This window comes from Argiope bruennichi, chromosome 7 (assembly GCF_947563725.1).
Source record: "Argiope bruennichi chromosome 7, qqArgBrue1.1, whole genome shotgun sequence".
NCBI lineage: Eukaryota > Metazoa > Arthropoda > Arachnida > Araneae > Araneidae > Argiope > Argiope bruennichi.
Window position 1 is genome coordinate 71,920,363 of NC_079157.1, and position 144,179 is coordinate 72,064,541.

General features: G+C 26.3%; 3 protein-coding genes across 4 annotated transcripts; 2 read left to right on the forward strand and 1 right to left on the reverse strand.

The window, feature by feature from the left end:
* The first annotated feature begins 266 nt into the window (after positions 1-266).
* LOC129974825 (spermatogenesis-associated protein 22-like) lies at positions 267-32,184 on the forward strand. Its single transcript, XM_056087590.1, has 5 exons — positions 267-427; positions 5,433-5,607; positions 26,361-26,464; positions 27,170-27,210; positions 32,012-32,184. The coding sequence occupies exons 1-5, from the start codon at positions 338-340 to the stop codon at positions 32,154-32,156; spliced, it is 555 nt and encodes a 184-aa protein (XP_055943565.1). The 5' UTR covers positions 267-337; the 3' UTR covers positions 32,157-32,184.
* Positions 32,185-41,182: 8,998 nt separating this feature from the next.
* Positions 41,183-85,107, forward strand: LOC129975679 (ATP-binding cassette sub-family C member 8-like). Of its 2 annotated transcripts, XM_056088804.1 has the most exons (32): positions 41,183-41,953; positions 43,991-44,173; positions 45,891-45,947; positions 49,062-49,262; positions 49,608-49,757; positions 50,406-50,549; positions 51,890-52,024; positions 53,546-53,708; positions 55,476-55,516; positions 56,254-56,391; positions 56,483-56,608; positions 58,719-58,920; positions 59,505-59,610; positions 60,034-60,129; positions 61,310-61,475; positions 61,567-61,704; positions 62,348-62,554; positions 63,182-63,506; positions 64,582-64,862; positions 65,812-65,972; positions 67,549-67,618; positions 68,960-69,117; positions 69,578-69,670; positions 69,867-69,969; positions 71,356-71,469; positions 71,945-72,071; positions 74,436-74,557; positions 75,742-75,929; positions 78,288-78,391; positions 78,489-78,538; positions 80,018-80,164; positions 82,521-85,107. In XM_056088804.1, the coding sequence occupies exons 1-32, from the start codon at positions 41,393-41,395 to the stop codon at positions 82,665-82,667; spliced, it is 5,004 nt and encodes a 1,667-aa protein (XP_055944779.1). In that variant the 5' UTR covers positions 41,183-41,392; the 3' UTR covers positions 82,668-85,107. The 2 variants fall into 2 exon arrangements, with proteins under 2 accessions (XP_055944779.1, XP_055944780.1); XM_056088805.1 differs by lacking the exons at positions 41,183-41,953; positions 43,991-44,173; positions 45,891-45,947; positions 49,062-49,262 and having other exon boundaries at positions 49,679-49,768.
* Positions 85,108-86,582: 1,475 nt separating this feature from the next.
* On the reverse strand, positions 86,583-109,106 carry LOC129975153 (1-acyl-sn-glycerol-3-phosphate acyltransferase delta-like). The gene is made up of 8 exons (XM_056088116.1): positions 108,705-109,106; positions 107,877-108,056; positions 100,348-100,517; positions 98,967-99,128; positions 96,612-96,765; positions 94,489-94,673; positions 91,707-91,905; positions 86,583-90,118 (listed from the first exon to the last, which is right to left on the reverse strand). Exons 1-8 carry the CDS (start codon positions 108,724-108,726, stop codon positions 89,886-89,888), a joined length of 1,305 nt encoding a protein of 434 aa, XP_055944091.1. The 5' UTR covers positions 108,727-109,106; the 3' UTR covers positions 86,583-89,885.
* Between the last annotated feature and the right edge of the window lie 35,073 nt (positions 109,107-144,179).

The following is a 144,179-nucleotide window of genomic DNA, read 5'->3' on the forward strand; positions in this document are numbered from 1 at the left end:
AAACTGTTTTTGGTATTTGAAGCATTGAAAACAAAACAACAAAAAAATATCAGAAATCATATATTATTTTATGAAGATTTAAAAGCTAATTTTATATCCAAATAAAGAAAACTTACAGGCATAATAAATTGCATAAAGATGACAATAATAATCAGAATATCAGCATTTAATGTTAAGAATATATAAAAACATAACAAATTATATTTTTTGCAGGAATTCATTTGTATATCCCCCAAAGGAAAATTTAATTCAAAAGAGAATTATGCAAAGTGTAACTCCGAGAAAAGGAAATGCATCATCAGTAAGAAATGTAAATGAATCATTGAAGACCACTCCAATGCGGCAAACCGTTTTAAGTATGGATGCCCCTAATGGATTTGGATACAAACTTGTTCAGAAGGAGAAACATGTGGTGGAAACTCAGAGAGTATATATAATTTTGTCTGCATAATTTTAAATTTTCAATAATATTTTAAATATTTAAGATATTTAAGTTATATTAGTTGTTGGATATGAATTTCAACCTTTGATTTACTGAAAATGAATTCTTAAATATCAGAATTTTTTTACTTTCTTGCATTTTAAAATGTTTGAAAAATAGTATATTATATAATTAAAAATGAAAATCAATTAATCCAAGGGCCATTTGCGGATTTATTTTGATTAAATACATCATTCTTAAAAATTGAATACTTAAGAACATAAGCTCAGTTTCAAAAATCACGGAAAAATCAAAATAACCAATTTATTGTCCTTTATATGATATTTAAAGTATATCCATGACCGAAAGGCTTCAATCAATTTAATTGTTTCCTCACCCCCTATACTTTTATTTCACCAAGTAACAAATTTCCATAGTTTAAAAGCTTAATTTTTTAATTTTTTCTCCAAAGTTATAACTGTAAATTCCGAGGTTTCTTTTAATTCTTTCCTGGAATTCTAATGAGATCATTTATTTGTCATCGCGATAAAAAAACAACTTTTTTTTCATTATATATAAGGTAATAATTAAACATTTTAATCTAAGTTCAATTTAATTATAACGCGAAGGTACGTGATTTCCCCCATCAAGAAGTAAACTTCTTAAATATTCTCATTGATATTTTGGATATACTTTATTAGTTGCTAGATCTCTCTTTATATTCTTAAGGCCATTATTTCTCCGATTAACACTCTCTGATCTAAAATACATACTAATAAAAAAAAAAGAAATGAAATTATAAATTACGATTTTTTGGTGCTGTTTATAATTTATCAGGATACGTATACGGATGTGAAATGCAAATGTATAGTTTGAAAATTTAAGTTTATACTTTTTTAAATTCTTAGAATATATCAATAAAGTTGGATAAACTCTAGAAATAATGACATCAAATACATATGCTTAAAATTGAAAGCAAGGTTTATAAAATGAGTTTTATAAAAATATCACTGATTTCGGTTTATCATTTTGTAAACGTTTATATAAAATGATTTTTCTTATTGAATTTTCCTCTAAAATTCTTCTTTTCTGTCTATTTTGAGCTAATTTTTAAGGAAAAAAATTGACTGATCATTCATCCCTTATAAAATATATAAAACAATTAAATCGAAAATTTCATCATGCAAATCTGGTGATCTCATGGGGGAAGCGGTATCATTTTGGTATAATTTTTATTTATGTTTTTATAACGGGTATAATTTTGTAGTTTTTTTTTTCATTTCATTACTTAATTCTTCCTTTTAAAGAATATATGTGAAAGAATTTTAAATAATTAAATCAAACATAAAACTACAACATTTGGAAGAAAACAATTCATTTTGAATAATCATTCGCTTTCAAAAGCCAGCTCTGAATATATTTTGATTGATTACTTTTATTTTAGATAACCGCTAAATTACATTTTTTTACAATTTTAGGTGACTATCTGTGCTTTCAAAAGTTTATAATCAATAGATCAATAAAAGAAACTTAATTACAATTCATCATCGTTTCCTTGAAAATTATTTTTTAAAGATTCTTTATGCCAATATAGGTTCTTATTTTCAATTGCAGCTTCCCATTTTTTTCTTTATTATTTTCAAAACTGTTTAGATCTTAAATGATTACTTGTCTGATAAGGAAGAATAATTTTCTTTTCAACCCAATTGACTTCATTTCAACCGACTGACCTAGTACCCCATTTCTTATTTAATTCAAGGATCGGCTCTATATTCTAATATTTTTTTCTCTCAAAAAATGAATAATGGCCTTAAAAATACAAAAGTATGGAATTAAATAAGACGTGGGCTTTTAACTGATTTAAGGACTATCCACTAAAAGAAGTGAATAGTCCTGATGATGCCCTTCAGCAATCTTACAATGCTTTAACCCGACCAAATTTGAATTATATAGGTATATATTTATTCTACTTCTCAAATTGACTTTTTTTCTGTAATAATTTTATAAAAAAATTAGAAATTTAAAGAAAATTCTCGTTTAAACAGATTTTATTGTAATCGCTATAAAGATAAAATAGAAAAATTTTAAGGTCTGCTTGCCATGCCAAATTATTTTTAATTCGTTTTTTCATTAAATAGAGCATGAAGAACAACAGATTTTTTTTTTTAAATTTCTAAATATTTTTCAACGAAGAAGTCCATTAAAATTATAACGTTTTATTTTAACATAATAGTTTTTGCGATCTTCTATCTTTTATTTTAGACAGTTTTTATTTAATTGTATATATTTTTATCCCTTGAAATTGAAATAAACATACTATTGAATCAAGAATAATGATTTATTTCCTTTTTTATTTTAAAAGTAAAGATAAGACATCCTAACTTCACTATTAAAATCACATGCATGAATATTGTTTTGGTTGGCGATTAGATTATCTGCAACACCATCGGGAAGAGATATGTCCCCTATTCCCGACCAGTCTACCGAATATCTGCCTCTGACGATGTGGAATTTACTTTAAAGGGCCTCCTGTGCAAACTCAACGTGACACGTTAAACCTTCGCTATGTTATATTTCACAATGGGGGTAAACAATGCCTCCGAGACATCTCGTGGTGTTCTGAGTATCTCCACCGCGTACACACGATATCGTGACTGGGCACAATTTCAACAAATGAACAAACACTTGGGAGCCAGTAATTGCGCACTCAAATACTATCGCGCCTCCCACTTCAGAGCAATTTCAAAATAATGAATTAAACATTAACAATGCTTTTATGGCACTGTTTGCCTCTTAAAGACGTGCTTATGTACAAGGATTTTCGAGACAATTTATTTGGGATATCCATCTCTATGTAATGTTAAAAGGTTGTTGATCAATGGTTGGTAAACGCTTGATGAATTCAGCAGTAATCTTCTGAGCTTAGCTAGTATTTTTCAAAAGTATACATTAATCATCTATTTCAGCAAAGAAAATTGCCTTAAATAGAGACTAGTTTATTTTGAGAAGCAATTTAAACTTAATAGAAATGGCTTTTCTTATTTTAAGATATCTGGGATCTTATTATGTTTTTAAATGTCTGTAAAAGAATAGCAAAATGGAGAACAATGAACTTCAGTACATGTATGTTAAGGCCTTTGCTTTTAATGCGGGAAAAATATTAATTTTCTTGCCCATTAATATGTATTTTTGTCCAACTGCCCATTATATATATTTTTAAAATATCACTAAAAAAGGCATTTCCTCGTAAATATATTTATTTCTTATTAGTTTTAAATTGCCAATTAACTAAACACCTTAGTTAATAGGAAATTATATAATGTATACAATCTTATTTCATTGTCAAAAACTCAACGCAAGTATGTATTAACACCCATTAATTATATAAAATATTGATATTTAAAAAATATATATATTTATTGAGAACAATTTGTTGGTTCTGAAAACAAAGTTTAAAAACTTTATATATATATAAACTTGTTCGCTCGGAATACTAACTTTAAAGGCTGTTAAATTATTAACATGGATTGCATTTATTTAACATTTTACCTTGCTATTGAATTTATTGGAACCAGTCTACTACAAATTATCACGCGTCCAAATGAAAGAATTTGTATACTATGAAATAAAAGTGGGAGGGGAAATCATACAAAGAGAAAATTTTATGACGAAGGAAACTTTTTAAATTTTAATTTGAACATTAGCAGAAGCACGTGATTGGATTGCTAGCAAAACAGTGTAATTAGTTTGAATTTCATCATCGTAATAAAAATATTGTACTGAAAATGTATCAAATTAAATTTAGAAATTTACTAAAATTACATTTAAAAAATTGTGCAGAAATAAAAGTGGCATAGTTGAAGAGATATTTTTTTAAATTTTAGGATAATTAACTTAAGATAATTAACTTCAATTTCATTAAATAATAGAGAAAAGCCCCCAAAACTTGCCAGTTTTTAATTAAATTATATTTTTATTCATGTTTGAACTTTGAAAATTTGACAATGATCTACCTATACTGTTGATAAATATGTGTACTAAATTTCATTAAGATTGAGCAAAAACTATAAACTCTATAAATTTGTATTAAAGAATATACAAGGAAAGTTTATCTTTAAACATGTGCTTCTGTGAACGATAGATATCTGGCAAACGTTGATATTCTTCGGTGAATTTCAAAATTTTCATAGTTACTTGATGGGTGACCGAGATATTTGCTGACTATCGTTATTTCTAATTTATTCCGTTAATATCGACATTCAATTTGTAGTAATGGTAAATAAATATGTTTTTGTTATATTAAGATAAAATTGCAACTTTTTAAATCCTACTTTATTATTAAAATTGTAACGATATATATCATAATAGTAGAAAAGTAATAGCAGATGCATATAAATTCTGAGCTTTAAATTATTTGGGCCTTTTAAATGAAAAAAGAAAGCGATATCAATGGTGTCAAAGTTTCACAAAAGTTATGGGATTTAAGGTTTATACAACAAAACTCATTTGTTTGTGTCAATGCACAACGGCAATGTTTCGACTGCTTAAGAATATAACTAAATATTCGATCTTTCTCTGACTTATTTGGTATCTGCCAACATTCACTGGAAAATAATAAGATCTTTTAGCTTCGATCTTTCAAGTTAGTACATACTCGGTGATCAATAATGTCTTTTTAAGACTTTAAAATTCAAAACTACGTTTGGTATAGCCAGAGTCTAGTGCACCTATAATAAAGCGACTATGCTGAGTTTAGAGACAGGTTACAGCATCCGTAGTGGCGAAGTATGGAAATTATAAAAGTCTACAAAAGGAAAGTCTTTATTTAAAAAAAGTCTTATCAAATAAAGCCCTTAAGTCCAAAAAGTCTTATTAGAAAAGTGTGCTATGCCACAATAAGTACACAGTGTTAGTCCGTAAAAATATTTTTAATTGATGATCAGTGACTATTTAAATGAGCGAACGTTAACATTGTTTAAGAGCATACTAAAATAAGATATGTCGTATTTAGGAAGAAAATCCAAAATTTTGCCCGAAATGGAGTCCGGCTGATTCATCGGCTAGAACGAAAAGGAAACCAGGAGATAAGAACGTCACGTTTCCAAGAATATTTACCGTTACCGTGGAAAAATTGCAAACTTGGCCGAAAGTTTTTTCATGTGGTCAAATCATATTTGAGCTTTTTGGTATGTATATGCTTTTTTTTGTAAATTTTCAAAATAATAAGGTTCAAATTTTGATAAAGAATTGTTCCGTTATGCACTAACTTTATTCAGATAACTTTTATGAAATTGAGAATGAAATCTTTCTGATTCTGTTGTGAATTTAGAACCATGATATATAAGAAGTTAAGATAATTTTCAATGTGATTTATGATTTTTTATGTTAAAAATGCTTTTATAAGTTCCAAAATTGGTAGATTCTACTATTTTTAAAAGAAAAAGGAACCTTAACTGACAATAAAATTCATTTCCTGATTTATTTTGCTTTAAAACTCTTACAACAAAATGAAAAGTTATTGTTTTAAGTACTGTTATAAGAATTATTAATACGAAAATACAAATGTTTGGGCTCATATTATCTAAAAATATGATTACAATGGTTTATAATTCTAATTTGTACCTGCCTCCCATTCTGCCTTCAGTAAAAAAAGAAATTTATATTTTATAAGCACTCTAAAATATAAGCTGCATGCAAATAAGGAAATGTGCGAGTTTTATTTGAGAATGAATAACGGAATTTACTTTCTCCAGATTAAGGTGCCGTCAAGATAACTTTTTTTTATAGCAGCTGAAAATTTTCATCGAAATACTTGAATAACCCTAGGAACAGAAAATAAAGCTTATAATTGATAGATTGTTTATTTAAGTTTATGACAAGATAGAATTGTTAAGATGTGAATCATAGATTAGAAAATGGTATCAAAATAGTTCAATATATTTGTGATTATAGACGACAATATTTGGAAATTGATTCTCCGAAATGATTCCTTAATTTTGATTCAGATGTTTGCTATGTTCGATCTTCTTAAAGTCTGCGGTTTGCGGTTTTGTTTAGGAAAACATATCAGATTGCTCCGCAAATTAAGTATGGCATAAGGCGTATTTACAGAAGGGATCTATTGCGATAAATGAATATAGCCTTTCTTTCCAATATTGGTATTAAATCTACGCAAACAAAGAATGCCACATAGGAACAGAAAGAACAACGGTTGAAAAATCTTGCCGGCTTGTTTTCGAATAGAAAGATGAAGAATGAACGAATCAATAAAATTAAAGATACTGGAGAAAATCTATGATAAAAGGTTTAAGAAAGTTTGAGGATGCATTTTATACAGAAGCAAAATAAGTTCCCATTTAGCGGAGAAAGTAATGATTTATCAGTAAAAAAAATTCCCATCACTAATTTTAAATATTTTGGAATCGAATATCACAAATACGAATTACTTTAAAATGAAGCATTTAATAAACATTATGTTTGAAAAATGACGTCAAAGGTAATTATTTATCAAGCAAACTATTGCTATTATCTGTAATAATATCAAGAGCGAATATGACTGAAGCTGTGTGTTTCCGTCTATTTGTGCTTTATAGAACAAGTCACTAATAAGGAAATTACAAAAGTAAAGTATATCGGCAAAAAATCCAGTTAGAAAAATGTACGTTGGATTATAATAAAGACATAGGAAAAGGTTTCATAGAGTTATTTGTAAAATTGGCGGATATATTTGTAATTGTCTGCTATCACACCGCAGGAATGTGCATGCCGGTTATTCCATCGAATACAAATATGTATTGTGTCTGATGGTGGCCTTTTTGAATACATTCGCCCTAATTTTGTTTAGCAATGCATATCTTTCTTTTTTTCTGCCATTTTTTTTTTCTTTTCCCAATATACCACACGGAATAACGAATATTTGCTTTTGACATTTTCCGGTCTGCACAAAGTTTATCAGGATGAAATGCTTAAATTGAGAATCTTCTTTTATGGATGTATAGCCACGAGGTTTTAATCAAGTATTTTGATAGTTTCACGAAGATTATGCTTTCGGATTCCCATTCCCCTATAAATTCTTCTCATTTATTATTATTTTTTCTTTGCTTTCTTGGTTGCTTAAATTTCATTTCGCTACTGTTGAACACTAAAAAACTGTATAATAAAACCGGAGAATATATTTTTCAATTTTACGACACATTTTTTTTTCTTAAGTCATTGAAAATTCATAATTTTAATCACAAATATCATCACCAATTTTAAAAATAATACCATGAAACTTTTCCTGTGTTTTTATTATGGTATAGAGTACATTTTCCTAGCTGGATTTTTTAGCCGATATTTTATCTGATTAGTGGATATTTTTGTAATCCAGATTTTGCTGCTGGTAGCGCTACAACCTGTCTCAATAAATTAGGCATAGTCATTTTATTATGTTACTTCCCTGGTTATACGAGACGCTGTTTTGAATTTAAAGAGCTTGAAAGAACTTAACTGATAACGGAAACGAATGTTAAAATGCTTATCAGTAGGCATAAAATCGCAAGTGATAAATGCTCAGGAGAACTTCATTCATTTTCTTACCAAGTAATTGTGTGTTAATGAATATTATGAGATAGTTTTGGCAAAGTAATGTTTTTAGATGAAAAAAAAATGAATATCGATTGTTATGAATAGATGAACATTGGTTGGTCTGCTATTTGGAGACGTAGAAGTTCATATGAAAACAGAATTTATTAATTTTTCCAAGAGATGTATTATATTTTCTGCAATAGCAACATTTCTTTGCAACTGGGGGTTTACTCAGGATTTCTAGTCAAAGCTTCTTGATCTTCAGCTGTAATCAAAGGATTTTCGGTTTCTCTTTCCTTCTGATTTACTATTAACAAGAATTGTATTCAAAATTCGCAAAGGTCATTGTAGAAGTACCATGGCAAGAACTTGGTCTTATTTAGTATATTATATGCACAAATACCATGTATTTTCCATAGACATGTAAGCATTTACTGATGTCATTGTTGTGAGTTTGAATTCATATGTTTTTAAGTTAATATTTGCTTTTTTTAAAAATCGAAACTAGAATTAAATTCTAATTTTTAACATTACGATATAATTAAATTTTTTGAACTAAATATTTCACCAAATGAAATGCAATAAAATGACGATTCATGACGTATTCCCTAATTTCATATAAGTTGTGTTATGAAAGAATAGTAATTGAAGAAAATGTAAAGTAGCGGGTTTAAGCACTGTACATTCCTAAAAATTATAGAATAATAGTAACGAAGTAGGGATAGTATCGTTTGTTTTCAAGAACAGATAACGTTTTCTTATCCTTAAAATTTTCCTTTTTTTTTAATTTTGTCTTGACCATGCTTTTTATCCAAAACAGTTAAAAATGCATATAATATTGAGAAAAATAATTTGATCCTTTATTGGCTTTTTATACTAAACAGTTTATATTGTATCTTATCTTTCATTACCATTAAAATAATAATTGTAATATGTTTCATCTTTAGAATTTTTATAAAAAGGGCCTGTTATGTATTATGTTATTTGTGCATAGCTATTAACAGCAAGTTCTTATGAATTAGAATGAAAGTATCATAATAATCTGTCTTTCTTAATGATAATTTCATAATATTCAGATTTATGTTATAATGTCTTGGTCTTGTTTGCATCTTTTGAAATGCATTGGGTTTTACTTATTAAGTATTCTTCCTATCAGTTCCGAATTTTTTAATAATTCTATAGAAATTAAACCGAAACCTGTGATATTGTCAGCTGGCAATACATATACATGTTTAGATTTTTAAATGAACTTACGATCCCTTAATCATAAGAACATTTCTTTATAATTTAATTATTCCTTCATAGTATACATCAGAAATATTCATCAGTTTTGTTGAGTTTTGCACCAGAAATATACTTTCAAAACTTGTCAGCTGTTACATTTTGTTTCGGCAAGTTATAAAAAAACAATATTTAAAAATATTTTCCTTTTACTATTCTTAATTCAAGTACTTAAGACATTTAATAATTATCATCAATTAGTATAGTGTTAATAAGAGATACATCAAGAGTCCTGTGTCAAAACAAAGATAAAATTATTTAATTAAGAAATGAGGTAGAAGGGCGTCAGTTTACGCTATTTTCGCTGATTGACCGCTATTCAAATTTATGGATCTATCACGAAATAACCCAAACTTTGCTTTATAATGGGATATTAATGTAATCTATGCTTACAATTATAAATGTGAAAGTTTGGATGGATGGATGGATGTTTGTTAGTCAATCACGCCAGAACGGCTGAACAGAAATTTAGCTGAGAGATAGATTATAGTCTAGAATAGGACATAGCTACTATTTATTCTGTTTAATTGAGTGGTTAATTGTTTATTAATTAAAAACTAACTTTCCCGCCAAAAATCTCCAAATGAGTAAAGCTTCTGGGTTGTTGTTTTTTTCCCACGCCAATGAGATTAAGCTTAACATGATTTTGACTATTATTTCAAACGATTCTGTTTATTTTCTTAGTGTTCGATACACTTAAAATTAAACATTGTTAATGAATCGATCTTTCGGATTCATTCTGAAGTACTTTTGAATTAAAATAAAACATAATAAAGGAAATTAAAAAATTTTAAGCCGGCGTCCTGGCATAGGGGTATAGCGTCTTCCCCGTGATCTGGGCGTCCTGGGTTCGAGTCCCGGTTCGGGCATGGTTGTTCTTCATCTGTTCTATCTGTGAGATGTATGAATGTGCCCCCCTGTAAAAAGGGGTTGTGCAAGCGAATGTGATGCGTGAGTAGCTAAGACGTACTCTTGGCCCTTGTTGGCGCTACTAAAACAAGAGACGCTCCCTTGGATTAGAATCGCTGACTTCGTCAACGAGCTTGTCCATGGCAAGTGCCATTAGAAACAACAACAACAACAAAAATTTATAATCTATATTGCGTTACCCCAACGCATATTCAAGCATTTGTGTTGCCCCAATTGGCGTTGAAAATTCACACATGCGCAGGAGTAATAAAAGATAAAGCCATTGATACCATAACTTCCAATCTATTTCCACTCGTACGAAGTCGCTGGTAAAAGCTAGTATAATATATCTTCAGAACTGCTGTCTGCATCTCCACAAGCTTAAGCAAAACGATGTTTCTTTTTTTATGAATTTGTATATTATGTTAAAGTCATCTTCTTCACTTTTCTTTTTTTTTTTTTCCCTTTTTAGATTTTTGTATTAAAACTTTACTTTTGCATTATTCTTTTTTTTTTGTTTCCATATTAATTATTTCATAATACTCTTTTTCCATTACTTCTCTATCAAGTGGGTGAGTTAGGAATTTTTTTAGTTATTTTATTAAATGCACCTCTCTTAAAATCTTTCAGAAGTGAATCCTTAGAGAGAGAGATCTCATCTCTAAGAGGGAAAATTAATATTTAAATCATATTTATATTAGATATTATAATATTAAATACATAAAGTCAATATTTAATATTAAATCAAACACAAATTAAGATAAATTTCAAAGGTTACAATATGTTACAAATTGCCATTTGCTCTATCGCTTATTTTGAATATATTTACTTCTTGATTTATAATAAAAACCATTGCGATTAATAAAAATATTAACTTCTTTTTTAAAACTTAATATATATACAAAGAAGATAAGTAAAAACAATTTTATAAAGATCAACTAACTTATTTCAACTCAAAATTTACAAACTACTTTTTTCTCTATTTACTAATTAAATAAGAGCACGTGATCACAACTTCTCACTACTCATTTTCGCTGAGTATTGATTGTGCTGATGCTTTAGGGCCCATCATAAAAATCAAGTTTAGGAAAAATTCTGATTAAAAATTAAAAAAAAAAAAAAACATTGCATGAGATGCATTTTGCAACTTATACTTAGATCTTCCTGTATTTATTCGGCTATTATAAAAAAGAAAATCAACAAATTATCAATAAGAATGAAAGTATTGATCAACACGCAGGCATTATTAGATAATTCGAAAGTTGTTTTCTTCATATCTTATTTTCCTTAAATGTTAATTCTGACTTCTGGTTGGACAAGCTCTTAGTCCAAGTTAAAAAAATAGTTCATTTTTTTAAATCTACATTCCAGTCTCAACTTTTCAGCTCTGCGTTTTTCCATTTTATAGATACAATCAGCATATTTAACTTCTTGATTGTCGTGACCATGCATCGAATTTACATGTAAAATTCTTAAACATTTAAGTTAAATTTAAATCATTCAGAGATATTATAATTTGACGCATCAGTTATTAGCTGTAAAAGTTAAACAGTACATTCTTAAGATAAAAATTGATCTTTAATATGATAGCAAAGCAAAATAGTTAAGGAATTAATTCAGGGATTCAGATAGATAATAACGAATATAAAGGATTAAAGTTCATAACTCTTGATAAACATTCAATATATTTAAGCATCGTTTTTTGTCATATGGCTATTTAGAAAATAGATGTAATACTTTTATTTCGGATTTCGAATTATTTTATTGATTTTTCAAAATCTAAATTATGATTTTATAATTCTTGGCACATTCTGCCCTTTTCAGATAATATTGTTGTTGTCTCATTATTTAATATGGTTATGGAGCAGAAGTTGGCGCTGAAATTGTTTTCAAAAATTAAAATTATCCGAAAAATTTAAAACAAATCTTGAAATTTGATTTAATGTTGTAAAATTGACAAATTATTTTTCAGGTTTATTTTTAGTTCATTTTAAAATATATCCCTTAAGCTCAAAATTCGATTCTCTTGAGATACGTAAAAGGATGTATTTTGTTAAAATTAAATTTTATGTTTTTTCTTTTAATAATTTTGTGTCATTATTTTATTAAAGTTAACAGTATTAAAAGCTAATTATTTATAAAAAGTTAAAGTGTATAAAACGATATTATTTTTGATATTTTAACAATCAACTATAATATGTTTTATGAAGATCAAGATTTACCTATAATGGATCATTCCTGAAATCATTTGTCTGAACTCTCTGTATAATTTAGGATACCTTATTAAAAATTTTCTGTCTTGGTGCAATGTAAGGATTTTCGGGGATGAGAATTTAAATTCAAAAAATTTTAAATCCATTTCCAAAGGAGTTCATATACTGCAGGTTCTGCAAATTGGATAAAATGTGTCAATTTACTATCAATGGCTTTATTTCACTTTAAAAGGTTTGCTTTAAATAATTACGAAAAAAAATTGCTTTTCATGAAAAACGGTAACATATTATTTATAAACAATTTTAATGAAGCTTTATTTATGAATAACTATCATAATTAAGTTAAAAATAATTACCATAAAAAGTTCTATAAAGTAATTAACAACTGGTAATGATTCAAGTTCAATTACTAAACAATATATGGTTTCCTTTTTCTACTCATGACAGTGGGACAGGAAAAATAAAAATATTTTGCTATTATTGTAAGATGAGAAGGCCGCTATTAAAACAGCTGAACATGTAACTATTTTCAAGAAAAATAAGAACATAGTTGCTATACTCTTGGAAATTTTTTCACAAACATGAAAAATTTTTCTTTACAAACAAACAAAAATTTCAATTTAAAATAATTATTACCATCCACAAATTTATATGTTCTTTTACCCTAAAAGCTGATGTTGCGAAAAATAATTTAAATAAGAAATTTATTTTTTATGCTGCATATCGCTACTAACTTTGTTTAATTTATTTTAGATAGGAATTCATAAATTTGGTAGTACATTTTTCGGTGTAGAGCTATATTTTAAGACTTGACACATATCCAGTTTTATAAATCAAGCCAGTTCTAATTTTTTGTGGTAAGTAATTAATCAGCCTATATAGAAAAAAAATGTAAGAAAACTGTGTATACCAACAAATTTATTATACTGCTTAAATATCCCACAATTAAATATGATATATTATGCTACTGCTAAAATAAACAAACAAACAAACAAAAAACAGGTCATGTCCTAATTCTATGCGAGAATATTTTTGTGATTAATCTGATTAATTGCGTTAAGAGAAAAACATTTGCGTATCTCATCTCATTTGAGAAAATCGTATCTTTATGACGATCGGCGGGAGAGAAATTGATATTTCGGGTATTAAATATTCTTCTAATTAAATTAATTGGCTAGCGTATTAAATTATTTTACAGCAAACAAATGTCGCATACTTACTGAAATGTGATGACAGTTACATAAACTGAAATAGGCACTTTATTCAGTAGGAATGATGAATTAAAATTAATAAAAAAATTTCAAAACTCTTATTTTCTTAATCCAATAAAAGACTGTAGTAAAATAACAAATAACACCCTACGATGATACATATTTTAAATATATCTCTGTCATTCCGCAAATAGTTTATGTTGCTGTCATAATATCAGATACTATGATAAAATAAAGTATGCAAACATATTTAGGTGAAGAAACATCAGCTTTTTATATTGTGCAAATTCAGTTTTAAACAGCAGCAAAGAAATAGAACTAAAAAATCCCCCAAATTTTTAATTTTATTTTATTTAGATGAATTAAAATTCATCTTGAATACTAATACAAAAGCAAATAACATATATAGAATCTTCAAAAATCGGTTCAGTAAAAATCTGAGTAGCTGATAAATTTTTAATTAGATATAAAGCAATATGATAGATAAGCTTTGGTGGCTTTACTGCGTATAATATTGTAACTGAAAAGTAAATATACATTGTTCTGTAAATAGCAAAATATTATAGTGACCTAAAAAGTAATGATAATAAAAGACAGGGTAAAAATCTAAATCCAAATTGCTTCTATTTATTAACAAAAAAATGGATATCAAAAAATTAATACATTCTAGCAGGTAATTTTATTAATAATTGATCACAATATTAAAATTTTTCTTACATAGCGGGAATAAACTATTTATCTAAATATAAAGGATGAATAGGAGAGAAGTTACTAATTTTAGCATAAAAAGCAATTTGGCGATTTCAGATTTAGAAAGAAAAAGATAGAAATGAAATAAGCCTACTATATAGAGAGAAATCTTTTGTTTAAGATGAAACTATATAATTATGAAGCTAAAAAGAAACTAAAAACTAAATTAATATCATTAATTCAGCACACATTATTTCAGTTATGCGGAAGCTTTTTACCTTCAGTTTTGAAAAAATATATATTTCACATCTAAACAACAATAACAAGATAGCATTTAAATTTGAGAAGTGCATCATAATAATTTATAAATGTTGAAGTTGGAAAATTCAGGTCACATCGTTTTTTTCCCATGTATCGAAGTTTGATAATGAAATATGCTTTTCTTCATACTATAGTTTGATTTTTACGCATATGAGCTTTTGTTCTCAAATAATAGATAAGATTAATTTATAAAATATTTAGACTAACGTAAAATGTTATATTTGAATTACTTTAGGAAAAGATTTTTTCTGTCATTTGTGATTCTTTTTCGACCGAAATCAATTTTCGTAACTTTGATGCATCCATATCTAAAAGCAGTGCAGAATTTTTAGCTTTCCCATATTTTTAGTTAAAAACACATTAATCTGATTCCGTTAGAGTCAATTTCATAGCCGTTATAATCTTGAGCGCATTCTTTCCTCATTATATATATGTAATTAATTTTTTATAGACTAAATTATCTTATGACAATTTACATATTCGCTTTATTTTGCTTTAGATTTAGATTTATGGAGCAGAAATCAATCGGGATGTATTCATTACATCTAAATACTATCAATGGATTGCATTGCCAATGATGTTTTAAAAAGCTATGGGGAACAACTTTTCAGTATTGAGGACAAGTTTAAATGTAAATAGTTAAAGTCAGTTGACGGTAATGAATTGAGAATAATGATGAATTCAGATATACGCATTGCCGACAAGAAATTCGTTTAATGACTTCATTGTGAATAATTTAAAAAAAAAATTATTTGAAATGAAATGAAAAATTTGTTCTGCTAGTTAATGCAATATCCCATAAGAAATTGAAGCTGATAAGAATCAGCAGAATATTACATTGTATTTCATCGGTCATGCAAAACTATGTAGACTTATCTATCAAGTGATTGGTACTGATAATGGAAAAGGGTTTCTTTATGCTAATATTATATTAAAAACACAATTGCTGGCTCTCAAAAAACCTATTATCATAATAAAGCCAGACGTTCATCAACTAGAAGAATAAAATTCTGGTTAATGCTTAGATATGGCAGATATCGTAAATTATATATTACTAGAAAAATGCCAAATCCGTACTATAGACATTTATGATTACCAGGTGAATGATCTGAAATATGCTTTTAGCTATCGAATAATCTGCATTAATCAATAAATGGTATGTACTTTTTTTAGCTTGATAATGCTCGACTTCGTATGGCAAAATGAAATAAGCTTTAAAATGAGTAACTGTGTCTCTTCCAAAAAATATTATATATTGGATAGTAAATATTGGACAATTGCTTTGGAAAATCACAGAAACTATATCAATGAATAATTAGAAGTTGTTATCTTAATTCTTGATTACTTTCTGATCAATCTTTTATTTTGGAAGATAGAGAATGCAGATAAATACTTCTGTGTTAATAAATTAAATAAATTCAGCTATTAGTTAAATTTATGAGATATTTTAAGATTATTTCTATTTGTTATTGCTGTAATAATTTTGAAGAATCAAAGGTTTTTTAATCATGGAATTCATGTCTTCGAATTAGTTTGGAGTTGACATTTCTTTATTGAGAAAAAGTTTCTGAGATTAACGAATAGATTTTTTAGTATATTAATTAGATACGAATAGATATTTTAGTATCCAAAAATTTCGAAATATGTGTTTAATGAAAAATTAGACATTATTTTTAGGTTAAAAGAGTAATAGTTTTAGGTAAAAGAGTTGAAACTGGAAGAAATTTTATAATAACATGATATTTTAAGATATAGATGAATTAATGTATGAAAATAATATTTTATTACATTAAAGATTTTATTTTGAAAATATATTTAAAATCAGAGTGCGTACTTTTTTTTATGAAACTAATATGATCACAATTAGATGTATATTTTAAAAACAGTCAAGTAAGAAGCTAAATGTTGACCCGAACGTAGTATTATTTTTCCATCCTTTATAGCATTTCAAAAAAAAATAATCTCCATAGCTTCCCTTGAGACTGCTTCCCTAAGAATTTATATGCACCTTTACTCTGATCTTTACCCAAAGAGTAAAACCAATATTAAATACGAAATGATTAGTGTAAAATATTTCTTATGAGAAATATTCGGTTGTCGTATGATATTTCCGAATTCATTCATATAATGCATTTAATTTTATGCGTGTGCATTATTAATTTCAATTCACCTTATTCTTTTTTTATAGAATTTTAAGCGCATCATTGAACAATAATATCTGCGTGTGTGTGTGTTTTATTACCTTGCCCAAGGAAAGAAAAACTTTTTAAAAATCAATTCGATGCATTGAAATAATATTACACACAGTCAAATAATTAATTATTCATCTTGAGAAATTTACTATAATGCTCTATGTGTTTGCCGAATTTCTTTTTGTAAGAGTAAATTTTTCCTTAATTTCTTGAAGGATAGTTGCATCATCGAGCCTCATCAGACGGTTTCGAAAATGAAACACTTAAATAAAACACAGAAATTGAATGTTAAGAGGCTGTAAAAACCTATTCTATAAAAACACAATTGAGTTTAATCAGTATGATAAGGAAAATACGTCATCAGTGCATATAAAAAAACTCACGTTTTCCCTGATTTGGATGACAGCGTAGGAAGCAGCGGAGGTTGAATTGAATGTCATAAAACCTGAGTTGACCTTTCTGAGAGTAGTTTTCTTAGTATTTCTTCAAGGCGGGTTTTCCCAAAAGCCACAAGCAACAAAACTAATTGCTGCAGTTTGATGAGAAAAAAAGGTATAAAACATAGTAGCTTACTATAAAACGGCGAAAATTTTACCACAAAAAGTACATATCAAATGAATAAATCTAAAATTTTACTGGGTATTTTCCTCCGGACTATAAACGTTTAAAGGTTTTCTAAAGATAAATATGAAACCACAAGTCAATAAGAGCTATATAAAAGCTAAGACTTAAATTATATATTTTAACTGTTCAAGAAGAGTTTTGTTACATAATTTTATTTCACAACAAAGTTCGAATTAATTCACTTGAACTAATTTGAATTTCTAATAGCCTTGAAATATTTTAGATATTCAATCCGTTTTTAAAAAATATCATGCCATAAGCAGAATTCTAAGGAGAATATACAATTATTTATTTGAAAAAAAATCAAGTTTTTCTAGTTTATATATACGCTATTGGATATTTTGCAATATTAATTATTTAAAGTTGTATGAATGCATATGGTTAATAATAACGTGTTGTCAATTCTATAGAATTAAGTTATAGTTTTATAAGTTTAATATTCATTTTACTTCAAACGTGATTAAAATGAAATTATGTTTATGTTATGTTATGTACATTGCTGCTTACTCCTTAGAATTCACACTCTAAATAAAACTTGTAAACAGCTACTTAAATTTATTTATATGAATTTAAGTAGCTGTTCATTACTTTTTCATTAATCCATTACTTTTATTTTCAATTGTAAAATTTGTATATATGTATTCTTTGAAATTTTATGTGTTCCCCGTATTTTATGTGTTTTTATTTGTTAAAAAAGCTGAGTTTTACAAATATTTCTTTGTTTATCTGGTTGAACATTACTTTCAAATTAAGGAGAGGAAATTTAAAACGTTTTCATACAGTTTAATACATACTAGCTTCGAAGATATTCAAGAATTAATTTGAGATGTACCTTTAAATTTTGATGCTTCTTCAAATAACGAATTATATATTTGGGTTGCCGTTCTCAAAATTTTCTTAATTTCATCAATGTGGGAAATTTAAAAGATATCTAAACTCAAATGCATGGCTAATCGCCAGTGTCCTTGTATCTCGACACTGAAGCTATTCTTTATTACATTAATTATAACTCATAAATTGTTTTAATGTTTAAAAAGTTTGTGTATTAAATTGGGAGCTTAAAAAAACTTTTTAAATTCGGATAAGAGATCTTCAGTCGCATATTTTTATTTCACGAATAATTTGCAAGTGATTAAAGCAAACGAAAATTTTGAAATAAGAGTGCTGAATTTTAATTATTTTTTTTAAATATTCTGACACTTTATAATTTTATTGAATTAAATTCGTTTGCATATGAAGTTTTAACCATATTAACACGTAACTATCGGTGCTGTTTTATTTCAATAAATTAAGAAAATTCTAAAATAAATAACATGGTATGCAGTTTAGAATTCTTTCAGTCAGTGTGAACATAAGTTTTATACATTTCGAAAATTCTGAAACAAATTATATTGTATGTAATTTAAAGTTATGTAAAGCAGTGTAAAAATTCAGCTTAATATTTTAAAAAAAACTATCAATACAATTACAAATATTTAAGTATAAATTTTGTGGGAAATTTGAAATTATGTTTGAATATGAACTGTGACTTTTTCCCTCTCTTGTACATAAAATGTCTGCATATGTTGTAGCAAATTGTGAAATATGAAAATTACAAAAGTAAGACATTCACAATACTTTAATATATTTATATTTGATTTGGTTCATCTAAGATATTTTAGACATTAATAATGTTTTAAACTTTTATCATACTCTATGTGATTTATAAATAAATCACCTTTGTTTAAAATTGCATGAATAAAACAGATATCTTTTAATATAATGATATGATTATTTTAACATCTTTTATTATTATCCTATGATATGAAACGCATTTTAAGTGGAATATTATAATATTGCCAGATTTTTTTTTTACATTCTACGTCAGCAGTTAAGTTAATAGAATGATATCCAACATTAGAGTTGATTTCATTAATTTGTTTAATATAAATGGTTTTTAAGAATATATTATGTCATAAAATTGTGAAAAAGTTATTATTTTTCTAAGACTCAAATCATATTATTAGTAAAAAATGTAATTATTAAAAAATGCTATAAAATATTTTACTCATCAATTAGTTTCATTAAATAATTTTGGAATGCAACTGAATTTTAAAATTAAGGTGATGATGTCATAATTAAGCGCAAAAATAGTTTGCAGTGATCTTTTGTGAATTTCTTTGCGTAATAAATGAAAAAAAGGTTCTAATACAATAAAAATGTAAATCAGTCCATGTGACTGTCAAAAAGAATCTGAAGATTTCAGTTTCTTAGCTCATTTTCATTTAAATGGGATGTTTATAACAGAAAAAAATCCGAATTGAGTATCTGAAAAAAATTATTGCTAGACAAAAGGAAAAAGAAAATTTTTTATTTGAAACAAAACAACTTTGAATTAATACAAAAATTATGTTAAGCAATATTCTTGAACATACGAACCTTGTGTTATGTTTGATTTCCTCATAAATTTGACAAGAACTCCTATTTCCTTAAAATTAATGTATAAACTATATTTGATACAATTATCTTGACAAATTTATTAAATGTTTTATTTGTATTAATGCAAATAATTTCAATATGAATATGAATTTAACAAAATGAATAATTAAAACTTTAGTAAAATATAAAGAAAAACATTTTTGATGGCTTACTAACCATGAAATATTAATAAAATGAAATTTGATAATAGGAGTTTTCTTACCTCCTTTTGCCATTTACAACTGATAGTTTGATATGGATTTAAAAAAATTTAATTATTTAAAAAAAACTCAATTTCTAAGTTTTCAAAAAAAAAAAACGATTTCTTAATAAACCTTGATTTTTTTTTATTTCAAACTTTCTTCACTTCAGTTGAATGAGCACTTTTTGTACAATTGTTAAGCCAGCCATCTGACTTTCCGACCCGCCACGAAGGCACACGGATTTAAACCATAAAAACTGAATATAAACTGGACCGCCGCAACAGCAACATTGGCGGGAACTGTGGTTGAGTACTAAGGGCCATCACCGGCCACGGTACAACCCTCCCCGAAGGAAGTACGTCCCGTCATCGATGGGAGGAACCAGATCCCCCACCTATTAGTATACCCTCCACGGTGGCGAGATCCAACCACCAACCTCCAGGGTGGCGAGATCCAAGAAGCATCTCATCCTTATTTCGAGGTGCCCCCGGGGGGTTTTGTACAATTGTTAAAATTAATTTTAACGCACGCAGTACAGTTTTGAACTCATACAAAGAAAATTAATAATAAAATAAATTATAATAATTAGTAATTCTATCAATAATGCGAATAATTCTACCAATATGTTGGTTAAATTTAAAGAAAATCTCAACTGAACCGTTGGGTGCTTTTACAGAAATAAAAATAAAACAATTTATGATGATGAAAAAAAAGTCTGTATTCAAAGAAGAAATAAAATGTAATTCTTTAAAAAAATTTATAAACAAAGTAAGGATATTTAAAATAAAGCTTAAGAAGTAAATTTTTGATAACAATGCGATGATATTGAATATCTTAATGAAATGATTCACAATCATTCTGCATCATTCCATTTTAAACCATCGATTTAGATAGGCCATTCACGAATACTCCATGTCAGCTTCACTCCAACCCTTTATGTGAGAACACCACAAACTCTTCTCCCCCTTCGTTTATTTCAATCCTCTCCTTTTTCACTCGCATTCATTGAATGCACACGCCATAAGACACGATGCAAATATATTGATAGAAATTAATTTAGGCTGCATAGCTAATCTTTCATTCTATGCGGCAATTCTGATCAATTTTTCATATCATGCCTTGATTTTAAAAATCACTCCACTGACAAGGCGGGAAGTGATCGTGAATATTTATCTCATCAAAAAGAAAGGAAAACTATAGACATCTGTCTCATTTGATTATGTGACTTTAATGGAATATTTAAACCTGCGTCTTTGAAAAAATAAGCATTTACATTTAAAACTGGCATATAAGATATTTTTATGCAATGATTATTTCAGAAGTTGCATGCTGATTGGTCCTGACTGGTGAATGAATAATGGCTGAATTTGGAAAGGTTCATTTACTAATGAACAGAGCATATAAAAGAAATTAAAATAACAACTTTAAAATATCTGACAATTTGAGAAATCATAAGCATAACGATCTATTTAACGATTTAATTGAAATTAAATATAACAAATATTCCCTGCGAACTACCCGGTCGCCATAGAGGATTAGATCTCTTTAAACGGTAGGAAAGGACTCAGTAACTTTAAGTGACCTAACACTTATAAGGACAATTTAAAAATCAATAAAAAATAAATTATGCATCCTATATCTTTAAATAAAAGTCTTTGAGAAGGTAAGTATTTACATTTTAAGCTGGCATGAAACACATCTTTTGTGGAACAATTATTTCAGAAATTGCAAGATGAAGTGAAATTAAAAAGTACTAAAATTTGATATAAATTTTCATAATTAAATTAAATATTTAAATAAATAATTTATTAAGAATAATAAATAGCAGAAATATCACCGTTATTTAGAAATGGACCCCAGAATGGTGTGTGAAAATTGTATGTCTTAAATGTTTAGTAATGAATAAATATATAAATGAGGAAATCATTACGAACATAATTTCACAAAATATTTTATCTTTAACAACCATTAATTCCGACGAACCAGCTGACAGCCAAAGCCAGCTAGTAATATATAAGCTTATATGTGTTATAATCTTATGAATGTATTTTATACCAGAAAAATTTTTTGAAATGAATACATTTTTCGAATTACATTGTATGATAGAATTATAACATTCAATTACGACATTATATTGGAAAAGGGCTGAATGAACTATTTAACACTGGTAGTAATCTGTAATTTAGTGACAATCAACGAAGAATTTAGTTTGGAATGTTTTAGAATAAGAATTAGAATAAGGTAAAAAAAAATCTTAATAGATTTAATTTCTGTAATTATATTTCAAAAGCGATTAAACTATATCACTTTTGAAATACAATAAACTGCTATTGAAAAAAGTCAAGAAATTATGATGATCTTACAACCGCACAAATGCTATGCAAGCTTTTGCTTTAACCTCTATTTGGTTGAATATTGTATTTCAAAATATTTCATAAAATTTGATTGATAGTTCAGAATACTTGTCCGAAGATTATTATTTCGAACTATCTAAAAAATTTCTTTTGAGAGTGATCTAAAATTCTAACCTTAAGTTCTAATTTCACTAAGTTTTAATATTCGCTTTCTTGTTGTTTTTCCTGTTGTTTCTAATGGCACTTGTCATAGACAAGCTCACTGACTTTAGAAGTCAGTGATTATATTCGCTTTCTTATATTTTTTGTTAAATTTAGCATTTGAATGTTAATTTGGCAACTGTTATTTATTAGTTGGAGTGACATGAAATTAGTTTGGACTTTTTTTATCTGAAAAAAAATGAAAGTTTTAAGAAAGTGCCTTTGAATAAAGAAATTATCAGAATGAAGTGGGTAGAAATGCTTTTATATGATGCTTTTACCACAGATAAAAGAAGTTTTCATAAACTATTTTTATTTTTGTTCGTCGTAAGTCAGAAAAAACAAAAGCAATCTGTAATTATACTACAAATTTGTTCTAATAAACTCCTTTGATGTACTAATACTATAATTTTTAAGATCCATTTAGTAATTTTTGAGATTCGTAAAAAAAAATCTTTCACTGGGGTGTAAACATACTATTATACTGTGGTGGCTTGTGTATTGTAATAGTGAGAAATTTTTGGTAACTAATATTGCTACGAATCAATGCTTAGTTTAATTTTTACATTAATTTAATTTTGAATAATATATTTATTATTTAATAAAAAATTATTTATTATTAATTCGATGATATATATTAATAAAGAAACATAAATGAAGTAATTGCTAATTTTTTAATTAATTTTAATTGAACTTTTGACTTGTAAATAAATGTTTCAATTTTTTCCACATTAATTGCTCTTGTCTATATAAATTTATACAGCCGCGGCGGAACATTTAATAAATTGTCAGGTGTAATATTTATGTAAAAGTTATGAAACTATTATTGCATTTATCTACAAGAAGAATTATGTGATAGATATTTTAATTTTTTTTTATTTATCATCAACTTTTCAATTTCTTATTCATTTTTAAAGTCTGAATTAGTGAAAATTTTTCTCTTGATCTCCCGATTCTGACATCTCTGGAACTGCACTTTTTTGCAGTCCTTCTTCCCTTCAAAGCATGGTAAAAAAAACAAAAAACATAGAAATTGTTGTCCAAGATTTTTTCGCTTCATAAATCGAAAAAAGTCTAACCATTTATTTCTGAGTTTTTCTTGGAATGGAAGTTCTAAAGGATGAATACCGATACAATACTGATGAACTTAAATATTGTAAGGAAAATAAAATAAGTTGGTGATTTAATTTATGCATAGAAATAAAGGATGAATGTTGCAGTTCTACGATGCTAATATACGAGCCGTCCCCTGATTTTACATAACATTTTGCAACTAAATTGCAAAAGCATTAGCTTGATTCTGATTATTATATTAACTGGGATATGCATCTTACATTATTTAATCATTTATCTTGAAGTATCTGGCGTATGGGCATAATTTATTAGTTCCTTTTATTATGGCACTATTTCTGCATCTTCATAAGGATATAACAAGGTTTATTCCAACACGCAACATCTTAGTCTGACAGCTGCTCAAAGTTCATAGTTAGGAATAATAGAAGGGAAAAACCTTCGTTTTCGACCACCAGCACCTGCTAGAAATACAAAGAGCAGGTGTGGTTACTTTGGTCCATCGAATTCAAGATAAGTCTCCAGATCTTAATACGCATGCAAGGATCGTGAATTCATATTTTAATCATGCTTTAAATATTTGCGTAGTTCCAGAATCGTCATAGATAATTCGACATGGAGAACGCAAGAGCCAAATATAGATCATTATACAATATGTTGCGACTTTGCAAATATATCTTTTTATTTGGTAGGAAACGTTTTCCCACTGATATTATGGATTGATGTATGCTAAAAAAAAGGATTTATAATTCTATTTTAGAATGTGACCCTTTATTTGATCAGAAAATTATTATACATGAATTAATCCTTATATATTCATATATATATGTGAGTGTGTTTCCTTTCGTAAAAAAATCCTTTCTGGGCTTTCTAAATTTTTTTTTACTTTGCTGTACCTTTTTTATAATGAAATTAATTTAACGAGTTTTTACCAAAGTAGTAAAGTCTCTCTTATGGCCAATTAATCATTTCAAACTTTTATCGAGAAATAGATTTTCTGCAAAAATTTCCAACATTTTTTATTTATTAATTTTAATATTAATGCTTATAAATAAAAATATCTTTTAATTTAAATTTGAGACTTTTTTCTAAAAATAAAATATGCTATTAATAAAACATGAATGATTTTTATTGTATTGTTTAAATTTTGAAAAAAGTGTAAAAAGATTTAATTTTTGCTCATTTACAATCATGAAAACATTTCTCATGGCTTAAAGCTTTGCAATAGTTTTATACAAATTTCAGTTAAAATAACTTTCACTATCATCATTCAGAACTTTACACTAACTTTTTTCTAAAACACTTTCTTATGGTTGCGTAATATTGTTAAATGCCTTTAACATCGTCAAACAAACATGCAGAATTTACAATTTTTTAAAAAGATTTTTTTTATCCTTTCATACGAAAGCAACAGCAAACAAAGTAAACAATTCAGTGTAATATAGAGAATTATTAAAATTAAAAGGCAAATACTTTTTTAAGCATACTTTACAGGAAAAAATTGTATTAAAAAATTTTTGACAGTTAGTATTTTTTTAAGAAAAAAAATTGAGAAATAGCTATTTATTGAATAATATTCATTGTTTTTTAATAAAAATAATATTTACATGAACTTTTAGTTATACTTTTATAAGTTTTGGCATAATAAAAATGAAATGACTGCGAAATTCTTAGAATTTGCATTTTTGAATTAAAAAAAATCTAAGAAAAGAATAAAATTTCTAAACTTTGGCTCAGTTGATAATTTTTATTGAAATCTTTTTAATATACATTATTTAATATATCAAACATTTTAACGTATTAATTTGTATAAATAAAATCATTTTAACAATAAAATTCTCAAATTTACAACTTTTTATAAATTTTTAGAACTTTTTTACACATTTGTATCTCAAAGAAAAACATTCTATTTTTAAACTATAGAAAAAGTAAGTTTTAAACTATAGAAAAGTTTTATAGTTTTTTAAACTATAAAAAACAAGAGAATAATATTTAAATAATTTTACATAATATGCAGAACGTGCAATGGAATATTAAATGACATATAAAGATACTAAAGTTCTCTTAGTTGTTCTTCCTATTCATAAAAATAAAAGTAATAAAGAAAAGTAATTGCAAAAGGGAATAAAAAAACGATAAACTAACTAGGAGTAAGAAATATGACTTTGGAAATAATTGTACAGGTGCAAATTTTTATAATGATTCTATCTTCGTCCACCTTTACAGCTCATTACAATTAATAACAATTTTTTTGCGCGTATTATATAACAAAACGAATTTCGTAATCTTCGTTAAGATGCTCTCTCCTGAAATCATGATTTGGAATTAATATTACATTTTTCTTTCTGTCCATTTTTTAATTTAACACAAATTTGTTTTCCCGTCTTAAATCCTAAAAGATATTTTTATTAATAACTGCAATAACGGATCCAAGTAATTTAAAGTTCAAAAAAAGAGATTGAAAAGGATTTAATTGATTCAGATTTTTGAAAAGGTTCTTTGAATGAAATATTTTCCAATCATTTTCGCTTCATGCACAAAGTTATGGATTTTTTTTTTTGCTTAAAAATCCATGTTAACAGTCTAAGTTAATAAGGATTTTAACTTCTCATAACATTTCATTTCTTATACTTTCTTTTATTTCAGGTATTTTAGAAAAATTGGTGGCATTGAAACAACCTAACGCTCAGATCATGCAACTGAGAAGTCAAAAAGTGAAATCTCACATGATTTGCAAATTTTATGAAATAGTAACAGGAATTTTATTATTAATTAAAAATAGATTTTATTTGAACTAAATATGGATTTAATTAAAAATGCAAAATATTAATGTGAATTAATTAGCATCGACATTTTCAAAATAAGGCACAAGAAACAAGTAAATTGTGTATATTAGAAATAAAAGATTAAATTAAAAAATGCAGTATGTTAGTATAATTTGAAGGGCTTTGAGTAAGAATTTAAAAGAAAGCTTGCCAAAACAAGCAATATTATTTCATTGGTTTTGTTATGCAAATAATAATAGATTTTCTTGACAACACGAATAATATAAGGCTGTGTTTACATTTCTGTACTAAGAATTCTGAAATATTATTGTTTTGTTCTTTTACTGTTATATTTTCTTCTTTTTTTCCATTTATTATTCATTTTCTGTGGTTACATATTTAAATGAGATGCGTTAAATATATCAGTATTCAAAAACTTAATTGCTTTAGAATTGTTCTAAAGAGCTGTTTGAAAAAGTTTTGTTAAAAAACTTTAAACAAAGAAAAAAAATTGTGGAAGAAAGTGTAATAAAGAGAAAAAAACTAAAAACAAATTTCATGGATAGTTAAATAGTTTCTGATGATAGCATTTATTTTCGACAAACTGTAGTATCTTTTATCTATTTTTTCTGCAGTTTATGTAGAAAGTTTGTTTGCTCAACTCTGATTCAATTTTTTTTTCTTTTCTAGGATCGTCAATTACCAAACCTTGTTATTGGCACGTGGCACAGGTATATCATATTTTATGAGAAGTTCATATCTTATACAATATTTTGGCTGCAAAATAGTAATATATAAAAAAATTTATTATTGTTCCATATACCTTTATTTATCTTTTTAAAAAAAAGGTATGGGCTCTGAATTCCTCTCTGTTCTCTTATTAATTCAGTCATTCTCGATTTTATTGAAAGAAACAAAACAAGTTCCAGTTTTATTACATTCCTAAAATCTCTTTTTATTATATCTGATGAATATATGACAAAAGTAGTCATTTAGAATCAAATAGTCGATGCAAGAAAGTTCAGCAAATTTCTTACTTTAGTAATGCTAATTATAAGTATCGCTGCCTTTCCAGGATTTAAAAGATAAATTTTCTTGATTTTAATATAAAAAAAGAAGCAGAGATGTATTTTTCCTTGTATCTACTTCAATAATAATATAATTTTAATGAACGAAGTAGCTTTTAATTAAATCATTAATTGATTCGTTATTGTTCAAAACGACTAACAATAGAAACGAATTATTTTATTTTAAATTATACTAATTAATATAGTCAAATGTTAAATTAATTTTTAATGATTTTGATGATTAATTTTTTTTTTAATTTTTAAGCAACATTCTTCTCCAAAGGTGCTAATAAACCTTTTCCAAAGTCTTAGGATTTTTTAAGGAATTTATTTCTAGCCAAATTAAATAATATTTTAGATTCAATACAGGGCATTTCGAATTATAAATGCAACTGGAAGTGTATGAATTTGGGATCCGAAACATATTGAAGAAGCATCTACGTTTGTGACATCCTAAAATATAAATCAAAAGTAGTTTAGTAAGTCATCTTGGTTTGGAAAATTTTAATATAATTAAAACTGTCGATTAAATTTCACTTTGTTTATAATTATACAATAAACTATTCTTTAATATTGTTTTTCTACTTATGGGTATATGCTAAGCGAAAAAAAAAATTGGTGTATAGACAGAGTCTGGAATATTTCAAATTAGAAAAAGAGAAAACCGAGGAACGGAATAAAAAAAGAGAAGAATGAAAGACGAAACTGGGTTACGGAGGATAAAAGTTTAAACCTTGTTTCAGTAGGAATCTAGTGATATGTAGTAAAAATTATACGTTTATTAGAACAAAGAACATGATGTATAACATAATTTTTGTTTTCTTAAAAAACTTTTCGTTGAAGTGGAAGGAAATGTTTCGTGGTTCGAGAAATTTACTTTGAAATATAAGTGTAAATTGGAAGATAAAAATAATTTTAATAATTGAAGTCTGAAAATTGAATAGACGCAAAATTATTCATTGAATACAAGGATTCATTTTATTGCTGCAAGAAAGAAATATAACCGTATAAATTGATTTTTTTTTTTACAAAAAAAAATTGTTTAATCTACGAGTTTTCACATCGTTGTAGGTATTTTTTTTTAACTAGCGAAATCAAGAAGGCCAAATTGATGACTGGTGTTTGAAAATTAAAAGTGACACAAATATTATGGTAATTTATTCGATGTTAATTTTATATATTTATAATAAGTTCAATTGTGCTTTTCTTTATGTAATTGAAGAGGCCTTGGTGACCTGGTGATAGCGTCTTCGGTGCTATTGGACTCCCAAATTTAAATCCAATTTTTTCAAAGAACGCCATGTAAGTGACTCTGTCGCGCATCGGAACAAAATGTCCTCTCATTGGTATGATGCGGGTTGCGCCAGCTCAAACCTCATTCTCGCTCTCTGACCATGATTCAAAATTAGGAGTTCATCCCAAAATAGTACTCGAGTTCCTTTAAAACGGGGTATTAATACAATTAAAGTAATCTGTTACCGAAAAAGTGTTTAATTTAGATTCAAAAGATTTGTTGTCATTTTCGTTGACAGATTCCTTAAAAACATCTCTAGATTTACTAATTTATTTTTTTTATTTTATAAAGTTTTTGTATTTCACTTCATGCTATTTGCGTAAACTAAATTCAGCACAAATGTATTGTATACCTTTCTATATCATTAGACGCATAAAGGAATAATCCATTATGCCGCTATTGATATTTAGAGCTGAATACCTCATGCTGTGTGACATATAAAGAAATTTTCAATTTATATACATCCTGTCCTAAGATATTTTTGGAAATTATTGCATTTTCAATAAACACCAAAAAAATTTATCTTTAAGCGGTTTTAAAAATCAAGCGTTTCCTTTTGCAATAATCAAGTTTATTGCATACAGCAAAAATTAATCATTGGGAATTAATGTATAAATTAAATTATAATTATAAAAATGACAAGGGATGCTTTCATTTTCCGATTTATTTATCTTAGTCTAAACTTGTGATGATTAATCTTTAAAGCAAATTTTTTTAATATAGATTGGATTTCACAATTGTTCAGAAAAAATACAAAAGGCTACAAGATAATATCCGCTGCATTTTCAACGGATTTTTTTTTAAAGAAAAAAATGAAAAAACAAATATATATATATATATATATATATATATATATATATATATATATATATATATATATATATATATATATATATGTATAAAGATTTTAAATAATAAAAAAGTAAATTAATTAATCAGTTTTCAGATAAATTTCAACCTAGGAAAGTAGTTTTAAGCTTGATTTTTGGATAGAAAACATTATTTCGAGCTTCTTAAAACATATTTATAAAAGAAAATGTTCAGTGATCTTCTTCAGTGTATTCAGATTAAAGTGCTTTCATCAATCGCGTTGAACCTTGCTTCTAAAATTTCAAATCTAGTAGCGAAATTTGAAATTTTGAATCTAAAATTAAATATATTTTCGTTATTAAACTATATGCTGAAATAAAAAGAATTCTTTAATGAAAAATTTAAAAACATTTTTCTCAATATTGCTGATTATTTTCAGAATGTAATAATTTTTATATTTTGGTGTATCTACAATTACATTTCAATGTTTATACGGAAAGAAAATTTAGAAACTTTATGCGAGGAATGGTTATCGATGTCGATGCACCTTCATATTTGGCTACAGTTTTTGAAAATTAAGTAAATTAAAACACAAGGCAAATTAATGATTTTTTTTTTATAAATGACATGTTTTCAAATGCTTACATCATAACAGATGTATTTCGTTTTCTTAAAATAAAAAAGTTTGAAATTTATTTTCTCGACATTTTTTTAGAAATAAATAATTTTGCAAATTTCTACAAAGTTTGGTTACATATTTTCCACATTTAATTATTCCTCAGAATGAAGAAATTTTTTCAATTGTTACACTTGATTAAAGCTATTGAAATTGCATTCATATTCTTAATTAATTTAGAGCAAACCATCATATCAGTTAAAATGCTCAAACATATTTGATCAATTTCAGCTAAAAATAAAATAATAAATGATAATTAAATCTTTAAAAAAATTTAACATATTTCTTATAGTAAAATCAAAGAATTAAGAACTGTTGAAAAATGCACAATACTTGTCCAGTAATGAAAATATGCTACTAAATATAATACGCTATTTCTAATCGGTTGCGACAAAAATGATATCAATTTATTACAAAGGGAAAGAAGAAGAAAGTTTGAAAATTTGATGAGAGAAATCATTTACTAAAAGATTTATAGCTATTGTCTGTTATGCGTGTAATGGGAAATCAAAAACAAGAAGCGATGACAAAATATTAAAAACAATCCCTCTACTAATCAAAGATATTGCCAGCTTTGCCGGACGAAATACCAGATATTTATCTGCATTCTCATCAAACAGTTCATGAAGATAAAGCAAGCAATCATGCATATAAATAAAATATTATATTTTTGGCAAAATTAAAACAAAAAATTAATATGAATCCAATACATTTTATTCACCTCCCTGCTTTATATGTAATTCATCATAGATTAATTAAGCAAATATCATAGAGTATTGCGAGTTTGGATGTTGGGAAAAAAAAGCAATGAACAATATAGCCCTAAAACGATTATGTATGTAAACGATTATGTGGATTATGTAAAGAAATGGAAAAGAATGGGAAAAAACTACATATATTAACTTTAGATATTATTATAATCGCGAATAGCGTATGAGTATATACACATTTAAATGACATCATTAGAGTCATTAGCATTATTAGACTTAATACTCAGAGCTTAACATCATTTACCCATTTATCTTACCCATTTATCTGTATTCATTTATGTCACGAAATCGAAATAATTTTCTTTTTAGTTATCAACTTTGGAAATATTTATTATACAATTCTTTATAACTGAGTATAAAGAATGTGCTGATTTGAAGTTTTCTGTAAATAATTAATAAAAATAAGATAAATTGAGCGATTATTTTGAAAACTGAAAGTCAACTAAAAACTATTTTGAATAAGTATGAAAGAAAATTATTTTTACTTAAATATATTTTGGCTAAAAATTTGAAGAATATTTTTTTCTAGTAAGAAATAATCTTTTTTTGATAATAAATTCTCATTATTAAGAAAATTTCAGTTACTTATACGTAATAAACGGTACACAATTTCAAAACTATTAAGTTATGTATAAAATATCTATTATATATAGAGCATTAATTGACTGGTTGCGTTAAGACTTGCTAAGAAACCCATTTTTTTGCAAATAAGGTAAAATTATAACATAACCAGGAGTAATATTTTGCTAATATATAAATTATCAATTTTCTTGGTGTTCATCATGAAAAGGTTTAATGCATTTGGTGTTTAGCTGCAAGCGACTCCTTGTAGTTTCGATCACCTTCTTACAATTCTGCAACTTATTTAGAAAATTTTCATTAATTTTATTTCCATATTAATATAATTTTTTCCAGGTGCATCATTTTGCTGAGATACAATAAAGAATATCAGTGCGTAACTATAAGATCGGCTACTTCAAATGAGTTAAAATACTTGGACAAACTCGTGATTGCCAGCAGTAAATCTATGGCCATGCTTCTGAAATCTAATCTCTTTTAAACTATGTTTAAGAATACCTTGTTTTACTTTCTTTCTTCTGTTTAAATATACCGTAAAAGGTATATTGAATTTTCTGTCACCACCTTTGTTTATTTATGTATGGACATTATCCACTAAAGTATTTTCTTCTGAAATTTTCGTAAAAGTTTTTAAGGCATTTATTATTGTGCTCTTAAAAATTTTAATAGAGAAAATATCTAATTAAATAATGAATACTGTCATTTATTCATATTATTAATTAAATTTTGTTATAACCTTATTTTGTCTTAATTATTCATAAAAAATAATTAATTTTGATTTATAATTAATTTTGCTTATTTATACCCCTCTGCTTGGTAAAATTAACTATTTTGCATATATTTATTGCAATCCTTTCTTTTCACTTACTTTGTTATTCAAAATCACTTTTCGAAGTTTCGATTAACTATATTTCTAAGATAAAATGAAACGTGTATCTAAGGAATGTAACAACTTTTGGATACATTAAATATTATGATTTAAATAAATGAGTTTAGTGAGAAATAATAGTTTTTTTTTAATTTACCATTTTTATATATCTAAGAGATTATATAATGCATATAATAAATAAATAACTGAATTTGTTTGTAAATACATTGTTTACATATATGAAAATTTATTTAGTAAAACTGTTTTACATATATAAAAAAGAACAGTGGATATTTCGAATTCTAGAATTAGAAGAAAATATCATGCACAAAACATAAATGCAACATCATTATTTAAGACTGAAATATAAAATTAATTTTGACGGAAAATATGGTGTGAAATTTCGTAAATTTGTTAGAAAGAATGAATATAATTGAGAAAATATTTTATAAAAATACATATAAATACTCAAACACTGCTTTGATTTCCAAAATATCTAAAAAGAAATCAGAAAAAGTGTGATTTTCAAATTTCTTTTTATTTGGAATTTGATAAAATTGGGTAAAAATATTTTCCATAATCAATATTTTGCAAACTAGACAGAAAAGAAAAGCAATTGGCCGTTTTTCTAAGCTATTTTTCATCTTGAAAATACTCTAGGTAAAAATATTGAATAAAAGCAGAGTATTTAAATTCTCTGTGTAATCATTTTCAATATGAGAAATGAATTCCTCCAACAGCTATAGAAATTCGACAGAGGTGTTCCGTGCTCAAAAAGACGGTTTTTATTGACTCATTTGGCAGAAAGGTTATTGTTGTATTAAAATAGCTTGAAGATCCTAAAAGGTCGCAGAGACACGGTAAAGAGCACCCCAACTATGCTTAGACGGGTTCAGTTCTGGGGAAAATGTTTTTCAGTTCATATGCAGACAAGAGGGTCATTCACTGTGCAAGGATGAATAATTGGGTTAAGAATATCGCCTCTATAAGCTTGAGAATTATTGATAAATCTTAGTTTCTGATTTCCAACAGCTAATTTACCTTAGATCGCTTCGCAAACAAATCAACTTATCAATAAAGATAGTAGATCCTTATTGATTTGTCCTCCAACCGACATGCGTGCATGCAAAATTAAAAATCTACATTTCAATGACGCAAAGTTAAGTATGCACACACGACTGAATGTCTGGCATAGAACTTCTTTAGCAAAGCTCTTTACTCAGAAATGATTTGGATATCATTCTTTCATTTGCTGCTATGAGAGAAGGTTTGAAGTTGATTGGTGTATCAATTCTATATCTCCTCTCAATTAGATACAAATGGCTGCCCTTAATAGCACTTGTGTCTCCAGGTTTTTCTAGGATATACCTTCTAAAATTCACAACTTATGAATAGTAAAAAAAATCATAAAGAATGAAATCTGATTTTTTGCTTCTACTCACTAAAAGGGCTTGTCATCGTAATTCCCCAGACTCTCTTTAAAGTCCTTTGTTGCAACCCTTCTGTTAAATATTGATGGTAAACGACAACAAAGCTGCAAATTTGCATATCATAATGACGCACAGAGTTACTTTTTATGTACACTACATACTTTGTATGAAATAGCAACAATCTGTTTCTACTATAATAGAAGATGTTAACTTTGCAACAATAGTTTTTTTTTTATATATATTTCTACAATTGTAGGAAAACATTTTCAAGATATTAATCAGCATGACATCAGTTAAATTTTTTTTAAAAAGAAAATCATATTAATAGCTAAAAAATATGTACATCCAATTTTTTTTTAAAAAAAATTTTTAGATCAATATGATAAGAGTGCATTTTGCTGGGTCAGAATTTAAAGTAAAGAATGAGTTCTAAATCATCTTTTGAAAATAATTAAAATACTATATTTCGAAGTGCTGAGTGCCATAATGACAGGTTAATCGATAGCAGTTTCTTTTTTCAATTCAATTGATAAAACTTTGCTTTATCTTCCTCTTAAAGGAAATGAGTATTTGATTTTGCTATCAAAAATGACAAAGAATAAATACTCTTAGCTAGTTTTTCCATTATATATTTATAAATAAACTGAATTATCTCGAATTACATATAAATATTATTTTCGCTGTCTCTTCATTTTAAAAAGTGTTATTTCTAAATTTTGTATATTATTAAAAAGTCAAAATGGAATGTAACTATAATATTGCGTTCATATATCATAATATTAAAGTGATGATTATTAACAAATTATTAACTTATGATTAATTAACTAGTAACTTGAGATTCTCATTTCTAAATAGCAAAACGAGTTGAATAGAAATATTCTTAGTTGAATTTGAAGAGTGTTTTTACTGGCTTCTGCTATACCTTTTCTTATTTTTCTTCAGACCCACAATTTTTTTTGTTTTCAAAAATAAATTTAAACAGAGAATGATTCCTAACTAATTTTGCAATACAACTTTACAAAAGCTCAAAAGATTCTTCTTTTTGCATTTTTTTCTTTCAAGAAAAGAAATAACGAAAAATAAACATCGTAATTTAAATTGATTGGTTTTCATTCTGCTCTACCACTACTCTCTTATTTTCGTAAATAAATTATATAAAATAAATCACATAACACAAAATAAAATTCATAATTCAGCAGGTAATTTTAAATAAATTCTAGTTACTTAATAAACGTATTTAACTAAAAGTGAAAGAGTATCTGTGTGCTGGCATTCTACTGTGCAGATCGTGTGAGCAAGATTTTTTGATTTGACAAGAAAAATCAAAAGCCTAATACATATTTCAAAATTTACATTAGAGACGTATTAGAGAAGGGCAATATATACTTAGAAAAGTTTTCTTAAAATTTAAATTAATAAGAAATTAAATAACATTTTGGCAATAACTTCAAATTATGAAAATGACTCATCAGATGAAAACGATTTTCACACCATCTTATTTTTCCAAAAATTCCAATTCCAATAGTACGGTGTGAATTTATTGCAATTTTTCTTTTACTTTTAACAGTGCCTTAAAATTAGTTTTTAATTGTAATTGCAACGACATTCAAACCGATTTCAGTATTTATTTTTCAAAATTCTAAATGTATTCTAATAGTAAAGTACTTGATTCTAATAGAAAAATCTTTCTTGTTACTTATTTTTTCGTGTTTGTTTATTTATTCTATTAATATTTTCCTTAGTTTAAAAAAAAAACAGATTTTTTGTGAATTTTGGTAAATTTTTAACTTTTAAATAACTACAACTAATCTTTTATTTCAGAAATTACAAATGACAAGAAAACGTATCATAATTTGAAAATATTTCTATTCTTTCGCATTGTATATTTTGATATTCGTCGTCTGTTTTTCACTATTCTCTCTATTTCATACTTTTTCTTCTAATTAAAATTAATTTATTTTTATTACAGTTAAAACTCATTTAAGTTACTAATTAAATTATGATTAATTAAAATCTCTTCAAGTACACACAATTTTATAAATTGCCGCTTTTTAGTTAAATTCAGTCATACTAAATACCCATTTGAAATTAGCATTAGCTATTTTAGGACGGACATCGTAAATTTGAACCTCGATCAAATGATGTGGATGATAGCTGAGCTGACACTCTTTCTACAAGTTTCCACATCAGATTAACGGGAACCTGTTTCATCGCAGTTAATACCATAAAGATGTCTATTCTTGACGCTACTGTGTTTATTTAATTTTATATCATTTCTAATTTTACATTCAATTTAACAACTTCATTTACAGCTCAAAAATTTTAGAAAGATCCCAGATTAAAGAGAAGTCTCCACGTAAGAAATGATGACCATAAACAGCATGAGACAGTAAATATTGTATGAGTTGGATGACAATTAAAATTCAAAGAGTCTTGAAAAACAAAAACAATACAAGGAAGTTTATAGATTTAAAATAAAAATAATATTTCTAATGGGAGCAGATATCAAAGGCAACAGGCTTAAACTATATTATAAAATGTATTTTAAAAAATATGTAGTGAAGAACATGTGATTGTAGATGATTCCATGCATTTCTATGGAAAGATTAACCACAACGACTTTAATTCGGATGCAGTGATACAATTAAAATAAGATTCAATGCGTACATTTTGAGTTAGTTTTATTTACGTTTCTCTTCGAGGCAACAAGATCTATTTCTAAACGGATCTCGTTATTCTGAACAAAAATTATATGATGCGAACGACACCTGAGTCTAGTACCCTCGTTACAAATTTTTGCTCCACAATAATGGGCAATAATTACGAGATACAACTGCTTTCCGCATGGCAACAATAGCAGAGTATCTATCACGGAGTTCTTTTAAATATGTACATCCACATTTAATTTTTAATTTTCCTTTTTATTATATTAGTTATTATTCATCCGAGTTAAAATTTAATCTTATGTAAAAATAGGGAAAGAATTTTTCACCGCTTTCGTAAGATTTTACAGAAAGGAATTCGAATGTTACTTTGTTTGAAAATTGATTATTATTTAATAATTAATATGTTACATATTTTGTATGGTTTGTTCAGTTTTTTAACAAATTATTTGCTCTGAGATACAGATAAAACAACGCGTTTGAAATCAATTGAATGGCAATTGATTTTAATTGCATATCTATAACTAACGTATATAATCGTCCACCACAATCGTGACGTTGAATGGATCGCCTTCTGATTTTATCATTACAGGATGAGAAATCCCAACTTCTATTGTGAAAATTTAGTAACTGAAATATTTTTTTTAATTCACTGATTTATTGGTGTGCGAAAAAATCTACTCGTGAATAAAATTTAATTGCGGGCCGTTTACTTTACATTTTATTTACATTCTTTATACTGGAGTGTAGCAAATATCAATGAGGTGAGGGTTGCAATTTGTATTATTTTATATTTTTGCTGATTCATTATATTCCCGCTTTGAAAGGCAGTAGAAAGTTATTTCTGTTATTTCCCTTCAACATTTTTTTAATTAAATTTTACATTTCGCAATGCATTTTTTTTCCATTGTTAGACCACTGTTTGTTTCGATTATTTTTAACGGTTAGTTTTAATTAGAGTGCTAGTAATTTGTAGTTCACAGGATTTCGCGCCTTCATTATCTACTTTTAATGTTATATATTTTCATCTATTTTTTTTTTTCTTAAATACTTTTTACTACAACTTTTACTTTATACTCTCCTACTATAACTTTCGTTAGTTAATTTGTGACAATTATATCTAAGATATTTTTAACAGATGATAGCCCTGGGCACATTTTCTACTCGTATACAATTTTCTATCAAAATAATAACACTCCGATATTTCAAGTTGCATCCCATGACTTCTTTCAAGACAAATTAAGCCAAACAAGCTTTAAAAATTGACAAAATATTTCTGAATTCTCACGGAAAATATTAAGCAAATTTTTCGTGCATAGCGTTATCCAAAATACCATATAATAGTATGCTTTGTGACAGTAATTGTTAAGTTTAGTTTACTTTTATCCAGGTGGATTGGTGTTATGTTGTTAAGCTATATGTAACACAAAGGCCTATCATAAAGTTTTATGAAAGTTGCATTTGTCACGCAAAAGCTGATTTTCAGAAATTGTATGAACAGAGAATATGATTCTTATTTATTTTAGAAACTAGATGTCAACAAATAAATTACAGAAATTTCGAAAAACATTTATTGAAAATATCATATTATGTTATTGTATACATAAAAATGTAAGAAATTTCTTTTTAATAAAATTTAAAATTACGTGACATATATAGTATGTTTATAACGCTCAGTTCGTTTTAAAAAATAATTCATAGACACATTTTTCTAATTACATATTAATAAGTTAAATAAGTGAAATACATTGTGCTGAAAAATTGTTGTAGAAGAATTGTTATCACTCTTGAAATTTATTTGAATAATTTTGGTCCAATTTATTTCTAGATCAGTTAAAATTTTACATGTCATTTAAAAGTTTTAGGTAATTTCTTGATATTGAAAGTAGTTTTTCATTAAAAATTACTTGTTTAAAAAATAATTATTGCTTTATGAAACCTTAACCGTTACATTTAGAATATTAAGAGGTATAAAACAAAGGAACACTCACACTGAATGATATTTAAAAGCTTATTTCATTCTTATATTCGATATTGCAACTTTTTCGACTAATTTGATATTGCAAAAACACTGAGACGATACCAATCATTACAGATTTCAGTCACCCAATATTATGTAAAGTGCGTATTCAAAGATAAATTAAAATATATAATTCGATTACCACAAGATGATTATCGATCATTGTTCAAAATGATTTAACCTGTTCTAAAATGTTTTTTGTGTAACTTCGCAAGATGGGGTTAGTAAAATTAAATTCTCGTTATAAATCTCATTAAAAAAATTCTGACAAATTCATTAGCGCCCTCATATGCCTCTTCTGTAATTGATGTCATGCCTGCATCAGCGCTCGCGTATTCTATAATAAAAACTTTAGTCCAAATATTTTTACAGTAATACTCCAACTATCAGGATCTTCTTCCTATGAATTCTTCTTCTATCTTCTTCTATGAGTTCCTCAAAACTCGCTTATTTTAAATATTTTGCATGCTTGAAACTTGTCTCACATGCCCAGGGAAAAGCATTTTGTGCTTCCAAAAGATATATTATAGTTTCAACAATATTCAACTTGAATAACATTGAAACTATAACATCAAGTTGATACTGTTTTATTATTTGCTTCCAGATTCTTAAGAGATAATTGTTGAAAATATCTTGGCATTTTTTCCCACTAATATTAAAATCATTGTCATAGTGAAAACTTATTTAATTTTTTTCTCGTTATGCACGTATATTTTTGAATCGTTAACATTAACTCATTCGTCGTGCATTATAAATCATTCATAATAATGAGATTAGATAGATTATGAATCACATTTACAATATCGAATTCTTACTTTACCAGCTTTTTTTTTACTTATGTATACTGTATATAATATAAAAACATATTTTTGAGCAGTTTTGGGACTGAAGAGAGAAGTCACTTTTGTAATTTTAAAATTTCGCTTTATTCTATCCCTGGAGTCATAATTTATGTACAATGACGAAACTGACGTCCGTGCAAGAGCAGGAGAGAGCGAATTTTTCCCTTCGGTAGTTTTTACAATGAGATTTTGATAGGAATTCTTTACACGTGTAGACTTAAGAAAGGGAATTATTGGTATCTTTTAAAAGAATTTGTTTAGATAGTCAGATTTTTATCCCTTCACTCGGGGTGAGGGAATTACCGATTTCAGTAGTTTGACAGAGCTCGTATTGATTTAATGAAATAAAAAAAGGTGGAATTGGATCAGGAAATAAGAGAATATTTTAAAAATGAAGTTCACATGGGCTGAATTAAGATAAAAATTTGGAAATTAATTAGGATTTAAGTTGGATTTTAAAATATCATTATACATTATTTCATATTTATCATTCTTATAAATAATTTGATTTGGAAATATTTCAATCGTTTTACGAACTTTTTCCTTAAAAAAGAAATAATCAACCTTAATAATTTTCTGTTTATTTCAAATAATTAATGAAAAGCTAATTACAACTTTTCGACTGATTTATCTATTATTTGTACAATCTTTATTAATAAGCATTTTTCAAACTGCACTTTATTATTTCGTAAAAGCTGACTTTAGCACCCTTGTTAGAAAAAATAACTATAACAAGTACACAAAATTAAAAAGAGAGCAAGTAAAAAAATCACGACAATTAAATTAAATTTCCATTGAAAATTAAATATTTAATTTAGGCACTGAGAAAAATAATTTTTCTCTTCAGTTTTGTTGGAAATCCAATGCATATTTAACTGAGAAATTTCTCATCAAGCAGTTTATTACCAGATCAATAAAGTATGAAAACTATCTCTATGATCATAGTGAACTGCATGATATTTTTCGATGCTTGATACTCATAAAGTTGTAAAATATCAGGAAAATATTGTAGACAATCTTATGCTGTTTTAAATGCAGAAGACTCAAAATCTTTTTAACTACTATTTATTTGTTAAATCAATACCTCGCAATATAAATTTATGTAAAAGATACTAAGAATATACGCAGTTTGGGAAAATGACAATAATACACATGCACTTATTTTGACATCATCCACTTCACTCTGTATCATGATGAAATTTAACTGGTTCTTAATTTTAATTTGAATATGTTTGAATTCATACTTCTTATAAATCAAATGAAACCAACTACAGAATTAATCTGTTGAATAGATATTTGGAAGAAAAACTTTCGTATGAAGTTATATATATATATATATATATATATATATATATATATATATATATATATATATATATATATATATATATATATATATATATATATATATATATATATATATATATATATATATATATTTCTGAATGTGGTTGAGAAAGAGTGAACAGATGTATCTTGCATGGTCTGTTACGGAAGAAACAAATTTAAATGAAAATTGATTTATGTGTATCATTTACTCCAAACAATAGATCCAGGTTAAATTTATTCTTAAATCCATTGGCAATTGCTTTTCTGACTCCTCCACCCATCCACACTTTCGACCCGAGTTTGTTATTTAGTATTTATGGTATGGCAACACAGTTAGTTTTGAGACCGACAATAATCAAAAAGAAGTGTAGGCGGTCTGCTAGAGTTTCTCCGAACACTTGAAATGACTGCTCCATGCTCATTAACACCTGTGGAAATCAGAAGCACACAGTGATGTAGAAAGCCTTATAAAGAGTCTCCAATGTGCAGCTTTACTTTGCGGTGTGGGAAAAGTTTCCGTTCCCTTTCAAACATAGTGAGATAGAAACTGAAATTTGATTTAAACATGCTTTGCGCGGATCCTTCAATTCCGAGTAATTGGACATTACCGTTTGTTTCCACTAAAAAAGAATGTTATGTGGATTCATTAAGTGTTCTTCTGAATATTTTGTTGATGTTAATGACTTTTGTTGTCATTCTTAGATACAAATGTACTAAAATTGAAAAGAAACACGGAGAATTGGTTAGATATCATGAACATTGTTCGAGATTTGTTTTAACTCTGTGTTTATTCCTTTTAAATTTGGCGGAAATTGGAGAAGGGATCATGGTAAATCAGTTTAATAGTTCATCTAAATTGCATATAATCATTACTCCTGTTTCATCCTTATTGTCCACACTTTCAGCTATTTTATTTTACCACTATGTCGAAAGATTGAATAGGCCGAAATTATTGCTGATACTTTTTGTTTTCTGGCCAGTGGCAGCTACTTTAAAATTAGCCAAGCTTGTTACTTTATATGGGATTGGATTAAGCACCTATCATATGAGAATCTTTCTTACTTGGACAGTAACTCTGGTTTATTCATTGTTGACAGCTATTGATGCAACACTCGTCATTGTGCAGGTAATTATCTGGTATTTTTTGATTGTGGATCGTGAGATTCTTTTAGTTGATAGTCAAAAAATAGTTATTATAATGTAAATATTTTCTATAAGATTGTTTGGGACTTTAATTGCTTTATAGTTTTCATTAAGAAACTTCAGGTCTACATTAATGAGGTGGCATGTTTTGTTTTTCTCTTGCATTTAATCAAAACTTTTAAAAATTGCTTCCAAAAACCTTTGAATTAAATACTAAGCTAAACCTTTGAATTAAATACTAAGCTAAAGGAATAGTAGAGTTCTGTAGTGCAGAAAAGGTTTTAAAAAATCCAAATATTTTGCTATATAACAACATAAATTTATTAAATAATGATTTGCAGTCATATATTTTATATTTTTTCAAAGGTATTTCAAAGTTTTGATGTTTCAATAATTTTATTTAAAAAGACATTTTCATTTAATATATAGAGTTATTGTTCTGCATTTTTTTATTAGTAAGGTTTGAAATTTCATTTTGGGATGTTAATTTGTATTTATAGTTAACATAATAAGTGATGTTATTTATGATTTTTTTTCACTCTTTATAAAATTTCAGCTTAAAATGTTTATTATCTTTTATATTTTTACAATCTGAAATAATGGTAAGTTACCTAAATGAAATTAATATTGAATTTTTAATGTTTTTGTTATAATTTATAGTATTAAATGTATTTGAAATTTTACGGTTAGCAGGTTTCTTGCTTAAGAAAATAGTGCTTAAGATGAGATTGTATAATTCAGTTTTTAATTTAAATGATATAATTTATTTTTCATTCTGAGTAGCATAAATTATTCTTTTCGAATATATGTTTCTGGAATTAGAAATTAAACCCTGTTAGTATGTATTTGATGGCTTTTAGTAAGGAATGCTTATTTTTAATGTTTTCTTGAGTAAATTAAGGTTAACTTATAAAACAAATTTATTTTATTAATTTATTGTATATAAGGTATTTCATTAACCCAACAATTTATCAGTTAATTTTTTTAGATAATATGTTAATATTTAAAAATTGATATAATATAAAGCAAAATAATATATGGATAAATAATATATTATGTGATTACTATTGCATACTAAACTAACTACTAGTATGCACTAAATAAAATAGTTTTAAAATATGCATGCATATTATGTGCTATTTTTATTCCAAGTAAATTGGTTACAGCAATGGATAATGTTCATATCATATTTTTTATTACTTTAATCCATCTGCTTAATTCCATGGATTACTTTTGCTTATTGAATATAAATATATAGTTTATTCTTCCACTATTGAATTCATGATATTCCTTGAGGGTTTCAGGGAATTTCATCCAAGAAAATTCCCTGAAATTGCAAGTTAACCAGTTATTTTATGTATATAAAATGAAAATAAAGCAGATTTTTTTTCCACCTTCGTGGAAAGAAAAGGAATTTATTCTACTTTGTAAATTTAAACAAATAAAAAAAATTTATATTCTTAATTTTATCATATTGATTTATTTCATATTCAGAAATTTAACAATTTTTTTGATGAATAATAAAATAATTATTGAGAGAAACAAAGTATTTTTTATTTTATTTTAAGGAGATAAACTTTAAATCTTATCGCAGATTTAAAACTTTTAGTACCTGAAACCCTATTTCTATATCATAAGTAGAAAAATTAAATTGCTTTAGAATTGAGAAATATTGCATATCAAAAAAGAAAGAAATGGGGGCAAAAGAGAGAGAGAGAGAGAGAGAAAACGAATGCCTATAGAAAAAGTAATTGTAAAATATTGGAAGATTAATTTATTGTTTTTATTTCCAAATTGAATTATGTAAATTTCATGTTAATTTATATTACAATAATTTAATTTATTTTTCACAGATTGTATTGAAAGTCATTATTATTGTTTTACAAGGATAATAGTTTTTATAATCTATATAATATTTATGTACATGTTAGGAATTTCCTAAATGCAGTGTTTTATTTTTTTTAAAATATAGGTTATTAAGTTAACTGACAATGTTGATATTTTATTTTATGTATTTCAGAAATATTTTTGTGATAAACCATACCATGAAGAACCTGAATATCGATTTGATATTACTAACATTCAGTATCTGCATCCCTATGTTAATTTATTTTCACAAGCCACATTTTCATGGTTACTACCTCTATTGAAACTGGGTTATCAGAGGCCTTTGGAATTAGCTGACTTGGAAGGATTGCCAGAAGTAAGTATAATTTAAACAGATTTGTGCTTTTATGATTTCTTATTCAATTTTCATCTTTATCTAACCCTTTCCATGCTTTTTTAATGAATTGTTTATAAATCTGGTTATTATCATTTAACTGAAATCCTTATCCCCAACTAGTCTCCTTTAATGAACTGACAAAGGAACCTTAGGGAGAGAGAGGGCCGGAGAAATACTTTTATTTCCATGAGTATAAATTTATTGTTAATATGGTATGCTGAGAATACTAGCTTCATAGTTTTTTAAAAGGGAGGGAATTTCTTATTTTCTAATGACTTGAAAAGATGTATAAGCATGCTTTTAGTTTTTTTTTTGGATAAATTATGTCTTGAAAAGAATGATTTAGAGGACCAAAATCTAATGTTTAAATATGTAACTAAACACTGATTTGATTTTTTTTATTCATTCTTTCTTTTTTTAAAAAAAATTTTCTTTTGCAATTCTGAGATTGCTTTGAAGAAACAAGAAAAATTAATACTGCTTTCAAACCTTATTTAAAACTGCATTTATTTTCATAGAAAGTAATGTAATTTATTTTTTTAAAAAATCTTATTTTGTGTTCCTGGAGATTGCACATTTTTATGAAAAACTATTTCATAATAGTTATAAATATATTGAAATCGTTATGTTGTTTTAAAGAGAATATAATGTTGAATTTATAATAGAAAGTAAATTATTTTAATTACAAAAAGAATCATAATTGAATCTTTAATAGTGTTTTCTAAAGCTTGTTCATGTTCTTATTTTATGCTACTAACCATTAATAATTGATTTAGGTTACAGAACCAGAGAAATGATCATGTAGAGTTGGCTTAAGAAAAACAAATCTTCTTACTAATTTGCTTATATATAATATAATTGGATATTCAATATCGAAATATGCATAATTTTAATGTTAAAATATGATGAATTTGTACTGAAGATTCAGTATAAGGAACTATTTTATCAGTTAACTGTGCTTGTGCTTATTTAAAAAATAAAGAAAATAGAAATTAAAAAAAAAATCCTAATAAAAGTACAATGGAATTTTAGATTTATGTTGAAGTGAAAATGATTTTTTATTTACTTATTTTGTATACCTGAAATTCTGAATAAATGGCACTTATCTAAATAATATGCTGACCCATTATTATGTTAAAAATAAATGGATTTTTATTGAACTCTTTATTTTTCCGACAAATTATTTAGTTTTTTTTGTTATTAAATTTAATATTTCTTCATTTAAATAACAGGCATTACAAGCATTTAATTTTAAAAGAATTTTTAATGCTAATGATTTAAAGATTTGGAATTATCCATTCCTCACTCCCTTCTTTCCTGTATAAGTGCATTTTTAATGTTGTTGAGTGAAATATTTTCTTGTGTAAGAATGTTAACACTGAAAAAGTCAAATTGCGGAATCATAATTTTGCTTTATTTCTAGGTAATAGTAATCTTACTTAAATTAGACAGGCATCTATAGAGAAAACTTTTTATTGCATTATAGCATTATTAGTATGAGAGGCCTTAACTGAATTTATTAGAAATAGTGTGAAATACTATGAACTAAGCATCTTTAGATTAGAGGATCTGAAATTTTTTTATGTAATCTGTCAAAATTATTTTACAAAACTTCCAAGTTACTACTAAAGTATTTTGAAAGATATTTTATTATCGAAGCTTCTTTATTTCTTTGAATGTGTTTTTATCATTTTAGGACGAGAAAGCAGATCATCAGTTTAGACGATTTAATGAAGTTTTTATGGAAGAGAAGGTATGAATAGAATATATATATTTACATTGTTATTGATGATAAATTATTTTATTGAAAAGACAACAATCTTGCTTTCAAAAAGAATTTAATATACTTTTAAAATCAAAATTCAGTGTATTAATTAAATCAAATATTTGTGTTTAAGTGAGAGTTTTTAATAGATTTATAATTCTAATAATTCATTTACATGCTTCTGTATGTAACATTTGTTTGAAATTTCTTTAAAATTGTTATGAGGGAAACCAATTTAATGATACTTTTATTAATTGCTCATTTAATTTTAATAGATGATACTACTGACTTAGTTGCATAGAAATCATTGCATTTGAGAATGAATTTAATATTATTTTGTGAAAACATAAATAATATAAAAAGATTTATTCTATCAATAACACTTCTATGGACTGAAAATAATTAATATTTTTCATATTATTGAGATATTTATTTTGTTGTCTTTCATTAAAAAAAAATTGTATTCTAAAATCTTTTTTCTTTTGTAAGTGAAATTTGTCTTAAGTGAAAGTCTTTTATATTCATACTTAGATACTCTTTATCAGTAATTCTCAACTTTTTTTTTTTTTTTTTTGTCACAACATACTTTTAACGATTTCAAAATTTGGTGGCACACAAAGAAAAAGATAAGTTTAAAAGTTGTTTACTTACCTGTAATACACTGTGTAAAATAGTTTATGATAATAATTTTGAATATAAAATAAAATAATATATGTATTACAAACACAACAACACGTTTATTAAGGGATTAATTACAAGATAATAATAAAAATACTTTTAATGAGAAATTTGAGCTTGGTGTTTTTTGATAATTTCATTTACATTTGGCCATAAAAAGGACAATGCTACTCTCGTATCGTCTTCTACATTTAACAGTTTAGATCTTTTTCGTTTTTATGTTGGTTAATACTGAAAATCCAAATTTACACAAATAAGATATAGAAAATTGTAATAAAAGCTTTTTTTGCTATTATGGGATAATCACCATAAATCATGAGATAATATTTCTAGAATTTGACGGCTCACAAAAGTACCATGGCTCAATGGTTGAGAATCGCTGCTCTGTATAGTTAGGTGGATTATCTTCCCCTAAATATGGGAAGCATTCAATAGTTTGTCCTGACTTAAAACAAACTAATGAATGCTTGCTTTAGATTTCAGGATTAATTATTATTGAATGTTTAGTTTGGACCAAGTTCGAAATTTCTGTGTAATTTATAATTAATTTTTGATTCTGTGGGTATATAATCTGTTTATCAAATGTTTATAAATAATCTAATCTGGAAATACTTTTTTATATTTATGAAATTAAACAGGGTGTTCCTAGTTAAAATTGCCAAAATTGAGGAATATTATGGAAGAATTATTGGGGCTATATATTCTGTCAAATAAATAAATGTTAAAATAAGCCATCTCCAGAAGATTAGTATTTTGTATACTGTATTCAAGATCAATGATTTTAGCTTTATCTTAGTATATATGTAAAAATCAGTGTCTTCTTATTGCATATGTAAAAATCAGTGTCGCCTTAGTATACATGTACAAATCAATGTATTATCATAAAAATGATGCCTTTATCTATTACTTTTGTAATTATCAGGCATATGATTTTTCTGATGTAGAACTTTTAGTAGTTATTGCTTTGATTGTAATGAATTCCAAGGATTAAAATAATAATGAATCTTAAAAGAAATATGAAGAGGTCCTATAGCTACTGAGTCTATAAGAAAGATTGATAATACTATTGTCTTATTTATTGTACTTTAATGAATATGAATTGAGGCGTTTGGGCTGGAGGAGACGTAAACAAACAAAAAAAAAAGTTATACATTCTGTTTTTACAACACCAGCCAAGTTCAGTAATTTAAAAATGTTAATCTTGCACAAATAGAAATTTTTCACTATAACTTTTATATTTGCCTGAAGACTGGCAATGTTTGCCCCTGGAACATACCGTGGATAAATAAGCTTAACTTCAGGTGCCAACATACATTACTGCTATTACTAACATTGCTTATTAAATCTCTTTACTTTCATTAAAATTCATAATTCATGGTATGGTTTTACTGCAAGTTTCGTTATTGGATAAATTTTTAAAAACTAGTCAGTTGCCAGAGCTATAGCCTGCTCTATAACTGCCATGTATGATGGATCCATGTTTGAAAAAAAAAAAAAAAGTTTATAGCATCTGTTTCTTGGTATTCTGATACCATAAGCAGCTTGAGTTTTATGTAAAACTGGACTCTGCCTCAGTAAATATGTAAGATATTTTGCAAGGTCACTAATCCTTAATTTTTATGGATTTTCTTTTTTAAATCTGTGAAATTATGTTTATTGTGAAAGCAAAGAAATTTACAGATTTGTAGTGATGCCATTCACTGATATTGTAACATTCTAACAATTTTCAAGTTATTGTAAGGAGTACAATATTGTACTTTCATTTGCTTGGGAAAAACAAAGAGCATACTGAAAATTTATTGCCACTTCTTATTTTTAAGAGTTGTGATAAGATATTATTATTACTAATAGTTAATTTTCCTCTAATGGTGCTTATTTAAACATATTCTTTATATGCAATAAAATTCCAATACTTCCTCTATAATGTAATATACTAAGTTAGATTCTTTTGGTCTTAAGTAGCTCTATTTTTTTTTATTGGTGACATTTTAATTATGAGTATCAAGTATATTAAAAAATTTAGAATATTATATAGCATGTACTAGCTCTTCTGTTTGTTTTTTATTCTACATTTCCCTATATTTATATTAAACATTTTTTTAATATTTTACTACTTTTTTTAAAAAGACAAATATTTTTTTGCAAATTATAATCAAATTAATGCTTTGTATATGAACAAAAATAAAAGATTAAATTTTTTATTTGTTAAGACAAATGACAGAGACTTAGTCTGTACAACAACATGGCTGCATAAAACAAATTTTAAATTGTTTTTTTTTTAATCCTTAACTGACTTTTCTCTTTTAGATCTTTATGTTTATGATTAATTTTTAATTAAATAGGCATTTTGATGTCATATCGGTTCTTTCAATTTTAGTAACATTTATTTCTTTGTCCTTGATTGTGATGAAATATATTTTATAGCAAGCTGCTGAAAAGGGTAAACGAAGAATATCATTATGGAAATGTTACTGGCTGACATTCTGGAGATCATTGTTTTTTGGTGGTATTATGAAGATAAGTGGAGATGTGGTCAATTTAATTGGACCTATTTCTATTAGTTTCATTTTAGCTTATGTGACTGCAGTTAAAACAGAAATTCTCCCTCATGGAACACCTGAACAGGTTAATATGTTGATTTGTTCTTACTCATAAATTATTTATTTTATATTCTGAACACATTGAATGCTAAAGTAAATCACGTTAATTAAAAAAAAAAAGTAATGTTACTTGATATATTGATGTCATTTAAGTTGCATTAACTGCAGTTGTAGTATTTAATAGAAACAGACTGCAATTTAAGAGTAGAAAATTAGGATTTTTCATGCAATAAATTATTATCAATTATGATTTTTCATGAAATTATAAACAATTTATATAATAATTTTGCTTACCATTTTCTGCAATGAACTGTTAATTTTTTGAATTCATATGGATATTATATGATTTCTAATTTATTTTGTGTTTTAGCTGTATTATCCAACTATATGGGAATTTATTCAGAATGGATTTGTTATGGCAGTCATAGTTCTGGTTGCTACATTTTTACAAAGTACACTTTCAAACAACTTTAACCATTTAGCCATAGCTGAAGGAACTCATTTAAGAACTGCATTGCAGGTAAAAACAAGGTATTTTTAACATTTTGCAAATAATAATTCTTTTTTTTTTTTTTTTTTTTTAGAGAGAGAGAACCAAAATGTACTTTGCTTACGCTATTTAAAATTTTTTAAATGTTTCATAAGGAAAGGGGTGCTTTATCTTAATTTTAGATCTGTTTTATAAAAGAAATGAGAAGTTATATGGAATTTTATTCTTTTTTTTTTAAATTTTATCTATAATTTTGTTAAATTCATGTTTAATTTTATATCTTATCTGACTCAAGAAAATTACAATGAATTTCAGTATATTTTTAAATGAATAAAAGGCATTTTTTTTTATTTCATCAAATAAATAATTGAATATTTTTTGCATAAAAAGTTGTAATTCTAAACAATATTTCATTTTAGGCATGAAAATAATTTATTTAAAGATAGTTTAAATAACTGTTGTTTTAAATGTAAAAAGATCTAAGTTTTTTCACTGAGAGCAAGGTTTAATTGTTGATCATGTTTTTGATAGAAAATTGAAAACATGGGCAGAAATTAAATAATTTGGTCAATATTGCATTTACATAATCTTTAACAAATCTTTTAAATAAACATAATTTTAATTAAATTATTTATTTTCATTACATTATAATTTTTAATATTTATATTGTCATTTTAGTGCCTTGTTTATAAAAAAGCTTTGAAAGCTAGTTCTGCATCAGGACTTGATACAGGAGCAGTTGTGAATCATATGGCTGTAGATGCATTTAATATGATGATGTTGTTTTCTATGGGGCATTATTTATGGGCAGTTCCCTTCAAGGTAAATTAATTTTGTGTTAAGTTTTTTGTGCAGGCTAATGAAATATTTTTTGAGATATATGAATCTTTTATATTTTCTTTTCAAATTTCTAACCTATTAAACAAAATATAAAATAATAGATGCTTTGTATTTTTATATGGCTAATAACACCTGAAGACACTTTCACATAAATATAGAATAAATGTTGTAATAGCAGCAGTTTGTTTTAATTGAATCCACATTTATTATGATGGGAAAAAGTGAAAAAAAAACCCCTTTCAGTATTGGTTATTGTATTGATCAATACACTGATATTATGTTGGCGCAGTTTAGCCAAGGTTGGCTCTTGCGTCACTAAAACTCACAAACAACAACAGCTGATATTATGTTGATCCTAAAATTAGCAAAATAAAAGTACTGAAATAATTATAAAAATTGCCTTAATTTTATTAAACTATCATTAAATACTAAAATTTGAATCTTTTGTCATTTCAAAAGGAATCTGCAAATTTCTGAACTGACTCTTTTAATTTTAATGCATGGCATTTTTAATCTCAATTCTGTTACTTCAGGCTGTTTCTTGGTTTATATCTGTTCTTTGTGTGTTTAAATTCTCTTCAATTTATCACACACATATATAATGGCTCAATCAGATGATATATTAAATCAAAAATTGTGTTGTGTTTCAAAATAAGTTTGCATGAACCTGGATATCTTTGAAGGATATACTAATTTTTTTTTAAAGAACCATTTATTCTAAATATCAGATTCTAATAATCACATAATTGTTAGATATAAGGAAAACAATCAATTTTCGGGAAGAAATTGAAATGCATTACTTTAGTTAATAGCATGCATTTTTATATTTTGATTATTATTTAAATTACATGCATTAAAATAATTGCATATAAAAAAAATATTTTTACTAATGTAAGTTTGATTTGGGGGGGGGAGAAATATATTTGTATAAATTGCCTAATCCTCAACTTAAGAAATTAGCTTATTGATCTGATAAATAAATTTTCTTTACTTACATAATCAATGTGTAAATAGTACTGCAGAATTTTTTAGATTTGGATGAGAGATATTCTCTCTTGATCTGATATTTTGACAGTGCTCTTATAAATTGCATTTGTATATTAGGATAACTAAGCTTTGAGCAGAATTTATGACTTTTTAAAAACCAAATTCATGTTTCTATTGAAGGCTACATTATAATGCAAATATTAATATATAATATATTGAAGGCTACATTATAATGTAAATATTAATATATACATTATAATGTAAATATTTAATAAATTAAAACATTTTTTTTAAAAAAATATTTTGACTTAATTTTAAACATTTTATTTTTCTAGATAGTATTGCTGTTGATTTTGTTATATTCAAGACTTGGTTATAGTGCATTGATTGGTGCAGCTACAGTTATTTTTCTTGTTCCTGTACAATATTATATTTGTACTCTTTTATCTAAAATTCAGGGAAAGGCTTTGGTGAGTCTTTATTTCTAAAATTTTGATTGTTCTAATCACATATATTAGATTTAATGTTTAGTATTTAAAAAAAAATATTTTTAAAAATTTAGTATAGAATTTAAAAGAGAATGCTCATTTATTTTAGAATAAGAATATCTATGTGTTCATAACAATGGATTTCATTAAAGATTTACCTCAGTTTTTGGTTAAATTTCTATTTATTCATTACATGAAACTTAATTTTTTAAACATTAATGAGAATATTTTTAATACATATTTTCCATTTCATTTATTCTGCATAAATACTTCAAATAACAAGACTTATTTGTTCTTTACAGTCTTTTTCCTTCTGCTGCTTAAGGAATGGATTTCTTTTTAAGAAAACAACTTTGTTCTATTCTTTCTATCTGTCCTTCTTTCTCTATCATTCAACTTCATTTATAATAAAAAAGTGGTATGTAATGTTATATGTGTAGTTATGTTTTATAAAATATAGGCTTGATAATATTTATTTAATTATATATTATAAAACTTTTTTTTGATATTGTCATTTTAATCTACAATGAGTATATGTACAAATTCTATTTTTCTTTCAAAATTGTGTTAATGATCAGAATTTATTTGCCTTTCTTAAAAAGTTTATGAATTATCTTTAATTTGTGTTCAAATCTCTGAAGAGTATTTTAGACTTACAATTAGTTTTTATAGTATTTGGAAAAGAATCATTAATAAGTAAAAACTCTTACTGCTAATAATGCTTGGTAAAGAAAATCCTTCCTTGGACTTTTTTAACAGTTAAGGAAAATAATTCTTGTATTACTTTAAAATTAAATTTAAAAAAAGAACTTAGGTTTTCAATGATCTCTCTATCTTTTTTGTTATGCAATTACTGTAATTTTTTTAAAGGTGTGTGTGTGTGTATATATATATATATATATAATATAATAATAATATAATATAAAATACTTTACATTGATTTTGTAATAGTATTACGCTAACATGCTCAGTGATAATACCAAATATATTGTTTGTGTATATGAAATATGTATAAGTATTGTTTGTATATCATTGCTATGATTAAAATAAATTATTTAAAAATATTGTAAGGACAAACAAATCAAGCTTGAAACATTATTGTGCTATACTGTTTTATGTTAATAGTTTGAATCTAATTTAATTTTTAAAATATATTTTTCAAATGGTATATGCAGTAATAAGAAGTTTTATTTTGAGACAACAAGTTTTTTAACAAGTTTTCTTTTATTAATGCATGTCTAAGCTTAAATTTATTTAAATTTATTACCTATTCTAAGCTTTATTAAGTACTTACCTATGTATATATCTTTTCCTTTGGAGTGATTTGTTTTAAAATTTTGCTCTACATGTTTAATGAATTGTTCTCTAAGTTAAAGTACCGCATAGTGTCATATATATAAATGAAATTTCACTTTGTGTTTCTAAACAAGAATTTTTGAAAAATTATAATTGTAATATTTATCAACTTTAGAAAATGATTTTTTTTATTGGTTTTGATTAAAGGATGTTTCAGATGAACGTTTGAAGAAAACAACTGAATTATTACAAGGCATCAAACTTCTAAAATTATATGGATGGGATCGATTATATGCAAATTTTGTGCAAAATGTTCGTGAGAAGGAATTGAAAATACTGAGGAGTGATGCAATCTGTGTTGCCTTTAACAGTGAGTAATATTTTTATATAATTTACTTTTTATATATGATTGCTTACATTATACTACTTTGCTTTGTTTCTCTTTAAGAGATTTGTTAACTGACATAAAAAGAAGGTAAGAATCTGGGGAAAGGGTTGAGAGGGATTTAATTGCATAATAAACTAAGAAAATTTTAAATATTTCATTTCATGCAAATATTTGAATATTTAAATTAAACATATTTATAGGTTAAAAATTCAGTACCCCCTTCCTCCCCTTTTTTTATTTTTTGGGAAATTATTTTTTAATGAAAGAAAGTTGCCACATTTTTTTTTTAACATTTTTATTCCTTAGAAAATATTTTTAATTAGTGTAAAAGTATTACCTTACTGTACATATTGATTCATAACAATAAATATTTAAGGCATTTTTCTGACCCTGTGAGCTCATACTCATCCTGAAATGCCTCATTCAATAGAGCCCAAACAGAGAAAGCTGATTTAGGCACTTTTATATAACTCAAATGTAGTAGGTGAAAGGTAATTTGTGATCAATCACAATTATGCTCCAATAAAAAAAAGAAAAAAAAAACATCAATTACTCTCGGGGATTAAAACATATCAGATTGATATGTTTTAATCATTTTACCAGAGACAAGAAGAAAGAAGTCTGAAGGCAATAATTACAGAGATGAATATTTATCAGTAAAGGGAAAAAAAAAAAAATCTAAATTCAGCCAAAGATTGGAATTTTCTTAAACATTTTATCATGATTACCATAAATTGACTCTTTTAAAACATTTTTATGCATAAGATATAAAAAAATTGTTTTTTATAGAAAAAAAAAATTCTTAAGTTCTTTCTTTCCTATTTATTTTTATTTTTATTGATTTAGATTTTTTTCCCCTGAAATCTCAGCTTATATATTTTTTGAAAGTAAAATTATTTACAAATTATATTATTGTAATTTTTTGACAATTACTGTTATTTCTCAATTTATCACAGTTTGCACACTGTTATTTTATTACAACCCTAGTTTTGAGAAATATGATAATTGTTTAAATACAATTAAAAAATTAATTTTGAATATAAGTGTAAGAATTAATTATGTGTACATACACACACAGAAAATGTACTAAAAATCTTCAAATTATATGTGAATGTAAATTAAACAACTGACAACAAATCAAATAAACTCTTCCCTCAAACCACAAATGACAACCACAGAGTGTCCTGTCAGTTTTGAAAATTGGTCTTACGTTTCATTTAAAGCTCAGTAAATATGCCCTAACTATAATTTCTCTCTAGGGAAGAGATAATTACATTCTGTTTTCGTGAAAAAAATTACCTCCCACAGGTTATAGTTTGATGGTAGTCTTAGTTCATTAAAAAAACTTTCAGTTTTCTTTCCTGAAAAATGTAATTTTAGTTAGGTATTAATAATCTTATTATTATCCTGTGATAAAATGTATGGAACACTAATTATTTATTTTTGTCTGATTTATTTTTTGCCCAATTATTTTATTAATGCTACTCATGATTATTTTACCATTAGTTGTTTATTTTTAAACCAATTATATAAAAGTAATCGATACATCATGGTTCAATTTTTAAATCACTTAGAAAGAAAATTTTTTGAACTTTAAATATGTATTTTCTTCATTAATTAATTTAAAAACTGAAGCACCATATATTAAAATACTTTGATATAAATGGTTCAGGAAATACACTACTATATTTGAAAGCATTAAGATGCCTTAATTTTGATTTTAAATAAATTCATGCATTTTTTTTTCAGCCTTTATCACTCAGACTTCTTCAATCATTGTTACACTTGTGGTATGTATTACTCTATATTTTTGTTTTATAAATTTTTCCCTGGTTTTCATAAATTTCATAATTTACTCATTGATACTTGCATAAGAAAATTAATGGATTAGTTAAATGTGAATGATGACACAAATTCTATGATAAATACAGAAGTGAAACAACTCTTCTAGTATTATGTAAATGCTGCATAATTTTATAGAAGTGAACTAATGAATTGCATGGAAAGATATATCTTGTGTTCTTTCAAATATTGTATATAACAGTTAAAAATTAACAAGCACATTTAATATGAGGTTAACATTGCCAGAATTGCATTGGTAATGTTTGTTTCAGCTAAAAAAATTAACAAATTTCTTTTTAATCAGAGTATGATTTGTCATGATTTTAAGTTATAAAATTTTTATTTGGCTGCTAAAAAAACAGACTTTGCTAACAAATTCAACAAATATTAAATATAGTTACCAAATTAAAATACATTTGATGTAAAGCTTTTATTCTTGAATGTATATATAAAGACTTATTTTGCTACCACAAAAAGGTTAATTATAATTATTCAGTGGAAATAAAATTTCAAATTAATGTTTTTGTGAATTTTAATATTTTTAAGTTTTTCTACTTTCAGTTCAAAATTATTAAAAGTCTAAAGTTGCAATTGCAAATTTAAAACTTCATATATTTTAAGTGATTATTTTTTTTTCTTGTTTAATTATTTATTATGCATACATTGTGATATTTATATATTTCAGACATTTTCTCTGTTTTCTAAAATTGAAGGCAGACCAATAATGCCTGCAGATGTGTTTACTGGTTTAGCATTATTTAATCAGCTGACAGTGCCTCTATATATCATACCATTTGTCATACCTATGGTCATAAATGCTATTGTAAGTACTGAAAATGAGTAAACTTTTATATTTAAAAGTTATATCCAAAAGTTTCTTTTTTACTCTGAAGAATGACTAAATTTATTTTCAGGTAAGCACAAGACGTCTTGTGGACTTTTTAATGCTTCCTGAAGTAGATTTGACTCTTCCTTGGCGAGATGATTCAGATGCACCAGATGCCAGGGTAGAATTTGTACCAGATAGTGGAAGTGTTTTGGTAAGCTAGCTTTTGATCTCGGATTTTCAAAAAATGTGTAATTGTGCCTGAAAAAAATGAATGCTTATTAGATGATGGATCTGGATATCTTCTGCCATGAAATGCTTTATTTTGTGAAAATTGCATTTGCAAAGTTGAAACTGCATTTCTGAAATATATTTCAATTAATAAAGGGGAAATTGGAGCAAAACATTATAAGCATGTTTTTTTAACAGAATTTTCACTTTTAAAAATGTACCAATTAATGCATTTTTTGCGATGTTAAATTATGCAATTTGATCTTTAACCTAAAATCAAACTGATAGACATTTGAAGATCTTATATTATGCTTTTGATAAATATAAGGCATACCATTATTTAATGGTAATACAATGGCATTCATCAATATATAACTGAAAATGTCCTCATATGCTTCTTTGTGCATTGTGTCACCCATAATCGAGTTTCAGAAGATGTGATTGAAATATAGAATTTTGCAAATATATATTTATATTGTAATAACAATCTGAAATGCATATATATATATAATATAAACTATTTTGGTTATAGCATTGTTTTATGGGAAGAATTGACTATAAGGTACCGAAGTGGATCATGTAACATGAAAAAGACACTAAAAAATGTCGCAATCGCATGATTATGAATAACTAAAAGAGCAAGGGAAGGAATGGTACAATTAAAACACTGTCTGAAAAATGTCTCAATCGCATGATTATGAATAACTAAAAGAGCAAGGGAAGGAATGGTACAATTAAAACACTATCTGAAGATATTTGACTTTTGTCTTACTCATATTTATAAGATGCCAAGTTTCATGGTCCTAAACATTGTTTCAAAATCCTAGAACTCTGTAAATGTAGATCTAATATCAGTTTATGTAGATCTAATATCAGTTTAATATCACTGAAATGTGAAATAGGGAGATTTCTCACTTCAGTTATCTTCAAAATTTGGGAAATAGATAAAGTGGTTGTCTGGAGTAGGCTTAGGGAACTAAGAAATATTCATAGATGAACAATTAAAACACTCTGAATTTTATGTTACATTAATTGTGTTTTATCCAATGGTAGATACTTTATGTTCTTGGCTTCATTATCTTGTTCAAGATATGAAGAATATTTTTGATACTTAATACTTGCCAAATAATTCAAAATGAATTTCATATGAAAGCATTAAAAAAGGGAAATCCATGACAATGCATTTAATTTTTTGCAAAAATTTCCTGAAGTTGTGTCATGAAAATTTTCATATCAGTTATCTTTACTTAAGATATTTTAAAAGGAAACATGAAAATATTGATAGAATTGTTTTACATAAGATTTGCTAATAATATATTGCTATTCACTTTCAGGAGTTTTTCTGATAAATGCATATCATGTATCATATATTTCATGTTATTTTTAATTAAAAATAATAAATTTACATTAATAAAATTTTTTTAACAGTTTGAAAAAGATTATCTTGATCCAGATGTAAAAAAACATGCTGAAAACTTACGGATATGAAATATTATATGAATAACCTTAATTATATTTCATATTACACTTTGAATTGTTATTAAGAATTAATTGAAGAGTTATTTTACATTAAATAAATCTAGATATCATATTCTTTTTGTCTTAATAAGATTAAACAGGAATAGAAAAATTAACATTTAATTGTGTGCAACAATAGCAAATATACTAAAATATATTACATTCGAATAAAATGTGGGAAGTTACTTTATTAAAAAAATTATCAGATAAAATTGTCATACAAATATCTAAACAGTGAGTAAAGTTTGTAGTAGTAATAATGAATTGAGCAACCCATCCATGTTTGTAGAAATTGTTGCTGGAAAACTTTAAACAGAATGGTTTTTTTAATATAAATTTTATATATCAAAATTATATCTGATATATATTATATATGAACATTTTCTGGGCATATGTATTTTTTTATTTCCTATAAAAGATGCCTAATTTTCTTATAAAACATCTGCAGTCACTTTGTTGGAGCTGATTTCATCAAAAATTTCAATTCAGTTATTCTAAAAAACATAGTTTTATGTATTTTCTAGAGTTGGAATATTCATGAAAAAAAAAAAAAAATAATAATAATAATTTTTTAGTTGCATGTAAAGGAAAACTCATTTGATAGCAAAGGATATCTTTCTGGGTCTGAAGAAAGTGATGGAGTCTTCTTGCCTGAATTTTATAATTATCCACCAATTGAAGAAAATATGCTTGTTTCTATAAAAAAGGGATACTTTGCTTATGATCCTGCATATACCATACCTACTCTAAGAGATATAAATGTGCAAATTCCAGCTGGTAAGATTAATTATTTATTATATTTTAGATGTGTTCAAATTAATAACACAAATAATTTGCCTTGTAGGAAATGTAATAACAAGCCCAATCTCACTTTTTAGCATTCAATAAAATTTCCAAACAATCTCATTTTTTAAATAATTAGAGAATATCTTAGAATTTAATGTTTGTAGTATTAATATTTACTATATTCATAATAGTGCGAATAAATTTTTTCCCCTAAATTTATTCATTCTTTGCGATTAAAGAGCATTTAAAAAATATTTTGATTGTAGTAAACAGATATTTATTTCTTTGTAATCAATGCATTTTTATTTATTTGATATACTAGATTACTGTATGAAAAACAAAATTCATGAAGAAAAAGAGCAGTTACTTTAATTGCCCAAAATAATTTGAATTATTTGTTGCATAGGGAAAAAAAATTTTTAATTTTAAGAGTTATACTTTTGAGATGCTAAAATTTTATTAATTATCAATTAATATTCATTGTCTTATTTCAAATTTCTGGTCAGAATTTAACATGCAAGTTTAACTAATTATGATTTGAATTATATTTCTTTACAACCAATTTTATTCTATAGGTAAATTAACTATTATTGTTGGAAACATTGGTAGTGGAAAATCATCGCTTTTATCAGCTATTCTTGGAGAACTGCATATAATAAGTGGTTCAGTAAACTGGAATAGGTTTGTTACTTTGCTGTATAAAATTTATGCATAATATGTAATAAGTCTAATATGTATATCTATGTCTAATATAAATAATATGTCTATGTCCTTAGTTTATTTTAATTATTTTAAAGAACATATTGTTTTTTTTTTAAATAATACAAAAAATAGAATAATAAAAACATCAATATGCTAAATATTTTATTCTAAGTATTAAAAAAAATGATTATTTTTATTGTTCAATATTGATTTTCCTTTATTTTATTTGTATTTTAATAGTTTTTTTGTAGAGTTTTTCAGTTTTCTATTTTTCAAAAATATTTCATTGTGAAATAAAATTCTATAGTAAAACTGTACTATTTTATTTTTAAAGCAAATCTTTAGCTAGGTGTTTATTAAAGCTGATAGAATAATAACAGTTTGTTCTATAAATTTTTCTAGCTCTCCCCTTGTTGCTTATGTTCCACAAAAACCATGGTTAATGAATGCCACTCTTAAAGAAAACATTTTGTTTGGTCAACCTTATGATGGAAGAAGGTATTTGTTAAAATTCATTTCTAAATTTTATCTGCGAAATGAGTTTAACATACACTGATTTCAATAACATAGCATATTTATGTACTTAGCACTCTCTTTTCATTATTTTAATTTTCTTATTTGATAGAATTTTATTGTTTAATATGGAAGAACATATGTAATTTTTACAATATAAAGCAATAATTTTTTTGACAAAAAAGCAATAACTTGAAAACAATTATTATGTTATATTGATAATTCACAACTTTTCATTCTTTATTTCTTTTTTAAAATTCTTAAATGTTAGTTGCTTTAATCAAAAATTAGGAATTTTCTGTAAATATCTCTAAGCCTGAAATTTCCAGCATTTGCAGAATGTGATGATATTAAAATTTTAAAATGTTAAAAATGACAAAATTTGCAATTTTATTTTCGTTTAAAATGCACATATATTCAAAAGTAGATTATTAGGATTGGCAGTATAATAAAACTATTTAAAATTGCAAACTAATAGTTAAACAATTATAACAATGTAAATTCATTTAAGAAATATGTAAATTTATAAAAGTAGAAACAGGGAGCTTTATTTTATTTATATAATGATTTGAAGTTCTATTTTTAATTGTTTATTTGCAATTATTTAAATTATTTTTAACTTTAATCAAAAAATATCCTTTTAAAAAGTTATATCACAGTGAAGTGGATATAAATAGTTCTCCAATTTTATTACGTAACAACTTGTGAATATTTTTATTTGTTTAATCTGATGTTTTTAAAAAATTTCTTCATCTCAAAAAGTTTTAATTTATATTGGCTTATTATTATCAAAGGAAGAGAAAAATGTTTTTTGAAGAAGAAAAAGTAAATATAAAACAATTTAAACAGATAGCAATTGGATAATTTGTGAGGGGGAGGAAAAATCCTAAAAGAGATCCATTGTAGGAATTTTTTATCCATTGTAGGATTGTTTTATGATACTGTATTCTCTGTGTTTTTAATTACTCTTTTTTTTTTCTTCTCCTTTTTTATATTCATGTTTATTTATCCCTTTTTATGGTATGTCGATATTATAATCAATTTTAATTATACATAATACATTATTTTTTTATTACAATCCAATACTTATTCTGAACCATTAACTGCTTTTTACTAGAAACAAAGCTACATAACTTAATATTTAATTAATTTCACTTTTTAATAGGTACCATCAAGTAACTCAAGCATGCGCTCTGCAACCTGATATTGATCTTTTACCTGCTCGAGATATGACTGAAATTGGTGAACGGGGTCTTAATTTAAGTGGTGGGCAAAAACAAAGAATTGCTCTTGCCAGGGCATTTTATTCCCCTGCAAGACTTATTATTCTGGTGAATATAACTTTTGCAGAATTAATTCAGCCACATTTTTAATTTTTGATTAAAAAATACTATTTAAAAATATTTTGAAATTTTATTTTAGGATGATCCTTTATCAGCTTTAGATGCCCATGTTGGTGCTTATGTATTTGAGCATGGTATTAAAACTCTTTTATTGAGAAGGCAGAGAACAGTCATACTTGTTACTCATAAGCTTGAATTTCTTTCATCTGCAACAAAGGCAAGTTATATAAGATATCCTGAGAATTATTTATTTGAAGAGTATGTGTTAAGATTTCATTCTATAAAATAGAATTTATTGTTTAACTATTTTTATGTTTGGTTTTCTTAAAAAAAGAAAATCCTTAAAAGATAAATAGTATTTATTATCATATTACTTATTACATTTGTTGTACATTATATGCTGTAAATTTCCATCAGCCCCCCCCCCCGTACCCTATGGAATAGTAATAAACCATGCATTGACATTTTCTGTTTTAAAATTTTTAAATTTAATGTACTAATTCTGTTTCTGAAAAACAATGTTTTTGATTTTGATTTTTGTTTTCAATTAATTGAATTTTAACCATATAGGACACACTGCAATAATTTTCTTTAAGATACATATCAGCTATTCTTTAATAAAGATATTTATCCAAAAATATGATTTTAAAATAAACTTATAATTTAAAAAGCCAAATACATAATATTTTATATTTTGTTTAAGCATTTTAAATTTTTTTTTGTCTTTATTAAATTTATTTTTTTCTCTCTTAAGTTTCTAATATCCCCCTCTTGAAATACTGTCATCTGCTTTTATTAAAAGTTATGAAGTTTTTTTAAAAAAAAAAACTTTTGAAAGTTTTTATAATTTATTATCATAGGTTATTTTGATGGAAAGTGGCACAATAAAAAAAGAAGGTCCACCAAAAGAAATTGAAGGATGTCTTCAGGATTTGAACTTTAATTTGAAAAGACCTAGAAAACCATTTGGGAAAGAGACCACACCAGCTGAGGGAACGTCAAAAGAAAGACACAAATTGGTGCGATTATTATCAAGGCAACAACTTTTTAGAACAGTTTCAACCCAAGTAAGTATATTTAATTAATTTTTTTGCCGAATAATCATTACTTATATACTATAAAATATATAATCATTTTTTATACCTTTTGATGATTTTATTTAATTTTGATAGTTTATTGGCTGTACTAGAGTTTTGTCTCGATTTTTTTTTTTTTTTTCACTGAAAGCATTTATTACTTGTATCCTGTAGCTATCTCATTCTTTCTTATAAATTAATAATAAAATTGTTTAAGAATCATATTTTTGTATATACATATATTTTGTAATGTTTTTGTTTTACAATGTATATAACACAGATTAAAATATTATTGCTAAATTGTTTTTTGTTTTTTTTAACTTTAAAAATTTATCAAAAACAACTTTATTACTGCGTTTATTTAGAAAATTATTGTTTATTTATTTTATTAATGTTGCCTTCTTTGGAAGCATTTATCTTCAATTAAAGAAATTCACAAAGAAAATAGGTTTTAAATATTTGAGCCTATTTTAAATTATTTTTGAAATCTGAAACTATTTTTAATAGATTCAAAATCCTGTTAAATATTAAAATTTATGCAAAGATTTTATAAAAATTTTAACATTAATAATAACTGATAATTAAAAACTTTTTATATAACCCAATTTTTAAAAATAGGACATCAAGCCTCGTGCAAGATTAGTTTCTCTGAGTCGTCAAATGTCTCATGATCCTTCTAGTCCTCTTCCTTGCCATGATTGGGGAGATCATGATGATCCACTTCCTCCTATTGCTGATCCAGATGATCCTGATACAGGTCACAAGCTTCTCAATCGGATGAAATCTGTTGAAAGTCTGAGATCTCGATCTAGTGCCAGTTCAGCTAGTGTGGTTAGGCGTTCTTGGAAATGTCCCCCTTCAAGATTAAATTCGCGAATTTCTACTCGTACAGATGACCTTATTGAAGAAGAGGATGAAGAAGATTTTGATGATGATACAGATGGTAATTATATTATTTATATTAAAAGTTATTTTTAAAATTTAGTTTATAATATAGTTTTAATTTAATTATTCATTTTATAAAATTGATTATTTTTCATATAATGTAAAAATTCAGTCCTATTGAAAATAGTAATCATAAATTTAAAAAAATGCTTTCCAATTTTATTTGTTCAGAAAGTAAAATTAATTCTACTTATAAATGAGGAAATCATTTGTAGTATGTATGGGGGGGGATAACACTAGAATAATTCCTGTGATTTTGTTTATAACTTTAAAATAAATCTTTTTATAAAGTGGAACTTCTTATCGTGAGCATATTTAAAATATAATAATTATAATTAAATATAATTAAAAGGTGTATTAATTCTACTATTATGTTGTATTTAGTTCAGATCAGTGTTAGAAAATAATTCAATTAATATGCATAAAATTTAGCTTAATAAAGATTGTAAAGTAGCTCATAAAACAGTAGAATAAAAAAAATTCAACTTTATTCACAGACTAAATCATTAAATAATGAATATCATCATTCTGCACTCCATATCTATACTTTCATGCTCTATACATATAAGTTCCATATCTATACTTTCATGCTCTATACAAATAATATTTATATCAAGTTAGTGTCGCTTTACCAGTACAACTCCATATACATTTTAATAATGAATGATCCAAGAAAAATTATATTCCATAAAATTCAGGAATTTATTAATTTGTTTTATAAAATAATACGTTAAATAGAAGTAATTTGAAAAGTTCTTTATATTCAAGTATTTTTCCTCTTAAAATGTCTTTATTTATTTACTATTGATGTAAAGAAGAATTTCTATTTGAAGCATTTATTTTAATACAGTTCATTTCAGCATTAATGTACCCTTTAATCATCATTTCTTTTCCTTGTTGTTTCAGAAGTAATTTTTTAAAATTACTTTCCATGCATTCAAAAACTTGTTTGTTATTAAATTGTTTTTAAACACACATTTAATTAGAAATCTTTGTTGCTTACATTTGACCCACTTGTTTGTCCGTATTTTATTATTTAATTATTAAAAATATATGAATATAACTTTTTTCAGATAAAATTGTTCATAGTTGTGATCAAGTGCAATTACCTGATGGGAAGCTAATAAAAGAGGAAGAAAGGGAGAAAGGCAAAATATCCAAACAAGTTTACCTTATGTATATGAAAGCTTGCACATTGCCTTTAGCTTTGCTTGTCATATTTCTCATCATCACTACTCAAGCAATGAAAGTAGGAACTGACTTTTGGCTTTCTACATGGTCAGAAAATTCAATGTCAAAAAGTTTAAATCAGTCTTTTGATGATAATGATACTAATGAGATGGTTTATATGGAGGTTAGTATATAACTTTATCATTTTCAAAATAATTAAAACAAAATCTATATGAAAAATGAATAAATAAATAAATATGAGTAAAAAAAAGCAAATTTCTCTAATTCTGCAACCAATAAAATAAAATATATTGGTTATAGCATTAGAGAAACTTTTGTTAAATTGTTTTATTCTTAAAAATATTGTTTGCTTCTTTTACTTTCCTCTTGTGCATATTGCATTTTATATATGAATTCAAAAGATAATCAACAATACAATTACTCAATTCAGTTACATTAAATTGTCATCTCTTTTAATACTACGTTTGGCACCAAGAAAAATATATTGATTTTTAATTTAACATACTTAACTACTAATTTGAAGTAAAAATCGTTATATTTTTTTTATGATCTTTAAATATTTTGACTTTCTTACCTTCTTATTCTGAAGGCAATTTGCATACTCTTTTAATAGAGAGTCATGGCATATTTACGATACATTTTGTTTTGAATTATAATTGTTGCAAATTATAGCCTAACAAATGAAATCATATTTTTAAAAATTGACTGCTCCCATTAAATTTTTTAAATGTTATTTTACTTATAAAATAGATCTATTATTTCTATGTACCTAATAATAAGAAAGTTTAATAGTGCAAGCGCTAGTTGTTCATTTTGTTAAAAAAAAAAAAAAAATATTAGTTTATGAATTGTTATCCCATTATGTCTTATTGAAACTATTACAAAGCATTTGTTGAAATTTTTCTGTAAAAAATGCCTCATCTTTTTCTATGTATATTCAGTTGATTTTAAATATGATAAAAATTTATATTTTTGTACCAAAGGTAATTCATTGCCTTTTTAGATATGATTTTTTTTATTTAATATATACACCAGTAATGCTGTTAAATATAGTGACAATGAAAATATTTTTAAAAAAATCTATTGAATTGAAATAAATTATTTTCTTTCAGGATGAAGAAATTAATTATTACATCCATATCTATGCTATTCTCTCTGGTGCAAGTATTCTTCTAGCATTTATAACAAATATCTCTGCTCAACTCACTTCTCTCAAAGCTGTTAAAATGTTACATAGTCGAATGCTAAATAATGTTGTACAGTGTCCCATGAAGTAAGTGTGTACTACAGTGTTTTATTTATAGTTTTTTAATGTTCATTATATCTTTTTTCCATGCCAATTTTTTTTTTCTTTCCTGAAAAAATAACTTTTTAAAGATAAAAAAAATGTAAAATATTTTGAAATTTATGCAAGAAAATATTGTTTAGGCCAGATACTGTACAGTTGCAGCTGTAATCTGGGTTGGGTCGTAGACTTTTCTTTTTCAGCAATTGTTCTCATTATTTTCAGATCGGAGAGTGGGTGGGGACTGTACAATATTGCATACTTTTAATTACTTTTTGTGTAAAAATAAATGCTTTCTCTGTGCAACTTAAGTGCTCAGGGAAACTATAAAATCAGAAGGCCCTTGGCATCTAACCTGTTATTGATTTTGTATATTTTTAATTTTCTTTTTTTTATATTTTTTTAGACATATTAAAGATGAAATTTTCTTTAAGGGCTGAAATTGTATGCAAACATTGTGAAATTAATGGTTAAATAGACTGCTTCTTTAGGCACTTTTAGGGTTAAAATTTTCATTTATGAAGAATGTTTTATGTATTCAATGTTATGAAACATAAACTTCCATTTTTTGATAAAATTCAAATCCAATTATTTAACAAATAAATTTGGAAGTATTTTATATAAATGAATGCTTAATGGAAAATGTAGCAATTTATTTTTTTCCAAATCAAAAATTACATTATATTTTTCATTTTTTCTGTTCATTTCTCCTATATACAACATTTGGAGGAGTGTTTCTTAGTTGAAAAAAAGATTAATTTCTAAGGATTCACAGCAAAAACTTTAATGTCAGTTTTACTCTCCAAGACAATATACCTTTAAGAAGAAATAATGATCTTTTGTTCATCACATGGCCTGGCACTAACCTTGATGTTGTTTTCACATGCATATGAACTATTTTTTTCTTTGAATATAATTGAGAAATATTTATATTAAGCTTTAATTATCAGAAACTGGTTGTAACATTTATACAAAAAAAAAAAAACTATAAAAATGGAAGTAATTCCCAATAAATGAATTCATTTGATTTACTTATTAAAAATACTGTAACGTTTATCAGACAAAATTTAAAAAAGCGGCCATTTTATTTTTTATTTAGAAAAATTTTACCAAATCTTTTTTTACTATCCATCACTACTTTTATTGTTCTACTTGTATAAATTTTTAGTGTAGCTGTTAAAATTTAGTTTTTGTCATGTCAGAGAACTATAATTTCTGAATCATGTACATAAGTACATGCATCCACTATTTTTTGCATTAAAATCTTGGCTGTATTGTTTGTTGTACAAGATAAAAATTTAAAGCTTTTATTGGCTACTTTAGAGCTGTTGTACGGCATGCACTTCTGACCTTCCATCTCTAAAGAGCACTTTATTGTAATTACACAATATTAATTTGCTGGGGGGTTTTTTTCTGATGATGAGAATTTTTTTAATACCTTTTTCTCTCCTGAATATTTGTTTTACTTAAAACGAGAAGTTCAGAATAATTGATATTTCACTGACTGCAAGTTACTTCTGTCGTTTTAATTTTTGTTTGATTTTTTTATATTGTATGTATCTAGGTTTTTTGACTCAACTCCTGTTGGCCGCATCATCAATAGATTCTCTTCAGATATGAGTACTATTGATAAGGTACTAAATTAGTAATAATGCATTGAGTTTCTACTTTTCATACTTGTTTAATTAATATTTGTTTCCGACTGTTTAGTTTTGTATTATTATATTCATACCTTGCTTAATTAACATTTATTGTATTTTGTACTATTATTATCTGTATTATACATATTACTATATTTTATATTCTTTAAAAGAGAAATCTATAATTGTGATTAATAAAATAGTAAATTTTCTAATTACTTTTGCTTTGTTAGAGAATTTTTCTCGGCTTTATTATATATTTTAATTTTATTCTGACAATTTAGCCTCTAAAACTTTAAGAATTTGTGTGGGAACTTTATTTTAAAATTAAATTTGGATGTAATTCGTAAGTAATACCTGTTGGTACATCATATAAAATATAAATGTCAATTTTAGTTCTTTTTGAAATAATAAGCTAAGTCAAATATTCCTGCTCTAATTTTTTCCTTTATAGTCAGTGTGTTTTCTTTGAACTTGCTTTCATAATATGACATTGCTGTTAGAATATTTACCTTTAATATACATTAAAAAAAATTATATTATTTTAATTTGTAGCAAAAATTTGTTACATGTATGAAGTTATTGAAAGAGAGTTACTAGGTTTTAATTTGCCTTTATAAAACTAGATTTAAAATTGGCAAGTCTGTTCATGTCAAATTCTGGGAAAACATGCTACATGTTACTTTGTAATTTTTGATAATGAGGAAAAATCCATGTTTTTAATTTTTATATGCAGAGTTTTCCATAAATTATTTAAATTTTGTTAATTTTTTCATAGATGCTGTGTTACATCATTATTTGCAAAGCAGATGATCTATTACAGTTCTGAAATATTCAATTGCCTAAAATAAATATTATGTGTGATTTTTTTAAAAAAATTCTTTCTTTGATAAATAATCTAATTCAACATTTTTTGTTATTTTAATTGAAGCTATGTATATTCAAGTGATTTAATTTGTAAGAAGATTACTAAAAATGAAAACCATCTACCCAAAGGCATGTGCAACATTCACAAAATTGTAAATTTTTCAATTTTTCAATTCACTTTTTAAGCATTTAAACATTATCCTTTTTTATTTTAACTTGAATTCTGTCATTTTGTATTATAGATTTCAATATTTTTAAAATATTATTTAGTTTCTGGAACTGCATAGACAGCATTGCAATAAAGTTAAAATAGTCATATGAATATTCATACTCTTATATGTTAATGATATTTAATACAATTTTAATTTTATTTGATAACTAATTGTATTGTAAATAATTTTACTTGATTTAAAATAAAAATTTTGCAGCACCATTAGCAAATTGATTTTTTTTTTTTTTTCTTTTCAGAAACTGCCTGTTACATTGCCTATATTATTGCGTTTTATTTTACTGTGCTTGTCTGCAATAATTGTGGATATGATTGTCACTCCTTACTTTATTATTGTTGTTATACCAGTTGCTGCTATTTATTATTTTCTTCAACATTTTTTTCGTTACACATCTAGGTAAGTAAATTATATTTGATTATCAAATAAATTAAAATTCTTCTTAAATTTTCATATGCAATCAAAGTATAAAAGCATTTTTAATAAGTTTGTTCATTTGAAAATTTGAATTTTAGTTAATTTTTTTTAGAAAAATTTCATTTAAAAAAATCTACTAACAAATATATATTTATATTTGAATCCCTTCTGTAATGTTACTTTTGACATTTAAAAAGAATGTATACTTTAGAACATCTTGAACATATTTGTATCTTGATACTTTAATCAAATCCCCCTTCTCCCAACCTTTTTTTTTCTATACACTTTAATAGCATAGTTTTAGTACACTATTTTTATAGTGCTTTAATCTGAAATTATTTTTGCTTTTCTTATTTTGTCTATCAAGTGTATTTTCGGAAACTTATTTTTGTTTTATCAAAATTAAGCCATAGTTTTAAGCATCTTTTTTGTATTTTAATAGGGAACTTCAGAGGCTAGATAACATTACAAAATCTCCAGTGTATTCTCATTTTACCGAGACAGTTTGTGGTTTATCTACCATTAGAGCATTCAGGTATGAATTAATTTTAAACCAGTACTAATTATCTTGCATATTTTTGTTAGTAGAATATTTGTGGTACACATTGTTTAGCTTATTAGTTATTCCACACATCACCACACATAAGTGTAAATGACCAAATCATATTTCTTGCATAGTAAAATTAATGAATATTCAGTTATTTTTTAGTAATTTTTTCTTTTTCTTACAGGGCTGAATCTCGATTCACAGAAATGATTATGGCCTGTATAGATGTTAATAATACTGCATTTATATTAGTTAACTGTTCAAATTGTTGGCTGGGTGTTTCTCTTGTGAGTTGCTTTCTGAAACTATATATGTAATTAAATTTGAAAATGTTTAATTTCTGATGCTTCTATAAAAATTAGTGGTGTTATTATTATTATTTAAATATTGAAATAAATTTGGGAAGATTTGATGCACAATTTTATCTTGTTTTCACTTTGCATTGAAAGATTATTTATTTTATGATAATCATGTAAATAATTCAAAATGAATGTGATGAATATTGTTAAATATTAAATTATTCTATAATAATTTTTAATAGACATAAGTGAAAAAAAAAATAACTGTAAAAGTATATCGTGAAATACATTAATCCTCAAACTTATAAACTTTACAGTTCAGTTTTTGCAAACCAAATCCATAGCAATCCACTTTATCCTTGACCCATTAAATTTTTTCAGCAACAACCAATATGCAGTCTTTCTAAAAGTGGTTTTATGGATTTAAAAAAAATGTAAAAAAAAAAAAAACTATATAATTTAATTTTAAACCACATCACATTTTTATCATATTATGGCCTATCAAAAATTGATATGCAACTCATAGTTTGGTTCATTGTTATTTATTAAATTTTATGAATGTACATATTTAGAAAAAATTTCAAGCATTTCATATTAAATTTAAAAGAAACTTAAATGGGATGCATTTTGTAGAAGATATTGAATTTGAAATAATTTTATAAAAATTTGTCAAATTAACTTATTGAAAGAAAATGCCATGTTACTGGGTGCTAAAAGTTATTGCTTTGTTCTTGACTCTTAAATGAATAAAACTTAGATAAGTGAAATTTTTCAACAATGTTTAAAGTACAGATTCTTAACAAAATTTGAACCCAATCTATCAAAGGGTTGACTGTCTGTTGCTTTTATGTTGAAAGCGTATAAGCCAGTTAACAGCTATGCTACATGGGCAATTGCTTTTGTATTGTAGTCATGTTACTGGGCTGCGAACAACAAGGTCCCAGGTCCTATCCTCTCTCATATCATCTGCCACATTGGTGACCTGAACATAGTAACTGCATGGTGGTGATTAATTGTTAAAGAAACTCTACAAAGATTGCTAATTAATAGGTTCTTCCAAAACCATTATTTCTTTACTATGAAGCAAATGACTCTTGTTTGTAGGAAATAAAAATACTAAGCCCTGATGAAGTTTATGGCTTTGCCTTAATTGGACAATTTTATACAAGGTGAGAGGAATAACACCTTTAGTAGATAATATGCAAGAAAATTTAGAGATCACTTCTTCACATTTGATTTTGTATTATAATATAAACTATTTGATAAATATATACTTTCAAATTTTGTAATTCATCTTAAAATTAAAAATGAGGCATTGATGGGAATTCTGATGTTTTTTAATATAGTGTACTGAATTACTTTTTATATTTTTAGGACTATCTTGGTGGGATCATTCTTTTTATTGCTACATTATCTTCAATATTTGCTGCTATTTATGGAGATGTTTCTGAAGCTTTTGTTGGAATGTCTATGACTTATACTCTCTTGGTATGTTTAGATTATTAATTGCACAAAAATATATTATAATTTTAAATTTGAATTAAAAAAATGTTCTTTTGCATAATTAATAAATATTGTAACACAGGTTTTAAAGATGTCCAATGTGTCTTCGTAGGAATTGTTTTATTGAGAAAAATACTATTATATGAAATAATAGCATTTTTAGTAATGCTAATCTATATAAAAATTGTGAAATTTAAAATCTGTTAATATTCAATATAATATTTTAATATTTTTCTAATCAAAAGAATCTGTTCATTTATTACAGTAAGCATAATAGTTATTATATCATAATAAAGTTACCATAATTTTTACAGAAACTTTCTCCCAACGACTTAAATCATAAAAATGTTTTTCATTAAATTTCATTTTAAATTATGAATTAGATAGTATTATTTTGCTTTTTCTCTTTCTATAGATTTAAAAAAAAATAAATTGAATAAAATCTCATTCTTCTTTTTAGGTTCCTATTTATTTGAATTGGGTAGTCAGAAATTTAGCTAGCACAGAAATGTACATGAGTGCTGTAGAAAGGGTGCGGAATTACTCAAAACTTTCTACTGAAGATGGTCCTGCAAAAGATTTGTGTGGCAAGTTTTGAATTTAATCATTTTTTTTTTTTGAAAAAATATATTGCAGTTTATCTTAAGAAATATAATTCAATGTAAAATTTGTAATTAGTTGTAGTTTGACAGAAAAAATAATTAAACAAGATTGCAGTGCCATTTTAAGTATAACATCAAAGGAAAATGAATTAATCCATATCTCAATATTAAATAAATTTAGAGTTAAAGGGAATGGCAGATTTCTGGCTAGACAGTTGGGCTAGGAAGGAGGGGAACACTAGCTGATAGATTAAAAAGACCTTATTAGCCTATTTTTCAAGCATATAAATATGTAAAAAAAAAATACTAATTTTTCAAATTAAAATAATGTTCACACTTTATCAGGTGTGTTGACATTTTAACAAGGATCTCGTAATATGCATTGCTTAGAGGCACAAATTGACTAAACCCATCATGAATTATGGTGTCATCAGGGATTTTACTATTGTATATGGACGAGTGTCATACAACTAATGATGAAAAGATTTTATTTAGAATATTTTGAAAGATAGATTTTATATGAAGCATTTACAAATAAGATTTTTTATATATGTTTCAAGAGTTCTGCTAATGGGAAAGTGAATTATTTATTTAAATTTGGATCTCTGTTATCTATTTGAGTATGTTTATAAAGTTGGTATTTTATATGTGTACAAAAGTTACTGATTTTATCTAAGCATTTGTAATTTAAAAGTGAAATTAAAGTTTTTGAAATTTTATATTATATATGCTAAATTGTAGATTAAAATTCTGTAAGAAATTATGTTTGTTTTTAATGGAACATTTTCATATGTGTTGAAAATCATTTTATTTTCTTGATAAGTAATCTTTCATTTAACAAAATTTATTTGAGAACTGTATGAAATTGATTTTTCACTATATCTAGATATTAATCTAATTTTGGTATTAACTTTTCTGGTGCATTTCTCTTCATACTCTATTTTTTAAAATTTTATTTTAGTTGGTTTGTTAATTTTTTACCTTTGAAATTAACATACATTTACCACATTGTTAAATATTTTTTCATTAAATTAATTACCCATTATTAGATTTGGTACCTAGCATGTTGCTGCTGCAGAATAAATAATTTTGGAAATATCGATGTGAAATTCGAACTTGCTATTTTGTTTAATTAGGAATGATAGAAAGAATGGCATTTATTTTCTTTTCGACAATGAATACATTCATTGAAATTGAATGATATATAAAGGAGAAGTTCAAGTAATATTTATTCTATTCTATTCTAACAATATTTTTCGATTTTCCACCTTCATCAAAACTTATAACTGGCCATGTGAAAAAACATGAATTTTCTAGGTTCAATCTGCACAATTGAAGTGATTGACCTTGCGCTTTGTTGATGGTCATCACAAATGCAAGTTGAATGGAGAATTGCAGTTGTTTGAAATCAAAAGGCATGTCTGTGGGAATAATGAGAATGTGTGGAATGAGCACATCTTCTCCATTCGATTTTCCATTAAGAATAGTTGCCCCGATTCTAGACGCATCTTTTGATCTTTTGATTCGAATACACATGATCGGGTAGCACATAAACCTTGTCTTTTGATTCTTGTCACATGTTGATCTTCAGATTCTGAAGCATGTGAATTTTAAATACATAAACAATCTGCTTCATTGCTCGTGTGCCTCATTTGTTTGAGAAGCTTGAATTCGGTTATCTCTATGTGCAGTGCTGGTAGATCTACTAAGTGATGAATGTTTGGGAAGCATATTTTTTTACAAAGCAATTAACACGATAACGATTGTATAACCAAAATATCGTTTGTCTATTCACTGAATAAATAGAAAAATTACTGTTTGCACTGAAAAATTTCCATTATATATAACTTAACCTTAATTGGCATCGATAATAATAATTCTATTTTGATATGTGAGATAAACTCTGAATAATATGTGCAGTTTACTGCAGCTAAAATATTGTTCACGTTGAAGGACAATATCTTGTGTAGATGACTGTTCATTAATTGATAGAAAAAAAAAATTAGCGCTTGCACTAAATATTTTCGATTTCATCTCACACACATTGATTGGCATCATTGATAATAATTTTTTTATATATATGCAATCAACTCCAGATGATTGTCAATTTTAAAATAACGTTGAATAAAAGAAACATATGAAACGATTTTTTTGCAAATTTTATTGTGTTAAAAAAGTGCTAATAATTGTACTATGCCTTTAACCCTCGTGCAAGTGCAAGTAATAAGTTGGCCGATAAGTTTTATCACAATTGCATGAATGATATGGCAGCGCATAAAATGGGAACAAATAAAAATTTATTTTTATATATATTAGATTACATTTGTAACAATTTTTATTTTCTTTTAGATCTTTCCGATGAATGGCCTGAAAATGGGGCCATTTCTTTCCAGAATGTAACAATGAAATATGACTCAAATAGTGATCCTGTCTTGAAAAATATCACCTTGGCAATAAAACCTGGTGAAAAGGTAATTGTTCATTGATTAATAGGCTAATTTTAGAATTTTCTGCTAAGTAATAATCTTACATGAAGATTATCTTATTAATATTTTCAAGCAGATGTTCTAACAGTGAAAAGAAATATATATTAGCAGCTTGTATTTTTGTAATCTTACATATTTATACTATTTATGAAACCATTTTTTTCAATTAATTTAAAACTTTTAAATCAATAATTTTTAAGTCTTTGTTAATATAATAATATTTATAGACTATCATATTATTTGAATTGCACTATGTATGATGTTATAAGCATAATAGTAAAGTTCTTTCAAATGCTTTATATTTTAGTGTGTAGATTGTTGAATTTAGATCTCCCAAATTTGCTTCATAGTTTTCTTTTTGAGTAGCAGGTGCTCAGCAAGAATTTTTTTGCTAATTTAAAAATTAATTAAAATCTTTGCATTTTTCCTTTTAGTAACTTCAAAACATTATTACACAGAAGTCATTCTTATGCCCCTTTAAAAAATAAATGTTTTAATGATTCAAAATATATTTGCTCAATTTTATTCTGTTCTTAAGTTTTTTTATAATATGCTTAACAGAACTCTTTATTATTTTAGTTTTTAAATTTATGCTCATAAATGTTGCAAATATTTTATGTATATTTTTGCAAGTGCATATTATTACTTCTAAAGGATACACTTTAAATTTAAAATAAAGATAGAGGAATATAGTCTAAAACCTTATTGTGTTTGCACCTATTTGTGTCTATAATAAGTAATATAGAAAACTGTGATTTTATGCTATATTTAATATTTTCGATTTTATATGTATTAAATATTTTAAATGGAAGTTTTTTTTATTTCAAATGAACACCAATAGTGCTAATGTAAATTTGAAAAAAAAATTATATTAATTCATTCTCATTGTAATCTATTCTTTATACTTTATTAGATAATAAAAATCTAAAATTTTATGTATTCATTAATTTTTGAAATCAAAGCTAAGTTAAATCAGATATTCATCCAATTTCTGTGATACTTGAAAATCATATTTTGACTATTTACTTGTTTCTGACTTTATTATTATGTTTTATTTTTTGTACATTTATTAAGAATGTTCTCAAGATGTAATATTCTGAAAATAGCATGCATCCAAGTTTTCAAAGTCTGAAAGTTTTTTTGCAACTCTTTTAATATTATTTTATTAGGTTGGCATATGTGGCAGGACTGGAAGTGGTAAATCTTCTCTAATAATGGCCCTGTTCCGGATGGTAAATATAATGTCAGGGAAGATTGAAATTGATGGCATTAATATATTGAACATTCCTCTTGAAATACTGAGATCACGATTATCCATTATCCCTCAAGAAGCAGTAATCTTTTCTGGTACTGTTAGGTGAGTAGGATTTTGATTTTCTTTTATAATGGAACATATGCTCTTGTAATTTTTAAAAAACATTTTTTTTTAACAACTTATTCCATTGGTAGCAATGCCTGTTTTAGTGGTTACATTGCCCTGTGCAAACAAATAAATTTCTACTCCTTATGCATATACTTTAAAAAAATTGTCTGCTATTTAAAATAAAAAATACAATTGATTTAAAATATAACCAACTACAATGGTTTCTCTAATAAAGGTTTCTTTAATATTCCAACACATATTCCATTCATATACTGAAATAAATCCGAATAATAAAGGTCTATAAACATGTATATTCTATAATGCATTGATCAAATTGACAGTGATTCGTGATTGGGCAATTTTCAGCGAATTGAGACTAGTTTTGTCTTTCTGAATAATTTTACAGCTGATTGTATTTAATAGAAACATTGTAAGAATAATTCAAATTTTACAATGTTTCTTATTATAGTATATGCAGTTAAAGAAACATCTCCAAAGAAGACTGCAGATTTGAAAAGTACAAAAATGTGGCCATCATAGGATCAGATGATGACTTTCAAAACTTCACCAAAATTCCTTTTTTCTGCCGGTATCGATGATTATTTTCAAAAGTTCAATGATCACTGACTGATCTTCTTTCTCTCATGAGAGTACAATTAATTCTTCACAAATCTCAAATTAAGAAATGCCATTTTCAAAAACCCTAGGTTTGTCTTGTTTCTCTGATGAGAATTCAAACTGATGAATCATTTCAATTCTTATTTGGAAGAATTTTTTTTTTCATTAGAAAAAAAAAAAACTGTTTTTGGTTTTTTTTCTCTAGCAAAAGTTAATGACTCAAAATAAGCAAATCAAGCAAGAACGACGGCTGGACGTTTAAAAACATATTCGTTTCATGTAGTGTAATTTTTTAAAATTATTCGTCATTCGTTAGACCAATCCTCTGTTTCTTCAAAATTTCTTGAATTCTGCCTTGCTGTCAAAACTTGTAAAAGAAATAAAAATTGCTTCACCAACGTGAACGCGTTTCTATCTTGCAGCGAGAAGAGTTCGACTGACTGTAGTCTTTTTGAAGAAAATGAGAACATCCCTTCCATCTTTGAATGGGATGATGTTATTTTCGTAAAAAAAACTGTGGTATGATTTTTTTTAAAAATTGTTTATATTCGTTTTCTCTTTTTGAAGAGATGGTTTCAATCACAGCCCTATCCCGAAATGCTTCAGAAGCGATGTCTCCAAATTCAGTCGGTAGATATTACTAGACTTATCTTGATAGTATGAATATTCTATCAGAATCAAAATTCGATCGGTATCGGAAGCTCGATAAATATCAAAAATGCAATCAACATCGAACGTTTGTTGAAGATTGATGAGCGTCAAAATTTAGATAGTAAGCAAATGTTAGGTGGACAGATCTGCCGTTAAAATTTATCATAAAGGAAAGGGGGGGGGGACATAATTTAACGAACGATATATTATGGAAAAAAAAGTAATGTTTGTAGAGGTATAAAGTTCAAAAAATTTCAAAGACGATACAGTAAAAAAAGAAAATTAAAGGGGGGGGGACTTTTTAAAGTTTTTGTTTAGTTAATTAAACATTGATGGTTGTTTTCTTAGAATTAAGGATTATAAATATTTTTAGCTTTTTGATATAAACAGTATAAATATAAATTGTAAATTTTAGCTTAAAAAATAATCGATTTGTATACATTTCAATTAATTGGGTATTTAACTATTAATATTTTTCTCATATTTACAATTAAAGTGGCACTTTTACATGTTTGGGTTCTCCATCCCTAGAGTGGTATAAATGATGGAAATCGTCTATACATTCAACACCATGGCAGATTTTTAATAAATAAAGCTTGTGCATTGTATTATTTTAATTTTAAATTTATAAATTATGAGTCATTCAAAGCTGTAATTATTCAATATAAATATTTTGTAAGATTCTTGAATATCTTAAATGTATTCTAAAATTTTAGCTCAAACAAATAATTCCCAAAACATTTCATTCTAATTGGATACTAGAAATTATGTGAATATCAAGAAAGTAGAACATTTAGATTCACTTGTATAAAAGTCAAGAAAAATATTATACTATAAAAAGTATGTTTTTGTCCATATTATTTTATTGTGAAAAGTTGCATAACTTTTTTGAATTTAAGTAAATTAATTTTTGCTTTTTCAAAATTGATAATACAATATATTTTTTTCATTTGCCATTACAGTTTTTTTTTTTTTTTTTAATATCTATAAGCATTTTGAAATGATTGAATCATAAGTTTATAAATTCACCATTTATTTGATAAATAAAAATGCTATTGTAATTGGGTTTGTTTTAATTTGTAGAGAAAACCTTGACCCAGCCAAAGAACATACAGATGAGGAGATATGGAAGGCATTAGAGGCTGCTCAGTTGAAGCATGTTATTACTTCATTACCAGGAGGATTAGGTAAATAAAATGTTCATTTGAACCAACATTTTCTCATTAAATTTTCACCATGCAGTAGATAAAATTGCTAATTATATAATTGATGTTACTTTTTTAGAGGCTCTAGTGTCAGATGAAGGATCAAATATGAGTGCTGGGCAGCATCAGGTAACTGAAAGTTGATAATATATTATTATATTATCAACTGGTCACCTCAGGTGGCCAGCTGATGCACTCGGAATATTTCTTATTTTTACTTTCAGTTAAATAGCTTGAAGGTAATTTCATGTCCATGATCAACCCCCAGGTTGCCTCACATTAAAGTCATGCTAATTTCTCTTACTTAAACTGCCTATTATGTACATTAATCTTTCTAATGGAGATGATCCCATAACAGTATAATGCTGTTAAAAACGTAATTGTTATTAAAAGTAATTCTTTATATCTTCTAAATCTTGTGTTATTGTAATTTCACTATTTTATTTTTGTGTAAACTACTCAGATATTAAATCTTTTTTCTTTAGCTTTCAACAAAGGAAGAAAATCATGCGTTTAAATATTTGATAAAACAATAAAAATTTTGATAATTTTTGATGAAATAATGAAGGGTAAGGAAATAATTTCAGGATAATAATACAATCAATTATTGGAAATTATATATATAATTTTAAAAATTCACAAAAGTTAGTAAAATTTTTCATGATTATTAAACTGCTATCATTAAAAAGACAATTTTTTTGAATTTTGAAATGTTATAAATTTATTTTTGTGCAATAATATTTTCGGAAGTTATTGGTGAAAAACGCCAAAATTCTGTTTAGTTTTTCTTTTAATTAAAGCTTTAAGGAAATCTCTCTAAAGTTCCACATTCCCACCCTCCAAAATATATAGAAGTACTGCAAATTTTGTAATTTTTGGTCAAACAGTCTAGCCTGTAAAGTGCCAACAAACACCTTTGCATACAAATCGATCTTTATTATTAATAGAAATGATTAAAACTGTAAACAGATTACTGATATTTAAAATTTGCTTAGAATGAAATTTTAAAAAAATAATTACTAATTATATACTAAATATATTTTGACTATTTACTAATTTATTGGAGACTCATGTGAAGAGATATTTAAATTCAACTCTCAATAGCTTTTGAGTTTTTATTTATTATTTTTTTTATTTTCCCATGCATGCTACTAGTTTTAATAATCTATTTAGCATTTATATAACAGACTTATTTAGTTTTGCTTTTGTCTTCAACCAGCTAAAGTATACTCTTTCTTTTTAAAAAAAATGTTTGAAACCGATATGATTCTGTATATATTTCAGACCATAAGACAAAGTTAAGAGAATATTAATATAATTAATAATGTAACAAGGTAAATTGAATTAACCAAAAATTATTTAAGAAAAAAGGCACATTGATAGGCATTAATTTTTATTTTACTAGTATCTTAAATATAATTAAAGTATTCTGTTTAAGAAACGATATTTTTAATTATTTTTCTATGAGAATTTATATTTTATTGTTGAATTAGAGTTAAAAAAGTGCTTGTTACATTAAAAAAAGTTTGTTAAAGCATTCATAATTTTGCTGCTTCAGCTGACAAATCTATTGCTGTTCGAAATATAAATTTTAATATCCTTTTTTAGCTATTTTCATTAGCGAGAGCATTGATACGAAGATCAAAAATTTTGGTAATGGATGAAGCAACTTCTTCATTAGACCCTGAAACTGATTTGATACTGCAAAATGTTGTTGCAGAATATTACAAAGATAGTACTGTTCTATCCATTGTGGTAAGTGTTATTAATGAAATGGTATAAATTAATTTTAGAGCAGGAAGAAATTTTATTATTTCAAAGTTTAAGCAAATGTTCTGTTAGATTCTGTTGTTTTTTATGTCATTGTTTCCCTCTAATTTTATACTTTATTGCCTTTATAAACAGTAATAAATCTACATTTTTTAAATTTTAACCCTTCAGCACACTCACTCATTTTTTGAACATTATCACATGTGCAGGGTCATTTTAACCCTAAATTTTCAGGCACTTACAATTTATCTTATTGGCTATATATAAAAAAATATATGGTCAGAGTACATATAGGTTTTTCCATGCAAATATGTTTTGATTTAAGCTACAAGCTCGGTTTTTAATTAGAAAAACCGAAATTGAATGTAGCCCTGTTTTTTCCATACCTTTTCTATATTCATTTCCTATTTCCTTATTACATTCAGATAAAACTTATTATTTTTTATGTAAATCATTTTTTTTCTGTATAAAAATATTGGAAGAATAAGAAAATCTATACATTACATATAGTTTGCATACAATTTTGAAAATTCATAACTTTTGTCTTCCATATATATATATATATAATAATATAATATAGGAATGATAAAAGTATTCTTTATATATATATATATATATGAATAAATAAAGAATACTTTTATCATTCCTCATTCAAAATAAAATGAATTGTTAACATAAATTCCAAGACTAGTTATTCATATTGTAAAAGAATCATTTTATATCAGGATTCCTACATTTTCTACTGTATAGGAAAGGATTTGATCAAAATTTCTAGACTATTCAGAAGCTGCATTTTGTTCCGATTTTGTATCATGATCGCTTTCCGAATTTTCTTGACTATGTGACGAATCTGAGCTATCATCATTTTGTCTATCATTAGGAATACTTGTAAAAAGATGTCTGAATCTGCGCTTCTCACTGTCATAGCCATAAAATTAAAAGAATCTGAAATACTAGCACAAACAGGATTCAATTTGAATCCAAACCTCCTGTAAAAAATAAAATGCATCGTTTCATTGTTTTTGTTGTTATAATCTTCTTTTGGCATGAACCATGAAGGTAAAGGAAGTAACAGGTGTAAACTTTTAGAAATTCTTCGAATGTCTAAACAAAAGAGAAATGATAGGGTCAAAAAAACCGTGTGCATGTACTGATGGGTTAAGTTGATACACTAGGTTTGTTTCCTAGTTTTTGTTGATTGTTTTAATTGTATTGCAATAATTTTGAAGTTTTCTTTAGACATGAAAGTTGTTTTTTTAAGCAATGAAATTAGCATTTATATTTTCCTTTGGTTGGCACTGAAGTTTAGTGTAATTTATAATTTTTAATAATGTTATTTAATAATTTTTATATTATTTGTAGATATTACTTTTAAAATACTTGAACTAGCAATAGTAAATTGCTAAGATAATTAAGAGCCATAATCTTTGTCACAGTCAGCTTAGTATATTTCATAATCTATTTAATTTTTTTATTGTTGTTTTGTGTGTGTGTGATGGCTGGCACATGTATAAATTTGTTGTGGTCACAAAGTCCTCCATGTCGAGAGTAATATCACTGGGAGGGGGGGGGGGTCAATCATTCTCTGATTGAGGTCTAAATTACGATCTGTGGATGAGGGAATGAAATGCATGAAGTCTGCCCTGTAAGAAGGGTTGTCACATGTGTGTAGCTAAGTCGTACTCTTGGACCTAGATGGCGCTACTGAAATAACAGACACACCCCTGGCTTAAAATCATTATGTCAGTGGGCTTGTCTATGACAAATGCCATTAAACACAACATTTTAAAAAAAATTTTATTTATTATTTTTTTACATATTTGGCCTTGATTTCCCTTTACCTTATTTAGAATTCAGTACTTTTTTCTTCATTTGTAATATTAGAAAATTTGGCTGAGTGAGGTACATCAAACTTTTAATCATTTGTAGTTTCAATAAATACACTTGTACAGTTACGATTCATCTAATCTCTACCATCGATCTGTTTTCTACTTATTTTGCATATCTGACCTTTCAAGTTAATTTTTATTGTATTAATTTGAAAATAAAATCTGAAATTTCTTTCTGAGAAATAATCTTATCTAATTTCAGCTTTTTTAAAAATTAATAATTTGACATATTTTTAACAAAATATAATTTTGCATATTTTTTGAATAGATAAAAATTGCATGTTAACTGATCTGTAGTAGTTCTAAGTCTTTTTAAATTGGTGTGTTAATTTTATGTCTTAAAATATTGAAGATAGAAATATGTAATGAGCCAGTCATGGTGTTTTTCTAATCTTTCAAAATCAAAAATTTGAATTTTTATGATTCAAAATTTTTCAATCTTAATTTTTCAGCATCGTGTTCAAAGTGTTTTGAACTTTGACAAGGTAATCGTGTTGGATGGTGGGCGTATTGCAGAAATGGGAAATCCTAAAGATTTGCAAGAAGTAAAAGGAAGCATATTTGCTTCATTAGTAAAAGCTAGTCATCAACATCACTAAAGATTTAACATTTTATAATGCATTTTAAAATATGAATTTGTCCATATTGGTGAAATCGTTCATATTTTCTTGCAATAGTTTTTTTAATGTTATGAATTTTAAGACATTTTACTCAATATTTATGTGAAATGTTTGTAATTGTATGTCGAGTTGTAGTTGATATGTTTTGTTTCTATAACAATGGATCTTATTTTTTGGAGATTAATTTATATTTGTTTGGTTGAGTGTTTCAGATATATGATCATTACTTTACCTCAAATTGTCTTAAGTATTGTTTACATATTTGTAAAAACTATTCAAAAAGAATTTTTTTTTCAAATTGAGAAAAGATTTTATCATAATTTGTGTCCAATAAATATGGGATAAAAATTTCATTTTTCCCCCCTTTTTGCTTTATTTGTAAAATTGAATACCCAAGTGAATGAAAATGGTTTCAAAATGTATGAAAATATATATGAAGTCATTCATGTAAATGATACTAAATTAGATTCTCACTCTTGACTTCTTGTACAGTTTATCCTGAAATGAAATTCTTATTTAAATTTATGGCGATTTTTGTTTAAAAAGTAATTTCAAATACAAAAATCCTTAAAAATATTGTTTCTGCATATAATCTAAGAAAATTTAATTTATTTCTAAAAAAAATAATAACAAATGTCTGTGACATTGAACTTTTTAACATTTGAGAGTAAATTTTGCTTGTGAATTTTAATCCACCGCTAGATTTTCTTCCAATCATAATAAATATCAAAATAAATTGTTTTTTATAAATTGGAAATCGCTTCTTCTGTGAAGCATGAGAAGTTTTTTGATTATGAAAGTTTTTCATATTATATTAATATTTTTTTAAATTTATGTTCAGTTTTTTGTACAATACTTTAATCTGTAAAAGATGACATTAACTGATATTTAAAGTCAAAATATTGATGAAAGAACCTTAAAAATATTTTTCCGATTTTAAATATACAAGTTGAACATAGAATAGCTTAGGAAGAAGCTTAGTTATCCATAAATCTGTAAATGGAAAGAAAATTTTATAAATAAGGTTTTCAAAGTATGCTCTTAAGAATTACATAAAAAAAAGATGGTTCTTGTTAGAGAATTTTGAAAAAATCAAATAGTAACACCTGCTTTTATGTATTGTTGATTGAAGGATTAAAAAACTATGAATTTTAGTAGTAGTAGGTACTTGCAGCATACAAAACATGATATATAAGACACAGAAAATAGAGAGATGGCACGAAAAACATGAATTGCATATTCACAGCTAAGCCTTAGATCTGAAAGTTATATCTTTTCTTTGATAGCATTATATATATTTTTTGAAAAAAAAAAAAAAAAAAAAAAAAAAAAAAAAGATATTTATGTCTAAAATATCATCATGTATTGTGGTATGTACTTTCAGTGTTTGTGAACTAATTTGTGAAACTGTGAACTATTAAAATGTTTTTACCATTTCTCTATTTTAATTGATCATCATTTTTTTTTGTATGTGTGTATTGTGTTATTTCAATGCTTTATAATTTTTCACTTGTGTAGCAATACATAAAAGTTGATGTAGCTGTCCAGGTGTTTAAAAGTTGTATTGAAGCTACATTTAGTGCGAGGAAGCCTTTGATTTATTTTCTTATTTTAGTGCATACATTGAACTAATTATAATTTTGATTTCATTCATATCTCTTGGTGCTTATATTTATTAAAATTTTTTTTAATATTTTGTATTATGAGTGTTTTGTAAAGTAACTAATATGTTTGCTTTTTATACAAGAAATTATATATATATATATTTATTTATTTATAATATATATATATATATATAAAATCTCTAATAATTGCTCTTCATTTCAGCTAATATATTTCGTCCGTTTTCAAAAAATATTTATTTCATAATTGATTTTAGTAGAATAAATTCATTTTCAAAAGTTTTACATTAGCATATTTTTGATAAAAGATGTTCTATTTATTTATAGCATTTGTTAAATGCAGCATTTTTATTTAGTGTTTGTCTGCTTTACCTAATTTAAAAAGGAATATAAAACAGTGTGTCTTCAATTTAATGTCATTTTTCTTCAAGTTGATAAAACTTGAGGAAAAATGAAAATGTATGTAAATAAGTACCCATTCAAAGTCCTCTTCTTTTAGCAATACTGCATATATATTTATAGTGCTTGTAATTTCTTGAGATTGTTTTAATGTTTATGTGCCTATTATTAAAATCTTTTTAATGTATTTGATCTTTTATATGTTATATTTATTGTTTCATGATGCTACTGTGTTTATATATTGTATGATTGTTAATGTACTTGAAAAACATGTATTTATATTACTGAATTCCAGCTTTCTTAACTGGTAAGCTATTACCCGGTGCTTTTAACTGATGAATTTCGGTATCAAAATTAATATTTAGATTACTTTTTTGATGCTGGTTTTTTTATGTGGTGCTAAGAATTAATATTTTTATGATTAAATATATATTTTTATTGATATGTATTTATGAGAAAATAAATTTCTGTACTTTTTTAGATTCATAGTGGCTCTATTTTATTAGTGTATGTTTAAATGATATGCAAATAAGTTACTATACAATTTAATACAGTACACAATTTCTGAACTGAAAGCAAGCAATAAAAAATTTTATATGTAGGATACTAAAAATTTTCTTTGTAATAAAACTTCATAACTTAATTATATTTATCTAAAAAAGTTTTGGCATTCTATCATTTTGAAACAGTTTGGGAAAATTATACCCATTTTTAAAATTTTTACCAATGAGTTGAAATAGATTTTAAATAATGATTTTTTTAAAATCTATTGCACAAAGTTTAAATTGGAATGATTAATGTGTATTAATTCAAGGGGAAAATTTAATAAACATAGCATTTGAAAAGCATATGGGATATTATAAACAAAATTTCAAAATGCTATATTTGGTATAAAAAATTCAATAATTTAAGATCACATAATTTACAAATGCTTAAAAAAAATAGTTTCTATTACAATTAAGCTTATTAAATTTTCTAAGCTTACCAAATAATAATTATACATCAATTGGGTATAAAATATCTTATTACAGAAATTTTTATGGAAAAATATTGAAAATTATTATATGTAATGCCTCTAACATTTAATTTTACATTAGATCATGATATTGCATTTTTAAATTCAATTTTTTAGTAATTTTAATATATGCTTAAAACTAGTATTTCACAGAAGAAATCACTGGATCTAGAATTTCAAAAATTTACATAAACACATCTTCAGGTGATTGCTTCATTATTATAATTTATCTGATAGTAACTATGAAAAATATCAATAAAAAATGAATTTAGTACGATTTCGTCTTCCAAAAATTCACTGATCGAGCCTGTTTGGTTGCACCAAATTTGTTTCTTAAATAGATAATGAAGTATTAACAAAAAAAAAAAAAAAAATGAATGCAAATGTATGGCTATAGTCTAAAATATGTCCATCAGCTGATCCTGATTTCATCTTGTTTTATTACCTGTCTTCCCAAGTAAGAATATCATACTCTATGAAGACCCGCCCTAAAAAAATTTAAAAAATTGACGCATTTCTGTGCAAAGGATGTTAATTAGAAGGTTGCAAAATTTAATCTCTTGCTGAACTATTAATCAGATTTATATAAAAACTGGTAATGTTCACTGCAATCTTATTGACTAGTGGAAATTTTCCCTCAGTCTTCCAAGAAGTAAACATAACCTTTTCTATAATTGGAGTTAAATAAAGTTTCTTCCTCAAGTAATTCACAATCATTTATTATTATCTTATAGGTCCAATAAAATAATTATCTGCTTTAGGATTATTGAAATTTCATGTAAATATCTAATATGTTAGCATATGTATTTCCTAACATTACAAATAAAAAATTTTTAAATCAAGAATTAAAAACTGCTATTGCCATTAAACAATAACTTTTATTACAGTAAAGGCAATATATACATAAGAATGAATAATATTCACACAAACTTATTTTCACCTAGATAAACACTAACAATTTAATACAAATTTTATTTTTTCAAAAATAAATCTCATGAAAACTAACAAAACATTTTTATGCTAGTACAAAACTCATCCTGTATGAACTTTTTTAAACATGTTAAAATAATTACAACTTTTAAATAAGACAACTACATAAAACAGACAAGGTTTGTTACAGGAGGAAAAAAAAATTGACATGATGAAATGCTTAACATTGTGCATAGCAATTTTCCTACAAATGAATAATACTCTTTATGAATTATCTATTTCATTAATTCTTGATGTAATTCTTTTACAGAATATAGACTACTTATTTAAAAATATATTCTCTTAATTTTGATATGTTAAAAATATGAAAGCTACTTTAAAAAAACTTGCAAATATTATTTTTCAATTGGTTATAAAAAAATGTAAACTTCATATAATTTTCGAGTGAGCATCATTAACGGTGATAATATTTTGAATTTGATAAATGTGAAATGCTTAATTTGATATTACATGGAAAATATTACAAAATTAAAATAGTAATAAATACTGTTTCATATAATATGAATCTTTAAATCTAAGTATTCTATTAAAAACAGTCAAATTCTTTTATACATTATTTAAAAACAAACTGGTGGAATTCCTAAAAACAATTTCTTTCTTAAAGCTCATTTTTAATTTTGCTAAGTAGTTATTTAGCTAACTAAAGATATATGTGCATTTAACTTTTTTTACTGGTAAATTCCCAATGATTATATAAAAAAGAAAAGTAGAAAAATTTTTCACTTCAAAAAGATTTACTCATTCTCAATTTTTAGTTAATAGTTTGGTGCTTATTAATTTTTAAATGTCCAATTATAACATTTTAAAACTTTGAAAAATTGTATTAATATTGCATAAAAATTGTTACGTAGGTGACTACATTTTATAAGGGAAGATACAATTTAATTTTTGAGGTATAAAATGACAGAGTCTGCCACTAAAGCATTTGTTTTATAAAAGACATCAAAATAAACTTGTGTTGAAATACACAGAGCTTACAATAAAATTTGGCAATTTTGAACAATTTATTTTGAGTAGACTATCATCTCTCCTTTTATAATAAGCTCATGCAAATGTTGGCCTGCAATATCAGGAGTAACTTCAATCTATTTTTAGCTACTTAAAATAATTATCTGAAATGCAAAATTAATTTTCCGTAAGAAATTTGGCAACAGATTTCAAATGAAGGTACTGAATTGGAAAATTGTCAGAATTCATATATAGTTATCAAAAGAGTTTGACAAAAATATAATGGATCTATTATACAATAGTAGAGAATTTAAAAAGAAAATTTGTCATGGAACTAAGTAGAAGTTATAATAATAGAATGTATTTTAATTACAACATTTCCAATTTTGGCTTTGATACAAAATATAGTTTCCTCATATATGTTAGGTGTATGCGATCCATTTCAAAACAACTTGAAATCCAAACTAATAATATATATTTTGTAACATTCAATGTTGATAAAATGTCTAGATATTGAAAAATTTGTACAGTAAACATGCTTTTTTCAATACCCAATATGCAGCACATATACAATCCAAGGATGATTAAAAGAGACATGCAATAAAACATGGTACACACATCATTAACAAAATAATTGTGGGGGAGGGGGATTCATTTGTTGAAAATCCGCTATTAAGGTTTATTTCAAAACAAATTTCTTTGTGCTTTCTTTCTTTTCATTGAACTTATTCTTCGCCAAAATAATAAAAAATAAAGCTATACATTTTTTCAACATTCTCATAACATTCTAGTTGTAGTTTATTGGTTAAAAATATAAAATAAATTACTATTAAAAAAGACTTATGGAAGACAAAATTAAACAATAAATCCAGGAAGACCGATTCTGATTCTCTCAATATCTAGTAAAATCCAAATTATTGGTGCAATGGATAAATATTATAATCAAGGAAAGAAAATAAATAATATGCCAGAAAATTTGAAAATACATGCCCAGTTGATATGCAAATCAAAATTTTGGCTATTCACTTCTGAACAATGAAAAAATACATTATTCCTTATAAGACTTATATGAATTATTATTTTGTGTGCAAGAAAAATTTCCCAAAACAATTGCATAAGGTTAAAAATGATATATCAAATATAAAATTATTGCACAATACGATATCAGAACGCAAAAAAAAAAAAAAAAAGCAACAAGGGTACACAACCTAAATTTTTGCACAAAAATCAATAAGTAAAGCTGCATAAACGCACATTCCATTAAACAAGCTTCTATGACCAAAATTAAGTGCCTTTTCTATTTAGCTATATACAGACTTCTAAAAGGAAATCTATTTTAAGTAGTTAATTTATAATAAATTACTTAATTAATGAAAAATGCAAAATACATTTTTAAAAAAAATGTAGAAAGATAAAAGTAATTTAAGAAAATTTAGATTCATTTTTTTTTCTTCTTCTAACAGCAATTTTGAATTAACAGTTTTTTTTTATTAAGAAAAAAATTAAGGCACTTAATGTATTTTGTATAAAAAAATTAAAAACAAGAAATTGAAAAATGTTAATAATTAATTTTGAAATTGATTTCAATTTTGATGAGGAAGATTTTTAAATACATAAATATGACACTGTAAGGATACATCTAAAATTTTACACAAGAAAATTGCACACATTTTACATCTAAATATTGCATCACAGATAATTAAAATTAACACCCACATCTGTAAAAGAAGAGAACAGTTTCAAGCATTTTCCAAGGATTGTGCCACAAGAGGAATTACTACAGCAACACCTATAGCCGTTCTTCATGATACGGCATTTCAATAGAAAAATCACTTAAGTACTCCAAAACAGTAATAAAATACATTTAAAAATCCAAAATGTTAAAAAGTTTCAACTTACAAATGATTTCACAGAAATACAGTACTGTGAACACATTGGCATATGCACCGTTTATTATATTTTGTATTTTTTTTTTAAGGAAGCACGCCAGACAATGAGTAAACACTTAAAAACTTAAGCAACTCTTGAAAGCGTAGAGCTCCACACAGAGCTACATATTTCACATCCATTTATGTGTGTAGAGATACAATATTTACAAATTTGTCCACTGATAGATTTTAATGACCAGTGTTTCACACAAAATTTCTTTTATAAAATATATATCATTGAAAAATTGTGTAATGCAATAATATAGCTTCATACAAATAATTTATACTTAACAAACTATAAGTTGTTGTTGATTTGTTCACAGTTCTGAGTGAGGTTTGTTTCATTATCACCACTTGCTTGGTTTTCTTTATGTTCAGGAATAGCATCATTCACAACTTCACCATTGACTTGCTCATGGCCAAAAGAGCCATTCTTAGCATCATCTGTTGGCTTTTTTGTTTTGGTTCCATATGAAGAACCTTTAGAAGCTTTGGTTTGGCTCACCATATAGAACATAACTGTAAATACTGCAAAAATGAAATAAAATTTAAATTAACATGTGTGATAAATATTAAATTCTCCTTTTAAATTTATATCTAAGCAAAATGTATACTAGTTAGCAAAAACAATATGAAAAACAATGAGATTTTCAAATATATTACTATGAAATCTTAATGAAAACAAGATTATTCTTTAAAAAAAATGAAGAGGAATTTAAAGAAAACTTTTTCAATCTCAATAATTGAAACAAGGTTAGTATTGCAGGAAATAGTTTTTTTGGTTTTTATGATACAACTAATATTCTTTAATACTAAAATTCAAATACTTGAACCTCATGTATGTTAAATTGAAGAAGAAAAACTATATGTAATGATATCTTTTAATTTAATTAAAATCTTAATTTCCTAATTTTTATCTTAAATTATGATACTTCATCCTAAAATGTTCTTTTATTTCTGATCAATTTTATTTAATTATTTCAAATACATGCTCTAGAAAACTGGTGACTTTTGAAATTTCCCATGCTCTGAGCAAAGGGATAAAAATCCCTAACATTTTCACATTTCTTTCTAAGATTAATCTAAATTTTGTTTTGCCACACTTGTTTGAAACACGTAATTTAAAAACACATTTGTTTAGTTCAGTATAACTGTGATGTTTCATTGATCACATGATAATTATAAACAGACTTATTACATTCCTGCTCATACACGAAACAAATCCAGAGATTCCAAATTAAATTATCAAGAATAATCCAGGTGTCTGTGTGGGGGGGGGGTAAAAAATGGATGATAATTAGATATATTTCTGAAGGGGAAAATAAGCCAAAAGAATTACTACTGACATTCACTTAATCATATTCACTGAAATGCAATTCTAATATAATGGCTAAATAAACTGATAATCAATATAAATAACATCCCCCCCTACAATTTAATAAAATATTTAAAATTAGGAACTGAAGAAAAATGCTATGACTAAAATCATAAGTGCATATGAAATGGTTACATGTAGCTACATTCTTAGTTAATCTCATAAATTTGTTTACAATTTACACAAATCAAATTTAATTCAACATATTAAAAAGAAAAAGGATACATAATAAATTTTAAAATAAAAGAGATGAAAACTGCCATAATTCATACAGACAAATATTACAAATAACAAAAAGATTAAATTTCAAAATTTTGCAACTTAAAAAAAAAAAAAAATGCTACTCATTTTTCCAAAAGGAAAAAAATTGTACAAAAACTTAATAACTTAGCTTTTTTACATTTTCCTCCTATACAGCTGATGTTACTTCCTTACTTTACAAAACTGTAAAAATTGCAATTTTATTTTTGGGGGGGGGGGTGGAGGAGGAAGAATACCAACTAATTAAATGTTATAAGCATCCATCAGCATATATTTTAAAACATATGAAGAATTTATGAAAAGAGAATAAAGAAAAATATCATCTACCATTGATGCAATAATGTAATTATGAAAAAATTGAAGGCAAATGCAATGATTATTAAAATAATGAAAAATAACACTACAATAACAGTTAAAAGCTTTTGATTGCCTAGCTAAAAAAAAGAAGAAAAAAAAAAGAAAAAAAAAACTTAGACTTACGTAGGATAAAAGTTGTGGAAACAAGTGATGTGAGAAAAATATTTCCAGTTGTCAGAACCAAATAGATGGCATACAACCATGGAATACCAATGACAATTGCCCAAAAGATAGAGTTGATCAGAGAGCGATAACTTCGTTTCAGTTTCACACACATTCCAGGAAACTTTTGAGTTTTGAAGTAGTCATCCATCAGTTTATCCTAAAAATACAACTCTAATATTAATTTTTTTTAAAAAAACCACAATTCTACATATAAATGCTAAATTCAACACGCACACACACAATCCTTTATCAGGTAATAAAGACTTTTGGCATTTTTTTTTTCAATGAAAGAATATAGTAAATGTACAAAGAAGAAATAGTTAAGATTTCATGGAAGCATAAAATTCTCATTATATAAACATTAAATCCCATAAAATAATATTAAAAATATTTTTTAATGCATATCCTTGGGTATAAATGTTAGAACAGTTAGGGGTATTACAAGACTAATTTTAGTGAAAGGGTAAACATTATAAATTCTCTAGAATCTCTAGAGATTAAAATGATAAAAATATGAATTAAAATCCATAAGTAAAAATACATTCTATAGATGTTATTAAGTAAATCCAAACCAGACTGAAGCTAACCCAAGTCCTTAACATAATTTACTTGACGTATTTATGTTAGAGATATTTGAAAATAGGGCATTTGTGTGGAGATGATGCTTAAAAATAAGAATAATCTCTTCAGTCCTGACTTTTTAAATACTGGTTTAAAAATTTGATTTTTGACCATTGTTACATCAATAGTTTGTGGAAAAAAATATTTGCTGATAAAACAATTTTAAGTCCCATAATTTTAAGGTACACATATGTGTACCTCAGGTCTTGAGCAAGTTAAAGCATCCTCGACAAAAAAAAAAAAAAAAAAAAAAAAATCCTGGTTACTTAACTTTTCTTATTCCAAGGCCTTATAAATGAAAAATATACAAAATTATTATATTAATAATCTATTAAACTTTATTTTGAATAAAATTTCATTTTTTAAAAATATTACATAAGTAGATACTGCATTTTGAGCACTCGACTCTTCTAGAGTTGCATCATGGATACCTGCATTTTGATACATACTTATCATCCATATAATATTGTAGATGGCTTGACATATCTAGTCTTATTTCTTTTTAATTGGGAAGGGACAATTTTTCTTGCTCTTTTAGAGGTATTTTCACCAGATGGTGGTAATGAAATCTCCAATGGTCTTGTAGTTGCATTTCCATCATTTGATAAACCTTCTTCTATTAATTTGTTTTCATTGAAAGTTGATTTTTTACTTGTTCTTGGTTTCCTTTCTTGCTGATGAGAATTCCCTCATATTTCCACAGGGACCGAATTATATGCATTTGAAATTGCAATAAGGTCATAACATTTTCGACTTCAATCCTGACAGCTCAGCTTGTCGCTTTGCACTATTTTATAGTATATCAAGCAATTGACAACTACTAAATCTACAAAATACGTGAATGCTCATGTCAGTCATTTTTTGTAATTACTGCATACCGGTAATATGCAAAATAATGGTTGATGACTCCCATATTATATGCTTTTACAATAGCTGATTATTTTATATCAGCTTTTAGTTCCAATTATTTTGTCTGTCTTCTGCCTATTCCAATTGACTCATTACCTGTACATGTGGGTAATAGTCACGGATTTATTATCTTTCTACTTGACAAGGCACATTTGACTATCGCCTGTGACCCATTCATCCTACTTGCCAAGTTCCATTATTTTCGATACATGAGAAATTCTATTGCTTCCCCTAAAATCACTTTTTCCTAAAAGTTCAACAACCTCCTTTTGAGTTAAAGCTACTTGACATGAAAAAAAAATTGTTATAAGCTTATAAAATTCTGTTATTCTATACATGATGTCAGTTTGAAATATCAGTAACTTACTACAAGACAGCTATAAAATTAAATTTCTTACAAAAATTAAAAAATAAATATTTTTAAATTTATATTTTATTACACTATAGAACATAAGAATTATTTATTATAAAAAAGATATAATATATTCAAGGACAAGAAATGACAATTTGAAAACAAGCGCTCAAAAGTTAAAAAGCGCAATGGATCGCAAGCAGCCACGAAACAGGGGCGCAAACGCCTGAGGTACACATGCGTACCTTAGTTAAATTTGTATTTTCACCGATTCTATTATAGATAACAAGATATAATTTGGTAATGACTTTAACCAGACACTTACTATTTTATAAAAAAATATACAAGAGTTTATTTTAATAATAAATATTAAAAAATGTACTTATATTTGCTGTGTTTTCTGTTCAATGCCATTTTTGTTATGTCTCTAATTAAAGCGATGGATACAAAATGGAAGCTACATTCATAAATGTTGAAATGCATGCATTATTTTGTCAAAATTTAATTTTACCAGATAAGAAAAATGAAAAAAAAAAAAAAAAAAATCAGGTACACATATGTGTACTTCAGGACTGAAGACGATAAGAAAGGGATACACAAGGTAAAAAAAAGATGGGAACTGATCATAAATATGGTATGATGTCAATATTTTCCTGACAATTTAATACAAATAATCAAAATATTGAAATAAGGTAAACTTTTGTCTAAGAAAACACTAATTCTGATAATGTATTAATATGAATCTTTCATAATGTCAGAATCTATATAACTTCATAAAATATTGAAAAAAGTTTTAAAAATAAAAATGAAAAACACCACCTCCTGAAGAACATTAAATAATCAATTAAAAACATGCACCTTTTTGACATAAAGCTGATGTAACCATTGAGAAGTCGCTTCATCAGAATCGGTTGGAACTTCACTCAGAGGTATTCGCTCAAGAAAAACATCAGCAGTAAAACTGTAACCTCTCAAGAGATTTGAAAACGTTGGCTTTTTTTCAGTTTCTGGAAATCCTAGCTGAATGTTATAAACCCATGGAACTAGAAACATAATAAATAGCTTAAAATATATATGTCAATAAAAAGAAAACTGAAATGAACTACCAAGCAACTGAAAAAAATAAGTATTAATGTTTAATTTTGATTCTATTAATTAATTTAGAAAATTATTTTTATATATTGATATATTTCATTTGTTAGAAGATTCTAGACTGATTTTAATGAATATTAATGTTTCACCGTTTGTTTTAATGATTTCTATTTAATAGTATTTATTTATTTCCTAAAAAATTATTTTTATACATTGAAAATATTTCATTTGTTAGAAAATTTGACACTGATTTCAATGAAAATCACCAAAATATGTAAACAAAATACTATAAATATAAACAGTTTTCTACTTTGCTATTTGAGTGAACAAATTATATCAATAAGATTATCTCTATTATTAATTGGGGAGAAAGTGTATATCATGGTGCCTCAGAGGCTTACCAATTTACTTATAGCTACCAAAGTTGGCACAAATATACGTTGCAGAAGGGAAATATGCACCTCAGAGCAATAATAAAAGGTTTTTTAACTGCATTTAATCTTTATGGGATGAGCTTTTTAAACATGATTCTCACTAAGTTGCAATTTATTTTCGAAAATATGTGAAACATTTCCAGTATTATATAAATAGCATTTTTATTACAAACTATTTATTTTTGGAAATATTACAAATATATGAGTTCTAAATAATCATATGATATTTTTTTAAATAATCTCCAACATGAAGGAATGGGTTTTGGCTGCATGTTTCACAGAAGTATACTGTTGTTTTTCTTCCTCCATGAAACTTACAATTAGAACATACTAAGCATTCATTATATTTCCTTTTAGCATCAAGCTGCAAGACATGAGAGCATATTCCATCTAAACATTCCTTCCTGTCTATTGTTGATGGCATCCCATGTCAAGCAATTTCATCTTCAAGTAAATTCCCAATTAGGAGTTTAATTATTTTCCAAATATAGTTTATCTAAAGTTTCAAGATGTCACAGTCTCATCAATAGTATCAAAACTACTTTGAAAATTATTTTAAACGCATTCACTTCCACTATAATTACTGAAGTTAAAAAAAAAAATCATTTTTTTAGCTTATTATATTAAAAATTGAGCACAAAAGACAGTGATAAATCCCTGAAAATGCCAACTGCTCCATTGCTGATGCTTATTGGCAAGATAATCAAGTCTGCATTTCACAAAGAGTGAGTTTTAAAAGGTTCCATCTTGTACACAACTTATGAATGCAGCAACTAAGTACTATTGTCACCTGAGAGGTGATTTACAAATGTTAAGAGTTAATAAGATACGAAGAATTCATATATTTTGAATAAGAGAATTTTTATTGAATAATATTATGACATATAATGTAGATCATGAAATATGTTCTGTAGTTAATACAAAACTTTATTCTTCTTCATATTCTTACATTTTTGTATGAATGTGCTTCATTTCAGCTTACACATTATTAGATTAACTGAAATTAATTCACTTCCCATTTAAAATTAAACTTTAAATTTCAGAAAATATGGCAAAAAATTAGAGCCATTCATCACGATGAATATAAATTATAACATGAATCATTTGAATAGCAAAATTTGAACTTGGGGAAACCATTAAGATTCAGTAATCTTGGGTACTCAATTATGCACTAAAGTTTCAGTTAAAATTTTACATAACTAATAATCGCAGCAAAAAAAGTGCCAAAGGCAGCTAGTTTTATAATATAAGAATAATTTCTTAACTGTTTTAGAGATGGTGATTAAATGGTTATACTTCCCCAAATTTAAGGGATCCCCAGAAGGACTAGGCCCAATATCTGTAAATGTTTTAAATTACAGACAGAAGTAGGGAAAGAAAGAAAATGAGGAGGAAATAATAAATAAAAAAAAATACAAAGAAGAATTAAAAATATGGGTAGAAGCTTTTTTTTACCTTTCCCTTTGCAATGTTTTGCAGTGAAGTTGAAGCCACTAGTTCTGGGACAAAGATGGTGCTGCAATATAGGTAACCCCCGGGACTTCGCAAATTCCACACTAGCTTTATGTTTCTCAGGAGTAAATCTAGTTCCTTCACAAAAAAGGAGAATCTAAAAAGAAAATAAACATTTGTTAATTTAAATACTGTAATACTGCAGAGAGAAATAGTTTTTCAAGGGAAAAAAATCACTTCCAATTTAATTTAAAAGTAAATTTAAGATTGTTAAAGTAATATGAACACTAATTAGATGTACCCAAAAATAGGAGAAAGACTACTTTAAAGAAATTTTATATTAAATTCAAATATAAGAATTCAAGATACTGTTATGTAGAGAGGATGCATGATAAATTAATCATTAACTTATTTTTTCAAAAAGGTTTGAACTGGGAAATGAAATGGCTTGGTTTTAATTCAGCAACATTCTCTATTTTGATTTTGAATATGAATTTTACTAGCAACAATTGTCTGTCAAACATACTGAATGCATATATGGATTAAAAGTCTTCCAACACTTAGTGATGAAAAAGGAAATTCAAGAAACATAAAATTTTATGTTTTAAGCACACAGATCCAAATGATAAATATAAACATTATACTTTCACTATTAGCATCCAATTCTCAATTATGTTCTTGATTATTATTTCTAAATACCTAAATGAAGAACACTAAGGTCAATCGTTTTGATAATTTTAACTAATACTTATAGCTCAAAGTCATTTTTAAGATCACAATATAAGAACTAATTTTAGCTACCAAACAACAATACTCTAAGCTGCTTATTTCGTACAAATTTCCGACTCATTCATTTTTTACTTCACAAATTCCTTCACATCTTGGCTGACACAAAAATCTTTTTAAAAAACTACCCTAAAAAATCTCTAACATTTTTTACCAGTGCTTGGCAGAATGTAGAAAAAAAGAGAGATAAATAAGAGGGTAGAGATAAAGATAGAGAGTAATGTAAAGATAAATAAAAATTAGCAAATATTTATTTGCATAATAGCAAGGAACTGAAAACATATTTTAAATTTATATTTTAGGTTGCTTTATTACAGCCTCTATTCCTTGCTTTTCCAACTTGTTTGTTCAAGGACTTATAAATTGTTCTCTTCAAATTTCATATTTTTTCATTTTAAATCATTTAATTCATCAATCATTCCTCCCTCCTCCACCACTTTGAAATTGCATGAATATATTTTGAACATATTTTAGCAGGTATGCAGGTTTTGGACATGTTTTAAATCTTGTTTTACAGCAGGCCATTTTTACATATTCTTTTATAGTTTGGAAATTCTTTACTTAACCATTTCTTTTCAATTAATCTAAAACCAAACATTTGGCAACACATGTTTCTATAAAGTTACCAGATTCAATAGTTTTATTTAGGAAAATCTATCTCAACTATGGTTTGGTGATGGGATTGTGTCATAAGAACCTTAATTACCTCCCACAATTTCGAATAAAATGCTTGATCTTCTAAAATTTTAATAAAAGTTTAACAATTTAATTCTCTTAAAACCCCAAAATTCATAAAGAGTTCCATGAAATCTAAACAAAATCTGAAGTAAATATTCGGAAAAAAATAATTCAGATTTCATGGACTCTTTAAGAACCTATGAATTTTAAGTTAAAAACCTAAACAATTTGTTAATTAAAAATAGATAATCTTCTGAAATATATAAAACAATATTGCAGCTTTTTCTTTTCATAAAGCAGAAAATTTTATTCTCAATTTAGGGTAAGATTTTTTTAAAAACTTTTTTTCAAGCAGAGTCAAGGCCAAAGAGAGAGATACTTTGAATTTTTAAAAGCTTAACTTTCTTCCATCCTGGAAGGCATAATTTATGTACAAGCAAGAAATGACGAGTAAGTCAATCTACATCACAACACAAGAGCGAAAGAGAAAAGAACAACAGAAATATTTTCCTGATGGTTATATACCATGAGATTCTGCTAGGGATTTCTTCACACGTGTCAACTTAGGTAAGGGAATTGTAGGTATATTTTAAAAGAATTTGTTTAGACTGACAGATTTTTATCCCTTCACTCGGTGTATGCAAGCGAGTTGATTTCAGCAATTTTAGAGCTCGTGTAGCCTTAATTAAATAAAAAAGGTGGAAATGGATCAGGAAATAAGAGAACATTTCAAAATGAAGTTAATATAGGTTAAATGAATATAAAAATTAAGTAATTAATTAGGATTTAATTTATATAAGAATTTAATAAAGTAAAATCATTTATGCCCTTAAATTTACAGCTTTTTATACAATTTTAAATAATTTTCAGAAAATGCTCTTCAAACGTACTCACCATTATAGGATCTTCATATTCAATTAGTTTGTCAAGTTTTTCACCCATCATTAACTTATCTTTTTCCCAGCTTCTTTCTAGAAATATCATCTCAGCAAAAATCCAACCCCATCCAATCACAGGGACATTTCGTAACTGCTTTTTGGCACATGTTTTTGAATTCTGAAATAAAAAGAAATCAATTATTATTTAAAAATAAATAAAAAGTTAGCCATATTTCCGAATTTTTTTATTATCATTTACAGATTCTTAATTTCTTTTCATAAATTTCAGATTAATTTTAAAATTCTCTATTGCTTCCATTCATCACATCATTTATCTGAGCTTTATAATTACTTTTGGATTGTTTCAGATTTATTTCTAAAACTATTGACATGTAAGAGAATAAATAATTAAAATAAATGTTACATTCCATATCACCTAAAATTCATTAAGATTCATTTAATATTAAAAGTGCCATTTTTTGAAACCCTATATCATCAGAATTCCATAAAATTTTACTGAGAGGTTAATTTCCTTACGTCAAATTGATTGAGTAAAAAAGATAGTAATAATGGAAATTTTTTGAGATAGTAATTAATTAACCATGTTAATTAACTTAGTTAATCAGTTAGCTTTATCAGCAAACCTGCCACCTGGAGTCCTTTCCATCGACACTAAATTTATAAAGATGTGTTAAGTAAAAAAATTACAGAGATGTTTCATTTTTTGTTGCTGTTGTTGTAGATGATTGTACATCAATAAGAAAAAAAAAAAAAAATGCAATTGAAAGTTCAGAATCAGCAATGCATTTTGAAGTTGACAATAACATTTCATTTCATCCTTCAAGCATTACATGTAAAACTAAAGTATGCTTAAAAAGTACTAGAGATGAAAAAAATGTTAGTAGATAGTGGCTCACAGTAAATAAAGAATTTTATAAAATTGTTCATAGTTATTCTCAACACCATATTTATTATCCTATGCAAAATCTCTCTCAATAAAGTTTAGAGAAGTATTTTTTCCCATCAAACTTTTTTTTTCAAGAGAATAAATATTTCAAATTTTGCATAGAACTAATACTACCAGCATTTAAAAATATTTTATATTCTTTCTGATATAATGTCATCTATATAATTCGTTTTTTGATATTTTAGCTAGCTTGGAATAAAATTTAAGAAAAATTATGAGTTGATCAAGAAATCTCTGATCTAAATAATTCTGGATCACAATTTCTCTAGCTTCTTATATGCTATATAAAAACGTTTTCTTAAAAAAAAAATCTATTATCAGCAGAAATTCACTGCTTGAACATTATAAAAAAATAATTAAAAACAGTCTTTAAGAATATACAAATAGTAATCTAAGATAAATACAAGACATAAAGAAATACTTTACTTACAGCCATCATTCTGAGGTGATTTGTAATAAACCAACAGATAACCCAATCAATATCATACTTGTGATTCATAACAATTATGCAATGTTCTTTTCCGAATTCTCTGATGCTTACTTCATCACCATACAACTTGCAATCCGAATTAGACCTCCACTCATACACTGCTAGTATTTCTGTACATATAAAAACAAATCGTTACATGGTGAACAGAATATAATTACTTTTAAAAAATCCATTATTAAAATAAAGATACCAAATTATTTAAAAATATAAAATAAATACATCACTGAACTCGTTTCTTAATTCAGAAATAGGTCAAATTTATATCATAAGGAATGCAACTTGAAGCATTTGGTGAAATGCTCCGATATTAATTTATGTAATTGAGCAGAATTCTATTTAAACTTCATCAAAGATTTTATACAGAATCAAACCAAAAATTCAAAATGAAAATTCAGATTCATGGAATTTTAAATTCAGAACATCGTAGCATATGAAAAAACTTTATGCATCAATGGTGATGAAATCGATAACACTTTTCAATCTATTGTTAATTTGAACAGCAAATGATTGCAAATATTTTAAACTTTTTAACAAAAATTTATATATATATTTCTATTACTAATAATAAAGATAAATGTATATGTATGTATTGAAGCACTGAGGACTAGACTGACCTAGAGCTATCAAATTTAGCACAGATATTCCTGAGAGGTCAGAAATGTGCACCCTGGAATGATTTCTTTTAAAAATAAAAATCAACTTCCATTACTAAGGTTCATGTACACAATAAATAGAATATATGTAAGAAATAAAATAACATATCTAACACTTTTGAGAAATCTTAAACTTGAAGTAAAATTTAATTAATATTACTAGCAAGTCAGTAGGTTGTCTGAGGAGACTAGCAATATAATAGAGCAAATGCTGAAAAAAAAAATTCTTTGTAATTTTACAATAATTTTTAATATCAGTATTAGAGATAAACAATTCAATTAGTACTTTCAGATGACATTTGAAGGTCATAATTCGTAGCTTTATAACTAGTGAGAGTCAAATCACGAGACTGTTAATAAGCTATTTTATAACATGAAATATACAAAATTAAGAATGCAAATCACAAGATATAGCTGACGGCATTTTAAAGAGATTTGCAAAGCTCATTTATCAAGAATGATTACTAGAGTAATTACAAAGAATTTTTTCCATTTTGTGTGTTCATTTAGTTTCACATCATCTTTCAATTAAAATTTTTTTTTCTTATCACTTTTGTTTAAATGTATTTAAATATATTAGCAGATAGGAGAGAAATAACATTATTCAAGAAGTTTAAATTCAGCACCCCCAATACTTTCTCAAGTTTAAAATGACATTTATATCTCAGAGTAAAGGTATTTATTGACGGGCATTACATCAAAAGATGTCTTATTATTAAAATTGTCAACTCTACTTAGTTGTGATAAGATATAATTGCACTTGCTTCATATCTGTACATTCTTTGATTATAATATTTAAAAAAATGAACACATAAAAATGTAGCAATTATTGCATTAAGGAGATGCATTTATGTAAATAAAAAAAAACCCCAAAAGTTCAGGAAATTCAAGCCATTAAGAGTTTGATTCAAATTCTAAATTCTTCCAATCCCCAAATAGATATACGATAAATCTTTTTCATTTAAATGTTTGGAATTTTAATAACTGTGACTTTCACTTTCCTAGCTTGATTCTCAGTCCTGATCAATTTTGTGAGTCATTTAAAATATATAGCATTCCTTACATTCTGAATTAGTAAATGCAAGTACTCTTTATTTCAAAGCAATAAAAAGACCAGTTAATTCCATGTTCTTTATTTATTATTTGATGTTTACCAAACCACCATCACCTTGTGAACATTTCAAGTATGGCTGTGGAATAAGGAGCATTTAAAATATCGAAAAAAAAAATGATTATTTAATTCTTACTCAATTTAAAAAACTATTACAAATCTATTTTTTTAAAAACTATTTTGGAGTTTCCTGAATAGATATAATTTTTTCAAGAATATCTACATTACTTTATTGCATTCCTATATTATATTGCAGATTATTTTAGTTCTTTACAAAGGACAATTTTTTTTAAAATAAAAAAAATCAACTGAAAAAATGAATAAGTGCATATGTATATATTTCAACAAATTAGTAATGAATAATATTCAGTTATTTAAAAAAAAAACTAAACCTCTGAGTGAATAATTGAAAAGGAGAGAATGTAGTTAAACCTTACATCAAAAAAACAATATTTGTTTAATTTTTTCAAAAAAGAAGAACTTAATTGCAAAAAACAACAAATTTTTACAAGATAAATAACTAATTTAAAAAGTACTATCATTGTATCTGATTCTTTAAAACTTTTTGCATGATTACAGCATTTTTAACATGGAAATCTTCAAAAAAAATTTATATACATGAAAAAATATATTCACCCAGTATTTTATATACATAAAAAAATATTTCATGTATATATTAAAAATATTCACATAAAAACTGAACAAAGATTTTGAATAAAATTTTTTTTATTAGTGTTTTAATATACATCTTAATAAAAAGTAAATAAGATTTCTTATTTTATGGATAATTTTTATTTAATTATTTTTAATGCAGTATTTTTATACAAGCATCATTATACACGTAACATTTTTACAGTAACATATAATGTAACGCATGTAATAAGCAATCAATAACATATTAGCCTTGAAAGCACTGGAAGTATCATTTAAGTGCGACATAAAGATAAATAAAAAAAATTCCTTCCTTTGTTGATAAAATGATGTAATGTCTTTTTATCTAGTTCAGTTCTGAGTAAAATCTGGGTCATAATAAAAGGGATGAAATGTGTTATCAATGAGATGTTTCAACAACTAGAGTTGTTAGTTGTAGCCATTATTGATTGAAAATTGATAACACTGCAAAATGAAGGATAAAAAATAAATTGATAAAAAAATTAGCCAAATGTATAGCTACAATGAATAAAATTTCTTTTATTTGAATACCTTACAATTAAAGAAAAAAAGAAAAATATGAGAAAAAGTTTTTACAACTTTTCAATTCCTAACACTTTTTTCAGGATTGATACATATTTATAAGTGAATAAATAGATATAGTAAAAGAGAAAACTAGATATTTGATTTAAATATATCTCAGAAATTATATTAAATTAAGTAAAATCATATTTTAATTTTAAAAAAGAGCAGAGAAATTTTAAGAAGCGAAGAGCATTGTCTGCAGAACTAATAGACGAACTCTCAAAATTCAATAAACTAATACTCAAAACCCTTTTAAAAAACGGTTGTAATAAATCTTAAAGAAAGCTCATTCCAACACATAGGAATAAAGAAATGTAATCTGTACTATCAGAATTTTAAGTTAGTTAGAGTTCAGAAGAAAAATAGATTTGTTTTTGTAATAATTCTAATGATAGCGATTTAAAAAAAAAATCAAATATTAAAAAATTATTAACATCAAAGAAAATACTTTACATTTTAGGAGAAATGCTTAGAGTTTATTTCTTTTACTGCCAGATTTGCAAATGTTTAACAGTACTTAATTGTTGCAATAAATATGCAGAAATTAGAAGACATGGTAATATCCACTTTCATTTTTGTCTTAGCAAGATTCTTTATTTAAACAGTAACAATCAATATGGTAATTGCATTCATATTTTATATAATTATAAAGGATTAGAAATTTGGAGAAATTGATGCAACAAAATCCTATCTTTCCTTAATCAAATGGGATCATGTGTGTGTGGGGGGGGGGATAGTTCCAAAAGTACAATCAATGTTGAAAGGAGGGGGGGGGGGAGATTTTTACTTAGCTACACTGGATTACAGAAATACTTCCCATAATAGATAGTCTAAAATTTATACTAGATTTATTATTAGAAGGAAAAATGCAAAACTCCAGCCAATTATAAATCAAATTTACAATAAAGCTTTACAATTATTAAAAAATCCTAAATCAATATCTTAAATTTTTATAGATTAAAAAAAAAAAAAAGATTTCAATATGCAACAAAGCCTATAAGCAGGGGAAGATCATTTTCTAGTAACTTAAAGGTGGAGTGAAAATACATATAAATATAAGTTACTATAAGAGATTCAAAAAAGGAGACATACATTTACAGTTATTCATAAGTATGAATCACTGTACTGTAAGTATGAAGAGGTGCACAGCTAACTTATAGTATATTAAAATATGTTAAAGGTCAATTCATAAATCCTTATACAAATTTAAAGGCAGATCAAGTATGCTGAAATGCTGCATTTTTACAATTGAATATGGGTCACAAACAGAAGCAACTACTACAAGAAGCCTGGTAAATTAAATAAAAGAAGACATAGATGTTTTATTTTGATACAAAAATTAAATATGAAACACAAACACCTCAATCATTCTATAAATTCTGAATTAAATCAATACGACTACATATTCATTAAAATGGATGATATCATCTGATGAGACAAAAAAAAAGCTAAAACAGTTACTGGTTAAATGAAATACAAATTATTTGTATTCCATTTAACAAGTGTTGCACACTTTAATTGGCTGGTTAGTTGATTGGTTTAACGGTCCAACAGCCAAGTTTGGCTAAGCTGTGTCAAACTTATGGTTAAAACAGAGACTGCTCATTAAAACCATGTGATAAATCTAAAAATCTGTTAAATCTTTCTATATGAAACTATCACAAAAGATAAAGCTTAAAATTTATGATGAAACAAACTATGAATTATAAAATGGAGTTAAAGAGCTAGAAATATCAAATTTTATAATTTGAAAATTCAAGCAAATATATATTAACCGAATTAAAGAATAAAATATAAATGCATTTACTGTATTTTAAGATTAAAAAAAAGAAGTGAGTTATAAGAAACAACAAACAGTTAAAAACAACAAAAGGGTTCAAATGATGTTAATTCTTATTTGTGAAAGTATGACCTATTTCTATTTAGGTTTCTATTCTCTAGCAGAAGGTGGAGGCACAATTATCTTCTGTTGTTTTCTCCAATTCTTCATTCGCATATCATATTCTATTCACCAATTACTCTTTTTGTTTCCAATCCCCTGTACTACTGAAAAAAAGGTCTTTAAACCTTTTTAAATTTGTAGAAGAATCCTTGAATATACCCCCTTTTACACATGAATCTTGAAATATTTACTAAAATGAACCACTGAAAGTTTATTACAGGTGCATTACAGAGAGAAAATATTTTGAATGTTTTTGTACATGTAATATTATATAAAAAGCTATGCTATTACATACGGATACAATAAATGAAATTTTTAAAATTATTAGTGTTTATATTATATATGTTTTTTTTTTAACAAATTTTAAAATGAATCACAGCTCCTCAAGCTATGAATCACCATCCTATTTTTTTCAGTTACTGTTAAAGAGAAAAAAAATGTAATTTCCGAACATTATTAGCTGTCTGGCATTCTATTGTGGATCTTTTTTTAATAATCTACGTACATTTTTACTTTTTGCACTACTGAAAATTTTATAATATTATAGATTTTAGAAAAAGCAGAAGAATTTTATGCATCTTTTATTCTTTTCATCAAGCACTAATTTATCTCACAGTGAAGATTATTGGTAAACAATTGTTTACATAATAACTTCCCAACAAAATTTCATCATTTTATTAAATTAGATCATTTTTTGCTCATCTATCCTGTGATTATTGGATATCAAAAAGTTTTATTCAATAATTCAAACAGGCAAAATCATGAAAAAGAAACAAAAGTTTAAAAAATAATTTAAATACTTAGAATCAAATACTGCTGATAGTAACTGATAAGTATTTGATTCTAAGTATTTTTTAAAAAATTACACTTCAGCAGAAAATCTTTAAAAAAAAAGCTTAATTTTTAAATGAAACTGAAAAATAAAAATAATAATAATAAAAACATGAGGGTTAAAAAAAATGAGGGTTAACCATGATTTGATTTTAAAAATTGAAGATATATATAAAGGACTTTCAAAACATATTTAATAGTTTTAGGTAAGGAATGAATCATTCAAAAGAAGACTGTACAGTAAGAAATCATAGAAATGCAGTTTGATTAATTTAAATCAGAATTGTTCAAACAATATCTTTTATAACAGTTCTCACAATATACAAGGATGGAGAATGAGAAGACTGTTAATTGTAAAAAAATATGTCTGTCATACAAAATGTAAGAGGAACTGAAATACTTTGCAATGATCAATAGTGCAAAGTTTAAAAAATGTAATATGGTATTTATAAAAATTACATAGATATAAAGAAAACTTTTAAGCAAAATATAAATTATGGTTCATTAAAATAAAAAAAACAATAACAATATGTTATTGGACTTTAACTAGGTATATCAAAAGATCTTCAACTTATAACACTTCCTATATGATACAAAATAATTAAATTATTAATCAATATTTCTACACAAAGAAATAAAAATTTCAGAAAAAAATTACAAAAACTTAACAGCTTATTATTTTTTTTTTCTACTTAAAATTATACTAGAATTCATATTAAACTATTTAATATTACCAACCATAAATTTCAATTAAGACAAAATTTGCAATTTCAATCAAAGAAATACCAAGTCAATATCCAAATTACTTAATAACAGATTCTAATATTATTTTTAAAATATTGAAATTTAAAGTCAAGGTAATTATTTTTACATGTGATAAAAAAAATTAATTTAAAATTACACAAAATTTTTTAGTCTTCAAAATTGTGTTTGTAATGTAAATCAAAATTCAAATCAAATAAATTAATATAATAATTAAAAATTAATACAAAAAATCCACATATATCATATATGATAAAACATCAAAATTTACACAAAAATGCTAACTCACATTCCATGATAATTATTTTTAAATGTCAAGCAAACAATAAACAAAAATTTTATAAATTCTTTTTTCCCCTTTAAAATATACATTTTTTAAAAAATTATTAATTTTTCATCAATTTATTTAAATGAAAAATTACATATATTCCCTCCTAGAATATATTTAAAATGGAAATGAGGTACTCTTCCCTTTCGCTGGCACAAATAGTACCAAGCAGACTTAATTGACGTAACATAAGATACACATAAAAATTGTTAATTCTATGAATTGCAAATTCTCTTCCATTGTATCATTTTCATCATTGAATGCATCATTTTGGTGCACCAGCGAAATGGAAACCTACCAAAGTTGCAAGAATCAGACTTATAATAAGTAGTTATTGAATCTCATATTTAACGTATTTAATCTGTTCAAATTCTAACTACTCGGTTACAGCTGCAGTTATTCATTATCTAATTATGAGTCTACCTTTGCAAAAAGTAATTAAAATAATATTACCTGCATATGAGTTTAGAGATATATTCAAAATATACACTATATGTAATACCTGATTGTTTATATTATAATAAACAATTCTTAAATAAAACAAAACACTCAGAAAATAGGAATATGCTTAAGAATGTATAATGCAAATGATAGTTTTATACTTACGTATCCATGAAAAATAAATTAAGTAGTAGTTGATTTTCCTGTATAATTTGCGATTAGAGTTATAAAGTGTCAAATACAAGATAAGTTGCAGAAAATTCAATAGTAATCCACTGAACAGAAACACTATTGTCATGTGGCATGCCAACATAAAAAGGCCCATCAAACGAGCTGCTTTAAAAACTGAAATAAGGAAGAAAACTATTAGGATTTGGTAGTGAAACAATTTGCATGGCTAGCATTAAAAATAAAATTGCAATTAGAAGAAAATATTCTAATGTTATAAAAGTAATTCAAAGAATATCAACAGTATAAATGTATTTTTGTTACTACACTTTTAACATGATGCAAATTGATAATCATAAGATTGAGCTATCACTTAATATTTAGATGATCTTTGAGATCCTAATAACTGACTTTTGTCTTTTCTTTAGCTATGTTAATTACTAAAAAAATAAATATCATTTCAGAAAACAATATCTATAAACAAGTCACCAGACGGATGATGAAATAAAAACAATTACATCTCATATTATTTTATCAAATTAATAGATTAAATGAAGGTTCACTGAAATTCAAAATACTATTCAAAACAGACTTTTGACTGGGTAAGGTATGATATAAAAGCATAAAAGCTTTAAGTAGCCATAGTGTACCATCTGATTCATAATCTGATGGTAACCTGTTGGATTGCGTAAGATATTACACACACTTAAAATCGAAAAAATATTAAATCAAAGTAAGATTGATTCATTGCGAAATTAAAATAGCGCACAAAATAATTAAAAATATCTAACATTACAAGAAGATACAAAAATAATTAAAACTTACTTAATTTAAGAAACGGCGACATTTTTAGAAAATATATTTGTAGATGGTGACTAAAGAAAATACGAGGCGAATTCTAGATACAAACACCGCCTGCAACTACCTACTGCTCGATACTCGAGCTATCATATACATCAAGGAAATTCAACCATCAAGGAAAACATTAAACTCTTGACTCAAAGGACAACCTTTGATCCATAGGATGTTCACATCGAGACCGACGATGTGAATACAGGAGAAAAAAAACCAAGATAAAGAAAGAAAGAAAAACTCCACAAAATTGGAGGATTTGTGCGAAAGAAATCAATTAAAAATGATGACTAATTTCATTTCATATTCATAAACAAAGATAAGCGAGCGTGAAGAAAAACAAGCTTTTAAAATTAGAAACGCAGTTTACAAAATACAAAATCTAGAATTTAATATTTATCGGCAATACTGATGCCATTTTCTTTTCTAAAATTTTGGTCTCTATTTCTGTTCTACGCCTCCGAGAAGCAGAAGATTTCTAATTGTTACTCAAAAAGTGAAAAAAGTCTTTTCTTCATAGGATTAAACAATAAAAAGTTTATGCAATTACATGATTATTTTTGTTTTCACTGAATTGGTGTTATTGTTTCAAACTTCTTTAAAAAATATCGCAGAATATTTATTTGGTTTTTCATGCACGAATAATTCCTCAGAAATTTACTATTCTCTTCTAAGACTGACTGCATTGGTACACATTCATTATTAAAAGTAGTTTAATAATCGGCATATAATTACAATTCACGCTTGGAATCATTATTTTAATATTCTGCACAATCAATGATCATAAGGTTCTAAAATCTTTATTGCGGAATACATATTTAGTAGACCTCTTGACTTATAAAAAATAAAAATTTGAAAATGTAATAACTAATTATTAATTTCCAATAACATTAATTCTTTTTCATTTAGAATAAAATAAGAAAATATTAATGGCAAATACTTCAATTTTTCGATAAAGAAATAAAAATAAGATTTTATTAAATGAAAAGCAGGTTTTATCTCAAAATTTTTTTTCGTTTGGTGTAATTTTCTTTAGTAGAATACAACCAGAATTTATGAAATTTTTGAAAATGGCTCATCCACCAGGAATTGAACTGAGCTCTCGAATTTATTTTCATTTGAGTGTAATTATATTTTTTAAACGAAAATGAAAATGCTTTATCAAATACATTCGTCATCAATTGATAAAATCATTCAATAGTATTCTATTTATTTTTACTGTATTCAGTAAATGAAATATTTTGAGAAAGCTTTTATTGATATAAAAATGCATTTTGAGAAGTTGAAATTTAGAATAAAAATATAATGGACTGTGTATTTATGAACTCTGAGAGTGGACAAAAAGTTTCAAAGGTAAGTGCATTATTTTCATTCATATTCTGGATAATCGAGATTATTGTTGCGAATATACTGTGACTAAAACCATTAAGAGTACATCTTACTTTTACTTGATAAATTCGACTTTGAATATAAATAACACATTATCCAGAAGTGCAAACGTGTTGTTTTTTTTACACATAACAAATGGTTTAATTTAAAGAAAAAATAAAGAACAATCAACGAGAAACTTCTAAATTGAAAAGTGACTGAAGCATTTTAAATAAACATACGCAAATTTTAACCCCAAAAAATTGAAAATACACCAATGAAATTTTTGTAATATCTCGCATAGAAAGAAAGTATCTATTTAGTTCTATGTTTTTTAGCTTTTATAACATAACTATTTTTAGCTTTTATACCTCTGTGGTGGTAATATTATAAGCCAGATAACAACTTCCGGGGAAGCGAGTACTCTTTTGTCTAGTGGTTATGTTACTCGGCTATGAACCCTAACGTTGCGAGTTCGAACCTCAACCCGCACACCTCTAAACGTAGTGGTACCGGTTCGACCAATTTTTTTGGTGGTATCTGAAGATATTTTACGCTCATTCTTCTTGCAACACTTGCTTTAAATGGGTTTTGTTTCTAACTTTGTGTTTTTGGACCGCTGTTTCGAGTGTGACCCATAGATTTTCAATGACTTTTTGTCGGGGGACTGTGGTGATGTGTGTAAGTGCTTTTTACCATGAAAAAGTAATCACATTTTTACGTTACTTGCAGTATGTTTGGGGTCATTGTCCTGATGGAAAATAAAATCCGAATTTTTAGCACTTTTCTTTAGATTGCTGTAAAGCATATACATGTAAACCATATGATTCATAATGTCGTCTAATGCCATACAACCCCAAACCATGACGGAGTCGCCACAATGTTTAACTGTATGACGTAAATTTTTGGATCCAAAGCAGTACTAGCTTTTTCCACATGGTGCGACGGCATGGTGTGACGGCGGTTCAAAAACACAAAATTAGAAGCTAAACCCAATTTAAACAAGTGTTGAAATAAGAATGGGGTAAAATATCTTCAGATACCACCAAAAAGTTGCTCGAATCATACCACGACGTTTAGAGGCTGTTATAAAAGCTAAAAAACATACAGCTAAATATTGACACTTTCTTCCTATGTGAGATATTACAAAAATTTCATTGGTGATATTCTCAATTTTTTTAGGTAAAAATTTGTGTATGTTTATTTAAAATGTTTCAGAAACTTTTCAATTTAGAAGTTTTTTGTTGATTGTTCTTTACTTTTACTTTAAATTAAATCATTTGATATGTGTAAAAAAAAACATGTTTGCACTTCTGAGTGATGTGCTATTTATATTAAAAGTCGGATTTATCAAAAAAAAAAGTAAGATGTACTCTCAATTGTTTGAGCCACTGTATATCTATACTTATAATAAAGCTCAATGTGTTATTATAAAACTAAATATTTTCAATAATAAAGCTCTATATTTTTATCAAGATAAACTTTATATCATAGTTACAAATTTCTTAGTCACAAAGGTAAGCAATCAGTTAGTCTAATTATAATGAACAAAAAGAAAAAAAATAATAATAACAGGAATGAATATTTTTTGTACATCCTTTTGCTTTTAAAAGAGAATCTAAGCGGTGTGTCATTGAATTAACAAGATCTTGCATTATTCATTCTACCTTTAACTCAGTCTTTAAACGTCTCCCCCCCTCGTAATGTTATGTGATAAGCAGACTAAAATTCAGACTAAAAAGTTTCGATAACTTTGAGGACTAAAGTAAAATATGCTATTCCATTTCATAGTTGCATAATTTCAATAAATTCATAATTTCGGCTGCATCTTTTGGAGTTCATAATTTAGATGCATATCTTTCCATATCTGGCTGAAAAATGAAATTATTCTGAATTCCGTTTCAGAGCATCTTCTTTTAAAATTTTCTTTAGTATATCAAAATATTTCCTTTTATTTATTATGCCATCTGTAAAAACTAAATTTCAGGCGTACACCTCTATACAATGACCGAGTTTCACTTTTACTTGACAATGGGAATAGGGATTTAGGGGAAGTAGTTCGAAATTATGTTTCCTCTATACATAGCTTCGATCTTTACTTCCAAAAATATTACATTTACTTTCATAAATATTCTTTTGAATAGAACGTTATTCTAAAAATCTTCGAACAGGCGTGATACGACCCATTCCCTTTATACTTCAAGCGGTTCCATACCAAAGGCTATAGGAAAGCTAGTGATCCACTTCAATACGCCACTAGCTGCACTCTTACCACAATTTTTCCCCTTAGCGAATTTACCCATGACCTAGAACCAATCTGGTCGAGCAGTGTAATGAAAAGCTAAGTGCTTAAGATAAACAGCTTTAGTTTGAACTAGTGCGATTTCTGCAGGATAACGAATATCTGTTTTCTCCAGATTTCAAGCCCAGAATAATCTGTTTCATGGACATCTCGAGTCGAACCCTTCTCCAAACAAATTAATCTTTACATCAAATTCCATAAAATAGTTTTTCTTCACTAAACACTGCTTTTTTTTTTTTTTTTTTGTATATATTGTGTTTTGTATTGTTGTTGTAGTGATGTGTGTATTCAATGTAACCAGTAACGTGTTTTTTAAACCAATCTTTCCACGTATATCCATTTAACTGATTGTCCATACTTTTCATATTTTTAAATGATTTTTTTTGTGTATCCATGACTACGACGAACATTCTTTAAAATTTCACATGCTTTCTACTTTATTGTTTTCTACTTTTTTTTTTTTTCTTTTTCCCTTTCTATAGAAATTTTAAGTTTCTTGTATCAGCACTTGTTTCATTTTTTGAATTCACTTTCAGAACTTTAAAAGAAATTAATTTCCCGTGGTTATAAATAAAGGTGTATTGAAAATAACATTTAGTATACTGGTTCTGGTCAAATTGAAATTTGTAACAAGTGTGACTTCAAAATTCGGAACTTCATATAAAAATTAATTCGATTAAATTATTATCATTTCTGTATTTTATTTTAACTTACTTTCTTAGTACACTATTTAATGGGAATTTTAAAATTTCTATAACCATCAAATTGAACGTTTTATGGTGCTATTAATGAACAGCATGAATGGTGCATACTCAATTTTGAGAACCGTTGTATATGAGTTAACAGTATATCTTACCTTTAAAGTTATACAAGAAAAAATTTGAAAGTGACTATTTGTTCAAGAATAAAAAGGAATCCCCACTCTATAAATAACAAATATTAATTTATGCTGACACTTTTAGGCCAGGCCATTTGACTAGCTATCAAACTTAACATATATACTTTGGATAAAAACAATGTGCACCTCGGAGAGATTTAAAAAAAATTTTTTATCAATTAATTAATAATTATATGAAATTTTCAGAGTTTTCTGCGGTAACTTTCGAAAATATTATAGTACAAAAATGAATTTTACATCATTTCAAAGTTTAAATAAATGTAGTTTAATTGATATTAATTTAATATTTATGCAAATTTTTCGTGAATTTTGGCAATTTTAAAAATATTTTTGTCTATTTTCTTAAGATAGATTACATTGTTGTCTCTTGAAATTCAAACCATTTTCTTTGTTGTATCAAATATTTAATCGAGGAATTCTTTTTTTCATTGATTAAAACTAAGGAAAAATGATTCTGTTAAACATGTGCAGTTTACAAAAAAGAAAAGAAAAATAAAAAGGGGGGGGGGGAGTTTCAACATAGCAAAATGTAGAAGATTGATGAATCACATATTTACATTCTTATTGGTCCTATCATGTCATGAAATTGGTCTGCATTGGAAAAGTCCATGTACAAAATTAACACGACGCGTGAAAATTACAATAACACGGCTTTAATATCAGACAATTTGAGAAAATAACGGATAAAGTTATATTTAAACGATTTAATTGCATTTAAATTATTCAATATCCCCAGAGAATCAACCAGTCGCCAAATGCATATAAATATGAAATCATATGTTTAAACGTGTATTTATGAGTTAAATGATAAGTTTGCAATTTTAAATATGAAATTAATTTTCAACAAACTTAGAAATCTATAAATAAGATAAATTTATTTTTTCATTCTGATAACTTCTTAAAATATCAAAATATGTACATAAAATTTTATAAGAATTTTTTTTAAAAATACAAAATTTGTTTTTCAACAATTTTTAAAAAGAGTATATTTTTAACATTTTGTTTAAGATTTTTCTAGCTGACTTTTCTAGAATTTCCCGGTTAATTTTCTTAACTCGTATGACGTTTAAATACAATAATAATAGTAATTATTGTTTAATAGTATTATTGTAATATTAATTATTGTTTACATAGTTAAATCATTCTTAATTAAGCAAGACAGAATTCTGAAAAGTTCCACATAAAAGAAGTAAACATTTGTATTATTAAAAGTTCTGGAATCTTTTTTTTTTTTTTTTTTTTTTTGTAGACCATACATATAAGCATTTCGCATGTTTAAAGCGGCAAAATCAAAATTAGCTTTTGTGGTAGTAAACTCCATTAAATCTGTGACATGAATGATGAAAAAACTTTGGTATTGAAATAGGACAGATTATTGCAACTGAAGTTATTGCATTAGGAGCAACTTAATCTGGCACACAGCAATTTCTTTAAAAGAAAAAAAATTTCGGAATTTTGAATGGACTTTTAATTAAAAATAAATAAAAAGATTAACGCTTTTCTCAATAATTTGAAAGTGTATTATAAAATAAAAACAATTAATGTATTATTTAAAAAATTTTAAAAATTAAATTTTCATTGATATTAAAACTATTTTTGTCATATTTAAATAAAAAAAAGTATATTTTACAACAACACTTTTCATTGCTGTGTTTAGTGAATTCATAGATTGTGACAATATTAAATACCTTTAGGGAGCACGAAATTGATATTACATAATTAAGAGTAATTTTAAAATAATTCTTTCAGACATACAGTTCAGTGATTTCTATTATTTTAAAAGAATTATTTATTTAAAAAAATATATTTTGTATGAAGTTTAAAAATTAAATTACCTTTTTCCAGCACATGCTGACATGCGTGCGAAGTATCCATGATCCAATTTCGTAATAAACGATGTGAGAATGAATTATAAAATGTTGAAATCGAAGACAGGTGCCTTTTGATCTTTCGAAAGCAGATGCTCAAACTTAGTTTTGATAGATAGAGGGCACTCAATAACAAGTTTAGGAAACGAGTATATGCTTTAAGATAAAATGTAATCCAACCATTTCTGCACCAGCTTAGAGAATGGGATATTTTTAGTAACTAAATTTTAATAACTTACATACAAGTATAAGAAGTGAGCAGATTTTTTTTGCTCTCCTTTCATTATGCAACTGATTGCATGTTTGCATCTAAAAGTTTTTTTAGACAGAAACAGTCTAGTTAGGCAATCATTCCGTGATTATGATGACGATAAAAGGAGAAAAGAACCCCAACAAAATTTTAACAATGTAATAAATCATCTTTACTAAAATAAGGAACTAGAAAAGTGTATATTTCACCATTTTTAACACAAATGCACTTCAAGCCACACTTGCATAACTTATTAAGCTGATGAGTTAGATTTCGTTCTACCTCCATGGAAGTTAAAAAAACACGCAAAGGCTCTTCTTGTGTAAAAGTTGGATGTAATGTAGAAGATGGAGAGAGAAATTTTGTGTTTATTGTCCTTTGGTATATGAAGAAACTTTTTAAAGATATCACACCTATAATTAAAATTGAAATCTCCATTGCAGGGATTGAGAACATCAGTTGAAGTTTTTTGTATTTCATGTACTATTTAGAAATATCTCTGTAGTTATACATAGATATTTTTCTGGAAGATTTGAAATTTTTGAGTAGTTTCAAAGAATGATTTTAAGGTCCTTTTTTGCCCTACTACCTAAATAATGGTCAAATATAATTATTTGATGCTGATTTTCCAGGAATATTAAATATATTTCTTTTCAAATAAATCATTTAGATATTACTTCATGTTTATGATTCCATCAAATTAAGATGAATTAAGACTGTATTATTTTAATGGTCTTACTTAAGCTCTGGCTACTGTGTACATGGAATTTTCTTAAAGATACAATCCTATAACATTGCAGTGCTATTAAAATGTACATATCCGGTTCATTTATCTTATAAATTTTATCTATTATTCTATTATCTATTAATTCTATTATCTCTAAATTCTATTCTATCTATATTCCGGTTCATTTATCTTATCTCGGTATTTTGTAAATACTTTTTTTTTAATTTGTCTTATAAACTACATACATATTAAACGGAATTCTTCTTCCTTAACTCTCACTAATGATGAAAAATCTCGATTAAATATTTGATGAAACAATAAAAGCAGACTTAATTTTAAGGCAAAAATGCAATCCATCGTTAAAAATTAGATTTTTTTTTTTAATTTTCCAAAATTTAGCTAAAATTCTCTCGATTATTCAATTAGTACTGTTAAAAAGACATTTTTTTTTTACATTTTAAATTGGTAAATTTGGCAATTGGTAGTTGTATTTATTAATTTGGTAATTGTAGGTCAAATGTTCTGCTATATAGAGAGTTAACACACACATACATCTTTATTAGTAGAGATAGAGATAAATAAACTTTACTCTGTTTTTAAAGCCAATGAAAAATGTTGCCAAATATATTTAGGATTAAAACGCATATCTATTCTACCAATAATATATTTCTCTAATAATCTCTACTAATATAAAGATGTATTTATGTATATGTGTGTTGGCACTCTGCAAGTAACACCTTTTGACCTACAACTACTAAATTCGGTCCATGCATAAATACCTTGTAGGATGGAAATGTGCGCTTCGAAGAGACATTTTTGAAATCAGGGCCGGCCATCTGAAGGGTGCGGTGGGTGCTATGCACCAGGGCCTCGCGACTGAGGGGGGGGCCTTGATTAAGAATTAAAATACTGTTCTGAACAATAATAGCGTTTACACGTTCTGAAAGTATATAAGTTTATTTCCACGTGGCTGGCTGAACGTCGACTGACGCCGTTAGTAGGCAATGATCGCAGTGATATCTTTAAAAAGGGGGAGGGGTTCATTTATGAATAAGAAAATCCCCTTCAAACATATTAAAACATAACGGCGATCTTCGGCCCAAGCGGTGGCCCGAAATCACCCAAAAGTCGAGGCTGAGATTTAGTTCAAATGGACTTGTAAATCACCAGCTATTTACTTTCTTCTACAACTAATGTAATAATTTTTATGCGTGCATCTGTGTATGTTTGTAACAGTATGTTTATAACAGTATCTATGTATGAATGTTTTATTACCACTACTGGTCTCTTAACTGTTTTATTTTCTTTATTATCTAATAAGATGACACCTTCTATTTTGGGAATATTTTCTTATTTTGATTCAAATGGAAATCCATTGAATCTTGACTTATCTATGTATGTTTAATATTGAATTATAATCGTTATGAATGTTTTTTTTTTTGCTTACAACTATCAAAATTCGATAAATCGATGCACGTATGGCATTCGGGCAAAACAGTTAAGCGGTTAATTCTAAATTTCCAATCCAATTTTTTTAAAACTAAAATTTTTTTGGAAATTCCTTTGTGAGTTTACTGAACTTGCAATTACATCCGAGTAAAGTAATCATAAAGTGATCTCTGGAAACGTTGCTTAAAATAGTTATTTCTTTATCAATTTTAGATGAATATTTATTGCATTGTTGCATATCTTTCATATATAAATACCTTTTTGGAAAATGATCTTTGACTTTCTCAATTCCGCATTTCTTTGTTACGAAAATGTTTCTAGTTTCGAAAAGTACGTCAACGATAAAGGATGATATTCATTTTCAAGTACAAAGAGAACAAGTGTGGCAGAATTCAGATAATGCTTTCCCATTTTAGATGACAAGTACTTTGTCAATAGTAAGTTTCAAACTTGAGATTGAGGAATATGATTCATATTTTGTACAGTTTTATATCTTTAAAGTGTAAGATTAACCTTTGAGCATGTAGAGATAAACAAGGAAATATCTATCGGAACTTGAAGTACCTGGTAAAAGCCGATAGAGAGTTATTTGAAAAACACGTAATTTTTTAGAATTACGTAAATATTTTTAAATATCTCAACTTTTATATCTTGGTGTTATTTTTCGATAAAAAAATTTCTTTAAACTATAGATTTAAAATATTTGGAGAATTTTGCCTCGTCCTTTTCGTAAATTTGCAGACAAGACAATCGCTTATAATACGTGGTCAAAAATGATATTGTACTTCAAAAATGACACCCGAATAATGAATGACATCAAATAAAATCGTCTGACAGTATGAAAAAACTGTTTATTTAACTGATGGATTCTTTTCAGTTTTGTTTTTGTTTTGTTTTGTTTATTCCGATATTTTAATATTTTTAGACATTTTGCTTGTCATGCTATTTTTCCCCCGAATTCCGCATTAAAATAAAATTCAATTATTTCTATATTATTTTGCATAAAAATAAACGTTTTCAAGAAGAGAAAGAGCAATACCACACAAATAAATAAATGCAAAGGTTAAAAATGTAAGTAATATCTTTTTGTTTCCTCTTAAGCGGCAAAACATTGTTAAATAATTGCAATAATTAAGAATATATTTAATATTTTCATTTGATTTGAGTGACAAAATGCTTGTTGAAAATTCTTTGTAAATATGTTTGTTTGTATTTTTTTAATATAATGAAGAAATAGAATAAGCAATTAGGAAAATTATTTCTTCATATTGAATGATTTTTGTCTGAATTTTCATTTCACTATATAATTTTGTTATTTAGATGACATGCCAAAACCTGCAGCCATGTAACTATTTGCAATTTACACTTACCGTATTTTCTAAGATTGACTAAAAGACAAACAAAAAAAGGTAATTAAAAAAATCTTTTTTTTGGTGTTGGGTAATTTAAAATTTAGAAACTCATCAAAATTTCAAATCAAAATTTTTCGGCAATAATATTTTCTTTGTGATACGAAAACGTGATTTAAAGAATATCTCTTCTTTCCTAGTCGAATTTTTTTATTGCGTTTCAGTTCCCAGATATTTAACAAACGACGAAGGAAACGTAATACAAATTTTATGCTAATGAATTGCTCTGAAAACGAATTCATAATAAAAAGTTTCCGAAGATAAGGAATCTATTTTTCACTGTAATAATAACAAAAACAACAAAAAAAGTGCTCTGAAAAAAATTTGAGAACAGCTGTTTTGAGATGAAGAATAACAGATTTTACAATGAAAATGAAGACAGAATTTATGATTTAGTAGCTGCGTTATTTTTTTTTTAAAAAAAGCTAAATTTTACTGCATTAATGACTTCCTGAATATTGCGTTTTTTCTAGGCTACTTATTTATATTTAATCCCAGCACTATCTTATTTGAAGAATCTTTGGAAAATATAGATTTGAGATACCCAACACATAAAAAAGTAAATCGCTATTAAAAATAAAATGGATGTGTGTTGGCACTATACAGCGAAAATTTCTTCTTTACTGGCGTCACAGCCTCGAAGGCTATAGTCTTTCTCCGAGAGATTCCATTTTCATGTCGTCTATTCTTGGTTACGGTTTTCAATTTATCATTTTAATAGTTGGCTTTTTCCAAGCAGTCAGTCCATCTAAGTTTTGGTCTCCTTTTTCAAGTACCAAATAAGCCAAAACATGTTTTAGTGGCTCGCTTGTCATCCGATCTTATTAAGTGTCCTGTCCATTTAATTCTCCACATTGGTTTAATTTTAATAATATCTGGTTCTTTAAATAATTTGTAAATTTTCTAGTGGGTTTCCCTTCTCCAACAATTATCGCATTTAGCATAGGGCAGAATAGAGCTACCAGATTTCATACATCTATTCTGTGGAAGGTAGGAGTCAATATCTCTGAGATATTTTTTGGAATTCTAATTAAAATTTTAATTACATTTTTTTTATCAGGAATTCTTATTAGAATTTTAATTAATTAAATATTAAAGAGTCTGGCTATTTATGTTTATACCGTGTCAAATTTTAAAAATGAACCTTATTTTATGAAAAATATATATAACTTAATATTTTTCCTCGAATTTTGACAATTTTAAAAATTATTCTTCTGCAAAATTTCAGCGATAAAGTTCCAGCCATTTTTATTATTGCTGCAGGTATTTAATATAGTCATTTTTTTTCTGTTGTTTAGATCCAATGGAGAAAGGTTCTGCTTATTAACAGCGCAATTTGCGTGACGAATCAGAAAACAAAATTACATTATGACAAGTGATAAATGTACTTTAAAATATGTTACCCAGAAAAGCTTTTAGTAGTATTATGATTTCATGGGACTAGAATCCATAAATTTATAATGCCTTCAAAATGTGTGCTGAAATGTAAATTAAACTACCTAAATAAAAAGGGGGGTTCATAATATACACAACCTAGAGCAATAAAATGCCTGAATCCGTGGCTGGCTGTTAATATATATTTAAAAATAAAAGAATATTAAAATAATATAACTTTGTCTTTCTTGCTTTACTTCCATCAAATCTATTTATTATGACAGCAACATCAGGGAATACATTTGATTAAATTTCATAACCAATCTCTGATCTGCGTTTGGTCCATGTGCTCCTGCTTAAGTCCAGTTGAGAAGGATGCTATTACTTAGTGACATATAGAAAGTGGACTTCAAATATTGAATACTTAACTCTTTTCAGTGGAAAAAGTTATAAAATGATTAATTAGCCATTCGTGAGTATAATGATTCTTTTTATTGCTTATGATGATGAAAATTATAGTTGATTTATTTTAACTCATAAAAGTTATTAAGATTTTTCAATTATATAGTTTAATAATAATCGCTATTTAACGAAAATAGAAAAACGGTACAGCATTCATAACGGCGAATCAGACTCGCTATACCAATGCAAAGGATTAAAGTATGTGAAGCAAACTATAAGCTTCAAAGTGAGACAGAAGATTTGTGAAATTGGTAATGAAAAAGGCATCTTTTTTTGATAATTGCATCACTTCAAAATATATGATGAATCCATCTTTCGACAGCCTAAATTAAAACTGCAAGATATGAATGGGGAAGAAATAAAGAATAAAATCACAGTTTTTAGGCCTAAAATAATTTATCACAGAAAAATAAAATATTAATCGCATTAAAACTGACCATTCAATTGTAATAAAATCACTTGCAGATTGAAACAAAACTTACATTAACCAGCGATATGGAGTCTCCCTGAAACTTTCTCTAATAAATATATTTGTTTATTTATAACTATATGCCATTAGTGCATAATAATTACAAAAGTGCCTATTATAGTGTGATATTCAGCGATTAATCACACAGATTAATACAGAAGCACTAAAAAAACCACCGAATATGTGTTTTGGGCAACTTTAAAAAAAATTAAACTAAAACCAATAACAAAAATCAAAACCACATTTGAATACAGAACTACACTTGTAGTCACAAGGTCACATACTAGATTCCCTATATTTGAGTCACTGTGTTTTTGCGTATCACTTTTGCATGATAGTCAAAATACAAAACGACCGACGGTAAGCTCCTTTAAGGATTTCTAAATTTGATACAGCTCTACATTTTCGATGTTAAATCTGAGTGTAAAATTTTATTCATCTAACTCTTTTTGTTTTGTAACTATCATGTTAACTTAGAACTGGAGAGCTCGGAGAACTCGGAACTGGGTTGACAAAATTTACAGAATGGATTTCGCCCAAAATTTAATAAAAATATATAAATTTGGATTATAAATCAAATACCAAATTTCATCAGTCTAGCTCAAAGCTCCTTTAAATTATCACATTCACAGATAGATCATTCCAAAAATGTGTCTTTCCGACTCAAGAATGTTTGAAAATTGGCGATTCAAGAAAATTTCGAGTTCTAATTTTTTCAAGTTACAATATTTTCTCTTTGCATAATTCATATACGAGACAGTAAAACTTATAGTTCTTTCCCATTTTGATTCAACTTTTGGTGTGCAAGCTCGGGAAACAGTGAGAACAGTAAAGAGAGTTATTCCATGACGTATCCGAATAGTTTCCATTAGCATTGCAATAGAGTTCTATTGTATTTGATGAATACATATATTTACAACCAGTAGGAATGGTCTTTCCTAAACCTCCTCTTTTAATCCCCAATAAAATTTTTATCCCCCTCATAGCATAAAATTGTGAATCTTTGGCAAGGCCGTGAATACTTTGCAAGGCACTAGGGAACGATAATTACAAAATATAAATCTTTGGCGTGAATCTAACATTTTTACTGATTCCCTCGAGAGATTATAAATTCTGGGTGCCTTTTTGCCATTCGGCTGATACCGAAATTTGACATGAAATTACGATTATAATCACAAGACAATATACGGAATTTCCTTAATTTAAGTCGTTGCGTTTGCATGCATAAGAAAATACAGCATGCACATCGATAGGCATTCAACCGTTTGATGGATTTGATTAAATATTTGATAAGTACTGTATTTTAAATTCTTAACTTGTATCCCAGATTTTATCTAACTAGCACTTTGTTTCCTGTGACACAAATTTCGTTCAAAATTTTATAGAAATCTATAAATTGGGTCGTAAATCCATGTACTAAATTCCAGCCATTTAGATCAAAATGTTTTTGAGTTATGGTATTCACAGACATATAGAATGAATGCATGACCTACTTGAGTCTAAAAATGTATTTTTCGGACTTGAGAAAGTCTGAAACGAGGAAATCTGTCGAAATCTGTAGTTTGAATTATTTTGACGATTACAATACTTTCTCTATACTTCCTATACGATGTAGAGGTATAAACAAGGCGATTACCGGCAGCTGAAACAATCGACAGAGATTAGTGAATTCCTTATGTGTCCTTCAACGGGTTATTAAATATCAATTCTTGCTCCCGTTCATTGTGCAAAGATCATCACTTTTGTTTTTTAATCGTCTTTGTATTCATGCTCAGAGAATTCAGAGAACTATGAAATTCTATAGATTAGATCTTCTTTCACGCGCTTTCCTGTGTTTCATTTTGAAATCATTTGTGTGCCTGCTTTCAAGAAAATGTTAATTTTTGAAGAAATAATTAGTTCAACCTGTCTTCCGGAAAATGAATTTTTCTTTATTTTGATCAAAATCAACCATGGAATTTCAGAATTCTTTTAATATTTGGTTTTTAAATCGTTCCAGAATTATATTCTGATCACTGAATTAATTTCCATTGCGAATTATTACTTTGAGCAGTTAAATTTCTAATATTTCACCAACTTTACTTTTGCACATTTTTACATTAAAATTGCTATTTTAGTTAAAAATTTGTATACAAGGGATACTCTCTAACATGGAATTTTTTTTATACTAAAATATGTTGTTAAATATATTTGACACTGTGGAAGACTTGATAAGAATAGAGATGCTATAGTTTCAAATTTTGACACTAGCGTCATTAGTACCAGCTTAAAAGAATACTAAAAGCATTCCCATTATTTGAATGCTTACAGAATTCAATCCTTTTGACGAATTGATTCTTATGTGGTTCATAAGTGCGAGAGATATAATTGTTGTATAAAATTAATTATGTACTTTTAGTAAAGGAATCAATGTATGATAATAAAAGGTTCTCCATTAAATAAATGTTCGATTCCCATGATTAGAAAGTAAAGAATTTTAAGAGAATGATAAACTTTTCTCTTGATGAAAAGGCGAAGATAAATGTGCAATTGACACTTTGAATTACAAAGAATTCCATCTATTCCTTTTTGTTAAAATGATGTTCATTTTTAAACCACAGAATTGTCTGTTAAATGCCTGAATTAATTGCTGCTAAGCTTACAAAAGTAATACTGCGAGTGCCATAATTTGGGAAAAGGATCATAATTTCATTATTTCGTTCAATTATATTTTATTTCTTATAAAAAAGTTATCCACTCTAATTTTGGTGATATGCCAACATTTTTATTTTATATATTTATAAATAGTTTAAAAATAGGTTAATTGGAGAAAAATGCTGTAAATGAAGTGAAGAAATATGCTTTATGTTGTTTAAATCAATAAATATATTGATGAAAAAAGTTATGGAAATCTAAATTTTAATGAATTAAAAATAATTTTAATAATTAAAAATTAAATGCAATTTAATGTAACCATACCGATTGGCAATTCGCCTTTGGTGATCTCAGAGTAATTTAAAAATCGCCAAGTAAACAAACTGTCTTGACGGTTTTAGTGTAATCTAAAAATTGGTAAATTCACGAAATAAAACTGGAGGCCATAAAAATAAACAAGTAAAGGCCCATAAGATTAAACGTTTCTTACAGACAATTCGACCAGGAATTTAAAATGGGAGTGATTATAAGACTGGGAAAATGCTTCTCAGATAATTAGTTGTTCTGTAAAATTTAAAGAAAAATATCCGAATGTTAAACTTGTCTCTTCTGATAAGTACGAAGCTGCTAACAAGAACATTAATAGATTATTTGCATTGATAAAAAGATTTCATCTTTATATATAGACAAAAATCTTATACATCAAGTACCTATAGTACACAGAGATCACTGGATGGGGAAAAAAAGCGAAATGGCTTTTAAAAGAATACTGACTAGGTACAGGAACAGATATTGGTTGGATGAATAAGATAATTCACCCGCCGCTTCATATAGATTTTAATTTTTTTTTTTTTTAATTTCTGCGTTAACATAAAGCATTGAACAAAGAAGAATTGGTGCAAAATAAGTCGAAAAATTTGGGAAAAATTGTATATTTCTGTGTCAAAAGCGGTGGATTTTCTATATAATTACTTGGATAAATTTCCAGATAATAGGCGTTAATTCAGTGAAGAACAAGGAAATTGATTCAACCAGAATACCAAAGTAACAAAACAAGATACGAAGGCAGGTGGAAGACACATATGACTGCATATTACTGCTATCATATGCCTCCGGAGTTCATTGTATGAAAAAAAAAAGAAAAAAGGAAGCTATTTATGAAGTGCTTTTCCTTAAATTAAGTAGATAAACATTTATTTTTCATTTTATTGGATAAATGCTGCATCATTAAGCATTCTTGAGATCATTATTATTATTTTAGTATAGCACTGGTATAGATATATTTTTATTTCTTGAAAATTATTTCTTTCTTTCATTAGTTGCCTTTGGCGCCAGTTGGTTTGTCGGTAGTAGTGGCTATATTTAATTTCAGATAAATCGTTTAGATATAGATTTATGGCCATAATTCCGCCAAATTAACATACATTAAAATTGCATTAATTTAATTATCTTACTTATGTTCTGTATATTGAGTGCATAGAACATTCTAATAGAAACCAGTCCCATACCATCAAAGCGCAATTAAAAACGAAAAGGTCCACTTCATCACATCTGATAAATTTCGCGATATTGTAATTTTTCTGCTTGATTCATTTTATAAACTAAACAGATATAAAACAGAATCCTTCTTTTTCAGCTTTCAACAGTGGAAGAAAATTGCATATAAAATTACCAAAACTTAAAAAAAAATTCCCATGACTAATTAAAAAAATAAGATTTTTTTAAAAAAATTTCGAAGCGATGTAAATTTAGATATGTGCAACAATATTTTCGCATGTAGTCGAGGAAAAACACCAATCAGCTTAATATTTAATTAATTGGAGTTTTAATTAAAATTAAAATAACACTCCGCGGTACAAATACACACACTTTCACATACAAATATTCACTTACTCTCACACACACACACCTTCATATACAAACATTCACTTATACAAACATGCATATATATATATATACAAGCATTCGTCTTTATTAGTAGTAGAGATTCTCGGCATCCTGGCTTAGGAGTAGTATCTTCCCCATGATCTGGGCGACCCGGATTCGAGTCCTGGTTCGGGCATGGTTGTAAAAAGGGGTTGTGTGAACGTGTCATCTTCATATTAGCCAGAAGTCAGACTTCTGCCCTCGGGTGCTCAGGCGTCTTTACCCTCAGAAGCTACTGCACCCCACTTTCCGTTGTGACACGACATCATCAACAGTACCAGAGATTAATGTTATTTAAATATCACAAATAAAATTGTTATATATAGGATTTCTATATAAATTTCTTTTAGTTTATATACTGATTGCCTTTTAAGTTTAATTTTATAAGTTGCTTTATCTACATTTGAGGCAGCTTCAATGCGCTTTGAGAGAGTACTAATAAAATTTTTATTGCTACAATATCTCGAAAACTAGAACCAACCTTTAAAAAAAATGCACACAATTGTACATTTATAATCAGTATTAAGAAATTGCCCTAAAATCATTGCAATATCACTGGCCATAAAATCAGCACCGAGTTGATTAATTCTGATATATCTAAGTAATATCATTTTAAGGAATCCAGAAAATTGTGTTGAAAAAGCTAGAACGAATACAACAAAGCGTAAATGTTTTGTTAGAGTTTACTCTATATTCCTCGTCTAGACATATTATTGCACGAACGAAGTTAACTTCAATTCTAGTCACTTGAAATGTTTTCGAAAAAACTTAAGTGCAGGATGTGGTGAATCATTTCATTTTATGCATGGGTGAAAGCGTTTATGCCGGCTTCATTGAACTCATTCATCGTGAATATAAATGATGTAAAAGTCTTCTTATCGTCTGCTGTTATTCCCTTATTATTTATTGCGAAATAATCCTGACTTGCAAAATATCTGATGCATTTGTACATCGCTTTCGAATCAAAAGCAGACTTGAGGATAAATGAAAAATAATACTAATTGAAATTTAAACTTTGAGAATTTTATCTACCAAGCTACTTATTTATAGATTTCTTTATCTCTCCCAAATGCTTACTTTCATTTAAAAAAAATGAACTCTTTTTTTTTTTCAATCCGATTTGTTATCTTTTTGCTATATTATTTTTTTTAATCCTTATCAACATGAGCTTTTTAAAGCCATTCTCACTTTGTTCATTTATTTAATATTTGAAGAATTAAAATATTCTTTCTACCTTTGTATACTGAATGTGCGAATAAATTATTTTCAAGTATAAAAGCTTTAGGTTGGTCATAAATTATGATTATAAAGTTATATCATAAATTATGATTTCCTTGATTATAAAAAAATATTACGAAGAAATCTTTAAATATAATACTACATTTTATAAAATAACCGTGTTCTTTAATTTTAAAAAAAAAAATTATTTCATTAGTTAATCTAAATAATGCAGAAATAGTGATTTTGCTTTTAATTGGTATCAAAATCTCATCAACAAAGGAAAAACATATTTAATGTGTTCTTAGATCCATGAATTCAAATCCCTCGTTATTGTTAAATGTCACTTTTGGGCTTGATTATAAATCACAAATTGACTACTCCGACCAGCCCGAAGGCACACAGATAGAAGTGAATGACCACCACGACAGCAACATTGGTGGGAACTATGGTTGAATCCTAAAGGCCATCGCTGGCCACGGTACAACCCTTCCCGCGGGAAGGTTTGTACCGTGGCCTGTGAGGGGAAAGGAATGAAGGGAAGTACATCTTTCATTCCCAACTTTTACTGTACCCTGGTGGGTACAGTAAAACGTGGGAATGAAACGAAAACCAACCATCATGGGACGAAAACCAACCACCATACCGGAAATTTTTCATCCGCATTTTTGAAGTCCTCCTCCACAGTGAGAGTGGTTTACTTATAAAGGATAGAATGTTTGTATTATCAGTTGAAGATGCATTCAAAATTAGGATTATATATCTAGTCCAGTAGCTGAAATGTTGGAAAATATTTGGCGGGTAATGGAATACAGACTTAAAATTTTTGAGCTATCAAGGGTGTATGTACACTTCGAAATTTATAGACGTAAATGGTTTTATTAAAAACTTTAAAAACGTCTTTATAATATATCGAAACAACCATACAACAAATAACATTATATTTTTTTATAATATTTTTTTTTCTAATCATTAAAAGAAAGAATTTGTAACCACTTTGCATTACAGATGAAAAAAAATTCGGCTTTGAGATTTTGACAAATTTACAATAGATTAGTTAGAAAAAAAATTATTCTTAGAATTAAATGAATGCAATGACTGGCAAAGTGGAAACAGTTATGCATATGAAATATTGTATTGGATTTTTGCTTTGAAAATGTAAATTTCTTTCAAAATTTGAACAAAATCCTCACATGTAAATTCTGTTCGCGACGCTCTAGTTGAATGAAATTGAGCATATGGTTTCATCATCAGAATTTCAATAGTGTAAGAAGAGCACGGGGTTAATGTGACTTTTTTGCTCTTAGTTATTATTAGATAGTATATATAAACGGCTTCTCTTTTTTAAAAACTATTTTTACAGCCCATTTGTCCATGTTAACGCGGAACGAAGTTTGAAGTTGGGGGGTACCGACTCAAATATCGTATTTGTCTTTTGACTGCAATGTAAAGTGATGACGTATGCTCATAAATAGACCTCATATTACTTCGAAACTGGATTTAAATACAATTAAACTAAACGTCACTCTTCCATCAGGATTTAGCTTTAATAAATTATATAAACTCTCGAATATTTTGTCTGCATCTCAACTTCTAGAGTTGGCACATAAGGCATCTGTATCTCCTTGCCTTTCTGATACAATCTCATTGCGGAATTACAAATATAGTCAAACCTGACTATATTTGTCGGAATGGGACACTTTGTCCTATTTTTAATGGATTTCTATGGAAATTTTTGTTTAGCATTACGAGTAAGATTAGGAAACAAAACGAGATTTCACTGTAATAATAATAATTTGAACCAAATCAATCAGCGAGTTGAGTGTCATTATATTTATTAGCGTATTTCTGAACGCTCTAACTCAAAACAGAGTAAACTATGAAATAAAATTTTAGATATGGACTTGACATTTTAATTGCATGTATTTTATATATCAAATTTTCAATTCAATCAGTAGTAAGGTGGACGTATTGTTGACTCATACCGAATGCATTTTCAAAATGCATTCAATACGATTTCTTTCAGTATACAAAGAAGCTACACATAAAATGCATTGTATAGCGAAAGTGTACATGAATTTATTGGAGAATATCCATGCAGCTTTACTTATTTTAAAAAAAAATAAACAAATGAAAGATTTTTTTTTTTTTTTTTGATTTTATAATTTCAAAATAACACTGAAAGCAAAATCTATATTTATGTACAAACGTTGTCCCAATTATATATTTTTATTCAAAATAAACAAATAAAAACAGAAAAAGTAGTCCAAAATATAAAAATAATGCTTTGATATATAACAAATATCGAAATCATTGCCTTGTATTATAATTTATAGTAAATGCACTACAAATAAATGTCTGTTATGCACTAATATAGTTGATATGGGCGTTCTTTGGGATAAAAATATTTTCACTTCTGCAATGTATGTAACGCTATAGCATCTTTCTAAGATTTTCGTTTTCTTTCTGTGTCGTCTGATTTCTCGGATAGCAACCTCTCTCCCTCTTTTCTATCTTCTAGTTTCCGTACTTTGAACCACCTGACGCAAGCCTAGCAAATGTTTGAGATCCTTTTTCCTCTTCTTCATTTCTATGTTGATAACAGAATGTTATTTTTTTTATATCGTTGTATTTATTGCCTTGACCTTGGAGTAGTATTTTTCTTCTCTCTTTGGTGTTTGTATGCCTGATTGAAAAAATACCATAAAGTGTTTCTTTTTTTCCTCCAAAATTCTTCTGTTTTCTTTAAAAACGAAACTCAGTAATAATAATATATTTATCAGAAGTTTTTTGGATCCAAAGCAGTATTAGGCTTTCTCCATACAGTAAGATGGTTGTCACTGCCAAAAATGTTGAGGTTTCTTTCATTACTAAATATAGATTTCTTCCAAAGGTTATTGGTCTTCAATTGATGAGTTTTTGCAAACTTCAAATGCTTTTTCTGAATTTGCAAGCTGGTGAACGGTTTCTCTCTAACAATGCTACTTTTATATCCAGCTTGTTTAATGGCATTTAGCACAGTTTCAGCACTTACACTTCTGCCTATGATTTGAAAAGTTTCTGCAACAAGTTGGATGAACCATATGGTAGCAGCAATCTAAAGGAAAGTCTTAAAAATTTGGATTTAGATGGAAATTCCATTTCCCAGCAGGACAACAACCCCAAACAGAATGCATGTAACGTCAAAATATGTCTTTTTCATTGTAAACAACAGTTACACACACCACCACAGTACCCTGACATAAATGCCATTGAATATTAGTGGGGGATACTCGAAAAAGTGCTTCAAAAATACAAAATTAGAAACAAAAACCATTTAAAACAAGTGGTGCAAGAAGAATGGGGTAAAATATCTTCAAATACCACCAAAAATGGGTCGAATCGGTACCATGACGTTTAGAGACCATTATAAGAGCCAAAAGACATGCAATTTAATAATAACACTTTGTTTCTATGCGTGATATTGCAAAAATTTCATTGGTGTATTCTCAATTTTTTGAGGCAAAATTCTGCGTATGTTTATTTAAAATGCTTCTGAAAATTTTCAATTTGGAAATTTTTGGTTGATTTTTCTTTATTTTTACTCTAAATTAAACCATTTGTTATGTGTAAAAATACAAACAAGTTTGCACTTCCCGTTAATGTGTTATTTATATTGAAAGTCGCATTTATCAAGTAAACGTAAGGTGTACTCTCAATTTTTTGAGCCACTGTATATATAAAAAGTATAATAGGACAATTAAAGTAGTGTCATTAAAAGGCTTCATTAATTGTTTGTTCTTCAAGTTGGTATACAAATTGTTTCTGCAAAATAACTGTTTAAAATGTTAATAGTAAAAAATTGAAAAAAAAAATGTTGAAATTTTGGCTGCATTTTTATTAAATTGCTAAGAAATAATTAATTTAAAAATAGCTCATTTGACCTTTAACAAACTTTAGACTAACTGAAATTTCTAGTCGTTGCTGTTACTGTTTAGGTGGAATTCGTGCGACGAACGAACAAATAAAGAAACATATTTTTTCATGCTTTCTTGAAAACTACCCGTTTTTTTAAGCTTCAAACTGTAGCTTGCAGAGCATCTTAAATTCTTAAAACTATACTCCAAGCAATTTAGAATTCCATCGGCTTGTTTATTCTTTCAACTTAACAGCGTATCTTACAAGCATTTTCAGATTCCAGAAGGTTTACAATCGGTCATCAGCTATTACAAAAAAATTAACGAAATAATATTAACAAACTATGTTTATCAAAGAAAAAATCGTTTGCTTTTACTTTTTAATAATATCTTAACAAAATAAAAATAGTAGCAGTTATAAAATGTCTGAAAAGGAATCGTCTGCTAAATGTCTATTAACAGATTTAGATTATGATATTTACTGAACACATATACTTTCTGCTTCATATTAGAGATAATTGTAAAGAAAAAAAAAGCTGAAGTTTGCGAAGGTCAAAAGATTAATAAATAATACTATATCCTGAAACGAATTTTTCACGAATAAGGAAGGCTCAATAGGATTGCATTTTTTGTTCCTTGTTTGATAGGATTTTTTTCCTTGAATCTGTCTCACGAATATAAATATGTAATGATATTTCTTAAATATTAATTAATTTTCAAATTAATGTAACCCATATTTTTATTCTAAAACGATCTGTTATCTCCCGATCAAATTCCTACTTTTTATTTAATTAATATTACAAGGGCTCTGCAAAACTGTTTCAAGCAGCAGGCTCTCACGCTTCGAGGGAAAGGATAAAAATTCTTAATGCTTACAACATTCTTTTAAAGATACCTAAAAAGATGCCCTTTTAAAGATACTTCTCCTTTCCTAAATCGACACGTGTAAAAGAAATCCCTATCAGAATCTCATAGCATAAAATCACTGAGAAAAACATTTCGGTCTCTTTTTGTCTTGCGTTGCGATTTGAACTGGAGTATTTCTTACCACTTATTTTGTACATAAATTATGCATCCCGTGATGGAATAAATCGAATTTAAAAGTTTTAAAGTATCTTCTCTTCAACCACGTTACTGCTTAAAAAATATTTTTACATATATGTAAAATTTTATTATATTTTTTAATGAAACTTTTAAATTTTATTTCAGTGGGGACAACTTCAATTTGTTCGCTCAGACGGATACGATCGTCTACATCGTCATTATTACATCACCATAATGCGTATTTCTATGCGATTTAGGGATATATATAATCTCACCCATAAATTAAAACCCAAGTACCTTCAAATTTATATTTTTTATCCATGATGATGATTTAAGTTGATTGAAATTTAATTCTATTCAAATAAATGAATTGATCTTAAATATATTATGAAACTTGGCTAATTAGGTGGATTTTAATTCATATTCGTCGATGATTGGGACATTTCTTAAGTACCATACATTTCATAGTAATATAATGTTAAAATACCATCTTTTATTTTAAATTTTTTTGTTGAGTATAATTTCTGGTTATTTAGTTTAATGTACCTTCTATTAGATGCTCAACATATAAACTTTAAAAATGCTTTATATAGAAATAAATAAATAAATAGGGCACAAAATTTTTCCTTTCTATTATGGATGAACGTTTCTACATGAATTTAATATAGTAGTGAATTAATGAATTTAAATTTTAATTGAATTCTAAATGAATTTAATATTTTTAATTTGAATTAATCTGTAATATAAATGTTTTATCTGTTCGAATTTATACATAGAATAACATTAAAATCATCATCTATGATTCAAATTAATTAAATTTTTATGGATATTTTCGTATTTTCAAAGTCAAAATTGAAAATTCTACTAGTATTTTAGAATTGTTTTTGTGAGTGAAATACGTCCATACTTTCTGTTTTCAACAAGCATAACTTTATAACCTTTTAACTCCCGTAATTAAGGATTTTGTGGTACATCTCAGATTAGTTCTTTGAAGAAAGAAACCACCGATATGACAAATGCGTGAATATCTATGGTCATTATGTCGGAAAGTAATCATATTTATACGTAATTCTTGGTGATAAATTTATTTTGCGTACATCACTAGACTTTTTTATGGCTAATCAAAATTCGGAAAAGGGGGGGGGGGATGACGTTTCTTTATAAAGATTATATTTAGGACATTTAATTGCTTTTGTTTAAAAAGTATAAATAATGGCATACAACATTTAGAATGATAAATAAAAGGCAATTTTAGAAAAGTATTTTAAATAGCAGATTTTTGAGTGAAAAACATAGTACGTTTGCATTCAGTAAATTTCCCATTTCTTTTTTTATTAACGATTTTATTTTCAAAACGAAATCATTGAGAAAGAAAACATTTGAGTCATATTTAGAGAAATCAAAATAGCAAATAGCAAAAATTTCACATGCTGACATTTTAAAAATAAAATCCGATTTCATCAAATGTTAATTCCAGTCTTATGAATAACAAAGGAAATGAACGTGGCTTGCGTATAAATATATCATAAATTTTATTTTATGCAAAAGTAAAATTATTAAAAATGTATAAAATGTTTTCAGTACTTTGGAAAAGATAAGGAATCTAATCATATTTGAAAAATGAACACATGCATGTGCAACGTATTTTGAAGAAATTATTAATAAAAATACTTGAATCTTCCTGCGCCTTTATCGTACGCTTACGCTTAAGGAAGTCATTTAAAATCTGTGATCAAATATAATTTTGCCTTGATATTACGCAAACGAACATTCTCCTAATGGCGTCTATAAAACTCTTCTGATTCATTATGTTTTCTTCTAAGTGGATTCCTTTTATGTTTTTTCTTTCTTTTTTTTAAATATTTTCTTGTGATATTTTCGGAAATCTCTATCTGAAAGAAAGAAAATAATTTTCTTGGCATTTTCATATAATAATACATCTCGATACCACTTTGTTTACTATTATTATATTTCTGATTTCTGTAATATTTTCGAATTATATGTAGATAATGCGCAGGCAAGTAATCCATTAAAAATTGTCACTGTGCAGCAAATAAAAATAAAAATAAATAATGAAAATTCCAACCTCTGGTTCTTCGTACACCAGCATAATAAGTTTAAAGAAAGATAACTTCATTGAAAATTCGATTTTTTTTTTTTTTGGAAAAAAATATCAATTCTTTTAATTTAGTATTCTTGAATTTTGAACAGACTTCCTTGCAAACACGTTGAATTTATTCTCAATTCGTCCTCTGGGAAGTTCCATTCATTTTTATACTTCTCTAACATGTTTTGATGCTGTTAGGGTATCTTTAAATGACATTTTCTTAAATTTTAAATTTTGGGAGAATTATTTTGAGAAACCTCTTAACTTAAAATATAATTAATATTTTTTATTCAAGTTTTGTATAAAAATTTCTCATTATTTTCTGCAAATTATGAATTAGAAAATAAGATATTTTGTGGATAAGATATTTAGAGATATTTTGTGGGTGTTTTAATGCCTCATAAGGCAAAAAAAAAAAAAAAAAAAAAAAATTATCAGTCTATCCCCAATATTTAAAAACTGGAATGAAATACAATTTATTTCTTATTTTAGGAACTACATGATATATTTCTTAAGCCATTTGCACAATTCTGAGTAATTCATTCAATAAACTTCTAAACTAGAGGTTTTAGCTTTACACCTCCTTTTAGAAAGAAATTTTTTCGAGAGAAACTTTTAGCAATTGACTGCTGTGTTCTGATTTCAAAGATTTTTTTTTCAATTTATTTTAGATAAAAATCCAAAAATATAATTATTTTACAGCTTTTAAAAATAATCCATCCCAAATACAGTCAGGTGCCTTAAACTTGATTCTCCTCCTTTTTTTAAATCTATATTTTAAATTTATTATTTATATAGCAGCGTTAGTGTGCACATAAATTATGTATTGAGTGTGTCTTTAAATCAGCTAACCTAGATAATTTAAAGTAATGTTGTAAAATATACTAACAAATAGTTTTTTAACATATTAAAATTGGAAAAAAAATTAGGCGGAAATAAAATCTAACGACAGAAAAGTTTACTTTTTAAATTTTAAATCGATGTAAAATAGCTTTTGTGTAATAATCTGCTCCAAAGTCATTGAGGAAAGATGCCAAAATGTTGATACATTATTATTTAAAGATTTAATTGAAATTTTGAAAAGTACTTCCATAATAATAATTGACTCTTTAGCCTTTTCGTTTCTGAGTTCATAAATATTCATATATGCAACGCCTGATTAGCGAAAAATATAAATCTAAATGTAATTTTTTTTCGGAATCTAGTTAAAACATGAAGGACAAAGCCGCGTACAATATTTTCCTTGAAACAATTTTTTTTTTCTGCATATGTGGAAGTAAAACATTCTATAAAATAAACAATTTATTGTACGGAAGGCATTGTTTGCGCTGATGTTAAACTGCTCTTTTTTATTGTTAACTTTGTTATCTCTCAATTTAATCTTACTGTTTGTTATTGCTTTTCTAGAAGGATTGAGCTGATTAGATTTGTTTCACTTTTCCGATTTGTGCTATTGTGTTATTGTTACAAAGGGTGAAATCCGAACTTTACACAAAATACGAATGGACATGGAAATTGAGCAAGTCAAAATGAAAAACAAACAAACAAAAAAAAATTCTTAATTAGAAAAATTATATTTAAAATTTACTTGATTTAAAAGGTTTATTATAATTACTGAATTGACTTATGATTTATATTTTCTTTTTGCTAAATGATGGAGTTTGTTTGTAGAGTTGGATCAGATAGCTTTCTTTCTGCTCTGAAAGTCTGTTTAAAATATGTTTGTCTGATCCAGAAATTCGGCTTTCTTTGTCATTATAAGAAACTGATGCTATTTGTGAAAACGAAATCAGTGTTTAAGAATTAATTAAATGGAAATTCCTACTAATCGTGGCACAATATTTACTTTTTATATCATTGGAAATAGGTGCATATTTTCAACTGGAAAATGCTCTAAATGACACAGAGAATTATATTTTATGTCGTTTGAATCAATAAATAAACTGGAGGAGGGAAAACATGAAATCTAAATGTTTATGATACCCTTGCTCCTATTAGCATATCTGATAAAATATTTTTGACATATTAAAATTTATTTTTAAAAAGAAAGTCAATTCTTCTACGACCAAGACCGATTGAATAATGAAGCTTTGAACTTCATTATTTTAGATCAAACGAAGGAAGACCAAAATCTTCTTCGATATCTATGTTGAAATGGTCTAAATTCGTTTAAAACAGTGTTATTTATGAGTTCATAATTCGGCCAGTTTTAGTCTGAAAAATACTAGTTGGTTAAAAATATTAGTATGTTATATTTTTATGCAAATGTGACATCTCGTGACTTTACAGGGGTCCTTGAAAACAATACTTAAAACAGGTATTAGGTTTTGATATATAATAGCAAGATATCTTTCACTGAAATTGTTGTATCATAGTAGAACTCGGTTGATTCGAAACTCACGAGATCATAACAAAAATTTTGTTTTCCAGAAATTCGAATTAAATTAAGCTTTATCTAAAATTGACTAGAACAAGGACAAAAAACAATTTTCAAAGAAAAAAGATAATGGAAAATCAAATTATTTTAATATTCAGCAGTTATTGATAGCGAGTCATTTTAGTAAAAAAGTAATAATGATAAAAATTTAAAAATAGTTAAGAATAATTAAAATTATAAAATAAGAGGTATAAAAGTATTAAATAAGTAAGAAAATTTTTTTAAACAATGGCAATATTACTTCGAATACAATAATGGTATACTCCTTTAAAAAATGAATCAGGACACTTGTTATTATTCATTATTCATAATCTATGAAAATTAAATTCAAGGTATGAATGCCATTCGATTTGGAAGAATGCCTTCTTTAAAAAAATGTAAATTGTATTCGCAATAAGAATCCATCTACATATTTATATTTTCATAATCTTCAAAATTTCCATTTGCAACCATTCATTTTTTCGTCTTTTAACTGATTCTGCATAATGAGAACCACAGATACAAAATATTAGACAAGCATGTTCAAAATAACCGGACATATGCGATAAAAAAATGATTCAGGAATTGCTTCAATGTATACAATGTAGCAAATAGGTCACTCTATTAATACGTTTCTTTATTCAAGTTTTCATTTCAAATATTAAGAGTAAGTTAGTTCAATGAAAGATATAATTTTTTTTTGTTTTGTTTACCGTTATTAGCAATGTAACAAGATAAAATAAGAATTTGAAATCCATGCTTTTATTTGTATATTTGATTGCAAATAAATAATAGATAAATAATATTTCAGAGGCATATTATTTAAAATAAACAAAAATTTTAGATCAATTTATCAATTTTTATAAAATTGATTTAAATGAAAAGTTTCTTAGGCAACTGAAAAATAAGATAGGTGCTTATTTACAGAAACATTTCTTTAAAGGTGAAACACAGAAAACATTATGCTGTTGATTTGCATATTCAGGTTTCCACCAAATTTAAATAATTTTTGAGAATTGTTTTTTGTTATTCAGATTTCTTTTTACCAGAAAACGTATTAAATAAAGAAAATATTTTCTGGAACATTTACAAGTTTTTGTTTTATTAAAAAACAGCATTTTGTGAAAATCTTGTTACATTGTCTTATCCCTGCATAATGAGTTGCTTTTGTATTTTATTCAGTTTTTTTTATTCATATGTTTCAATATTATATAAATTTTATACTTCGTACAGAAGTTTGCTTCAGTACATTTTTTTAAAATGGATTTAAGATCTCATAAATCATTTCTTCAACTGTAAACGGCTCAAACGAAACTTCGCTTGAAATGTAATCAGGGCAGAATTTGTAAAATGCATCGATTTCTCCCCCTCTATATCTTAGCATTCATTTTAAAAAGAAGAAAAAAATTATCTTGATCAAAAGAAATATTCAAAGACATGCTTCGTTTTCCATTCCATTTTAACAATATTTTTCCCTACAGAATTCTTTTGCGAAATGAGATGCTGTCTCCCCTCCACTCCCTAAATGGGTAAATCATGCTGCTCTGAAAACTTTTGACTATTGCTTCATATCTTAAAAACTATTGCATGGAAATGGATAAAATTTAAAGTAGTGATGTTTTCGACCTTGCTCATTCGATTGGCATCAAAATGTTTTAAGAAATTTTATTCTATTTTCAACTTGTGAATATAAAAATTAAAATAAAAAATATAAAATATACTTTTATATTTTGGAAAATAGCTTTAGTTTTTTCTTACCGAGTATTTTATTGTAAATTAAAAATTATTGTCAAAGAGTTCATATATCTTGAAATACATTGAAAAAACAAGATATAGAACACAGAAATTTAAATTTTCAATTGTTTACGGTTCATTAAATATTTGCTCAAAATTGCAAATTGTTAAATGTATTAAATTATTTTTATCCGGAGAACTTAGTGGTGAATTCGAAATCAAAATGTTGCAATTTAAAAAATACTGAGTTTGTGTAAATCTAAGTATGGAGATGTTCTCTTACATAAAAAAAAATATTTCATATATGTTATAGAGAACATATTTTTATAGCAATAAACATTTATAATAAAGAGCAGTATCCGGATACAGTTTTGATTGACTTAAACAATGGAAATGTACTCTACAGTTTTTATAAAGTGACAAAATTTTCAATTGTTATTTTGATTGAATACTTGCTATTAGAACAGAAAAACTTTCAAATGAATTCAGGACCTTGTAAAAATTATTCATTTAAGACCACTGTCTTTTCAGCAGAAGATACTGTACGACATTTCCATGATGTTCGATATTTTTTATATCGGGCAGTATCGTAAAAATATCTTAACAACATTGTAGAGCATTTCGCGATCAAGCGTTTAGTTATCTGAAACAATAAAAAATAAAAAAACAATTTTTGCCATAGCGAACACACCGAAATAGATGCGAATCTTAGACGAAAATTTTAATGTTTTGATATTATAAATTTCAAGGAGGACAAAGAAAAAATTCGAATTAACGATGAATTCAAGTAAAAAAATGTTAGAATTAATTTATTTATTCTGTATTAAATTCATTTAAAAACACTCGTTCATAAATGTACTCATTATTTTCCATTTCTCATTTCATTTTTTTAATGCAGTTTCGGTATTGAAGTCACATTTTTAATCAAAAATTAAAGTAAATACCTACATGAAAGATATGCCGCCTTCAAAATACACCTAAAACTCACTTCATGGTGAAAAGCAAATTCGTGCTGCCATCTATCAGGCAAACATAAATATTTTCTTACCTTTTTTTTTTAAAAAATTAATAATAAAGTAAAACAAATTGGATTTAAAAAATTATTAAAATAAAATTTTTGAATTGACGAAACAACAGGTTATATTTTGTTGGTTTTAAAGTCATTTTTTTAATTAACAAACTTTTATCGCTTATATGCAACGTTTTCTAGTTTCTTTGTGGAATTCTTTTTTACTTTATTTTCAGTGTTACTTATTGGTACTATGAAAAATATGATGAAAATTTCAGAAAGACAATTTTTAAATCAGTTAATTTTTTCCTGTATCTTACAATTCGTAAATCCAAAATAAAGAATGCCTCACTTATTGTTTATGTTAAATCCGATCATTCTAGTTTAAAGCTGTAACAGACAAACGCAATATTTCGACAATAATTTCGTCTCGTGACAAAATATACTTTTTATTCCAAAATATTAACCTAAACCACTCTTTTATAAAATTCCATCAAATCAATGCAAGGATTTAAATAATTCGTAAATAAATCAAGATGAACTGGAACCGATTAATAAAGGGATTGATCGTACTCTTTATGACAAGTACAATTTGTAATAGACATTCGATGATGTAACTATAGTGAAGCAGGAAGATATAAGGAAGGAGCATACTATTAAGAAATCAGTTAATTGCACATAACAGCAAAATATGTTTTATTTTTATTTTTTAATTTTTTATTCTAAGATTCTTAAAAATAAAAATGCTTCCAATTCAAAAGTAGGAACACACAAATCACTTTGAGATCTAATTCTAGCAATCTGTTCCGAAAACGAAATGACAAATAGTTTTGTCTTAGTAAGATATGATGATTAAAATTAAATTTATTTCAAGGAAAGCTTGTTAAGGGATTTTCCAAAGGTATTGTCTCATTGTAGAAATTATACTTGACAATCCTATACTAAGATATTTTCAGAGAAGAGTATATATCAATTAACACCACAGGCTTCCTCGGATTTCTTTATTTCATTAACATGCCACCAGGTACAGAAATTGCGAAGATCGGCTGCCTCCTATGATAACGGAAAGTGCTTCCCACTGGAAGAGTTGTACCGTGGCCAGTGATGGCTTTAGGACTCTGGCCTAAGTTTTTATCTTAGTTTTCACCAATGCTGTCGCAGCGGTGTGGTCATTCATATTTAATCCGAATGCCTTGAATTAGGCGGGGCAGAGTAACTTTATTTGTTTATCCATTAGTATAAGATATTGTACGATATCTCCAAGATATTGTTCAATATTTTTGATGCCAGCCAATGTCTCAAAGATCTTGCAACATTGTTGTTGAACATTTCCTGCTAATAGTTATGTATGTATACATGGAGATAAAAAGTTATTGCCTTCATATACATACTTGATTGGATGTCGACCTCTTCTGAAATGCGTATGTAAAATTAAGTAGGAATAAAGTGGCATTCCTATTGCAACGAGTACATATAACTCAACTCACATACTGCAAATGATGAAAATTGCAGTTGCAAGGTAACGAAGATTTACTTTATTATTACATATTAATTTTATTTTTAATAGTCAAAATTCTACTGTTTCATCGCCATTAGTAGAAATAAAGAAAAATTTGTATTGAAGTGTACGAATATTCTCGTCTTATTGACGCCTTTTAAATTGGTGATCTGAACCTTCTGATTTTGAGTCGGATGAGAAGGTTGCTACCGTGTTTCATTAAGATCTCAAATTGTAAAGAATGCAGTAAAGTAGAAAAGAGAATATTTCTTGTTTGGTAAAAGTGTTAAGTGAGTCTATATCAAGTTATTATTACTTTGAGTGTATGTAGAAAAAAGAGTCATTACTGATATTTTTATTTACCATTACTGATATTTATAGATTTTTTTTCCCTTGGCAGATTACGATATGTGAATAGTATATTTTGTCCTAATTTTTTAAAGTAAGAGATCAATGGAATGCACTTTGTTTCGTGTTTTTCTTATGACACAAATTTTCACTCAATTTTCATAACACATGTTCATGAATAGCTTATTTGAGCAATTTTTAAATAATTAGTGTAAAATTAATTTCCTTAAATACTTTCGAGACGATAAAAAAATTATTTGTATTTTAGACATGTTTTTATATATGTTTTTACTGTTTTTTTTAGTTAAAAGAGTTACTCGTAAATAATATCCAATGTACAATCAACATTATTAATATTAAAAAGAAATGTATGTCTTTGTTATCTACTTATCTACTGACGCATTGTAAAGGAGGCTTTTTGAATTAAAGCTGCCAAATTTGTCTCAAATATACTTTGAAGGGTAAAAATACGAAATTCGAAACGATTTGTTAGAAATTTAATTAAAATTTTAAATAATCGAAAAGTAAGCAAGATGGTTTTCTTTGTGAACAAAAAACATTGCATGAAAATAAATTTTACACTACCTTCAGATTCCCAAAATTATCTTTTCAATGACATAAATTTAGATTTTACGCAATTTTACCATATTTTTAATAATTAAAAAACCTTTTTTATATGACTTGCAGTAGCAGTTTGCAGTAGTAGAAATTTAAATCAAATTATAATCCAATTTAATTCAAACCTATTTCATTTTTTTTCACATATTATTAAATCGTTTGTTGCATGTCTGTTGTTAAAGATCATTAAATGTCAAAAAACTTTTTTAATCAAGAATGATACTTTACTCTTAAACTATAAAACAATAGTAATGATTTTAAGAGCTTACAAATATTACATATCCTTCTTTTTATACGATTTGAAGTATAAAAGAATTTCATTTTGAATTAAATTTTCCATGAAACATTTCTTAAGTGCATTTGTAAGGTTTCGAAACTTTTAAATATTTTACAATATTTTTAAAAATTTTCTATGGGTACTTTTAGTATTGCATTTTATAAAATGATAATTCTCCTTATTTTAATCGTAAGTATTAATTTACGTTAATCATTTAGGCGATATAACCATAGGAAATATGAAATTTTTTAATCGTTATATAAATGCGATTATGGTCTCGAAAGTAAGGACCATATTCGAATTAACGATTGAAAAATCGTGATTTAAATAATTTTTTTTCGTCAAAAATTTTTTTTCAGATATTTTACAATTTAAAGATATTGCCAGGAGCTAAGACTGTGTGTGCGCTACGAATTTTAAATGAACGATTTTGTTCCTCTCAGTTTATAAATAATCATCAAATGATTTATAAATTCTTATATTTATAAATCATTTGAATTTAATTTTATAAAACTCAACTTAAGAAACACGTGAAAAGATGGGATTTAAATTACCTTCCATCTCATTAGCAAGAAGAGTCATTATTAGCTTTAATTGTATGCTGATGTGGTATGTTTTGCAGTTATTCGTATTTGTATTTGTCCACTTGTACTCGAACAATTGATGAGATACAGACTTCCACTGCATGGATTTCACTCAAAATTTAGTAGTAATCTACACATTTGATGCTAATACTATATAACAAATTGCATCTATCTAGCTCAAAGTTAAGTTGTCAGGTTCACAGACAGACAGGCATCATCCCGAAAATGTATTTTTTGTATTCAGGAAGTGACGTGGAAGGTTGTCAAAATCTCGATTTCGAATTTTTTTGATGATACTTTCTATTTGCAGGAAATAATAATTATAAACAACATCTTTTCAAATCACATGAATTCTGTTGCCAAATATATGTCATATATTTTTATATCAAGCTTTAAAATAGCAATTAGAAACTTTAGATTTTATATTAATAATTTTTACTCGTAATAAAGATGAATATGTATATATGCATTTGTGAATGTCATGTATTGGCGATCTACAGGCCATATATTTTGATTTACAGCAACTACATTTGGTACATATATATTTTGAAGGGTGCGGATATGTACAGCGGGTTGAGTTTTTAAAATTTTAATTGATTAAAAATTAATTGAATTTTTGGCATTTTCCAGCGATAATTTCCAAAATTATTGCAATAAAAAATTGATTTTTATATCATCTTAAAATTTAAAAATTTATTTTTTCAGTGCTTCCTATTATTTTGCTTTATAACTTTTTACAATTTAAATAAATATTTCAACATAATTTCCTACAGAATATTTCAAGAAAAAGAAAAAAGAAAATTTTACCCTTCAAGATTACATTATGCTTGCAGGTAAAATTTTCTTTCTTTCTTTTTTTTAACATAAAACACGTTGATAAAAGCTAATTTTTTAACTTGTTGCCATCATGTTGACAAAAGCTGAAATTAAAAGATTAAAAAAGTGTAACAGAGAAAAGCATAATTTTTAGCACGTGTCGGTAAGAGATAAATTAATATGAAACACATTTTTTGGAAAAAAAAATGCAAGAAAACAACTTTTGTGACTTTTAGATATCTACGTTATTAATTGAGTCATTCTGTCTTATTTTAGGCAAACAGGATTTAAAATATACAGGAGATCCTCTAATTTGGGTTTCAACAGCTGCTTTGTAAATTGTTAACAATAGGCATCTATATTTAATATTCAAAAATAGTCTAAGTGAAGTAAAGAATACTATTTTATGCAGTTTGAGTCAATAAATGTTCGGATGAATTACGAATTTTACATTTTTATACAGACTCTCAGTTTTATGAGTCATATTTAGTAAAATATTCTTGAAACACTAATATCTTAAATAACAAGAAAGGTCTATTCAATTATGACTAAAAACTGAATAAGTTATGAACTTTCAAATATTATTATCTTATAAAAACTCTAAATTTAAATCATTCCGTTTCAAAAAATGATTAATGTTGAGGTTGATTATTTTTTTAAACTAATCAGCATTGGGGAATTTTCCCCACGTTGATTAATCTAAAATTATAAAATTGTTGATTGTTTTCAAATAGTGATATTCAACAT

Bases quoted from the DNA above. Each gene is read 5' to 3' on its own strand.
- LOC129975153 (XM_056088116.1), bottom strand. From the start codon at position 108,726: ATGTCGCCGTTTCTTAAATTAA. The intron at 108,057-108,704 runs GTAAGTTTTAAT...TCCTTATTTCAG, and splicing joins GTCGCCGTTTCTTAAATTAA to TTTTTAAAGCAGCTCGTTTG. The intron at 99,129-100,347 runs GTAAGTAAAGTA...TTTTTATTTCAG, and splicing joins ATCACCTCAGAATGATGGCT to AATTCAAAAACATGTGCCAA.
- LOC129974825 (XM_056087590.1), top strand. From the start codon at position 338: ATGCGGCAAACCGTTTTAAGTATGGATGCCCCTAATGGATTTGGATAC. The intron at 5,608-26,360 runs GTATGTATATGC...CTTTTATTTCAG, and splicing joins AATCATATTTGAGCTTTTTG to GTATTTTAGAAAAATTGGTG. The intron at 27,211-32,011 runs GTATATCATATT...AATTTTTTCCAG, and splicing joins GTTATTGGCACGTGGCACAG to GTGCATCATTTTGCTGAGAT.
- LOC129975679 (XM_056088804.1), top strand. From the start codon at position 41,393: ATGCTTTGCGCGGATCCTTCAATTCCGAGTAATTGGACATTACCGTTT. The intron at 58,921-59,504 runs GTAAGATTAATT...TTTATTCTATAG, and splicing joins AAATGTGCAAATTCCAGCTG to GTAAATTAACTATTATTGTT. The intron at 78,392-78,488 runs GTAAATAAAATG...TTACTTTTTTAG, and splicing joins TTCATTACCAGGAGGATTAG to AGGCTCTAGTGTCAGATGAA.